Source organism: Malania oleifera, chromosome 8, assembly GCF_029873635.1.
Source record: "Malania oleifera isolate guangnan ecotype guangnan chromosome 8, ASM2987363v1, whole genome shotgun sequence".
NCBI classification, from domain to species: Eukaryota; Viridiplantae; Streptophyta; class Magnoliopsida; order Santalales; family Ximeniaceae; genus Malania; species Malania oleifera.
The window spans coordinates 25,731,058-25,864,453 of NC_080424.1; the positions used below are offsets into that span (position 1 = coordinate 25,731,058).

The 133,396-nt window shown below is 36.7% G+C and overlaps 2 protein-coding genes and 1 pseudogene across 4 annotated transcripts; 2 read left to right on the plus strand and 1 right to left on the minus strand.

The window, feature by feature from the left end:
- Positions 1-28,448: 28,448 nt before the first annotated feature.
- On the plus strand, positions 28,449-31,593 carry LOC131162010 (probable E3 ubiquitin-protein ligase RHC1A). 3 transcript variants are annotated; one of them, XR_009138670.1, is made up of 3 exons: positions 28,449-30,131; positions 30,933-31,105; positions 31,224-31,593. XR_009138670.1 is itself a non-coding variant. In XM_058118105.1 (3 exons), exons 1-2 carry the CDS (start codon positions 29,168-29,170, stop codon positions 31,072-31,074), a joined length of 999 nt encoding a protein of 332 aa, XP_057974088.1. In that variant the 5' UTR covers positions 28,449-29,167; the 3' UTR covers positions 31,075-31,105; positions 31,224-31,593. The 3 variants fall into 3 exon arrangements, 2 of the variants coding, with proteins under 2 accessions (XP_057974088.1, XP_057974087.1); XM_058118105.1 differs by having other exon boundaries at positions 31,040-31,105; XM_058118104.1 differs by having other exon boundaries at positions 30,933-31,593.
- Positions 31,594-31,962: 369 nt separating this feature from the next.
- On the minus strand, positions 31,963-108,262 carry LOC131162011 (uncharacterized). The gene is made up of 12 exons (XM_058118106.1): positions 107,892-108,262; positions 105,889-105,948; positions 105,761-105,814; positions 105,577-105,637; positions 105,316-105,392; positions 83,331-83,380; positions 82,005-82,087; positions 41,594-41,664; positions 41,345-41,501; positions 33,343-33,485; positions 33,170-33,268; positions 31,963-32,278 (listed from the first exon to the last, which is right to left on the minus strand). The coding sequence occupies exons 1-12, from the start codon at positions 107,928-107,930 to the stop codon at positions 32,207-32,209; spliced, it is 966 nt and encodes a 321-aa protein (XP_057974089.1). The 5' UTR covers positions 107,931-108,262; the 3' UTR covers positions 31,963-32,206.
- Positions 92,725-93,363, plus strand: LOC131162012 (large ribosomal subunit protein eL20-like; annotated as a pseudogene).
- Positions 108,263-133,396: the final 25,134 nt, after the last annotated feature.

Sequence of the window (133,396 nt, forward strand, 5' to 3'; positions counted from 1 at the left end):
TAAAGAAGATGTGGTTCACCCCTTGGGAACCATTATGCTCCCTCTGACTATGGGGACACTACCACAGCAAATCATTCTTATGGCAAACTTCCTGGTGTTGGATTGCCCATCCATTTATAACATGATACTGGGACATCCAACACTTAATGCAACTTAGATTGTCACCTCCACTCGCCACCTAAAAGTCAAATTTCCAACCTCGTACGGAGTAGGGGAAGTAAGAGGGGACCAAATGGTAGCTCATAGTTTCTATGTAATGACTCTAAAAGAAATAGTAAAAGGGCCAAAGGAATTGACTATATAAAATCGGAACATGAGAAGCACACAATCCACTGGTTGGTACACCAATTAAGGATCTAGTCAGCATCCCTCTTGAGGAAAAAAACCAAAAGAGATGCATTCAATTACGGGCACAGTTATTAGACTCGTTAAAGATGGAACTCTTGAAATTATTATGAGAGTATATAGACATATTTGCTTGGTCTACTACTGACATGCCTGAAATCGATCCCATCGTCATTGAACATAACTCCAAATGGACCCCAACCATCACCCGGTGAAACAAAAGAAAAGAAACTTTGTTGTTGAGCGAGTCAAATTAATCAATTTAAAAGCTAATTTCATCAAGGAGATTCATAACCTCGAATGGCTTAGCAATGTGATATTGGTGAAGAAATCACATGGGAAGCAGCAGACTTGCATTGATTTTATAGATTTGAACAAAGCATGCCCCAAAGACAGTTTTTCACTCCCCCGAATAGGTTAGCTAGTAGATTCTACATATGGACATGCTCCTTAGCTTCATGGATGCATACTCGGGGTATAATAAAATACATGTGCACCCCAAAGATGAAGAAAAAAACTATTTTTGTCACTGAAAGGGTGCCTTACTATTATAGGGTAATGCCATTCTACTTGAAAAATGTAAGGGCAACTTACCAGTGGTTGGTAAATGAGATTTTCAAAGATCTTTTATGGAATACTATGGAGGCTTATGTGGATGATATGCTAGTAAAAAGTTTAAAATCTGATGATCATGAAAGGGATTGAAAGAGAACATTTGAATTATTTCATATAACAGCATGAGATTAAACTGCACCAAGTGTGCATTTGGAGTTTTGGCGGGAAAATTCCTAAGATTTATGGTGACCCACATGGAAATAAAGGAAAATCCTAACAAAATCTAGGCCTTAATGGAGATTTGTACCCCACAAATCAAGAAATAAGTGCAAATTTTCTGTAGAAGGGTGGCGTTACTAAGCAGGTTTGTCTCTTGCTTAGGAGATAAGTGCTTACCATTCTTCAAGGCATTGCAAAAAGTAGGAAAGTTCGAATGGGGTGAAGAATGGGATAAAGCTTTTGCATAGCTAAAATGGTACCTCAACTCTCCACCTCTTTTGACCAAGGCAATTGCAGGAGAAGACTTGAACCTATACTTAGCATTTACTCACAATATAGTGAGTTCATCCCTAGTACAGGAAAAAGGCAAACAACACAAATTAATATACTACATCGGCAATGTGTTATAGGGGGTAGAAATCAATTATTTTCCAGTAGAGAAAGCTACCTTTGTTGTCCTATCCACACCTAGGAAACTAAGACCTTTCTTCCAAGCCCACAGAGTCATTGTGCTGACTAACATGCCTTTAAGACAAACCCTATTGTGCCTGAAGCTATCATGGAGGAAGATGAAGTGGTTAGTTGAGTTGGAGGAGTTTGATATCCATTACCAGCCAAGGCCCACTATAAAGGCACATGTTTTAGCTAACTTCATCGCTGAATAAATTATTGAAAAATGCATGATTTTGGACATTGCATGTAGATAAATCATCAAATAGCGCTGGGGGAGGGGTATGATTAATTCTCGCAGTGCTTAATATGACTGAGGTACAGTATACATTAAGGTTAGAGTTCACTACAACAAATAATGATGCTGAATACGAGGCTTTGTTGGCAGGATTGCGACTTTCTACATATCTTAAGGTGAAAAAGTTGCAAGTATTGAGTGATTCACAATTGGTAGCGGAGCAGGTAAAGGGAGATTCCGAGGCTAGAGAACCAAAGTGAAAAAATACTTGGCCAAAGTATTGGAGTATATGAAATAATTCTCAAAGTTCACTATTTGGCATCTCCTCACTCGGCGTCAGAGTAAATACCCTAGCTGGTGCCGTATTCCTCTGCTGGCCCCCACGTGGCCTGATAACCTCCCTGATGTGGTCTGGAAGCTAGAACTGCATCTAGTGGGGTAGGGTAGTCTCGTACCATGTGCCCCGATATACCACAGCGATAGCACACCGGAGCTGCATCTGGTGGCGTAGGACAATCTCATACTATACGCCTCGATCAACTGCAGAGATAGCATACTACACCACCAGCTCGACACTCTCCCCAGTGCCTCCTACCACAAGTCTGACAGACTGGAGGACCCTGCCCTGTCTGCACCTCACGTCCTCCCGTCTCATGTCTCCGTTCTCTGCCATAATTTTCTCTCCTCCACTGGCCCGGTCTATGACCCTGTTGGAAGCCGATAAATGCAGATCTCTTCCTCTATCCCTGCTCCTCTAAATCAAAACACTCACCAATCTCTACCAAGGCTGCCCTGTCGACTAACTCAAAAAAGGTTCTGGATCTGCAGCACCACCACCTGCTTGAATATGCTCCGTCTCAAGCCTCTCTCAAACTGCCTCGCCTTCTTTACTTCATCAGGAACAATATATGGGGCGAAACGAGAGAGCTCGATAAAACATGTTGCATACTGTTGGACGGATAGCTGTCCCTGCTTCAGACTCAGGAACTCTTCTACCTTAGCCTCCCTTACAGTAGTTGGAAAATATCTGTCAAAGAACAAATCTTTAAATCGATCCCATGTCATGGCTATAGGGGTCGCCCTTTGCTGCTCCAACTCTCACTACAGTCCACCACCTCTCAGCCTCTCCTGTTAGTCTATAGGTGGTGAAGAGAACCCTCTGTTCCTCAGTACACTGCAACACAGTCAAGATTTTCTCGATCTCTTGCATCCAATTCTCGGCGGCTACAATATCAACTTCGCCTGAGAATGCTGGAGGATTCATCTTCATAAACTTCTCTATGGTACACCCATGGTTGAGAACACAAAGGTTGACACACTCTCAAGGTTGGCCTCCGCCTCAAAGTTATATTAGGAAAAGACAATCTACTTGGAACAAATAGGAAAACCCACTTATGAAGAAGCCACTATAGCAACAGTAGTAGAAGAAGAAAATTGGAAGACTTCAATTCTAAAATATCTCAGAGATAAGTGGCTACCATATGATAGGAAAGAATCACTGACACTCAAAAGGAAAGCGACAAGGTATGTATGCACTAATAGACAAAAAGTTGTACTGTCGATCCCTCAAATTACCATACATATGTTGTTTAGAAAAGGGTGGAGTAGATTACATCTTAAGGGAAATCCATGAGGGAATTAGTAGCAATCACTTAGGAGGAAGGGCACTAGCTCATAAGGGTTTGGACAAGATTATTACTAGCCACAATAAGAGGAGATGCACTAGAGTTGGTGAAACGATGTGACAGATACCAAAGGTGTGCCAACATGCCTCGTTCTCCAGCCAATGTGTTTTCTCCCTTAACTAGTTTATGTCCTTTTGCGCAATGGGGAATTGACATATTAAGTCCTTCCCAAGCCACCAAGCAGAAAACATTCATGGTAGTTTCCATAGACTACTTCACAAAATGGGTAGAAACTTAGGCATTATCCCACATCACATAACGAAATACAACCAAGTTTTTTTTTCTAGACCTCAATTATGTGCAGATATGGGATACATCAAACTATATCAGTGGATTACAGGAAGCAATTCGACAACCATAACTTCAAAACCTTTTGCTCTGAGTTAGGCATAAAACTGCACTATACCCATAGAGCAATGAAAAAGTAGAAAACGTGAACTATACAACCCCATATGGGCTTAATACATGTCTAGAGTCCGCACAAGGCTGGTGGGTAGATAAGTTTCCTTCAATACTCTAGGTGTATCACACCAACCGCAAAACAGCCATTGGGGAGACCCCTTTCCTACTTGTTTTTGGGGCGGAAGCAGTTATCCCAATAGAAATTGGAGTTCCTTCATGGTGAAGGCAACACTTTAATAAAGAAGAGAACAATGAAGAGTTGAGGATAGAGTTGGATTTAGTAGAAGAAAAGCAAGACTATGCCCCGATCAGGATGACACTATACTAGTAGAAAGTGGCCAAATATAACAACGCTCGAGTAAAAACTCAAGTGTTTAAGCCAAGAGATTTGGTGTTAAGGAAGGCTCAGATTAACCCTGATAAACCAAGACCAAACAAACTCAAGCCAAGCTAGGAAGGACCTTACCAGATAATAGGGGAAATCAAGTTAGGGAAATATAAGTCAAAAATAAAATTTCATTATATAGATACAATCATTTGACAATAAAAATAAAAGTTCCCCTATTCAAAGCCCTACTCTCTAAAATTGCCTTCATTTTTTTCTTCATCTTCCTCTCCTTCATGGCTTAAATTCCCATATCTAGTAGAACAAATACCCGATACATCGATACCAAGGTACTTCATTCTGAATTGACCCCAACACCTGTGGAAGCCCCCTTAGTAGGACTTTACCCTAAATCTCTTTAGCTCTTTTTGGTGCCTCCTAGAACTTTTGTACTTTGTGACAATAGAATCGGTAATAGCAGAAAGTTCAACATTGCGAAGTTGGGAAATCTATTCTTAAGGATCTTTCCCCTAAATAGGACTAATGCTTTGTTGCATCTATAGGTCCACCACCTGCTCCTTAGAGTCTATAGTCACTTGGTGCACTTTGCTTACTTTGTCTTCCAAGGTAAGATTGATTGTTGCAAGCTAGCAAAAAGGGGAAAAAGTAAAAAAATAAAAAATAAAAAATTTAAAAATAAAAAAAAAATAAAAAGATGTTCAAATCATACTCGATAAGGCAGTGTGATGAGAAGTAAAGCCCAGGGCCTTTGGAAGCATCATATTCAACTCATAAGAATCCTCTAGGAGAACTACACGTCGAAGGGCCATGTAAGAAATAATAGAATCATGCAAACTTGATCCCTTAGAAACAATAGTAGAGGATAGAGGGCCCTTTCTTCTGAGTCTAGGGAGTGTCACGCACCTGGGATGATTCTCCTTGGATCATTTTATTCTTAGAACTACCTTTCCTTTTCTTCTTCTTAGCAATCAATTGCTCAAATTCGATTCAATCCATCTCTAAAAAAAATAGGGGAGTAAAGGTGTCAATAACATAGCCATACATGTATATGAATTTGTGTAAACCAAGGTACATGACCAAGGGAAATAAGGCTTATTCCATAGTAGACAAGAGCATTAATTCAATGTAAGGAATTATTCTGCGGCAGACCCTTTAGCAGAGCTCCTTGATGATAGCTTGCTCAATTGACAAGCTAGGAGGTAAATGACATTGGCGGGTTGTGTAAGATAGGTGGGTGGAATATTAAATGGAGGCACAAACATAAGAAGAGTGAAGCACAGAAAGGAAAGAAAGGAAATGTCACCAACAAGAGGTGTTGACTAGGTTCAAAGCCTATAGAAATTTAACTCCCTAGAAGCAAAGAAGAACTTAATTAGATTTCCACAAATGAATGGAAGACGCACTAGAGAAAAAAAAAAATTAGTCAGGAAGGCAGTTAAAATAGAAGACCTCCTTCTCATTAGAATGTTTCCTTTCTTCATCTACTAGCATGATCTTAACAGCTTAACTGAGGGTTAGTAACTTTTCTAGATGAGTAGAGCAACAAAACAAACTAGGGTCAGATAAGAGTTAGGGGCCAACTGGCTAAGAGATAGGTTGTTATAAAATTGCAAAGCATTAGATACAAAGGAGCTGGCTGAAGAGCCAATTCAATTGTGTGGCATGAGATTCTCTGCGAATATATGTTAAATGTATGAGATGCAGATTAAGAAAATAAAGTATTATGAACAAAATATGACATGGACTATGTTGCCTGTGTATGTTAAAATGCAACCACGTTAATGTATGACAGCTGAAAGCCATGTTAGCAGATTCTAGCGCATTTCTATGTGGACTAATTGTAACAGATTCTAACGCATTTCTATGTGGACTAACAAATGATGGCTAAAGAGCGGCTGTAGTACAAAGGAATGAAATGAAAATGTTATGCAATGAAATGACAATGGAATGACCATGAAATGAAATGACAAATGTGAACGAAGTAAATGGGAAAGAGTCACTTAAAGTAAAATGAAATGCAATGTTTAAGCTATGAATATGAACAGATGTGTATGAATGAATAATAATAGAAAGGAATAAAGTATTATGATATTAGAAGTATCTATATATGTAGAACATGTTACGATTGGGCGAGGCAAATTCTTCTCCTGAGGGCTTACTGAGAAAGGCGAGTGCACTAGTAGCTTCAGATGTGGTAGTAGTTGCATAACGTACTAGGGCAGAGGGAATCTACTTGTATGGGCAGGTAAATTTCCCTAACCTTAGGGCCATCGCTAGTAAACCATTGTTGAACTGTGTGAGTACGAGATCAATCCAATACTTAAGGGCTTACTAAGTAAGGTAAGTGCCCTGGTATGCTTTAGTTGTGACCTTAGGGTTACCTAAGTATCGGAGTAGAGGGGTGCTACTTGTATGGGCGGGTAGGTAATCTCGTGGGTTAAATCTTTACATGTGAATGATTACGTTCAGAGAATGATTTCAGTGTTTATGATAATGATTTGCAAATGTTATTAAAATGATATATATATCTCATGTTAGCCACACGTTGTTTTAATATGTATATTTCTTCCCTTATTGAGATATGTCTCACCCAAATATGATTATGTCTTTTTTAGGACATCCTCAAGGTCGGGCTTATAGAGCTTAAGGGTTTATAGTCTTTTAAGGGCTGTAAAGAGAAAGCGTATATTTTTTTGATATACTGAGGAGTTGTATAAAGTTTAAGTTTAAGTTTATGTTTTATGTCTTTAAGTTTTAAGTCTGTTGAGAAAGGAACGATTGTGAAAATATTGAAATGTTTTGGAGATGTATGTATCCATGGAAATGCAGGTGTTGGATGGTTAATATGGAACTTAGACAGAGATTGTAAACTCTGGTAATGGTATTATTTATGGAGATTTTGTTTATGTTTTTCCGCTACGTATGTTATGGTTTATGGATTATCAAGATTTTATCAGGTATAACACATCGGACCTAGGTTTAAGGGTTCAGGGCGTTACATTATGGTATCAGAGCAATGATTTTGGGGATTTTGAGGATTTAGGAATGATCTATACCAGAGTATAGAAATAAGTTAGGATGAAAATAGGAGATGAATAGGTTAGGTATTGAGAAATAGGTTTGATGTAGGGAAGTATAAGATTGTGTTTTGTAATTTAGAGGCGAAAATACGTCGACGATTTCCTGTGATTTTTCTAAAGCAGTCGATGGCCTTAGAAAAGTCATGGTAAACCTTAGATGTTTTTGTTTATGAATTGTGAGACTAGTCCTTATATGGAGATTTTGGATTTTTATTGGATTTAATTTAATGATTATGTTATTCGGGGTTATGATATGAAATTCTTATCTCTTCTCTGTCCTATTTTCAAGATGGATTCTGGAGATGAGAATGTAGAGGCTGAAAGAAGGGAGGATTCAGTGACCTCTAGCGAGGAAGAAATAGATACCTCTAAGGTGTTGCGAGGTATCGTCTGTCAAGTTAAAGCAAAAATGAAGAAGGATCCAAAGGAACATAACTGTCCACCTACAGGATAGGGCTACAACATAAAAAAGTTTATGAGGATGAACCCTCTAGCCTTTATAGGAGGACCTAATCCTATGACAGCAGAGAATTGGGTGCAGGAGATAGAGGAGATTATGACTGTACTCGACTGCACGAACAAACAGAAGGTCCGCTATGTCGCTTTTAAGATGACAGGAGAGGCGAAGCGCTAGTGGCTTTCTGCGAAGCTGCTAGAGGATCAGAGGGTCATAAAGATAGCTCTTACTTGGGAGAGATTCAAAGAGTTGTTCTTTGATAGGTATTTTCTTTCATTTATCAGAGAGGAAAAGATTGAGGAGTTCACCAATCTGACCCAGGGGGATATGACAGTTGCGAAGTATGCAACTAGATTTGTGGAACTGTCGCGTTTTGCTCCATTTTCGGTCCCAAACGAAGTAAAGAAGGCTAAGAAATTTGAGAAGGCCCAAGGCATAGCATTTACGAGCTGGTGGTCGGGTTTCAGGTTCAGAATTTTTCAGAATTAGTTGATAAGGCTTTGGTGCTGGAAAAGAGTATCCAGAGCAGCACTGAGTCTTCAAAGCAGAAGAAGAGACCTACACCATCTAATTTTCAGTCTGAGGCCAGTTAGGGATCAACGAAGAAAGGGAAGGAAGCAATGGGCTCTGTATGTCTGAAGTGTAATAAGAGACATAGGGGTGAATGTTGGTATGGCACTCCAAATTGCTTCATGTATGGTAAGCCAGGGAACCACAAGAAAGATTGCCAATAACCATTGCCTATGGTATCTGTTCAAAATCAGGACAGGGGAAGGCAGTAGATACCACTTGGAAGAGGTGCTCCACCCCGGCTGTATACACTTCGAGCTGAGGAGGATGCCATCATGGAAGCAGGTATGAGATGATTTAATTTGATAGAGAATGATTGAATGATTTATATGATGATATGTATGTTGAGTTTTTATGATGGTAGTTAGCAAATGAATTTAAGTAATGTGAAAGGATGATTAGATAGTAAAATTTCGAGGATGAAATTTCTTAAGGAGGGGAGAATGTAGTGACCCGAGAATTTAAAATATTATAATATATAAAAAATGAAATGGATTAATGGATAATAAAGGGAAAAAGGAAGGATTTTAGAAGGAAAAGCAGGCCTCGTTGATGAATATCCTATTCTCGTCGACGAGTATCCTTCTAAAGCTCGTCGACGAATCTAGTTCCTCATCGACGAAGGAATCCCAAGAGAGTATAGTTTGGAACTCTGCGGTGAAGTCTCTACAGTGCCTCGTTGATGAATCCACGTCTCTCGTCGACGAAGCCTTGTTTATAAATAGGTTGTTCTTCATTTTTCAGTGTAATTCACGAACCTTCTTTACTCAATCTCTCTAAAATATGAACCTCCAGCCTTCTCTCTTTGATTTTGAGACAGTTTTGACCCGGTTTGACGATCCGGAACCGCCACGAGGTTCGTAGGATCATTCTCTACAAGGCTGTGGGAGCTGATCATTGATTTGAGAGGTTTGGGAAACATCCCAAAATCAGGTAAGTGAGTTATTTTGGGATTTCCTTAACGAATAATGTTATATGGACCCTAAGAAGTAGTAAATAAGTGTTTTTCTTAAGATTTGAGTTAATTGGAATTTATTTTAATTAAGCTAGGATTTTTGGATTCAGGGTCCAAGTGAACGCTGCGGGTATCAATTTGGGGATCCTGCCAGCGTAGTTTGAGGTCAGGTAAGGGGGAAATTTATATGTTAAATCAGGTTTTCATGAATTAAAATAGATTATGTGTTATTTATATATATATATATATATATATATATATATATATATCTGTGTGTGTGTGTGTGTGTGTTTTTAAATGGGTATAAAATGCCAATCATGTAAAAATTATGATTTCTGAACCTAAGATTGTTTATATAGTTATGTATATGTGAAAGCAAATGGATGAAAGTGAAAAGGAATTTTCTGAGGAATTTATGTAAGAAATGAAATGTATTTTCAGCATATAAATGTTAAATGTGGGTTGATCTATTTGCAAATGTTATTAAAATGATATCTATATACCTCACGTTAGCCACACACTGTTTTAATATATATATTTCTTCCCTTACTGAGATGTGTCTCACCCGAACATGATTATTTCTTTTTCAGGACATCCTTGAGGTCGGGCTTAGGGAGCTTGAGGGTTTATAGTCTTTTGAGGGCTGTAAAGAGAGAGGGTATATTTTTTTGATATACTGAGGAGTTGTATAAAGTTTAAGTCTAAGTTTATGTTTTATGTCTTTATGTTTTAAGTCTGTTGAGAAATGAATGATTGTGAAAATACTGAATTGTTTTGGAGATGTATGTATCCATGGAAAATGTAGGTGTTGGTTGGTTAATATGGAACTTAGATAGAGATAGTAAACTCCAGTAATGGTATTATATATGGAGATTTTGTTTATGTTTTTCTGCTGCGTATGTTATGGATTATGGATTATCAGAATTTTATCAGGTATAACGCACCAGACCCGAGTTTAAGGGTTTGGGGCGTTACACTACAACTCTCCCTTATTGCATCAAAACATACCCCAATCCTTTCTAAGACGCATCACTTTAGATTACAAAACCTTCTTCTCCCGAAGGAATCGTCAAAATCGGTGCAATGATGAGTCACTGCTTTAACTCCTAAAAACTCTGTTCACATTCATCGGTCCATTTGAACTTCACACCCTTCCTGGTCAATTTTGTCAAAGGACCTGACAATTTAGAGAATCCCTCTAAAAATTGGCGATAGTGTCCTGCCAATCAACAGAAATGTCACCCCTGGATATCACGTGTCCAAGGAAAGTGACTTGCTTTAACCATAACTCACACTTATTGAACTTGGCATACAACCTTCTTTCTCTCAGTACCTAGAGAACTATCCTTAAATGTTCCTTGTGCTCCTTGGGGCTCTTTGAATACACCAAAATGTCATCAATAAAAACTACAACAAACTGATCCAGGTACTGATGGAAGACCATGTTCATCAAGTTCATGAATATAGCAGGAGCATTTGTCAGTCGAAATGGCATAACTAGGAACTCATAATGGCCATACCGAGTTTGGAACGCTATTTTCGAAACATCCCCTGCCTTAACCTTCACCTGATGGTACCCAGATCGTAAATCAATCTTGGAGAAATTTTGTGTCCCTTGAAGTTAGTCAAACAAGTCATCAATGCGGGTAAACGAGTATTTATTCTTAATTATTACTTTATTTATTTCTCTATAGTTGATGCACATTCTCATTGACCCATTTTTCTTTTTCACAAACAATATTGGCGCTCCCCAGGGTGACACGTTGGGCCTGATAAACCCCTTATCTAACAATTCCTGTAGCTATTCTTTCAACTATTTTAATTTTGCCGACATTATTTTGTACGACGCTTTAGAAATCGGCGCTATTCTCGGAGACAAGTTAATAGCAAACTTTACCTCACAATTAGGAGGCAGTCCTGGCAAATCCTCTAAAAACACATCAGAAAAATCCGTCACTATCGAGATATCTTTGAACTTTAGTCCCTTTTTTGGTACTTTATGTACACAAGCTAGGTATCCCTAGCTTCCCTCTAATAGCAACCTCCTCGCCTGAATGGCTGATAATATCTATGGTGGGGTGCGCATGCATATCCCCACAAATTTGTCCTCTTGGTCTTTTATAGGTCTGAATACTACCTCCTTTTGATAGTAGTCAATACCTGCATAGTTGGTAGTTAGCCAGTCCATCCCCAGAATTACCTCGAAACCATGCATATTTAGGACTACCAAATTAGCTGGAAAATACCTCCCCTGAATACAAATTGGACAGTCTTTGAGTACCTTTCTACACAACACTACAGTCCCGGTCAGCGTAATCACCGATAAATTGACATCTAATGGCTGAGTTTCTATTCCACAGAATTTGATAAACTCTCAGGCTATAAAGAAGGAGTCGCCCTTAAATCAAACAAAATAATAGCTTATATGAAAAAATTGAAATAATACATGTCACTACATCGCTTGCCGCCTTAGCGTCTCTTGGTGTCAGAGCATAAACCCGTGGTGGGGTGGTATTCCTCTGTTGATCGCCTCAGAGTGCCTACTTATCTCCTCTATATGGTATAGGAGCAGGCGCATTTCCCATATGTGCACGACAGTCTCGTGCTATGTGACCAAGTCGACTACATCGATAAAAAATCACCTCTCTAACCCGAAATTCTCCTAGATGTCGCCTGTGGCACCTAGGATAGGGAGGGTGCAATGGTCTGCCCTGTACAACTCAGTCTCTCATCCCTTGTCTCTAACCTCCTCTACCACCATGCCTCCTTCAAAGCCCTAACTGGTACCTGCGTGAAAATCGGGAGGCGTGAGCATCTTCCTCTAGCTCTGTGCCCCAGCACCTCCCTGTAGGTTGGTCTCTATTATTGTGACTTTATCTACTACCTCGGAAAAATTCTGAACCTAAAAGCCACTACTTGCTCGTATATACCCCGCCTCAGGCTGCTCTCAAATTTCCTCGCCTTTTTTTTCCTCGTCTGGCACCATGTATGGGGCAAAATGGGATAGCTTGATGAATCTAGCGGCATATTGTTGTACCATCATATGTCCCTAAGTCAAATTCAAGAATTTTGCCACTTTAAAATTTCGGGTAGTAACGGGGAAATACCGCTCGAAGAATATTTCCTTGAAGCGGCTCCAGGTCATAGTTATAGACACAGGCCTCTACCTCTAGTAATCTCACTGATCTCCACCAGCGTTTAGCCCCTCCTGTCAACTTGAACGTAGCAAACAGAACCTTCTGCTCATCGGTACAAGGGAGAACTGCCAACGCCTCCTCAATCTCCTCGACTTAGTCCTCATCCACGAATAGGTCAGCCCCTTCGGAGAATGGTGGGGGATTCATATGTGTAAATTGTTCAATCGTGCATCCCCGTTCCCCCAAATTCTGGCCATTTCTGCCATCACTTGTTGGGTGACACTACGTAGCACTGCATCAGAATCTCCGCCACCCAAATTAGAAGGCCCTACATCATCACCTCCAAGATGTGCACTACTACTTCCAGGATCCATCCTAAAAATGGAACAAAATAGTCTTAGAATTCTATCATCAAAACACAACTAATACACTCATCTGACTAAGACCCATAAGATATTGTCCTATAACCATTCATCTTAACATCCTCATATTTCCCAATTTAAGATTTAGTCTTACCACTCATAAACAAGGACCAACTACAATTTACCATGGCTTTCCTGAAATCGTCACCCTAGGAAAATCATGGAAACCACCATGGAATTTACTGCCTCCAAGCTGCAAGATAGAACCCTAAATTTCAATCTTATCCTCCAACAATGATTGACTTATATCCCAGTCTACCCATCCGCTACTCTCATCAAGATCTATTCCTATACTTTGGTACTGTGTTTCGCTGAAATCTGCAGAACCTAACAACCTAGGATCTGATACCAAATTGTGACGACTTGATTTTCCACCATTTTTTTTCCAATAAAATAATAAAAAATAATAATCAATCATCTAACATCTTTGATACCATATATCAACATGACCAGACCCGAAGTGGGGTACCGGGAAATCTATCCATCAAAACATACTATCTATGCAGCGGAATGCATAAAGTGTCTGAGTCCCATATACAATACCAGAGTGCTATAACCTCCACACATATACATATAAATCCCCAGAAATCCATAAAATACTCTAGGGCTATATAGAACATAGCCCCAAATCCAAAACACTTACCCAGAATACTAGGGTACTAAATCTCCACTATCTCGGAGCTCGCTCCACTTGTCTATCCTAATTTTCTAAAATGTTTAAATTCTGAGTGAGACACCTCTCAGTAAGACGGAATAAATTATTGACAGTGTGTGGAAACATGAGTTTTGATATATCATAACACATTCTTTTAAGTAATTATATCAACTGAGAAAAACATACAAATGTGTACTCATAATCGTATATATATAAAAACATAGTTTCACAAGCTTTCATTTCTCATATTCAAGTTCTAGCTCATGAGTATCCACCAGAATATAACACTACGCGTCTGTAACTCATGGTTGTTCATCATATCTGTGATATACAATTATCGCGTCTGTAATGAGGAACCATCCTGAGGACATTCATATCACATCGTCATGTATTCACCCCATATGACTGGGTTGTGTGGCTTGAAAGCGAGACCTAACTGTGGTTGGCCTACCAGGTTAAATCAAAACTGTGCGCGTCTGTAGTATAATTGGCCTACCCAATCCTGGTTCGAACCCCAGGAGGTAACTCTACTCTTCATAGGCCCAATCGACTATCACTGTCACACTCTATCTAAGACGTGTGGTTGCACTAACACATATGCTGGCAACGTGTTGGAATTAGTGTATTCCCAAGAGGGGGGTGAATTGGGTATTAAAAATTTTGTCCTAGGTTCAATGCCCAATCACAGTATAACAACCTAGGGTTTGTCTATGCAATCTCACATGCACATATAAATATAATATACATAAATTAAATCATGCGTAACATTCATGGTCTAATGAAAATAACATACATATGTAGTAAATAAATTGCGGAATTATAAAGTGCACACACGATATGTTATTGGGGTTCGGCCAATACTGCCTACGTCCCTGCCTCAAACTCATAAGTAAGAGGATTCCACTATGGCTTGTTTAACGGGTGGAGCGGCACCTAATACAACACCTTATAGGATGGTGCACCTAATTCTCTTAACCGAGTCTGAACCAGTCTGGGACTATTCACAGGGCTAGTCTCCCTCTTCCGACAACCCGTTAAGAATACAATAGATAATCAATAATTTTTGTACAAACAAATGCTTCTAATACAAGCTAATGTGTACAATATGAAGCTCAAATACACTCACACATGATATAAAATATAAGCTCGAGTGTGTATGTGATTTTCTTAAAATACTTTATACAATCTTTGAGTTAGATGTATATAATACAACACTTCAAAGATTCAAACCCTAATAAAAATAATTTTCTCTCAAAAATATTTTCCAAATAAAGTACAAGAGAACCTAGGGTTTTGGCTCAAAAAATATTTTTGCAAGCACAAGCACGTCAGCCTTTGAATCTTGCAATGGATGTGCAAAATTCAAAGGCAATGAAAATATTTCTCCACAAAAAATATTTATCAAAGAATAATGTGGGAGGAACTTGAAGAACACTTTCAAAATATGATATGAAGATAAATAAGATATGAGAGATAAAAGATATTTTATTTGTAAAATAAATGCCCAAAGGAATGCTTAAAGTAAATCTCTCTTGAAAGATTCTCAATGTAATAAGTATAGGAGAGTATAAAGGAATGAAAAAATCAAAAATATTTTTAGAAGATTTTCAATTAATCAAACTGCTAATCACTAGTTAATCTGAGAAAATGAGCACATATATATAGACATGGCACAAATTATGACCGTTGGGGACACCAGGGAAATTATTAAATTTGTTTAAATATATTTAATAAAATTACCCTGTTTTACCCCAATTAACCTTCGGTAAAATTAGGTCAACCTGAGAGTTTCGATCAGCCGAACCCTAGGTTCGGTCGCCTGAACAGACACATGAGAAAAAGTGAATTTTCCATGTTCGGGTGCCAAAGGACAAGTTCAGGTGGCTGAACTAGGTGATTTTCAAAATATCCGAGATTCGGTCGCCTGAACCTAAGTTCGGTTGCTTGAGGGTATTTTGAACGTGAAGTTCGGGCTCCTGAGTTGTTGGAAAAGTCAAGTTTAAATATTCGATCGATCAAGAACATTACGTTCTTTTTAGTTCGGTCATCCGAAGTCAAGTCAACACTTTGACTTTCCTATGTTCGGTCGACCGAGGTGTTTTCAATGACAAGGTTCGGTCGCCCAAATTCTTAACAATTTACCACCTAAGTCCTGTTTTTTGAAAAATGATTTCCCCTAATAGCATATATGATAAAGGGGCTAAACCTAAGTGCTAGTGTAAGGACCTGGGGTCTTTTCTAAGGCCTTTTTGAGCCTTATAATTAGTCCCAAAAATACGGCATCGGTCGACCTTTCCCTAAGGTCAGTCTACGGTCATATGGTTCCTCATAGTCAAACTATGGTCATTTGAGCTCATTCATATCATACATACAGATGCAAATATTATAAACCATAATATTACAGACCCAAATATAATAAATCCATTTACAAATGAAGCACAAACAAGTCTTCTTCCTTTGCTCGTCATTTTCCCATTGAACATGCTAGGAGTATGATCTTTAAGTTCCTTAGGCTTCCATAAATCCACTCTCATGTGTGTGTTGTATTGTAAACTTGCTCACAAACTAGATGCACACATAAGATTCTTGTGTTTTATCAGCATCAAAATTAGAGATCGGACTCAAAAAGTTAACACAACGGTACCGTGCTCTCTGTACATCTCTAGTCCATCAGGGTTCTTATTACCACATTTCATCATGTTTGTATAATTCTCATCATTTCTGTATAATTCTTATCATATTTGTATCAAACATATCTGTATATATCACATATCGTCATTTCTGTAAATCATATCGGTATATCACATTTCATCTGTTAACCTTATGGGTCATATTCTGTTTTGATTATGACAAATACTTTGGTATTTAATGTTTACTGAGTTTGTGTGCAAGATCATATTGGCAAAGTTATACATGACTTGAAGAAAATGAAGACCCAACATATTTATTTGTTGTAAATTATATTTCATTCAATTTGGGTTTGTATTATTTATTTAAGTCACAGTCTATAATAATTTATGCATATCATGCATATAAGAACCATAAGCTCAAAAAGGCCTTAGAAAGACCCTAGATCCTTGCACAAGCACTTAGGAAAGTCCCCATTATCATATATGTTATCAGGGGAAATCAATTTTCAAAAATAGGACTTAGGTGTTAAAATATGAAGGATTCGGGCGACCGAACCTTAGCGTTGAAATCGCCTCGATCAACAGAACATTAGGAAATCCAAATTTTTGACTTGACTTCGGGCAACCGAACTAAAAAGAACTTAGTGTTCTCGGTCGACCAAACATTTAATCCTGATTTTTCTAACAACCCAGGCACCCGAACTTCATGCTCATTTTGACCTCGGGCGATCGAAAGTGCAAGTTCGGCAAACCGAACTTGAGACCAAGCAACCGAACCTCGAGCAAGTTGGAAAATCGCCTTGGCTAGCAGACCGAACATGTTTTTAGGCACCCAAACATGGAGAATTCACTATTTCTCATGTGTCTGTTCAGGCGACCGAACCTATGGCTTGGTTGATCGAAACTCTCAAGTTGGCCAAATTTTACCAAGGGTTAATTGGGGTAAAATAGGGTTATTTTATTAAACTCATTTAAAATAATTTTAATAATTCCCTGATGTCCCCAACGGTCAAAATTCTTGGCTTGTCTATATATAGGTCATCATTTACAAAGATTAAGCACAAATTAGCATTTTGATTAAGAGAAAAATCCTCTGAAATTTTCAAAGCTTATTCTTCCAAAAACAAAGCGTATACACTCACCCATTGTTATTCCTTTGTTAAATCTAGCTTTGTGAGAGTGCCTTAAGTGATTCTACATTGATTCTACTTGCTTAAACTCTCATTTGTTTAGTTGAATGATTGATTTTCTATTAAGAGTTTTAGCCAAAGTTTTTCCTCTGGTTTATTTAATAACTTCATTGTGTGGGGAAAACTTTGAAGCTTGTGAGTCTTGGGATTTGTATTGCAAGACTCCGAGGCTTGAATTTTGATTATGCTAAAATTATTTTCGACAAGCTTATACTTCAAATATCTCTTGAGCTAATATTTTGAGATAATTATTTTTGAGATATTTTGAATACACTTGTTGGAACTCTTTGAAACCCTAGTTATGGTTGATTAATATTGATACATAGTTTCAAAGATAAATTGATTATACACTCTTGGACTTGATTGCATATTGACATTAGATTGAGTGACAACACACATTGCATTGAGCTTATAGTTCCTATCTTGTTGATGTACATTGATTGATATTGGTACAAATCTGCTCGTTGGAGAAGCACTCATTTTGTACACACTTTGTATTTTGAATTGGTTGTATTTCAGGTGTGGAATGAGGGGGTATTAATCCAGCCTGAAAGGATTGGTTGTAAAGTTTGAGGTCAACCCTTCTTTAATTTAACCTAGTTGTATTAGGTGTCACTCCACCCATTAAGTGAACCATAATAGAATCCTTGTGCTTGTGAGCCAAGGAGGGGACATAGGCAAATTTGTCCAACCTCGATAACATATTTAGTGTTATCTCTCTTTACTTGTTTTGCTATGCATGCTTGAATATTTTACTTGCGCAATTTAAATTTTAAATGCTTTTATAAATTCATTTCATTATCAACTTTAGATTGACCCTAGATTGTGTGATACTGCTGCTGGATAATTGACCAAGGGGAGACAAATTTTAAAATACCAATTTACACCCCTCCTGGGATTAAAGTAAAGTCAACAATTGGTATCAGAGACCAGTTGCTTAGACCTAACCGTTTTTCTGCAAAAAGATCAAAATGACTCATCATATTGTAACCCCTTTTCCCGAGAGACCCTCTTCCACACGTCCTCCTGTTTTCAGCGGTGTGAATTACACATTCTGGAAACAAAGGATGCGCATATACCTTCAAACTGTTGATTGGAAGGTGTGAAGAGTTGTATCTAAAGGAAATTTGTTCCCATGAAAATTGAAGATGAGGTTAGAGTCCCTAAGACAGAGGAAGAATATACTAATGATGATATGAAAGCTGTAAGTATAAATGCAACTGCAATGAATATTTTATACTGTGGACTTGATGTAAATGAGTTTAACAAGCTTATGGCATATTCAACTACCAAAGAAATTTGGGATAAGTTATAAGTCACTTATGAAGGTACTAGAGATGTCAAAGATAGTAGGATTGATATGTTGACTAGTGAATATAAAACATTTAGGATGAACACTAGTGAGTCTATTCAAAGCATGTACATATGATTCACTCATATCATTAATTCTCTGCATACATTAGGCAAGACATATCAAACGTATGAGATGACTAGGAAAATTCTTAGGGGTTTGCCACCTATGTGGGAAGCTAAGGCTACTGCCATTGCCGAGGGTAGAGACTTAAAAGCTATGTCCTTAGATGAACTGATAGGGTCACTCATCACATACGAGTTAGCCATTAATGAGAGAGTAAATGAGAAAAATAGAATAAAAAAGGTGACTGTTTTAAAAACGTCTACTAATACATCTAGTGAGTGTTGTGAACCTGAATCCAAAGATGACATGGCTATGCTTACCAGGAAATTCAGCAGGTTCTTCATAAAGAATAGTAGGCCATATAGAAAGTTTAGAGATTCAGTATCTGAGAAGGGAGAGCCTAGTAAAAGAAAAGAAAAATCAAACACTCCCACATGCTACAATTGTAACAAGGTCGGGCATCTCAAACTTGACTGCCCGTAACTAAAAAAGGAGTCTAGGAAAAAGAAGAAAGCTATAAAAGCAGGCACCTCATGGGAAAAACATAATAGCAGTGATTCAGATTTAGACTGTATTGATTCAGAGGTTGATAACTTGTGCCTGATGGCACGGGATGATGAGGTATTGTCTTCCGGCTCCTTATCTTTATATGATTCTGATGATGATTGTGATTCTAGTAGCATGTCTACATATAAAGAATTGCAATATGAATATATTCGTGTATCTAAATTATTAAAAAAAATGACTAAGGAAAATGATGTTTTGAAAAAGAAATGTGAAAATGGGTCAAAACTTTTTGAAATTGCAAAGAAGTCTCATGCCTCGGTTCTTAAAGAAAAGGATTTGAAAATGGCCAAGTGTTAGCTTTGGTGTATTTCTAAAAGGGGGGTGAATTGGAATTTTAAAGATTATTTCTACGTTTAGCTAATCTAACAGCAGTATATTCGCAACCTAGGGTCTGTCTATACAGTTCCAAATGCAAAGATAAATATAATGGGTGGAAATTAAATCATGCGCGACATTGACAATATAACATACACGTGCGATAAATAAATTACGAAAAAATAAAATGCACACACGATATGTTATTGGGATTTGGCCAATACTGCCTACGTCCTCTCCTTTAGCTCGCAAGCCCGAGGATTTCACTAATGCTCACTTAATGGGTGGAGTGGCATCGGTTACAACCAGGTCAATTCACGGGGCTGACCTCAACCAACACACCTTACCAGGATGGCGCACCTAACTTTCCTAATCGGATCTAAGCTAGTCTGAGACTATTCAATAGGGCTAGTCTCCCTCTTCAGGCCCGTGCCTGGAATACAACAAATGTGTATAAATTTTTGCGTACACGGAAATGCTTCTTACACTAAGCAGATTATGTACCACTAAGCACAGTCAAATAATGCACTCACATATGATAGGATATTAAGCTCAAGTGAGATTTTGTTAACTCAAGTGTTAACTCTCAATCAAATGTATATCAATTTATATGTGTGAGAGTGAGACTTTTGATATCAAGCTAATATGCTTTTTGTGGGAACAATCAAATAGTCTCTACAACCCTAAATAGATATCACAAAAATATTTCTCAAATATTAAGTACAGTAGATAATAGGGTTTATAAGCTTGCTAAAGATGTTGTCGTTAAAGCACAAATCAAGCTTATGATACTTGCAATGAGGATGCAAGATCTTAAGCCACACAAGAGTTTTTCCCAATCAAATATTTATGAAAGAAATATTATGGGAAAAACCTTAGCTAACTCTCCAAAAATCAACATGTAATCAAATAACACTAGGGAGAGTTTATCCTATGCAAAGAGTATAAAGAATACTACCTTCTTTCAAGATAAATAACTAGATAAGTATAGGAGGAAGATTTTTACAATAGGATTGAAGAGATATGAAAATATAGAGATTTGGACAAAAAAAATATTTTCAAAGAATTTTTCCTAATCTCAAATCCTAATCTATGCTTAATTTTAGCAAAGGAGAGGTTATATATAAAAATGGGAGAAAAGATAGTCGTTGGGGACACGTTGGGTATTTTTGAAAAAGATTAAATGAGTTTAATAAAAATTAACCTAGTTTAACTCTCGATAAAAATTCAGCAACCCGAGAGGGTCGATAGACTGAACTTATCGGTTGACCAAGTGTCCAAGTTTGGTCAACCAAGGAAAAAATGAACTAAGAGTTCAATCGACTGTACTTAAGATTTTTAAGGAGATTTTTCATTCTAGCGTGGTTCGGTCGATCAAGACACTTGGAACTAAGAAGTTCGGTCGATTAGATAGTTGGGACATCACCCAAGGAACTTCGATCGACCATAGCGTTGCAACATATTTTGGGTTGGTCGACCAAAGGGTCAAAGTGTTGACCTCAGGGCAGTTCAGTCAACCAGCATAATTGAACTAGTCTTGTTCGGTCGACTAAGCCATAGTCAAACTGTTGACCACTTCCCAATTTGGTCGACTAAATGCTTTTCAAGCATTTAGGTTCGGTCGACTGAACATGCATTTTTTATGCATATCAGTTCTGATCCCTTTATATATTAACCTTATTCATATGATGTTTATTTTTCATGCAGATTTATGGGTCCTAAGGTCAGTCTAAGGCAGTTTAGAATTAACCCAAAAATTTGGTGTTGGTCGACCAAAGGTGATCCCTAAGGTCATTCTACGATCTTGAGCTTATAGTCCTATTATGCATGTCATGCATGAATTATTACAGGACTTTGAATTATTACAGACCCAACATGAATAAAAGAAAATATAATAATACAACTGAAAAAAAATTAGTCTTCATGTGCTGCCCTTTTGCAATTCCATGGAAAACACCGGGATATGCTCGTTTAAGTGCTTCTTGGCTTCTATTTCTCATCTGTCATCCGTGCTTAGAAAAATAAATCTATTCAAATACTCAAAGCACACAGATGAGATGCTGTGGTTTGTCATAATCAAAATAGGAGATGGACCCAAAAAGTCAATAATCTCTCTCTTTTTGATGATGACAAACACATGAGCAAAATGTAGGTTTGCCTAACAAGGCTCCCCCTAACAATATGCACAAATACAGAATGATATTCATTACAATTGACATACAAGCATGAAGACTTCAAAAATTTTTCAAGTTGTTCATTTAAGTACATCAGTTATTTTCAAACTAAATGACAAAAGGATTAGGGAGAAAAGACTAATTTTGCTCTTATAACACATTTACCCCTTTTGTCATCAACAAAAAGGTATAAAAATATAACTATTATTTTGAAGATTATGACAATTAAGTACAAAAAAACAGTATAACTGGTTGTATAAATGATTTAAATGACATGAAAACTGAATCAAACCATAAATATGCATAAACCATTGCAATTAAAATATATCATAAGACCTGTGAAAGATTTAAATTAAAAGCACACGACATATAATACCAAATAGAAGGTTTGAGCATAAAACAGTCTAACTAGTTCGTATGCTTTTCATGTAAGATCCATGAACTAGTTATGTAACATCCTTTGTAAATTTTTTTTTAAACAAAAAAAACAAAAAAAATATAACTTCATGACTTAAAATTTTAAAGCATAGATAGCACAAGTCATGAAAGCATTTAGCATACAAGCAAGAAATAAAACATGTTTCATTTAAAAAGCATTTCTTGCTATAATATAGTAAATATATATAAAATATATATAGACATTAAAAAATATATCCCCTTATGATTTCCAATAAAACCTGGGGGCATATGCTTGTTGAAAAAGAAACTCTAATTCAAAACAAGCAAGCACAAAATTTCTAGTTTGTCAATGAAACACATACTAAAATATAACCAGAAACCACAACCATAATGATCCTAAAAATTTAACAATCTCATGCAAGATCATATGGCAAAACAAATGATTGTGACAACAACAACAACATATTTCAAATTTATGATTTGCTATAAGAATAACACATTCAAGCACATGCCACACTATATTTAAAACATATCTAAGCAAAACATATTGGAGAACATAACAAAATGGGATTTAACTTCGGATGCTCCCCCTATCGATTTGAATTCATGCTTAGATACAATAAGCTACTTATACTCATCCAGATTGATTTCACAAAGTATGTCAAGAGTATAAGTCATTCATTTTAAATCACTTAAAATAAATATATTGGTAAAGATTAGTTTACTCTTTTATGCAACCAATATAGGTATCCCTATAGATTACACAAGCATCAGATAATATATATTAAGGCATGAAATAAAGCATATAACCAAGAACAATCCATATCAACACATAGAGCTTTAAAAAAACGGGATATGATGTTCAGGGTTCTTAGAAGAGCCTCAATATTCTAAAAGACGAAAGTGATACATATAAGTCATTTATGTTCTTTCTATAGGGATGGAGCTAAGCTCCCTAAACATTCTTGATGATTATGCAAGGATGAAATTTGATTATTCAATTGATTTTTACTCATCCTTTCAATAATATTTTAACATTAATTTTATCATAATCATCTATGTACAAGATTTTACTTTGGGAAAATTCCTGTCAAAATTTCGACAGCATGTCGTATATAAATCAGACATTTTTCCATAAAACTTGTACCTAATAAGTTCAAATAAGCAATTTATGATTCAGTTCAAGGCACACGAGAACCTATATCTACTACCAGCATGCAATTCTCGTCAACTACATCCGCCATGTAGGAGGCTTTCAACACAAGCATGCAATCATGTAGTATAATCAACTCAAGATATTCAATATAGCTCAATAGAAATTCGTGCTAGAAAAATACATAAACTATCCATCAAAGAAATTTTAACAATTTATTGAATCATGGATAGTGTTGCAATGCTATATACATATATGCATAAAGGCATAAACAATATAAGGATATAAGAGCATTTTAATTTATATAGATATGAAGAATAAAAGCTTCCCCTGAGTTATGCACTCAAGTCATTTAATGTCTTTTTCATTTTCTAATTACTTAGCCTAGTGTTTTATATTTTTCGTTATTTAATCTTGGCTTATCATGCTTAGGCTTAGAGGACCAAAAAGTCACAATGAGTATTTCTTTAAATGAACTAATCCTACATTGCCACTTTTCTTTTTGAATCCTAATGAGTGAGAGGCACAAGTTCGAATGGCTTTCGACTTAAAATTGCACATGCATAGGTCTACTTGAATTTTATACATTTGTCTAGATTGAGACCTAGGCGATCATATTAGTCATTCAACTCATCTCTAAGTATATAAACCTAATGATTTGTGAGCCTCTGAAGGGAAGATAAATAAATACTCTTTGAAAATTTAAATCACTAATGGGTACAGAAGAGTATTTGGGATAGGCAGGACAATTTTCAAAATATTTCTGTGATGGTAATCATGTCCAAGCTTGGGCAAAGAGCATATAGGATATGTGAATGTTGTGAACAATGCTCTTTGATGATTGGAAAGTATCCTTTTGATATTATCACAATTTGGAACAAGGATACAAACCAAGGAAATGATGAATCTATACCTGATATGATCATGGTTTGGTAATGATTTCCTATTGAGGGATTGAACCAAATTAAAAGATTTACACTTTAAACTCAAAGGGACCAATCCCCTAGTGGATGTCTCTAATTTTGATTACAAGGATGATGACTTTTTATTAACACTAGATAGATATGAAATTTATGATTACTGGTGCTTATACCTAGAGTGATGACTTAATTTCGATTGATGAGTTTAGGGTAAAATAATATAAGGCAAGGCGAATGCCCTAAAGCTCAATTTTGTGCAATGGACATCAGTATGCTTAAGCTTGTGATTTTCATGTTAGCATGGGTTAAGCATTTTGAATTAAATATCAGGCATAAATGTCATGTCCATTTGAAAATGGATAAGGATTCTTAGTATAACGAAAGCGTATACTAAGATTTTCATTCTAAGCAACAACCACTTCCCAAACCTACAATCATCACAACCCCCTAAACCTAAGCCTATGATCTAAGGAAGCATTAAATAATTAAGTAATATTAATTTAAATCAATTTTTTCTTAGGACCTACGGGGTTTGCTTTCATGATCACCCATATCATTTATTTGTTTAGGCCTCGGGCACTTCTAAATAGACAATTAAAACTGACGTGCCCTTTCATTTTACCAAATAAAAAAATTTTGTATATGCATGAAGGGTTTTGCCTATTTGTTATATTTTTGCAAAAAAATAGGCAGATGAATGACTATGAGACTTATAATATGAACCATTTTTGAAAATATTATTTCTTTTAGCTCTTAAGGGTTTATTATGATTATTCTCTTCATATTCTACTTTGGGTGCAACAATAGAATAATCATCTATTTCTTCTTATAAGCAGATAATTTTCAATATCTTCTTAATCTTTCTCTTCTCAATGGTAGCATGATAATCTTTTAATTCTTTTAATTGCTTAGCTATCCCCTTATTCTCAATTGTCAAAAATAATTTCTGCTTAGATAACTTAACTAGAAATTTATTCATTTTCAATAAAGTCTTTTTTAGTTTTTTATACGATAGCATGCTTTCATTATTCAATTCGGCACATGATTCATTACAAGATATATCACAATTATTATATGAATCATTGCATGCTTGTTCAACGGGACTATCATAAAGATTATCAGAAGATTCATTATACAATATGTTGCAATACTTTTCATAAGAATCATCGCATACATCATTAACAGTATTATCAACAGATGATTCAACATGTGACACAACACAACATTCAGCATAAGAATCATTAATCGAGCTAGAGTGAGAATCATATTATGTTTATTTTTAATACAATAGGGAACTTTTTCATGCAGATTTGTGGGTCCTAAGGTCAGTCTAAGGCATTTGCGAATTAACCCAAAAATTTGGCATCGGTCGATCGAAGGTTGACCGAAAGTGATCCTTAAGGTCATTCTACGGTCTTGAGCTTATAGTCCTATTATGCATGCCATGCATGAATTATTATAGATCTTTGAATTATTACAGACCCAACATGAATAAAAGAAAATATAATAATACAACTAAAAAAAAATCAGTCTTAATGCACTGCACCCTTGCAATTCTATGGAAAACGTCGGGGTATGCTTTAAGTGCTTCTCGGCTTCCATTTTTCATTTGTCATCCGTGCTTAGAAAAATAAACCTGTTCAAATACTCAAAGCACGCAGATGAGATATTGTGGTTTGTCATAATCAAAATAGGAGACAGACCCAAAAAGTCAACACCGAGCTTGAAAGAAAATTGGAGGATAGCTCCAAATTTTTTTACTGAGGGTCAACGCAATTTTGAAAAACTTCTTGGGGCCCAAAAAACTCTCTTAGCAAAGAAGGTATCAGATTTAATGGTATTGAAAATGTGAGACGACCTAATCTTTATTTAGGATATTTTACTCGGAAATCAAAATCCCACAACATCCCACCTAAAGAACTTCGGTGGAGAATGAAATGTTTTAAATGCAAACAGATTAGTCATATTCAGTTTGACTGTCCATTTAGAAATAAACAAGTAAGAATTAAAAAGATGTGAAGAGTTAAAGGTGAATTAGGAACGAACCCCTTTAGACCCAATAGAATTTGGGAACCAGCATCAGTTACCTAATTATTTTTGCAGGTATGCCTGAGGTTATCCTTATCCAAGGATAAGTGGTACTTGGATAGCGGTTGTTCACAGCATATGACCAGAAACAAGTTCAAGTTCACATCTATTGCTCCCAAGGAAGGAGGGTTTGTGACATTCGGGGACAATGCAAAGGGGAGAATCATCAATGTAGGTAAGGTTGATAAGGAACCTTCCCTCGTTATTGATAATGTATTACTTGTTGATGGCTTAAAACATAATCTGTTAAGTATTAGCCAACTATGTGACAAAAGTTATAAAGTATCTTTTGAAAATTATAAATGCATTGTTGAGAGTAAATCTGATAACAAAGTACTTGTTACTGCTGAACGTCATGAAAATATGTACACCACTAGTTTTGATAATTTAGCTTCTCAACAAGTTACATGTTTTTCTACTATAAATGAAACTAGTTGGTTGTGGCATAGACGTCTAAGATATGCTAGTATGGATCTTTTATCAAAACTTGTGAAAAATGATTTAGTTAAAGGCTTACCAAAAACACATTTTGTAAAAGATAAAATTTGTGATACATGTCAAATGGGTAAGCAAACTATATCAAGTATTAAGAAAAGGAAAATCATTTCGACCACTAGACCACTTGAAATGTTACGCTTAGATTTGTTTGGTCCTAATTGTATGCATTCGTAATTGTAGATGATTTTTCTAAGTTCACATGAGTACTTTTTCTTGCACATAAAGATGAATCATGTGAGCAATTTACTAAACTTTATAGTAGAATTCAAAATGAAAAGGGCTATAAACCTACACATATCAGAAGTGATAGGGGAACTAAATCAAAAAATGATAGCATAGAGAACTATTGTGACTTAGAAGACATATCTCATAATTTCTCTGCTCCTAGAACCCCACGGTAAAACGGTGTTGTAGAAAGAAAGAATAGGTTCTTGCAAGAAATGGGTAGAGCCATGCTTAAGGAATATAAATTACCCAAATATTTCTGGGCCGAAGCAGTGAACACTACTTGTTATGTAATGAATAGAGTATTAATTAGGTCATCTCTAAATAAGACTCCCTATGAATTATGGAATAGTCATAGACCAAACATATATTATTTTCATGTCTTTGGTTGTAAATGCTTTATACTTAGGGATAATGAGCACCTAGGAAAACTTGACTCTAAATTTGATGAAGGTATTTTTTTAGGTTATTTACTTAACTAACAGTAAAACATACAAAATATTTAATAAGAGAATCTATCCATATTGTATTTGATGAATCTAATAATTTTTCCAAAAGAGATGATGAAGATGATAATGAAATTAGAAAAGGATTAGATAAGCTATCTATTGAAAATAATGTGGACAAAAATTCATAAATTAATGATAAATCAATTGAAGATAATAAAGTTGAAAGTGAGGTTCAAGAGTTGACTAGGGATTGGAAATTCATTAGGAACCGCCCTTTAGATCAAATTACTCAGAAATTCATATCCAATATTCCAGTAATTATGTACCATGATTTAACCGGGTAAATTTCTAAAATAACTAACATAACTTATACTTCTTACCTTATCTCAGGAGTGGTGTCTATAATGCTCAAATGATAAATTCACTCCAGTTAAAATGTTTGTGGTTGAATTTGGAACCCATGGATACTTCCCGTTCTTCAATCAACGCACGATTCGCCAAAGAAATCTTAGAGAGAGAAAGAGATGGAGCGTGGAGAGAGAGAGAGAGAGAGAGAGAGAGAAAGTAGAGAGAGAGACGGAGAGTACGCCAGTGGGGTGCCTCTGTTTGATTTCAAATCAATTCCTTCCTGATTTTTTAGAAAATGTAGAAAAAACTCTGTATTCATTTGATCTTCTCGTATTATAATTTAACTCTCTTGGAAAATTTTTGCCATAGAATGTATTTTTGATTTGTGACAATATGGAAAATATGAAGTCATACCTACATTCTTCCATGTATCTCAACTCAAAAACCTCATACACCTCGTACTAAATTATAAGTCAATTTTCAATTTAACTATGAAAATATCATCCAAAAAACTCGGCCACAATTATGAAATAAAAAATCACAAGCGTGCTTTCATGTATAGATATGAATTTACAAAATAGTGAAGATCAATAACCTACAAATGTAAATGAAAGCACAATCCAAAGGGCGGCTCAAACACATAATCAAATAGAAAAACGTATTTGGTATGTCAATCTGAATTTACAAAATAATGAAACTCAATATCCTATTAATATATACATATTTATAAAACAAAGAGCAAATTAAAGCATTTGATATTTCTTTTGCCTTAAGACAAGTTTAATCATAATTTTATAAGAAATATTTTTATATTTTGTAATATTTTTGTTTAAACTAATATGGGCAGGTTCCCCCTCCCCACTCACGATCACAAAATGACGAAAATGAATGGCGCAGGCAAAGGGCATTTGATTTGCGAACTCGGGAAAGTGAGCCGTTGCCATTCAAATATTCAGAAAAAAGTAACCTGCAACCTTCGCATCCGATAATACTCATACTTTACTTTGGAAGGCGGGAACACTGTTAGACGAAGAAAGGCCAGCAGTTCTATTGCAGAATGGAGGGAGAGAGAATCGCTTTTTGCGACTCCATAAAGCCATTCTTTGCTGCTTTCTAACCATTGCCCCTGCGTATATAAGCACCCATTTCAATTCCTCTGTAATATTGTTCAAATTCTTTCCAAGAAATAGCTAACACATACCCAGAAAGGAAAAACGAAAATCCATTTGAGTTCCTTCATCTGAAATAATCCGAGCTAGATCTCCCCGGCTTACAAGGATGAGCGGTAATGGAAACAACCAGCTCTACTGGTGTCACCGCTGCCATTGGATGGTTACCGTTGCCTCAACAAACCCGTCGGAGATTATCTGCCCCCGCTGCTCCGGCCACTTCCTGCAAGAGATCGATATTGCGAGGCCGTCGACAAACGGGCTTGTGGACGATTTCGCCGATTTCGATCTCTTGCCGGTAGTCAGCTTGCTGGAAGAGTTCTCTCTCATGCAGGATCCCCCGATCCGGCGCCAAAATCACAGTTTTGATCTTAGAGATGATCGGCTGTCGGAAACAGGATCCCGATTCCGATTCCGATCCCGTCCTCATTGGACTCGCCGGAGAAGTCGTAGTTTCGAGGAGGAAGATCTTTTGGGCCTGGAAAGGGGGCTTCTTGTTGGTCCTCGGACCTGGATCATACTCAGACGTCCCACTGCTCTTCGCCTACCCAGTGTTCGACAAATGTTCCGACCCGAAGATGGGTCCTCTGGCATTGATTCCCCGAACTACTTCTTCGGACAGGGACTAAACGAGCTGATAGAAGAACTTACCCAAAACGACCGGCAGGGTCTCCCTCCGGCACCGGCGTCTGCGATCGATTCGGTTCCGACGGTGACGATTACGCCGGCGCATTTGAAGAACAACGAGTCGAAATGCCCGGTTTGTAAGGAGGAGTTTAGGGTTGGTGAGGCAGCGAGGGAATTGCCCTGCACGCATTTGTATCATTCTGAGTGCATAGTTCCATGGCTGCAGCTTCACAATTCTTGCCCCGTTTGCCGCCAGGAGCTACCGGTTCCAAGCTGTGAGGAGTGTGCCCGTGGCAGTGGCAGCGACTCTGAACAGTATCGCAGCAGCGAAGAAGGAAGCAGTGTCCGCGGGGGCTTGAGGATTGGAAGGCTGGCGTCTTTGTGGCCCTTCCGTTCCAGGTATCGGCGAGTTAATCCCCGTGACGACGACATTCCAACCCCGAACAGTAAGCACGAAGCACTATATTTTCAACTTTAGTAATTTCACTGTGCTTAGGATTACATTTTTAAATGTTTTATTATTATCTTTAGGTAAATTAGAGACGCGAAGTTCACTCAATTGCTCTTCAGTTATCTTCTGATTTAATTAAAAATTTTGTTCAGGGAGAAACAATTTTAAAAAATTAATTTTTGATAATTTTTTTCTACTACAATTAAACATTAAGAAAAATGAAACTCCAAAGATACATAAAATTAAGTTTTAATTCATTAATTTACAATATATTTTATTTTCTTTTTTAGTCTCTATAATAATGAAAAAGTAAATTATTTTATACTTTTACTTTCCTTGACTTAGTGTTTAGAAGTTCCAAACATGGCATTAAGTATTAATTATAATAATTCGACGCTAAAACTGGTCGGACTATTTTGAGTTTGTATTAGTAGATGTAATATAAAATTATATCAAAATTTGTTCAAATATACTCAATTTCAAATTTAAGATTGAAAATTTATGCTCCCAAGTACAATATAAGAATCAAAATACTAAAAATAAACTCCAAAGAATGTGACATAATTGTGTGAAACTCAATTACCTTATAAAATTAAAGTTATGATAGTCAAAGAATGATCTTGGGTAGCCTAATTGTAAGGCTGAGCTCAACTATCAACTTGGATTTTATTTGGGGCAAGGACTTAAATTCGATTTTGTTCTTTGTTTTAGACACAAGTTGGAAGTTCATTTTTTCTCTCGTACTCATTGTGCTAAACAATGGCTTGTTCTTTTACATTCACTGTTTTCCCCGCAGCTAATAACTCATGGCGGCCTTCTTGCTGTATTCTTTAGCCCAAATGATGCCGTGGGTTGATTGAAGCAGCTTACCAAGTTTATGATTGAAATTTGAATGCTTTTTAGGGTTGCATAATCTAATTACAAGAGGGCTCTGGTGAAAATGTGTCAGCCAGTTAACAAATCACCGTGGTATGTCATTTCCATATTTCATCTTTACAATTACTAACCATAGCAAAAACCATAGTATGCACATTTCTATTAACTATTCTACTAATAATTCTCCTTCTTCCTTCAATTTTTGTGCAAGGCATAATGTTGGTTCCATGGATTCTAGTGGTGCCTCCTGGTCATGGTGGAAGCCTACCAGGCCTGGCCTGCCGTAATTGGTAGCAATCTGTAAATGGTTGGCGATGAAAGTAGTGTGTAATTTCATTCATTTACATTTTCAGTCTAGTCATTTTCCAACTTCACAAAACATCACTGAAGGATCTCCGGACATGATCCATTCCATGCCATGCGACGAGTAGAATGCTTTCAGCACCAGAATAGGGAAAATTGATTCAACCTTGCAGTGATGGCAAAATAGGGAAAATTGCCTTTGGTATTGGTTTGAATTTCAAACAAAACTGATTTGTGTAAATTTAAATAAACATAATATTAAATTTCATTCAAGTTCATATAAATTCTCAAAAGTGATCCAAACTTTGAGAAGTAAACTACAGTTAAATCTTTTAATAGCTTAAGTCAATACTAATTTAGATGAGAGCAATCTCATAATTCATTTAAAATTGGAGTGGACGTTACTTGATTTATAATTATAGACTTTAGAGGGGCATTGAAAATGGCCTTGCACTTTTGAGAAACTGAAATTAACCAAAACTATATCTTCAATGCCCACAAATTTCAATAATAAATAATATTGATTAGATGTGTAGAGTTAATTTCAATTAAAGAAATATTTAAAAATTTTTAAATCAAAGAGTGAACAATTTTTGAAAAGTTGAGGACAGAGAAATAATTGACCAGACGTCGACCAAAAATGCTCATACATAAAAGTCAAAATTTTCATTAAATCTTAAAAGCATTAAATCACATCGAACACATTAAAACACAAAAAAGAGAAAAAAAAACAGGTAAAGATAAAGATCTATAGGTAATTGTGTGGGAACTTTTCATATGCTTTAATCAATTTTCTAGACAATCGATATATTGATTTATTTATTTTTTATAAAAAACGCATTTTCATTTTTCTAAGCAGAGAACAACCATCATGAGCAAGCAATTTTCTGTTCACCTATGCTTCATTTGGTTATGAGAACCAGCATGAAAACCTTCCGCATAAGCTGTATTCTTTAATATAGTCTGCAACAAAAAAGCCATTCATGAGCTCCACATGACAAAAACAATCATGGGAACAAAATTCAATCGAAAAATGCCCTACCTCCTGAGCAAAAAACAAAAAACAAAAGATAAAAACAATGCAAATGCAGAAAAAGATATAAAGTGGTAAGCATTTTATTTGTATTTGCATAGTCTTTTTACAAGAAAACGTAGAAACAGCTACTACAATATCATCTCAAATGGCCTTGTCTAATAATTTCAACAGCAATATAAAAATGGCCTTGCACTGCATGGTATATACCATACTGGTTTGAAGTGGATTAGTTTACTTCAGTCTCGCCATGAATACAAAATACTGTTGCCATCACTTTTTTCATTCAATAATAATAATAATAATAGTAAATGATAATGAGCAGCCTAGTTGGATTACTAATATTGGTGATGGCAGTGATGCAAAATGTAGTAATGATGGTAATAACAACAATAATAATAAGGGCAAAAGAAACTAATTTCCAAGATTTAGCAAAAAGACACGAACTTCTCGAGATTGCAAAATTACTATATACCTCTGTTGAGTTTTTGGCAAAAAAGACGAGGATCTCTCCTAATGTTTCAAATATTTACGAACTTTTTTAGATATTTGATTTTTTGAATACTTGCACCCCCTCTTGCAGGCCTAACTTTCCACAAATATCAAGAAAAAGGTCCATCCTTTTTTACTTCTTTCCGAACCTCACAAAAATGTACATCTTTTTACTAAACTTTAGGAGAGATCATATCTTTGCCAAACCTCATGAGAAGTCAATGTCTTTTGCCTTAATAATAATGAGGCTCTTGGTGCTAAAACCAGCTATAGCTAACAGCATAGGATTCCTTGCAAAGAGAGAACTGAGGGAAGAAAAAGATACTCACAGCAAGGCTCTCCAGCTCCAAGCTAAGCCGCTTTTTGATACTATTTGAGACCACAAACCCAAGCTGTCCTCCATGTTGTTTGATATTATCATCTGTGATCTGTGTGATTTGTGTGATTTTAAGTCAGACTCAGAATCTTAAATAGGAATTTAAGCGCATGATATTTTGCTTACCTCTGAAAGTGCTACTGCCGACATTTTATCCAGAATTTCTTCCACAAATTTTGCAGTATCAGCGAAAGAGCTCATCCGTTGAACAGAATTAGCAGGCTTCTCCTTGGGAATATGTGCATTATTAGATTGCTTAACAGCTTTTGCTGCATATATGAAAGACAATATAATATGTTAAGACCTATCACAATAAACAAAAGACCAACCAGGAATCAACTACAGAGCCTTGAGCTAAAATTGCAAAAATCACGTAGTATCATGTCTAAATTTAAAGGGACAAGATCATCATTAACTTAAGAATAGCTCATAGGTTCTAATTAACATTTAAGGCCAGAAAAATATTGAATTGACAAATATCAACTCTTACTTTCCCTATGAATTTGACATATAGGAACTACCGCGGAAATGGTGATTTTAAAAGTAGAAAAAGTCATTGAAATGAAAGCTTTGGAAAATGCCCAATTTCCCACAAAGGAAATTCTGAATCCCACTGTAAAAATTGTAAAAAATGAGTTACCAGAGCAATGATACTAAACCAGTAAACCCTAAAGCCATTATCACCATGTACAGGATTTCTCATGCCAAAACCCCAAAAACATCATCATTCATCAAGTTAACACAGCCATCATCAGAATCATTGCTTAAAACATAACTCGTCATTACTTTCCGATCAATGACAGGCTGTAGAGCATGTTTTTCAACTCAGATAACTCATGGGTACCCACTTTTTGTCCAAAATTTTTGTGTACATTCACAACAGGTCTCAGCGCTTGAATGTGCTATTTGTCTCGGCCAGCTTGGTATTTTTTGGTTTTGTGTGATTGTTAGTAATAACTTAGCAGTGTTGTTGTCGTCTACTACATCTGGATGATGGAGCTGATGAACAAGAGTCTTGTTCCCTTGTTGTCACAAATTACATCCAAATGTGATTGTTCGTTACTTAGTAGTAAGCAGGTGTGTAGCTTTCTACTACATCTGGATGATGGAATCAATGAACAAAAGTCTTGTCCCCTCCACATTGCCTCAAATTACAACCAAAATAACTACTACTGAAAGTGGTGTACAACAATCCAGATACATTTGACAGGCCCAGGTTAGTATGCCTTCTTCTAACTCCATGTTAAAAATTGCTAGAATGTGTATGCACCTTGATTCTGCTGACCATATAACATGTACAACCAACTTCTTTTCTACACTCTTACTTACCAATGATACCCTTGCCATGGGTCCACTATCATAGTAAGGGGAATAGGGATAGTAAGCCCGGCATCCTCTCTCTCTCTATCTTATGTTCTATGCATTCATCAGTTTCTCTTTATTTTGTCTACTGGCAAGGTTATAAAAATAATTGAATAGTTCAATCACCTTATTCCCCAATTCTGATGTTATTCAGGATTTGAAGATGAAGATGATTGGTGGAACATGAAGATGGAAGACTTTACTATTTTAAGCCCCTATCACCCACTGCCTACAGTATTGCAACCATACTGCTTCAGAATCACTTCATTTTGGTTAACCCTCCTTGGACAAATTATAAGTTGGTTCCTGGATTGATTCATGTTTACTTTAGAGCATGTCATGTTAGTTGGGAAAGCATCATTGCGTTCCTTTAGCTTCTTGAGTCAATAGCCCTTTTTTATTAGTCCATTCTGATGTTTCGGGTCCTAATCATATTCTTTCATGGTTGACTACTTGTCTTTTACCTTTTGTTGATGACTATTCAAGGATGACTTGGCTTTATCTGACGAAAGTTACTGATTATATAATGTGTTTTTTATGCTTGGAAAAAAAAAAAAAACACTCAGGTTAATGTCTTTTTGGATTCTTCATAGCAACAACGCTAAAGAGTATGCTAGCACCCCATGCAGTACCTATATGACTACCTTGGGATAATTCACCAATCATTTTGAGATTTAAGGTGTACTCCTAAGAGGGAGGTGAATTGGGTTTTAAAATTTTCTTTGCAAAACTATAGTTTATTATAACCCTTTTCAATTTAATTTTATATGATTACACAAGCACAAGAATTCTTATAAATCACCTCACTTAAACCAACCAACAATCCTATGTATGAAAATAACAAACCAATTCCCAATTTCAATACTTCAATAGAGATCTTTGATTCAAAGATAATCAAATCAGTATTCCAGAAATTTCCCAATATCCAGCAAGATCTCAACAATTAAATAAACCTACACAGAGTTTATATACTTGCAATAATGTAAAGAGATTAAGGGAAGAAGAGAGGAACACCAGATTTTTTACAAGGTTCGGCCAGCGGCCTACGTCCTTGCCTCAAGCAACACACTGTGAGGATTCCTTTCCAACTTCGTTACCAGGTGAAGTTACAACCTCTCTCCGTTCGAGGTGGAGATCCCTCTCTAACGAGAATACCCCTCTCGCTGGGCAACGATCCAACAATCCTGAATCGTCAAACAAAACAGAAACAAGAACAACTTTGTTCGTACAAGCAATACTCTCAGTTAGAGCATATTTGTACAATTGAAATTCAGTATACTTCAATCAAAATACAATATAGAAGATGAAGCTCAGAATAATATCACCAGGGTTCTGATTTAAGAGTGAAGAGATTGAGAGATTGAATCAGAATTTCAGTTGAAACTTCAGCAAAGGTACAGCAACTCTTTTAGGTTACTTTCAGCAATATGATTTCAGAAATATGATTTGTATGTGAGTTGTGTGTTGCCCTAATTTTCAACAGTATCAAGTATATATAAAGTAATAAAGTTTCTTACCGTTTTCCCCAAGTTTCCTCTTTATTTGGGAGCCAAGAAATCAATTTTGGAAACATTTATCAGCGCTGTTTAGAACTTAAACATGTACCTCAGTCGACTAAGGCCCGAGGGTCAGTCACCTGATCTCTTTAAAATCAGCGTATTTTGAAAAACAATGTTGAGTCAGTCGACTATGTTTTAAAGGGTCAGTCGACTGCTTTGATTTTGTCTGCTTATAAATAATCAGAACAATATGTCAATCGCCTGATGTTAAAACATCTGTCACCTATCCTCTTGCTAATGCTTTGTTCTTCAAAATTTGATTTCAAAACACAACTTTAAACTTGGAAAACGTATGTGAGACTTCATGAAAATATTTTCCATGATTCAAAAACAGGTCTCTAAGTCGATGAAATTTCCTAAGAGCTTCAAACATCCATATTGAAATTGTGAAGTACTTACATGAGTTTTTTTTTTAAATAAAACTTTCTAAACACTAAGTCTTCATGCTTTGGCTTCCATTTTGTGTCCAGGTTGAATGTTTTCTTCAATATGCTTTAACTTCATCATTACTCAGGGCTTTAAGCACAAGCTTCAATCATTCTCTTTAAACACTAGAACTTGATCTCATGAACACTTTTGAAGCCTAAAACCTTAAACAAACAAGTCAAGTATCCTTAATTTGTTATCATCAAAACCTGAGATTAAGCCTTGTTAGGCCAACACATCTTGTGCCTGGGAAGCACCAATACTAACAAGGGACACGGACATAGAGCAATACTGACACCGCAATAAGGAAAATTTGAAAAAATGAGGATATGACACAGCTGGGAATTGGGATAAATTAATTAATATATATATCTAGACATATGCTTCCTTTTAGATGAAAATTTTGAGGTGATTTTAATTTGAAATGAAATATAGGGATCATTCATGCACAATTAGCATCTAATACTATATCATCAATTTATCAACAAAAAATGAAAGCAAGAGAGCCTTTGGCCAGTTAGCCCTGGCAGTGAGGAAGTAACCATTAAGATCACTCATGAAGTTCACCCATCGATTTAAAATTGAAAAAAAAAAAATGGATAAGAAAAAAGACATAAGACATCATTCATCAACTAGTGTAAGACTGAACTAAAGGGGAGCTGAGGAGAGGCATTCCTGAACTCAACTTGCTGACAGCCTGAACAACAAAAAGGGAAGGGGGAGGGAGTGGGGAAGGAGAAGGAATGGAGTGGACTTACACAAGAAACATTTTAAGTCCCAAACATCTAGCACAGTCAAAGAATTGAAGTGAACCCTCGCAAATTGAGGACTCCTCGAGTCTTCTTTGTCTCTGATAAGAGGGGCTAGAAGGTCTAATAAAGTCACGGTTGGGAGGTCTAACAAAGGAGGGCTTAATCTAGGGCTCTGAAGTGGGTTTTGTATAACAGGGCCCAAGAAAGTACAAAACATAACTTCTTTCCTGCTAACGTATCCTAGACGTGTCAGCGCCATGTCGTGACGTGTCCAGCATGTTCAGGCACATTTCGGTGTCCGACATGTGTTGGATAATGACATTTGGGCCTCCTTCAAGTGTCTCTGTTTCCTAGTCTTCTGCTCCCACTCCACAAAAACTTGAAGTTGTCAAAAGAAAAACAAACATATTTTAAAGCCAACTCGTACTCTATTTTATCAAATGAATGTAGTCGAAATTTTTCAGAGTGATGTCAACCTTATTGCTTACTCTCTCATCCATAGACTGCCATCCCCTGTCCTTGGCAGTAATGCTCAACTCTATTATTTTCCCTGATGCTCCGTTGTTGTCATTAACCCCCCCCCCCCTCCCCAACCATATATTTTGTAGGGTATTTTCATACTCAAAAGGATATTGGTGATACAATCCTTGTGTTGTTTCTTTATCTTTGCCGATGTTACTTTCTTTTGAGTCTACTTCCAACCAAGGTTTTAAATTTCGATTTCGACTCAAATTTCGAAACTTCAAAAATACGGAAATTTCAACGTAAATTTTGATCTCGATGTTAATTTCAATTTTGATTTTGAAAAAATAACAGAAATCAGTAGTAAAACATGGAATTCTCTGTGAAACTTTAGAAATGGTTCACATACATAAAAATGTAAGTTTTAGGACTAATATATTACAAGATAAATACATCTATGCTGTGTATGAGGTGGAAAAGTTGTAATATTGTATGTGTATCAAAAGTATTTGTCAGATAGCGTGCGTTAAACATATTTAGTTAATACAAATCAAATTCATAAATCATTTAATATTATTTATTTTACAAATAATGATAATTTAGACATGAATGGTTAAATAAAATGTTGTTGTAAGTTTATCTTTTCATATAATTCTAGAAGCACTTGTGATAATCTTTTGATTCAATAAAAATCAATAAAAAAAATCAAGACAGAAATTTCACTTCACTCCTAAATCTCTCATTTGAATTTTAAGGAAATTTCATTACATAGTTAATCTTTCAATAAGTTCCGCTAAAATTTCGAGATTTCGATAAATTTCGGATGATTTGTTGAGATTCTGATGGAAATTATGCAAGATGGAAATCGACTGCCATTTCGATTTTGAGGGTGACGGAAACCGAAAATTTTGACAATTTCGTGGAAATTTAAGACCATGCTTCCAACTACCAAACTCTTTCAGCCCTGCAAATCTTGGTGATTCCTTCACATTACCTAGTTTTCTTGATTTGGGTTTATTACCTCTGCCCAGTCATCCTCCAGCTCCTTTATTCCCAGCGAGTATTTCTAGTTGTCATCCCCCATCCTAATTTACATGTGTATGGAAGACAATGACATAAGGTAGCAAAGACCGCTTCAAATTCTAGTGTTGCCCCTCTGGTTCCCTTGTCTATTAATACCATATCTCATGATATTGATCTTCCTATTACTGCTCAAAAAGGCAAACGCATCTGCACTCAACATCCTATCTCTACCTTCATGTGATATGACCTTTTGTCACCCTTTTCTTCTTGTTTAAGTAATTCTTTATCCTCTCTTTTCCTGACTCCTTATTTGAAGCCTTGTCCCATTCTAGGTGGAAAGATGCCTTGGCTGAAGAAGATGTATGCCCGACAGTCAAATGATATTGGGGAGCTTGTGCCACTTCCAGTTGATATGTCTGTCATTGAGGGTTGTTGGATTTATAATGTGCATATCAATCCTGATGATTTTGTTGCCCACTTGAAGGCATGACTCACAACTAAATGATACACTCAAATATACGGTATAATTATTCAGAGACAATTTCTCTTGCACCGAACTTACATCAGTGCATCTCTATCTCTTTAGATACTTACTACATGTCACTGGCCATGCTCCAATTGGATGCCAAAAATGCTTCTTACATGGTGATCTTCAAGACGAAGTCTATATAGAGCAACTTTGCAAGGTTGTTCTCATGGAGAATTAGGCTTGGTGGAACATCTTAAAAAATCTTTGAACAGTTTAGATCAATCTTCCAGAACATGATTTGATAGATTCAGTGCAATGGATATTTGGTAGATCACTTAATGTTTTACTATTACATGATAAAATCTTACTCGTTGTAGTCACAAGCAGTGATAGTCAGGGTATACAACATTTAAAGCAGTTTTTGCAGGCAAAGTTCCATACTAAAGATCTTGGACAAATGCTTGGGAATTGAGGTATCTACATTAGTATAGGAATTGTCTCACCACAAGAGGAAATATGTCCTGGACATGTTGGATGACAAGGGGCTGTTGGGACTTAACCTTGTTGATATACCTTTGAATTCTAACAAGAAATTATTGTCAAATCAAGGTGACCTGTTAGCTGATCTTGAATGATATTGGAGACTTTTTGGGCAATTAAACTATCTCATAGTCCAATGTATCTTTCTCAACATAGATGACCTGTTTGCTGATCTAGCATGATATTGGAGACTTGTTGGGCAATTAAACTATCTCATAGTCCAAACATAACTATCTCAACAAGTGTTGTCAATCAATTCCCTAATTTTCCCTGAACTAGTCACTGGATGTATCACAACTTGCAATACCTCAAAGGTGCTACCAAAAGAGGTCTCTTGTACAATACCATGGTCATACTCATGTTCAGGTATGCATAGATGCAGATTGGGTTGGATTTCATGTCATCTCCTGTCCTTTTGAAAGGAGATCAATGACAAGGTATTACGTGTTTGTTTGTTGCAGCCTGCTGTCTTGAAACATTAACAAGCAAACTATGGTGAGTGTGCAGTGCCATGGCCCATGCTACCTGGTTTGGTTGAGGAATATGTTGGAACAAGGAAGAGTTTGGTTCACTGCATTCACAACATATGGAGCTGATGTGTGATAATCAAGCTGCAGATCATATTGATTCAAATCCAGTTTTCAAAGGATGAAACACATTGAAGTTATTTGTCATTTTGTTCAGGAAAAAGTTGTGCAAAAGCTCGTTGCAACTACTCATTTAAAGTCGAGCACCAATTGGCTGCTTCACTACATACTTAGGGGCTGCCTGGGTTAAATTTATATGTAACAACCTAGGAGCATAAAACATATATTCTCTGGCTTGAAGGCGAGTGCTACCAATTACCATGTGTTATTATGTTCGTGAGGTTAAGATTGTCATTTGATGTACATGAGATATTTATCTGGAAGACAAGGTATTGTTTAGGTTCTCAAGTTACATAAAACCCTCATTTCTCCTCTAATGAGTCCCCACTATGTGGAATCAACAATAATGAATCCATTTCTGTCATTCTGCACAACCCAGGCAACATCCTGCAGTGGTTGGAGAGTCTAGCTGTTTAGCACCTCCCAATTAAAAAAGAAAATAAGGGCAAAAGGAATTGCTTACTGAAATCATACGGGGAATAGAGACCCAAATGCCATATTAAGGGATGAAGGGGTATTTAGTGCTATTATGTACTAGAATAGAAAGAACAGATTTTGCATATTCTCCAAATAAGACAGGGTGGGTTAAAGGAAGGTTGTCAAGTTTATGCCAAATACTAAAACCAATCCTGGTCAAGGAAGATTATTAACTCATTCCATGTGTCATAATATGAACAAAGTAGAACAATTTCATAAAAGCCATTCACAGTCAACATGTTTTTCGCATTTCATTTTACTGTTTGCGGTGGGTTTTTCTTTTCTTGAGTTGCTGCAAGGGGAAGGGATTGCTACAGCATATGGCAGAAAGAACAGCAAACAGTGTCATCAATATCTTCTGAATAGACACACAACTGAATCAAAGGTATTCTGTCCTTGAAATACTTATACCTGTAACAACCGTGGACTTACTATCTTCAGTAACATGATTGTTGGGATGACCTTGCAGGGATGCTGCCTTTTCTGAAGGATCTGGCAAGGCTGCAGCTCCAGACAGAACAAAAGTAGCTAGATCAGGAGGTTGATCCTTCCCTACTGCTGGGTTAGCCTATGACAGGGCACAATCATATGCCATCAAATAATTTAATAAAACAATAATAAATGGGTGAAACTCAGATAAGAAATAGAAAATTAAATTACCTCAAGGTCAACATATGAGGGGTCTCTCCCTATTGATTTCAAAAACTTGTCAAGATCACAGGCACTAAGAGCTGGCACCAGCAAGATATGCAGTGGAATTGTCATCAGTAGCACAATATATACGAAAAGAAGATTCATAAACTATGCACTATCTTAAATCATGAGGTGCAAATGTGCAATAAGAGTGGAGGTTAATTGAACCTCAATTATCTGTTTTTATATCTTTTCTTTCATTATTTTCTGGATGGGGGTGATTAGTAACCTTGACTATCAACCTGTATATAATTTTGCCAAAAACAGAAAAACAGTAAGGAAATTTTCAAATTTAGGATTCACCAATCAAAACATTGACCAATAATTAGTTGAGCCACGTGAAGAGTGAAGACAGTACTAACATGAAAATCCTATTCAGAGAAGACAAAACCTGACAATATATTTACATTGTGTGAACATAGAATTCGAGCTTCAAAATTGAAATAATGTGGGTTTGGACAAAAAGCAATACAAATTATACTGATTTTTTGTTGAATTCTACAAAATCCAAATCAAAGCACTAAACTCCATGCTCCTGATGCGAGTAAATATCTATAATCCACGTTTTTTCCCCAGCAACTATAACACAATAATAGTTTTAATTAACAAATGAACAATGATATTCATAAATAAAAACCCTTAGATTGTGTTTGGGAGCATGGATTTCAAGTCTTGGATTTCAATTTGTATGGATTTGGATCAATGTTTAAAAGGTGTAGGCGTAAAGCAAGGCGTTTTAACCCTCAAAAGTTAAGAAAATCACAAATATAATGTAAAAAAGAAAAACTAAATGTACTTCGCAAAATGCTTGTTCGCCATTCAAAAATTGCTAACTTGAATACATGGCCTAAATCATGACAAGAGATAGCTATACCATAACAAAGTTCAAAACTATTTTCATGACTTAAGATACAAGTCCAGTTATTTTGGAAAGGTTGAGATTCAAGAGTTTTAGAAATAAACTCATATTATGACATTCCTTTTGTACAAACATGTAGTTAAAATTTTCTAACCAATTCTAACTTGAGAATCACACACCCAAAATGCGTAAGCCTCAACTAAAAAGGCACAAAAGGTGTACTTTTTGCAAAAATGTGTAAGCCTCAACATGTAATGCGTTAGCCTTTTTGGAATTTGGTATTTTAGATTGAGCCTCAAGGCGTTTTAAGCATGCCTTGCCTTGAGGCTTGATTGAGCTTTTTAACACTGATTTGGATGAAATTTAATACAAATTTTTTCTGCATTTTATCTGAATCCACACAAATTCAAATCTAAGAGCAAATTCCAAGCTTCCCATCATGGGGTTATTTTATAATGATCATGGAAACAAATACTGTTTAATGATCATAGAATTGCAAATTGACTATTAAAATTCCATAAATTTATTTTGTGGTAAAAATAGAGAAATCAATTTTCACTTCCTATCAAGGTGGTAGCGAATTCTTTTTAAACTTCGCAAGACCTATGGCTCACGACCATTACCATCTTAGGAAACCATATCAACTTAAATAAAATTAAATACATGGCAGTTAAAAGACACCATTTTCTAGTGCTGGTTCAAGGCATAAGATATTCAGCTTAATATCATTGTACTTGAATGCTTATGCATAAAGATGATGACATTCTCACTGGATTGATGCTTCAGCTGCGCATATGAGAAGATTGATGCAAATCAATCATAATGCATTACATGCCAGTTTTAGATTTTATTTGAAGGATTCCCCCATTGATCTGTCCTATCTCTTAAATCTTGCCACAGCCACTAGCTATTAAATCTTAGTTTATCTTAGCTTGCTCCCTTTATTGATCTCCTCTCACTAAGCCATCACCATTGTAATCAGTTACACTTTTGGTACAGATTATTGTAGTTGATCTACAATTACTTGATTTTTATTAGTATTTGATTAATTTGATTCTTTTAGTATTTCCTCTATTCTTTAAAGCAATCAATATTTCCAAAAATACAAGAACTCCCATCCACATCGCTGCTAGAGCTTTGCATTTTGACCAAGCAATCAAAAGAACTTCTCTTCGATCTCTCCCCCCTTCCAAACCAGCTGGATCATCAATTTTAGCAGGGAGATATGTCTTTGACACACCCACAATCACTAACTAGTATCAACATAAGTTTTTGGAAATGCCCTGTGTGATATCTAGAAATAGCAAGAATAAAGGAATGGCAAGTGGCCTGTTAGAAGGACAGCGTCAGCCTCCTCCAAAGGACTTGGCATGCAATGAGGCTCCAATCAATGACACTTTCCTCCTTGAGGAAAATTCAAACCGTAATTCCACTCCTGTGATTTTAAAAGCTCGTCTACCACAACCTATGGTATGAGAAGTGAAGTGCAATAGCTTTCTAATCCAAGTCATATTCAACTAGAAATGTTAAACAATGTCATTGACAAATGCACAAGCACACCCTAGAAAAGTAGGCCAAGTGTTTCAACACTAAATGAAGAAATGTGCAAGGTAGCAGGATAATCTCACTATGCATGCAAAAGAATTAAGCAAAAATCGATTAAGAAAAACACATTGTACTCCATCAAACTCCTAACTGAGATATATCCAAAAAGAATTAATTCCCCAATTTTCATCTAGGGCCAAGATGTATCTCATGACTCAAATTTACTCCCATCTGGTGAACCAAGCCCCAAGGCTGACAGCTAGTTGAAAAGGAATCCAATGGCAACTACATCTCTGAGGATGAGTTAGCCTTAAAAAAACCAGGGGTAAATGATGGCTACTCCTACACACCCCAGCTCCCTTAGCTGTGCAGGAACCACGCAAATGTGGGGGTGGGGGATTGAGAATGCATAATGTTTAATGCTCTATTCAAACAAATCTCACAGCGTACTCTCCACCTCTGCTGCAGAGAAGGAAATGGTAATGTTAACAGCCAAAATTAAGGAAGCTAAGAAGAATAGATAGAATGCTACATCACCATGGCCCACCATCAACCAAATTGGCTCAATCAGCAAAAAATCAGCTGAATGGTTTTAGACTTTCATTGGGCAAAGGTATGGACATGTCTTTCCTATCTTTGAGTACAATGATTTCTTTTTCTTTTTTTCTTTTTTTTTTTTTGGGGGGGGGGGGGGGGGGGGGGGAGTGGGGAAGGTATGACTGATGTCTACATTATCAATATTATAAACAACTCAAGCGAATTTCATTTCATTTTTCACAAACGTAAAATGAAATTCCAGGCCATCATGCAACCTTGGGCCATTAAGGCTAACAAATATTTCACTATTAATCACAAAAAACCATATTATTAGAATCCCATGAAACCATGGTCCTTTGTTTTAGCCAGCCAAAACTTTGGGTGTAATAGTAATATTTGTGCCCTTGATTATCACATTCCACCCAGACAACGCACTTTCCAACCTTTGACATCTAGGGTTGGTGAATGTTTCAATGCTTTTGTTGGACCACAATATATTCCTATTTTTAATGACATTCCAGCCTCAATAATCATGTACAAGCTCTGATTATTATATATTAAAGAAGAATGCCACCTAACAAACTTCAACCGTTATGGCTACAGGGCACACTTGGGCCGATCAAACACTTGATAATTACTTAATTGAGTCTTAAGACTCTTAACTAATGATCGTGGATGTGTCCTAAATAGTTTGCTGCAACTAACCATCAATGACCACAGGTGTCAGGCATCAAGCAAGAAGGGAGACCAAGGAACCCTTCTTTTCAACTGCTTGGTCAAAGACTAATACAAAAGCTCAACTATAAGGAAGTTCTGGATTGCCCAAAGAAATGAAAAGTTAACTAATTGCAACAAAGTAATTTTTTTTTTTTAAAGTAAAGATAATTAAATAAAATCAAAAAGGCAGCAAGTGGATGCCACCCAAGTACAGTTAGGAGAAACTCTGAACTTTACATAAAACCAAGATAAAAAAGTTCAGCCCAATAGTTGAGGTCTGTCATAAATTTTCCAGAACTCAAAACAAATATTGTGCTTTGAATTTCTGTACAGGAACCTCTCTTCCTTCAAAAGCTCTTTGATTCTTTTCTTGGATGCACTAAACAACACAAGTTGGGAGATCCACACCCTTTCAACACTCCTATTGCCACCTTTAAGATTCAAAAAATGAAAGAAAGAACAAATAATAGAAAGCATGACACAAACCACATTGATTCACAGCCAAAGAAAGCTACAAATTTCCCAAGAAAAGGGCAGTAGGCAAGCAGTGCAGTAAATGATTGGAGTTTTTCCATCTGTTTGCCCATGAATCACCAGCTAAGAAAAATCGCCCCTCCCATAAAGATTGTACCCTATAACCAAATATTTCCAAACAGCTTCCAAGAAAAGAAAGTGAGAGGATTTTGGACAGAAACACTTACAGAATTTCATAGAAAGTGCTTCCTACCTGTTGGAACCAATGATGTCAATTGCAGACAGCATGATCACCTCCTTAGTGTTGGGACCAAATGCGCCTTTTGCAAAAGAAGGTCAATAAGACACACCCATGAATTGAGAGCTCTCTTTCACAGCTCCTATTATCCTTACTAACACACCAAGGATGACTCCATTTATTCCTCACTTACACCAACTCTTCCCAAAGTTCTATCTCTATCTTCTGCAGTAGCATATTCTCCTAAGACCCCTGTACCCTTGAATCTTCAAATTCAAAGAGACAAGACACAGAATAAATCCCAATCACCTCTTCAATCTCGTTGATCTGTCTATTATCACAGAGCACAAGAGTCCCTGCTAAAATTCTGGAGCAACAACAGTTGTCCAGATACCTTTCTTCCACCCCAAATAGATCAAATAAACCCCTGGAAAGATCCTCCATTGTAGCTTTTTGAAGACAAACAACTTCAGGTTTCAACTTCCTTAAAAACCCATTCATCACTTTCATTTTGTCCTGGTCATGGAAATCTCTAACACTAGAAATTATTCTGAACTTGTTCTCTCCTGACTCCCTTCCCTGAGAAATTAAACCCTTAATCTCTCTTCACTGCTACTCACTCTCAATCTTATCTCCAAATTTAATAGAAGCACCATTACTTCATTCTCCAACCAAGCAATAGATGCCTCAAGATTTTACCAATGCCTTTTAATAACCTGTTCTTAACCACCTTGAAACTCAGCCTTGTGAGGTCCTGATTCTATCTCTAATAACACCACATTAGCCCATCGTCAGGCTCCACAATGGCTAAGAGAAGGCACTTGACAAAAAATATCCACTTGATCAACTTCAATTATTGCATTGCTCAAATCATCTGCTGCAACTTTTCCAGCTTTTTGGATATCTGATTCGTATGTAACCCCAGTTGTGGCCCATGAAAGATCTTCCATTCTGTCTGTCAATCTCTTTCACACCATAAACTTTGGATATTATCTCCAATCATCCTCTGGCTCTAAGGACCTAAGAACTCTCCATCCTCTCCTCTCAGGTTCTTAGAATTTCCCTTCAATGGAGAATCATCATGCCTCGCCTGTTTCCCTTTATCTCCCAAGACAATGCATTATGGAGATTCTCCTTTATCTGTCTGAAACCTAGCCAAAGAGGAAATGGGCTGGGCCGTTGGCTAACAATCAGTATATATGGACTTGATTCTATTTCCCAAGTTTTCAAAATCATCCCTACCGAGTAAAGCAAAAGAGTTTGAACCCTTAAATTTGAGCTTTGAAAAGATTGTTCAATCCCGATCTCTCTTATCCTAGTGACGCGGTCCCTCCCCCTCTAGACGTGAGCGCCAAGCTTTAACCCCCTCCCCCCCACCCCCAAAAAAAAAGCACCCTTTTGACCTCCTCATCCACAAAGCAGAGTCAGTCTAGATTGGAACTCACACTATCCAGTATCCACATTCCAACCTCCACTCTCACCGTCACCAGGATCTGCAAGTACATAACTTTGATCATATATCTAGCCCATTTCAAGTTTGAACAATTTCTTCTGCCCTCATCATCTTCCACACGACTCCCAAGGATATCTCCAATCATGTGAAAAACCTTCTCATTCAACAAATCAATAGGAAGCAAACGAACTAAGCTAAGCGTGAACAACTAATGGCTTGCTAAGATAAAATTAGTAAAGGCAAATGCTGTCATCTAGCATAGAGACCATTTCTTTGATGATCTCCTCCCTTTATATAGACTCTTGATGGCAATAATTACTTTCACAATGTCCCCATGCTCCTTGAATTCTTCAACCACATCTGCATACTGGTATATCCCCCTCTTTTATGAACTGGTTTTAGACCAGGCCCACCTTCAACAAATGTAGTCCTGAGTTGCCCCTGGGCACAAGCTCGAGTGGTAAGGACGGAGTCTCGAGGGCCGCTTGACAGTGGAATGAGGGTTCGAACCCTGTCAGCCGAGTGTATATCCGCGATTTACCTCCTGCACGTGTGCAGGGCACTGTGTGTGCAGGCGTGGGATTAGTCTGAGTACCCTGTGACGCCTTCACGGAGTGCCCAGTCAATGGGAGTGTCACGTGACTAGTGCCTAGGATGCCACGACACCCGACGATATCAAAAAAAAAAAAGTGTAGCCCTGAGTTTGAGCTTCTCTCAACATATTAGAATTCCACTCGTCGTATAATCAAGGTGGTAGCATTTTTTAAATATTTATTAAATTTAGGTATTTAAAAGTCAATGCCATCAATGTTATTTAGTCAAAAAAGTATTTATGGGGCCCATAAAGACTCAAACAAATTGTAAGGGGAGTTTGCAATGATGAAAATGTCAATCTCTTAACAACACTCTAAGATAGTAGCATGACTTTCGGATAAGGAAGCTCTCTTCAACCTGACCAAACATCGGTAACTGCTTTCCACTCTCACCATCACCAGAATCTGCAAATACATAAACTTTGATGAGATGTCTAGATCACTTCAAGTTTGAACAATTTTTTCTGTCTTATCAGCTTCCACATGACTCCCAAATCATTTGAAAAACCATTTCATTCAACAAATCAGTAGGAAGACCCACCACACAATCCACACAATCAGCACCCTCCTTTAACAAACAGCTAAAATTATTTTCAGTAAAGAACTAACTGATTACTGTTCTGTAGAATTGGAATGGAAGCAAATGAGCAAAGCTAAACTAGGACTAACAACTAATGGCTAACTAAGATAAAATTAGTAAAGACAAATGCTGTTAAGTGGTGTAGAGATCTTTTCTTTGATGATCTTCCCCCTTTATATAGACTTTTGACGGCAATAATCACTTTCTCACTGCCCCCGTGCTTCTTGAATTCTCCAACCATATCTGCATACCGGCCTATGCCCCTCCTTTATGAACTGGTTTTAGACTAGGTCCACCTTCAACAAGTGTATCCCTAAGTTTTATTAGCTCCTGTCAGTCGATTAGAATTCCACCCTTGTCACATGGTCAAGGGGGTGATATTTTATAAAATTTACAAGATTTAGGTGTTTAAAGGTCAACACCACCAATACCATGTAGTCAGAAAAGGCTCAAACAAGTTATAAGGAGATTTTGCAATGATGAAAACATCAATCTCTAATATTCTAAAGACTGTATCACAACTCCTGGGTGAGGAAGCTTTCTTCAACCTGACCAATCATTGGTAAAAGCTTTACCATTTTATACAACCATGCATATCAGATAATTACTATATCAAGTCCCATCCCTTTTGCACCCATTAGGGAAATTCTAAATCAAGTCTCATTCTCAAAACTATGCTTGAAGGGTAAAACTTCTTACACACCAAAATACTTTTTGAGGTCAAATTACTGTACATATATTTTATTTTTTTATATCCAAGGTGCCTAGATATTAGGAAAATTCATAGTTGTAAAACCAAGATTCAAATTGTGAATTGAAATCTTCATTTTGTCATTGAATCATAAATGTTATAAAATAAAGAGAAGAGAATAGGTGGTTGTGGCAATTTCCCTTAGAGGAGTCTTCCTTTTGGCACAAACTTATTAAGAGTAAATTTGGCCTGCAGGAATAATGGGTGTTTAGCTGTTCTTATGAAAGTCCTTTGAAGGGTATTTCACAGTTATATCCTCCTTTTACTCAAAAAGACAAATTTTATTGAGGGGAATGGGTGTCATATTCAGTTTTGTGAAGACATTTGGGTGGGGGGCTCTTTGCTTTTCTTGCTTTGTTCATATTTTCCCCATTTGTTTTGATTGTCCTCTTTGCATAATGAATCAATTTCTTCTTTCTTTATTTCCAATGGGTCTGGTTTCTATTGGGATTTCCATTTTTGTTGGGCTCTTAAATGATAGGGAGGTTTTGGAGCTTGCCTCCTTATTAAGTTTGGATGGTAGGCTCCTTTCCTAAAGGAGCAGATATTGTTCTTGGATTCATGATTCATCTGGGAGTATTCTTATATATCGTTTTTTGAGCATTTATCCAATAAAACCTTGTCTTTCCCGCTTCATAGATCCGTTTGGAATGCTAAAGTCCACTCTAAGATTACGGATTTTATTTGGTTGATCACTCTTAATACTATTAACACTAACAATCTGTCGCAGAGTTGGAGTCCTTTTAAGTCTTTACCTCAGGATTTTTGTTCTCTGAGTTTTCAAAATTCCGAATCTGCTCCCCACCTTTTCCTTCATCGCTCTTTTTCTTGGAGGGTGTGGAACAATCTTTTTGGATTATCTGGAGAGTGCGTCCGAAGTGACGAAAGATTTGTTGGTTATCCATTTTTCAGGTTTCGGAGCGATAACGATGCATTGGCATTGTGGAGGTGTGCAGTTTTTGCAGTTTTGCGGGGGATTTGGTTGGAACAGAAGTCGTACTTTACGGGGAAGAGGAAGCCTTCGGTTTTGCTTTGGGATAGGATTCAACGTTTGACCTCCTTGTGGGTTTTTGCAGCTGGGTGTTTCAAACAGTTTTCATTTTCTGATTTACAGCATGATTGGTTAGCTGAGCTGTTTTGATTTATTTCAATTTTATTTTGATTTTGTTTTTTCCTTTCTTCTTGCATCTTTGAAGGAGGATTTCTTATACTCTTTGTTCTACTCCTCATTCTTAATAAAATCGCTTTTTTTTACCTAAGGAGAGAGAGAGAGAGAGAGAGAGAGAGAAGAATATAGGGAGTAGGAAATTTCTCAAAATTGGAGAACATGGTAACAATTAGGTCTCTCACTGTATTTATATCTCATATACATAGAAGTCAATAATGCCCTTAATGCACGGTAACAGTCAACACTTCCCCTCAAGCAAAACTACATATATCACATGCTCCTAGCTTGCTCAGAACAAAATTAAATCAGGCACCCCCAAAGACTTGGTAAGAATCAGCCAATTGATACTCAAACTTCACATGGTTGTTTTGATGCACTTTTCCAAACGCTGTTCTCAAACAAAGTGACAATCAACTTCAATGTGCGTTACTGTCTCATGAAAATGAAACTAGATTTGAAGCAATACAACTGAACCTAATTATCACCCGTTGACTCCACAGGCTGGCAATGTTAAAACCCAAGTTCTTCCAGTGTACTCTTTAACAAATCAATTCACAGGTAGTATATGATCCATGGCAGTGCACCTGGACTCAGTACTAACCTTGCAACTGCAATTTGCTTGTTACCCTTCTAAGACACCAAATTCACAACAACAAACACGTGGTGCCTAGCTCTGCATCTTCTGTCAAAAAGAGATCCAACCCAATCTGCATACGTATATCTTCAAAGAAGAGTATGACTATGATCCTAAAATAGAAGCTTTCAAGCAGTGCACCTTCAAGATATATCAAGATGTTGATAATAGCATCCTAATGACAAGTTCGTTGAGAGTCCAAGAACTGACTAACAACACTAGTTGCAAAAGAAGTATCTAACCTCATGACTATATGACAGCTCAACTTTCCAACTAGTCTTCAGTATCATCCAAGATCAGCCAACAATTCAACCTCATCCTGCATTAATTTGCTATAGGATTTATAAGAACCCATTTTTTCCCCCAGCTAACTCTGGACTCCAATTGCACAATCCCAATGGGCTGACCTAATTTCATTGATCTCAGAGGGAAAATTCAGGTTGTTTTTGCAAATAGGGTTAATCTGGGCTGGGGCTATGCCCAAGTTCATTCCCCTTGATAAGTAAGTAAAAAATTGAATTTCTATGGGTATTTTTGGAATGATTGGTTTTTAGGGCACAAAACCCTATCCATAGATCTCTAATAAAAGAGCTCATGGAGGCATAAGGGGAGGGAATAGAAATTGGGGAGCGAGGCTACATGTTTGGGGGCGTGAAAAAAGGTTGGAGAAGAGAACCCTAGACAGCCTATGTTCAAGAAAAAACCTGGGTGGTAAGGAATTCTCCCCTATCTCTTGCATGCAGGTTAAGATTCAGTTTCTTGCTTGACTTATTTAGAACCATGATCTCATAATGCTCATCTATTCTCCTCTCATTTGTGTATGGAAAGTGCAAACATCATTATCTTCCATCCATCTCCAAAATCATCATCATCCTTCATTATCATGATTTCTCTAGGCACTAGTTCTTACATGATACTACCATGCACAAGTCCTTTCACATTCTCTATAGTTGCAGCAACCCCATCAAAATCTATAATGGTAGCCCAACCTTTATCACTCTCATCTTAGTTTGCTGGAAACCAAATCTCCATGGCTGCCCATCACTCCACACACACCCACACGCATGCCTGATTGTCTATCTCCACAACGCATGCATCTTCTGGTCCCTCTTCCTCTATTTTGTAAGTATATTTAAGAGAGAGAGAAAGAGTGAGGTGGAGACTGGTTGCTGTTTTTTCCAGTGGCTGGGCAGTAAGTGGTGTATGGCTGGGCAGCAGGTTGTGGTTCTGTGGCAGCCAGAATAGCAGCCGCATGGCTGCTGCTATGGCTGTGCAAATCTGCAGGTATGGCTGCTAGGACTCCTTTCTGCTGCTGCTGTGAAGAAGACAGGAAAGGATTCTCAGATAGACTGAAAATCCCAGGCAAGTCCTTTCCTTTATTTAGTGTATTGAATTTTTGTTACTTTGTATAATTTTGCATGAGGCATGCAAAAACGGGCCTCTCTCTTTTTTTTGTGTTTGACTTTTTTTTTTTTCAACTTATTTAGTTGACATTTGTTTTCTTTAAAAATTAAAATAGAAACGAAAAAATTCTAGTGGTTTTTGTTGTTGTTGTTGTTGTTATTGCTTTTTTAGGATTTCCTTTAAGCTTTTATTTAAAAATATAAGAAAATACAAAAAATGAGAAAAAGCAGAAAATTCACAAATAGAGTTTTGTAATTGTAGGATTATTATTATTATTATGATTATTATTATTATTATTATTATTATTATTATTATTTAAAAATTATTATTATGTTATTTATTATTTTAAAATCTCAAAAAAATTCTAAATGATAAAAAAATAAGTTAATTTTTAGGAATCCTAGGGTTTTCATATTGCTTTTTGCATCCTTAAATTTTAAAATTGAAAAAATTTACAAACTGGAAAATTAAAATTGCAAGAAAAAAAAAAAAAGTTCCCTTTTGTACATAAACATTTTTACTTTTTTTAGGAAGGTTTTGATTTTGCTTTTATCACTTCCTTGTTTGAGGAAAGTCTGTATCTTTTGAAAAGGGTATGTGCAATTGTGGTTATTTTGGTAATCTCTTTTAGCCTAGGGCAATAATGGAGCTTGATCTTAATTTCTTTATGGAGTGATGCACTTGCCCTTTAAATGTGGTCTGTTTTAGGCAATGATGAATCTTATTTGCTATTTCACATTTTATTGATCATGTTTTTCCTGTTTTAGCAAGGTTTGATATTCTCGCTTGATTGGTGGGTTTTTACCCCTTCTTTATGATTTATTCCCATGTGTTGGCTACCTTTTTAATCTTGAGAATCCTAATTGAATAAGTCCAACTATGGATGCCCTAAATGAGTGCATTTTTTTTTTAATAAAAAAAGAAGCTATATTAGATAGAAAGAAGGGAAGAATGGAAGATACGTGTGGGGACAAGGAGTCCACCAAATAAAACAAGAAAAACCTCCTAAGGAAAAGAAAAAAGGGGAAAAAAACAAAACAAAAAACACTAGTCAACCCCTAAAGAAATAACATTCCACAATGTTAACCAAGGAAGCACCTTTTCAACCCTTTCCATCAAATTGACCGAGCTCTTCAATTTCTTTAATTCCCTTAGTCCCTTCAACTTTTGACTTTTGCCTCCAGCAATGCGCACTTCATTTCCTCCAAAATCAAACAACCTTAAGCCCATTTTATCCAAAAGGTTTTGTGCTTCTAAGTCCTTAGGAACCTCCTCCACAGGAGTAAGCAAAATTCCATACCTTCGCTATAAATTGATAACCTGATCATCATTATCAAAGATAGAAACTCCCTCAAGTCCTTCCAACAGAGGTGGATGGACATAAGATAAATCCCCAATCTCTTCACAAGAAGCCAAAACATACCCATATTGTTCTCGAATCTCATCCAACAATAGCCAACCACCACAATCAAACTCATTAATATCATCACTTTGTGAATAAGAGAAGTCCCCATTTCTTTCACTCTTTTTCTTTACTCACCCCAAAACTACATCCAGCCTCCTCCTTAGCATATGTGAATCTTCCACTATACTAAGCTCTCCTTTAGAATCTCTCTTTAATAACTTTGCCACTGACTCACTCTTATCTTCGAACACCTTCCTCATTTCAGCACCCATACAAGCCGCCCTCGACGAGCATAAAACTTGTTTCATAATTAATACAAAAGCCATCAGACTTCCTCCCCCCAAAGCAACTTCTAATTTTTTTCTTCTTTTCCACGTCACTTTCTAACCCCTCTTCAAAACTTGTTGCATTTTTATCACCCAATATTGTTTCAAATCTACTCTGCTGCTAATCTCAGTTTGCTCCAAAACTTGATCAATTTGACTAATATCTTGGGAATCTGTAGACGAGGAACGTATAGCACTAACAAAAGATACAGTGTCCTCCTTCCCAATTCTCAGCTTTTGGTATCTAAGAACAGAAATTTGAGTCTGCCCATATTGGCTTCCAGCAAGGAAGTACCTGGAACACTATTATCCAAAACATAAGCTTGACTACCACCTTAGCCCATCTGCATGAAGCCAAAGGGACCACATCCTCCCTTTGAGACTGTTCTAAAAATTGGGCCTGATCAAATAATTGACCCAATTTATTAAAGAAAGATTTACCTTAAATAATGCCCGACCCATTCCTCCTTGTAGCTTCCACCCCAAACGCAGCCCTAACAGCATCTTAGGAGATCGCTGCTCGTGCCGAAACTGTAGCTTCCTTGCCATTCTGATTGAATGATTCCAGTTGTTCTGCTATGGTTCCTGACTTCCAAAACCCAGGTTTGCTCACACCCACCACATGCTAATTTCCAGAGCAAGACTGACTACCACAACCATGGTTTTAAATCACAGTATTAGGTAATGTAACGTAACGGTAACGGGTGTAACGGAAAGCGGGAGTAGCACATGTTACATAACGGGAAACGGGTGTACCGGCCGTGAATTTTATTGAAGCACACACAACCTTGAGCATATTAGTGTACTTGCATGTTTTAAGCTTTTAGCCCTTCTTAGAAAGAGTTTTAGTGTATTTTGGATCCTTTAGTTTGAGTGACTAAATAGATTGGTAAGGGCAACAAGTTTACATTTTTTTAAACCACCATTGCTAAAAAAATTACATGTGTGTGAATATTTATACTTCACATTATTCTTATCTGTGATAAATTCTTATGTGTGCTAAATTAATTAATAAAACAAAATACATTATACACTCCATTAATCTATTAGACAGATAGGACATACGAATAATACAAATATAAAATTGCTAGAAAAGAAAGAAGTTTAAAGTTGAAAAATATAGAATATAAATATCACATTACTAATATTATCAAAATAAAATATTTTCCTAAAAAGTTAGTATTTTCAAATTATTAATTAATGCATCTCTTGTGAGTATTTAAAGAAATAGTACATTTTGTATCATTGTCATCCTCAATATAATCTTTTCCCCTCTCTCCACATTGTATATTGAGAATGATTTATGAAAGAGAGGGAAAAAGTGAGAAGATAAGTAAAAAATAAAATAATTTTTTTGCCGTTACATTCCTATAGTAGTTACATAGCAACCTTTACGTTATGGTCGTAATCCGTAACGGCCGCTATAGCCATGATTTTTCTTCTCACCGATTTCGCGGTGTGTAACGGTATCGGTAAGTCAAAAAACCGTTACGTAACACCGTTACATAATGGTCACAGCCGTTATTTAAAACCATGACCACAACCCACACGTTCGCCCTTTTTACCTTCCAGCACCACCGACTCCACGAACGGGAATGTGATGAGTCACTTGCAACTATAGCTTCAGATTCCTTCCAAAATTTCGTCGCTATCTTGTAGAAATCGCTTGCAAAGTTTTGCCAACGCTCACCCTTTGTGCCGCCAGGAATGAACAATGAATTTTCCTTCCTTTCCATCCAAACCCTAACTCCATAAGCTTTGCCACCTTCGTCCACCTAATCGACATCCAGTACTGCATGATGTCCTTACGGAAAATCTGATATCCTCTTTCCATCTAGCCAAACACGCACAACCCTTCAGCAAACCAAAAAACTGCCTCTTTAGAAAACCTAACCTATCTGTTACACACCACGTTATTCTTGACCACGAGCAGAGAAGAGAACTCCCCTACCTTATACAAGTGCAGATCAAAGGGTCTTCCTGATATGGATCAACCAATTCAACATGACCTACTGCATAAGAAGCCATATCATCGTACACTTGAGAGGGAGAAAGAATTGTTCCGCAAGAGGGGGTGAGAGAGAAAGCAATACATTTTTCCCGCCCTAAATGTGTGGATTAGAGCTCTCCTAGGGCTTCTTGAGGCGAGAGAAGACTTGCATCTCCAATCGGACTGCCATGAAAAATGCAAAGTGACTCAATATTTAAAGGAAAGTTAAGGATAAGGACAATTGATTTGATTTGGTGATCATACATAGGATGGTGTGTAAGGGTGCTAATGCCTTTCTCTCGCACAATTGTACTCCCAAACTAAAATCTGGCTTGCAGATCAAGCCCCACTAGTTTTTTTTACCTAGGTTTCATAAATTGGTAATTAATCACACTTAATTTAAATAAAAATTCGTGGCAATTCCATTGAGCTTAAAGGGATAGATTTACCCTAGTCCTACACATATTTATCTTGCCATGACACCATCTATCGAACGTGATCTATGGCCTGCATGTGTTGACAAGATCCATATTTGGAACCCAACTTGCCTCATAATGACATATTTCCTCATACGACAAGACAATTCCCAACGATTATCTAGCTAGCAAAATTTCCAAGAAGTACTTCAATGGTCTCAAACTTTAGTTTAGACTTTAGAACATCATCTGCTTTAGATGTTGTTTGCCCTCACTATCGTCACCTGTCATTACAATATCATCCACATAAACAATCAGCAAATTTTACCAACACCACGTAGAATACAAAATGATCTACCCCACATCTTCGAAGACCAAAATCAATAACAACTTCCCTAAATCTGCCTAAGATGCTCTAGGAAACTATTTTAAGCCATATAAAAAACTTTTTTAGACCACCAACTCTTAACTCCCTACAAGTGGCAAACCGTGGAGGTTGCTCCATGTAAATCTTGTCCTAAAGGCCACCAAGTAACAATGCATTCTTAACATCTAACTAGAGTAATGACCAATGAAAAATGGCAACTAGACATACAAACAAATGCAATTTTGGCCACCAGTGGGAATGTGTATGAAAAATCCAAGCCATACACCTCACTGCGAACTTTAGCCACTAATCTTGCCTTCAAAACATCAACAAGATCATCCAGGTTTACCTTCACATCAAACACCCAATGACAACCAACAACAAACTCATGTGCAGGAACTTTTATGAGTTCCCACACATCATTTTCCAGCAAAGCATGCATCTCTTCTTCTGTTACAACTCTCCACCCAATAAGAGACAGCGCCTCAAACAAAGATATTAGAACAGAGATGGGCAATAATAACATAATAAAACAATGATATGGAGGGAACAAGGGATCACAGGACACAAAGTTAGAAATAGGGTGTTGAGTACAACAGCCCTTACTTTTTCAAACAGCAATAGGAAGATCTGTGCAGTGAAAGCAAGGATTTAAATTTTGGTCAAAATTTCAAGTTCCGGAGGGTATCGAGTGGAAACTCGCTTTCAGATTCTTGTTTGAAAACTTTCCACTGAAATTTTGGAATTTCAGTAAATTTCGACCAAAATTTGAAAATTTCCATTAATTTGGCACTGTAGCTCAATTTTGTTGGGAGAAAACTGAAATAAAAATGAATTTTGAATCTGTAAACTAAGAAAGCCCTAAACTAAGAAAACCTAATCACTTCATCTTCTTCCTCTTCCCCAAAACTCCAAAGAAACCCTAGCAAGCACTGCAGCTCCTAGCTCTCTGTCTCTTACACAGCTGCAGCAGGTGGCAAACTAAAGGAGAGGCATCATCACAGGCTCACATTCGCAGCCTCTATCGATGCAGTCTCTGGACTTTTTGTGCTCCTTGCCTCCTAATGTTGCTGTGCAACACTTCAGCACCTAATTAAACCCCACGCCCCTTCTTTCACTGTTTTGCCCCTTCCAAAACCCCAAATTCCCAATTACCCTTTCCACTTACCCTTGTGGCCTTACCGCCCTTATATAAACAGTAACTTCTTAATTATTTGTAATTCACTTATTCTAAGCTTATAATAACTGCCCCCTTATGTAAATTAGTAACAATTACCACCTATTCTAAAATACTAATGACTCGTTTGGTTCAGCGGAATAGCTATTCATTGGAATAAGATGTAATATAATTTAAATTTTGGAAATCAAGTGAATAGTTATTCCTCATATATTCCTAATTATTTCATTTAACATGTTATAAGAAAGGAATAGGCATCCCCATAATGAAATTTGGGAACAGTTATTCCTCGTCTATTTCTTATTTTGGACTCATAAAATGTTTCACGTTATTATTTGCTTTACAGTAACAACATAATTTTTTGTATAACTAATTGTAACTAACCTACTACACTAATCTATTCCTAAGAATAGACATTCTGCAAACCAAACGTAACCTTATTCTTGCATCGGGATATGCACTTTATATACCATGCATACTAAAAGCTTATCATGTATGCATTTTTAAAATTTATTTTAATTCCAAATTTTGCATAATCATTTATTTTAATATTTCAGTTATTTCCCAAAATTTCATTGTAAATTTCCATCATTTATTTAAATTGAAATCGATATTTCTGTTGAAATTTCCATAGATTGAGACCATCAAATCTAGATTTAAGTCCTCACGTGAGAGACAGTATAAGTGAACCATAAAAGTTAACGAAAAGAGTCAAAAATATATTGCAATTAAAAACGGCTCATGAAACTTTCTTTCTACCCATTTTCATAATTCTCTGTCTTTATGCGATGCTGCCATGGCTGCCATATGCCATGACAGGAAAAGTCTTTAACTAATCAGTTCAAATCAAAGTGAAATCTTTCGAACTAAGACAAAATAAAGTAGGGAAGGAGATTTTATTTGCTAGAGCATACTCCAGTTTGTAACCGTTGTGTGATTCTTTGGCAGTGGAAAAATGGTCCTCCAAGGATTCTCTGCACTGCTTGGTAGGTCAGGAAGATGTTTTCAAAGCATAAAATTTGGGAACAAGATCCATCAAATGGCAATTAGATCTGCAAAGATGGGGAAGTTTCTGGAGTTATGGTTGGGCTGGAATGGAAAACCTTATTCTTTTTTTTTTTTCCTTTTTTTTTTTTTGTTTTGTTTTGTGTTTATAGCAGGTGGACTAAAGGAGAACGCTGGAGAAGATTTGTGCAAGAGTTTCTGTCTATGGATGTGGGAATGTCTTCAGATAAGAAAAACAATGGAACAAGTTTACGATGAAATTCTAAGGCTTGGAATGAGGTTGTGATGGCTGACCAAAAAGGTCAGCATTTGTGAAAGGTGCAGTCGAGTCTTGTAAGTGGAGCAGATGGGTAATAATATGCAGCCAGCGAAGGAGACCAATCACATGGGCAGTACAGATGGTGTTCCAGAAGCAGTTAGGGTTTTGTTGCGGGTATGTCAGGGGATGACAATGGGTGGAATGGCCTGGGTGTTTGACAATCATGTTGGATTTGGACCAGCTTTGGGGTTATAAGCAAGGACTTAAATTTCGGTCGAAATGTCGAAATTTTGAATTTCGAGGGGTCCCGAAAGGAAATTGAGGGATAGATTTGGTTTTGAAAAAATTCGACCGAAATTTCGAGCTTTCAGAAAATTTCGGCTGTTCTTCCGAAATTTTCTGGAAATCATGTGGAAAAAAAAAATTGGAGGGAGGAATTTCGGCGCTGTTCTGAGTATTCTCAGATTTTATTTTGCTTTTCCCACATGATTGTGCACACGGTGAAAAACAAAAATCTCGTAGAGATACTCTGCAGATCCATCATTCAACCCAATAATTCCACCACTACCACTACACAATTTATTTGTATAAATTAACATCATGCGGCATTCAGATACATACCTCAAACTCTCAAAGCCTTCTTCTTCTTCCATCTTCAAACTACAAAAAAAAAAACCCTAGATTCCAAATTTTCTGCTGCCTCCTGCCTCCACCTTCGAAGTTCGAACTCCGAAAAGCCCTAGCCTTCAGATCCCCTCCTGCTCTGACCCTTCAAGCCTCTGCCTCTAGCCTTCAACTTCACCCTCCACCTCCATCGTTGTCGCACACTCGCAGTCGCAGCCAACTGCAAGAACTCCAGCCTACAATCTTCCCTTTTGCTGAGGCTCTCACAGAGCTGCGAGCAAGAAACCGAGAGACGAGAGACGAGAGTCCAGAGCCCACTGTCGCCCCTCCCTCCACGAGCAGATGCCAGCTCCACGAAATAAAAGGGCTGAAAACTAAAGGCAATTTGTGGTTTATGTTTTAAATAAAATGTTTTAAGTTTTTTATATACTCAAAATCTCCCTTGCCCCCAATATATTTACGGCAATGCCCTCCTCTCCCATTTACGGTATTTATCCCTTAATCAGTTAATGTTACTACTTACTACTTTGCTAGTATAGTAAATAATAAGTTAATAACTAGTAAATTTAGAAACTAAATAAAATTAGAATAATTTACTATTATTGTCTTATTATAGTATAAATTAATAAATTATTTCATTTATTTAAATATATTCATTTTAAAAATTTATTACTTAATAATAATTTTGTAAAAATTATCATTAATTTTGTAATTTTAATTTAATAATTTAATATTTCTCTTAGTTATTAATTTATCTTTATTTAGCATCTAAATATTTTTATTTTAAAATTGTAGAGTTCAAATAATTTTTTTTTTTTTTTTTTTACAAATTTAGAGTAATTTAACACCTAATCATTATAGCCTAGTAATTAAATAAATTAAAGTACTTATTAGCTTAATATAGTTTAAATTATTTCATTTATTTGACTAATTTAATTTCCATAATTTATTAGTAATTTTGTACATTATCATTAAATTTTGTAAATTTAATTTAATATTTTAATGTTTGTCTTATTTATTAATATTATATTGATAATAAAACATCTCAAATAATTTTCTTTTAAAATTGTTGACTAATTTAACACCTAATATTTGATTCATTGTTACCATGTAGGAAAGTAAAATTATCTACAAAAATGTCTAAAGGAAGAAAACAAGATCCAGCATAGGAACATGGATACCCGACGCCCAATGTAAAGAATGGATTTATTTGCAAATACTACGGAATAGAAATGAAAAGTGGTGGTGCAACAAGATTAAAAATGCGCCTAGCAAATTACGACCCGCAGCATAATATAAAATTCTGCGACAAAGTACCTCCAGAAGTTAAGCAAGAAATGAGAATTGTTTTAGAAAGAAAAACAATAGCTAAGGCCAAAAAAATAGAAAGAATGGATCAAATAAAAAATGAATTGCGTGAGAACTTGATGCAACCACAACAAATTCATGAAGTTGATGATGTTGACAATATTGCATACCTTGCCTGACATTTCTTCCTATGAAAGGTCTGCATATCGTCAAGCATTCTATGCTTCAAAACAGACGGAATAGGAAAGAGACCAATCTTGTAGGTTTGCAGGTAGCCAACAAGGAGGCAGTTCAGGCTGGTAGTAGTGGAGGGCAACCTCCGATGAGGCGATCTCAAAGTGTGAGAGAGCCAGAAATAGAGCCATATATTTCAAAGTCTTCTCAATATTACAAGTCAGACGCAACAAAATAAAAAAACTTGAAAAATTTATTCGAAGGAGGTAAAATAAAAGAAGAAATGAATAAGTTGATTTCAAAGTTTTTTATATATAATAATGTTCCACCTAAAAAGGCAAAATCACCTCATTTTAAAAACATCGTATGAGGTTGCCAATTGCCAATTAGCTGGAACGGGAATCGATCCACCGACACCCTACGAAATCATAACAAAATACCTTGATTTAGAGGTAAAAGAAATGGAAGGCCATGTAGAAGAAGTGAAGAAAAAAGTGGGCCACGTATGGCAGCACTGTAATGTGTGATGGATGGACAGGCCCTACAAAATTATCCATCATAAATTTCTTGGTTTACTCGAAAGGAAGCACAATTTTTCTAAAGTCGGTAGATGCTTCTGAAAAATAAAAGACCATGAATACATATATTTCCTATTAAAACATGTTGTGCAAGAGGTACGAAAGCAACATGTTGTCTAAGTGGTGACCGATAATGGTAATGCCTACAAGAAAGCGGGTCTAAAATTAATGAAAAAATTCAACTTGTATTGGACTCCTTGTGCCGCCCATTGTATTGATCTCATTTTTGAAGAGATCGGAAAAAGAGAGACAATAAGCATAGTGATCATGCAGGGGAGACAGATCACTAATTTTATATATAATCATGGATGGTTGCTTGCTAAAATGAGGGAGCATTGTCAAGGGGATATTGTACATCCAGAGGCCACACCATTTGCTACAAACTACATTGCACTTGATAGCCTACTAAAAAAAAAAAAAAAGTTAGGTTTAAAATCTCCATTCACATCTGATGAATGGACTGAGCATGCTCTTAGTCGAACAAAAATGGGTAGAGAAATTGAAAGTACAGTTCTTAACCATCAATTTTGGGATAGAGTGGAAAAAGTTTGTAACATTTATGAGCCTATATATCGAGTATTGCGTATAGTTGATAGTGAAGTGTGGCCAACATTAGGAGTTGTGTTTGAGGCAATAAGGATGATGAAAGAGGCCATTGAAATAGGTGCAAGAAGTGCAAGATGGGTTCTCAAAGTAATCAATGACGGGTGGGAAAAAACCCTTGAACATCCTCTTTATGCAGCAGGTATAAAATATTTATAAATTTTAAGAAATTCATATATCAAAATACTTATTACATATTTATATTTTACTTTATTTGATTGACAGCTTATTTCTTAAATCCAAAATGTCAATACAAAGAAGGTGTTGGGGAAGATCCTTATTTTCTTGATGCAAATCACAAAGTTTTTAACACCCTTGAGCCACATTCCTCGGGCCTGGATCAAATTAGAAACGAGGTATATTTTTAAAATAAAATTTAAATAAAATAAGTCTTAATCCATGTTTAATTATTCAATAACAATTTTGTTTTTAGATCATTATATTTAGAGATGCTAAAACAAGCTTTAGAGAAGCAGTTAGGGCAACCATGGCACCTGGTAAGTATTTATATATAAATGTACAATACAAAGTTACAAACTTCAAGTACAATCAACTAAATACTAACTTGTGTTCTTAAAACATCTTGCACAACTAATTGGTGGATGATATATGGATCAAGTGCTCCAATCCTAAGAAAGCTAGCATTGCACATTTTGTCACAAACCGCATCTTCATCAGTTTGTGAACGAAATTGGAACACATTTGCACTCATTCACACAAAGCAAAGAAATAGCAAAGAAATAGACTAGCCTACACCAGACTTCAGCAGCTTGTTTTTTGTTATTACAACATGAAACTTCGAATAAGAGATATGGAAGCCGAAATGGACAAAGTGGCTGAACAAGATCCCCTGGACCTTCTTGACATATCAGTTGAATTGGGTGATGAGGATGAGTATCCACTTTTTCAATGAATTAAGCCATCCCATCTTGATGAATGATACGGAACTCCCCATCCACAAATGGCCAAGCATGCACAAGATGACTTTGGCATTGATGTTAATCAGGTAATGGTAGAAGAAGTAATATCTAGTAGTGATGATTCACAAATGAATCTTGGGTCTAGATATGGAACTTCATCCACTATGCCCTCTGGTGGTGATGATGATAATGACGACGATGATGCTGGTGGTGACGGATCTAACCCCGGCGGTAGCAGTGGGCAAGGTGGTGATGGTGGGGACTATAGAGGAAATGAAGGATGGCAAGATTATAGACCAAAAGTGGAATATACACGTCCTTTCCAACTAGAAGATGAGGGTCCACAAAGAGAAACACGTCCAGTTGATAGGCAGTACAATCGTAGAAAAGGAAAAGGGAAGATGCATCAAATAGAAGAGGATACATTTTCCCTTAGTATGGAATCTATGAGTATAGGAACAGAGCATGACTCTAATAGTTATGGTGGTTATGAATCTACATAGAACAGCTCCTCACAATCTACATATAGCCAACCGTTTTCATATGCAAATGAGCAGGCACAACAATATGGAAATTGGCATCCACATGCCTATGGGTATCGACAAATAGGCCAAGAATATGGGTATGAGTATGACCAGTATGCAAATGCAAAACAATCCTATGGACATACACAACAAGTAGAACCTACAAGAAGAAATCCTAGTACACGAAGATCTTCTAGCCGAGTAGAAATTGCCATGAACCAGATGACTACGGAGTAGTATGAACGACACATGTACACCTATACTCAATATTTTGGAAATTATATGACATGGAGTGATTATTGTAAACAATATATGTCATCTCGAAATCTTAATGATAGGTATAGGAGAGATAACTTTGAGCCACCAAGAAAGTCCATGTGGTATTAGATCATTAAATGTATAATTTTAATTGAAAATGTAGTTGTTTAAAAGATAATTTGTTGCCTTAAATCTTAAAGGAATAGCTTCAAAACTTTATGATCATTTGAATGTTCTTCAGTTCATAGTTTGTTTCGCGATATGCAATTTAATATCCTACACACTAAAAACTTGTCATATATGCATTTTTTTTAATGTATTTTGATACCATATTAAGCATAATCATCTATTCTAATATTTGCTAAAGTTTTATTGTAAATTTCCATCATTACTATAAATTTCCGTAATTTCTTTAAATCGAAATCAAAATCGAAATTTCCGTAAATTGAGACCATCGAAATTTCCATCAAAATCGAAATTTAAGTCCTTAATTATAAGAGGAGTGTGAGCTTAACTTCCTCGTTAGTCCTGCTGATGTCTTTTGACGGAAAGGCACAAAGTGAAGGCTTTGTTGGTGTAGACACGGGTTAGCTTCAAGCTTTCAAAGGGCAGGCTAGTCCTCGGCACAACAATGCAGAGGCCTGTTCTGCCTTAAATATAGATGGCCAAGCTGTAAAAGCAGGTGCGGGCCAGTCAAGCAATGCTTGTGCACTGGCTTTGGCTCTGCTGTTCCTGTTACTCCTCTTCAAATTTCAAATGATGAGGGCGAACTATGGGTAGCAAAGAATCATGGCCTAGATCAAAAATCAGGGGTAATGGCAAATATTTGAAAAGATGAAGGTGTTGAGTGCCAAGCACAGATTGGAGATATACTAGAACTGCAGACAATCTCAGTGGTTCCAGATGGCAAGAAATGATCATCCCTGAGAACACAAAGTATTCAGATCAGGACGGAATGGTCGGAGTGCCTGCCTCGATGAAGAGTATTTTCTTCAAACAGATGAGTTCTTTGGCAGGTGCTCAATAAAATGTATCATGAGCAAAGGCTAAAATAGTTTGGCAGATGATTCAATCCCAGAAAATAGAGTTGGGGGATCAAAATGTTTATGCCAATGTTGGAAAATGAGTTTTGTTGGATGGGTCTGGTGAGGATGTTAATGGTTTAAGGGTGATGAAATCAGGTTATAAAATGCAGAATTTTTTTTATCAACAATGCCTAAATTCAGAGGTGTGCGCTAAAAGTTATAGAAAGGCATAATGAGGGTAGTTTTTGCCCAATTAACACAAGGAGTGGCCTTGAGGACAAGAGCTGTGAAGGTGGTTTGAATTTGGCAAAGAAGAAATAGGGAGATGAATCAAGTGAAGGGAGTGAGCGTGCAGTCAGTTCATCTATGATAGTTTCTTACTTTTTGATGAATTTCATGAATCTGTAGTCAACTCCCACATATCTGAGACTCCAACATAGGATTTGAACGAATCCTAATTTTGAGGGTGAGGTATTTTGAGGGGCAAATATAGGTCCGACTGAAGACAGAACGATTGGGGTTAAAGGAGATTGTATTTCACCTACACCCACTTCTCAAGTTAGGGCCATTAATGAAAAGGATATTGCAAACAAGAAATTTTGGATAAGATAGGATTGTGGATGTCAGGTCCAAGAGAAAAACAAGTCAGATCAGATTGTGAGAAGCATAAGATGAAAATGGTAAACAAGAATTGTCAAATTGCAGTCTGTTTCATAGTTACGTGGAATGTGGTGTTTTTCAGGTCATGAGGCAGGTATGGTACAGGATATGCTACTCAAAAGATACGCAATTCTCAGGGAGTAGGCTTAGTCAGTACGCCATTTCCAGCTTGGTACACTGGAACCACTATTTTGGATCCCAATTTGTTTTGATTATTTACTTATTATCAAAAATTTTCATATCTAAGGAGGAAAAATATATGAACTAACCTAACAATTACATTTTTTTTTTTTTTACAATTCCAATTTCTTTTTAAAAAATCTCAATGAGAAGCATAAGAAATAATTATTATTCTTAAACGAAGAATAATTAACAAGTAAATTAACTTATTTCTTTTAAAATAAGCTAGTGTCTTAATTTTTTTAAATACTAAACAAACAGATTTATAGAGCTCTTTAAATAAACAAATTAACATAAAAACTAAAATTACTAATTTCTGGCTGTACAACTTTCAAAGCTGGCTGCTTGGCATTCCACTACAGTAAAAGATAAAATATATGAGGAGCCAATGGACTAAAACAGCTCTCTCTCCCTCTGGACTGAAACAACTCTCCTCTCTCACTTTATCTCTCGCTCAATTTGTTCAATGAGATTCATTCACCACTGCAGTGAGCAAGGAGAGCAGGAAGCCGAAGCCTCTTTTATGCATCGCGCACTCACACGCTTCGGAGCAGCAGCACCTGATTGCTGATAGGCACAACTTGTAAGCATGGATTGGGCTGAATACCTTGAAAGCATGGATTAGAAATTTGGGCATGAAATGAAAAGCCCATTCCCCTATTAACTTGTTTTGAGCTGGAAGGGCTTCATACCTCCTGGATAAACTGATACTTGGGCCCAATGCAGGCCTAAACCAGAAGAGGCCAGATTACCCAACAATTGGCCCATATCTAACATAATAGTGGGAGACCCAGGCCCAGACTATCCTGTCTTCAACCCCAGAATTTTTTTCTTGTGAAACTCAAGTGGCCTCTGCTGTAGGTCAATTTTTCCTTGGGTAATCACCTTTTCATTCCAATTGTCTCGCATCATCTCCAATAGTCTTCTGCTGCAGATTCTTGCTACACTTGGCACAAAGTTGATTAATTTCTGGCAACACAACTTCCTACAAAGACCAAGTTGTTCACTGCCATGCCACAATGTTTCCATTCATGGCATGGTTATCTTCTTGCCAGAATCCAGCACCGGCAGATGAAGCTCTCGCAAAACTCCACCATCCTTCATCACAAACACCACCTGGGATGGAAAATAGAGAACCTTATCCAACTCTACCACCATCCAATAATCCACCTTCACAAATCTTATTTTACAAGAAAAATTCCCCAACCTCCCAAACACTGAACACAAACCATCTGCGATCCATTGAGCTGCTGCCAAAGAAAACCTAACCCCTCAATTTCATAAGAAGGTTTCTTTTGTACAACAGATAAATCCACCATTCCCCTCTTCCCTCTATTGCAGACTGGATGATTTCCCTTCAATCTGGAGAGTCAAATTAAACCCACCTTCACTCAATGCAAATAGATGCCATGATAAATCACAAACCAGAAGAAACCAAGGACTTTGGAAGGGGGGGAGGGGTGCAACCATATTTTGATTTTGGGCCTGATTCGAAGGTCCATTCTACTGTAAACTAGTTTGGGTCCATTCAGAAGGAGCTTTGGCTTTCCAAATGGGAGAGTGAAGGGAAAAAGGAGTAGCATTAAGAGCATGAATAAGAAAAGAAAGATTTACAAGAAAATTCCCTAGAAGAATGTAAGCACCAAACTCTTCTGCCACTCCCCAATTGGAGGTGTAAAGAATGAAGCACGTTGAGCAAAGGAGCAAAAGTTCACTAGTCTCTCTCATAGTCTCATTAAGGTTCCTCACAAAGAGAAAATCCCATAAGCGTCCAGTCTCTTGCAAGAGAAAGGAAGCGCAGAGATAGAGAATCATAAAAAGAGGATAAACAATAGAAACAAGGGCACATATTAGCCAAAGGAGCCTCCCCTGACCAATTATCCTACTAAAAATGGATTCTCTCCCCATTACCAACACTGTATCGAACATTAAAAAAAAAAGTGGTAAATCTGAGGCACAAATTCCCAAGGACTTAAGTACTAAATGAAGCGCCACAACAACTTTACCAACAAGGAAATGTTTTGGACACCAAATTACCTGGACCCTTAACCCTTCCCCTCCACTTTGGATTACTCATAGTTGCCTAACTAACAAGATGGTCTCTATCACACTCACCAACTCCCGACCACAAGAGATCCCTCATCAACTTCTCTAATCTATAAGCCACTCTCATGGGAGTTTCGAGAAGGGAAAGGTAGTAGGGGAATAGAAGAAGGGCACGGATAATACCAATGTAGCACCCAAGACCTGACACAATGCCACACTTAGAAAAATTAATCCTAAGACCTGACACTTTTCCAAACACTTACAAAATAGTTAACATATTACAAAAGCTACCCATATCCTCCAAAAGAAAGAGAATGGTGTCATCATAAAATTGCGAATGTGATATGGGTAAGCTCTTGCATCCCACCTTCATCCCTTCCACCAAGCCTCTATCAACCCCCCCAATCAATCATTTTACTTACAGCATCAGCCATAATAGTGAAAAAGAAAGGGGGAAGAGGATCACCCTACCTTAGACCCCTAGAGGAACTAAACCAGGGTCTAGCCTCCCTGTTCACTAAGGCTGATAATGTCAGAGACAAAATGCACCCCAAATTCATTTCCTTCATCTCACTCCAAAACATTTTGTCCAAAATTCTACCAAAAAATATCAACTAATGTGGTCATAAGTTTTTCAAAATCCCGTTCAAAACCAGGCCACTCTTATTTCTTCTACAGAATCTTCAACAACCTCATTAGCTACCAGAGCTACAACTAAAAGCTGCCACCAATGAACGCACTCAGACTATAGGAAATAGTGTCCACCAAGACACTAGACAGTTTCCTAGATAAAACTTTGGCAAGGATCTTATACAGACTCCCTCATCGAACACTGCAGTTCTACCTCTCAGTCCACGCTGTTTTCTCTATGGAAATGAGGCCCCAATCCAAACCCTCAATCTTACCCCTAGCCCCCTCCTCCTTGGGAAAAGATTTTGGTAAAAATCAGAAATCATATAAAATTCAATGCAAACAAGGTGCCTTAGTAATCAACCTCTATCATTCTTAAATATTGTTTATAAAATTCCTCCTCCCACTCGCCACCCGATGAAATAGTCTCATATTGCAGTCTCCATCCTTAACCAAATTCAGTCTAGACTTATGCTCCAATTAACGTCTCCCCCCAACACCTGGGAACCTGCTCAAACTCATTAGAGAACTGAACTTCTCTACCCACCAAGTCTTCTGAGAAGCCCCGCCTCACCTAACCGATCTATGACACAAAGTTCCTCTAGAATGTCTTCCTTTTTTTTTTTATAGAAGCCTTGTCATGTCCCAAATTCCAAGTTCTAAGTTTGGCTTTCGAAAACTTCAATCATCTCACAAAGCAGAAGCCTTCCCACCCTCCACATTACACTCTCCCCACCATTCTCTAGCCAAACTCAAAAATTATGATGTCAACAACATATTTTCAAAAAAAAAAAAAATTCAGACCCCATTTTATAGGATTTGATTCAAGTACTAAGGCACAGGGATCAAAAATCACTCTTGGAAGCACTTCTTGGGTAAGGTTTTTCTAATAAAAGAAGAATTCATTAATAGAATAAAAATACACATCTAGGAGAATAAGAGATGAAAGTCTGGAAAATCTCAAAAAAAAAAAAACAACCTACAGAATGACAAGCAAAAGAAAAAAAACAACTAACACTCCAACACATAATGCCGATAATGCTGAATATCAGAAAAACTCACCCCCTTAAAATTCCCTTGTCCCAAACACCAAAGAAAGACAAATAATGTATCTTTTCCCAAACCAACACCTGAGCCGACTTCTCCCTAGAAAAATGCACACATTATGCTCCATTTACAACCCCCAAAAAAATGCAAAAAAAAAAAAGCGCATTCCCAAAGCGCTGCCCTTTCCTTTTTTCTGCCAAATCCAGCAAAAGCCACTACCAAAAAAATCCTCCACTGTCTAAGAACTCACCCAACATTTGCCTAAAATACCAAATAGCTTATTCCAAACACTCCAAGCATAATCACAATGAATGAACAAATGCCATGATGATTCAGAACAATTAAAGGAGAGAGCACATATGTCTAGAGATATAGCCTTCAAAGGTCTCCTAACCTGCAGCACGTTATTGGTACTATTCTATCAAGTGCAACCAACCAAATAAAATCCATAATTTTAAAAGGGACTTTGGCCTTCCAAATGAAGCTATAGAGTGGAAAAGAAAAATTCAACCTATTCAAAAATTTTCAAAAATATTTGCACGAATAAAACTCTGAAGGATCCAGAGACCAAGACCGCCTGTCCTCCTCTAAAGAAAAATGATAGTTATTCAACAAGACTAGCAAAAAGGATAGCTCACCCATCTCCCTATCATTTAATGATCTATGGAAGTGGAAATCCCAAGAAGGCAAAGGACCACCTAAATCAACAACAAAAGAAGAAATGGACTCATCCTGCCCTGAGCTTAAGTGAAGAAGGCGAGGAGAAGAGGTAGACAAAACTACATTCCCCAACCAAGGATCTTCTCAAAACTGGATATTACTACCTCTACCCACCAAAAATTTAATATGGGGAATGAAGAAGGAATAACTTTGAGAGATAGCTTTCTCTGGAGTCTCCAAAGAAATAACTTTCCGTGGAGTCTCCGAAGAACATCTAAACCTCAAATTAGTATCCCACCCATTCTCATATAATACATACTTACTTTTAACAGCCAAATGCTCTAGTGGAAACCGCCAAAGCCATTTAGCCAAAAGGGTTGTGCTTTTAGACACCAAATTTCCAATAACCAAACCATCCTCCTATTTAGACCTACCCACCACTCCCCAACTAACCAGATGATCCCTACTACCCCTACCCCCAGCCACAAAAAATCCCTCGTAATCTTCTCAATCTTATTAGCAACCCCCACCCGAATCTTAAAAAACCAAAAGAAAATATAAAGGAATACTCAAAATACAGGCCTAAATAAGAGTAATTCTACCACTAAGAGAAAAAAGAGAACCTTTCCACCCATCTAGTCTCTTAGAAACCTTCTCCACAACTGGATCCCAAAAGCTAACAGATATAGGATTAGCCCCCCACCCCAAAGGAACCCCAAGATAGGACAACAGCAAATCCAAAACATTACAACCCACCTCCACAGATAGCTCCCTAACATTCTCAACAGCCGTATTGACAGCCGCGATACCGCTCGTACCCATATTAATCATAACCCAGAAACCTTCTCAAAAACGTGAAGGAGACCCAAAATATTCTTATAGGATGGTTTGTGATCCTCTATAAAAATAAAAATAGTATCATCAAAAAACTAAAGGTGTGAAACCTTGACACTCTCTCTCCCCACTTCCAAGCCTTTCACTAAACCTCCATCCACTGCCCTATCCACCATCCTACTCAAAAAATCAGCCACTAAAACAAACAAAAATGGATAAGAGGGTCTCCTTGCCTAAAGACTCAACACTTACTAACACCAAGTAGCTCACATTAATCAAATAGCCTCTAATCCAACATCGCCATCTCTTCCCCAAACCCCTTCCTCACAAAGATCTTATCCAAGAGCTCCCAGTTCACTCTATCATATGCTTTCTCAAAATCCAATTTAAAGATGATACCCTTCTTCTTCCTTATCTAGAAATCCTCCACAACCTCATTAGCAGATACCCTTCTTCTTCCTACTTTGAATATCCTCCACAACCTCATTAGCAATCAAAATGGCATTCACAATTTGCCTACCCCCCACAAAAGCACTCTAAGCCTTAGAAATAGTCCTATTAAGCACCGTAATCAGCCTATTAGCTAACACCTTTGTGATGATTTTACGAACACTGGAAAGCAAGATGATAGGTCTATAGTTGATATCTGGATAGATTTATTCTTCTTCCGCATGAGTCATGAAAGTGGAATTAATACTCTTGCTTAAAATCCCATTCCCATAAAATTCATTAAAGACCTTAAGCAAATCATCCTTAACCACCTTCCAACAATCTTGGAAGAAAGCCATATTAAAATCATCCAGTCCTAGAGCTTTATCCCTCTCCATCCCAAAAATTGTGGCCCTTACTTCCTCTTCCTTAAAAGGACTTTCCAACCAACCTACCTCCTCATCAGATAAAGGGTCCTAATCTAATCTTTCAATCATAGGTCTGCTAACATCCTCCTCACAATACGAATTAGAAAAAACTCAATGATTATAGCAGCAATTTGACTATGATCAATTATAATAACCCCCCTATCCGCTACCAACTCCCTGATCAAAATTCTTCCTCATTTTCCCTACCACTATCCTATGAAAAAATCTAGAATTACAATCACCATCTATGATCCATTTAAACTTCATCTTCTGCCTCCAACTTCTCATCTCCTTAAAAACCACCTCTTCCAACTCATTCTTCAACGAAACCCTTCTTATATCTTCCTCCCCCGATAGAGTATTATCTTCTTCCTTCCTATCTAATTCAACCAACTCTCCTAAGATACTCGTCTTTCTAAACCTTAAGTCTCAAAACACCTCCCTATTCCAATTTTTCAACTTCTCTTTTAACCTTTTAAGTTTTTTCATGAATCTAAAGCCTTCTCAACCCCTCTACACATCCTCATTCCATGAATTCCTGACTAGGGGCTGAAAAAATCATGATCCATCCACATATTTTCAAACCAAAAAGGAGCAGGTTCCCCAAGCAACCTTTCTTGATTCCAACAAGATGGGCAAGTGGTCAAAAGTGGTCCTAAGTAAAATAGATTGAGAGAGATTAGGGAACTTGTCCTTCCACTCTGTATAGAAAAGGAATCTATCAAGACTACTCGCCACCGCTTTAGCCTCACCCACCGACCATGTAAATTTAGCATTATCAAAAGCCAAGAGGAAGGTCTCTCAAACCACACTCCTTAATAAAAGAATCAAAACTCACAGTAGCATTAACTCTCATCATCTGCTAGCTTCTCTAGGGGGAAACCTCACCGCATTAAAATCACCTCCCACAATACATTTAGGAGCACAAAATCCATACACATAATCAAGTTCATTACAAAAAGCGCTCCTAAGGATTGGTCTAGAAGGACCATACACTAATGAAACCCACCAATGACTTGACCTCTCACATTGACTAAAATAGTAAGAGAGAATAAACCTGCTAAAGTATCCACTTTAACAATAGAGTGAGTATCCCACATTACCAAAATACCACCCGCTGATCCTTGAGAAGGTATGAAGGCCCAACCTTATTGCGACCTTCCCAAATCTCTCTAAACCCCCCCCCCCCCCCCCCCCCCCAAAAAAAAAAATCACCATTCTCAAGTTTGGTCTCCTAAATCAAAACCATATCAATTAGTACCTCTTTTATTAACGCCTTTTTTTCTATAATCTCCTAGCCCTTTAACATTCCAACTAACAATTTTCATAATTTCACTCGTTTAACCCCCCCCCCCCCCCCCCTTTTTTCCCTAACTACCTTCCTCCCCCATAGTTAATAGAAGAAACCCCTTAAGTTCTTTCTGAATCTTTTTTTTCTCCCCCGCTTATAAGTTTTGAGACTCACTAGCAATTTCACCTCGATCCTATAGGACTAATTAACTTCAAACCCAGGTCCTAAAGGAGTTTATTTGGATGCGGAATGTCTCTCTCACCACCCCTCAGGCCAATACCAGAAGCACTAACCCCAGAAGAACCCTCCCTATGGCATAAAATGTCAGAAGCAATAATGGATTGAACAGGGAGGGGAAGAATACCTTTTCCAAATTTGGACGAGCTAAGATCAGCCATAGAAAAAAAGTTGCCTCTTCATTGTTACCCCCACTTTTAACCGAAGAATATCAACAAAGTCTACAATATCAAAATTAGGCTAAAGGACCGGGGACAAATACCCCTTATCTATAAATTCTTTCATCTAATTTAAATTGTGTTCAATATCATCAGTTCCCCTTGTGCAATTTCGAAGTACAATTGAATATATTCTTCCCCGTACAGTTGTGCGCTCTATGTGAGTTCATCACCCTGTCCTAAAACTTGCACTCCCTCCCCTTCAAAACTTTCCCCTATTAATTGAGCCAAGGCTTCCTCTTCATACAAGAACAAAGTAGCTCTCAATTGATCCACCAACAATTCCTTCTCAGATTCACAAAAGTTGCTTAAGCCATTTTTCATATCGAATACCTCCTCTACCGCCCCACTCTCAGGAACCTCTGCCTCTCTTTCTAATTTTCCACCAGCAGAATTGAAAGATAGTTGTAGCTCGATATGTAGTGCAGTCCTCATATTCTCTCCTCCGTCCCCTTTGAGTCTTCCAAGCATTGTGTTTTCAGTACCTCTCCATTCAATTTTCCTTGAGAGCTTTGCTAGCCCACCCTTTCTAACTCCCCCACGACTCCACTCCCACCTAGCTTACTCATCTAATCGCTAGGTTCTAATACCATGTTATTTTTACCCTTCTCAACCAATCTAAAAACAAGCCTTCTCAGCTCATTATTGAAAAGCCCACATTTACAGTCCTCTCTACCATTATTAAGGGAGAAATTACTCCCGAATTGCCCAATTCTTCTCCCCTTTATCAAATGCTCTTTAACCACTTCGGAGAATGATCTGTTATCTAATAGCCTCTGAAACACATTATGTTTCTCCAAAGTATGCTCCCGAAGAACTATGTTCTTGGAGTCACAATCTGCACATCTCATAAATCGGTATCCCTTATAGTCAATAAACAACTTCATCAAGGCTTCTAAAAATTTGTGTCGTCCCTCACTCTGCTTTCCTTCTAGGAGTGCCTATCTTCGACGTCAAGGAAGCCACTTCTTAATACGAATAAACCTACCCCTATCATTACTCCTCAATTCTATAAGAATCCTATCTCCCTCTCTACGGAAATGAGCATCCCCCGCTCGGCCATTAGCTGCTTCTAATGGACCCAAACACATCACCGCTAGGGATCTTTTCCCTTTTTAGTAAGATATAAACAAAGAATCTCCCTGCAAATTCAGACAACTTGTAAGTTGAACAGTCCAAATGGCTGGCATTGAAAATTTTTCTCTCAATCTTCACACTAGTGTGTCCAACTATCTCCTTCCCTACCCCCACACAGTCGTGCAGCCAGAAATACAGACACTATTCCACTAGGCAAAAAAGCACAAACACCCCGCAAATTACCAAAGCAGCACATATGGCAAATAACCGAAAAAACCCAACCAACCCAAGGCAAGAAGTCCAAGAGCCTCCAAAAGTGAATGTAGGAAGCTTGCAAAGCCTTGCTAATGATTAGCAAGAAAACTGATGGGGTTGCACGGCCAAATTTGACACCGAAGAAATCCAAGTAAACACTATCAAAGGCAAGACCAATGTTGAACATGACAACCCTACTGGAAACAACCAAAATTAGTCGTTGAAGGGGAGACCAACAAAGAATCAATATAAACAATTCTAGTTTGTGATACTCTCGGTGAAGCAAGAATTGCTGAGACAGGATCGCTGAAGTCACTGAAAATTCATTACTCCAATTTAATTCTAACAACCAAGTACTTGCCGCAATGATACACTACGATTCAGAAGAGAAATAACTCTAGAGAGGGTTGAGTAAAGAAAACAAAGTAGGGTACAAAGAGCGACCCTTTTGATTTACGAAAATGGAGCTTCAAGTCGCTAGCTTTTGAACAATCACGATACATAAGGGTTGCAACCTTAGAGAAATTTAGGGATGGGGTTACGAGTCACGACCACCACAAAGTCCTCTTCGAATGCTTCTAGGTTTCGATCTACTCCCAGCGATAGAGGAGAGCGATCACAGAAGGCTGACTGCAACAGAGGAGGATGATCGCAAAGGCTATGGTTCGAAGCAGAGACAATGAGGGTGGAAGGACAAATGAAGTGGAAGAAAATATCGGCTTTGCTGTGTAAAGGAGGGCTAGGAGAGGTTAAAGGAGGGAGGAGCCACCCTCGGGAACTCGAAGGCCAAAGATAAGGCACCTAGAGGAGAACATTAAGTCCTATGAATGCTAAAATTGATTCTTTTCCTCCATAGAAGATGAATGATAATAGGGAAATATTAGTTATGACTTCACTTCTTGGGTAAGGTTAGGCAAGGCATCCTCCAATTCTGTAGAAAAAAAGAATCTGCCAATCCTAGTAGCTACTGACCTTGCCAGCAGCAAACCAAGTGAACCGAGCATTAGCAAGAGGAATATCCCCGAGATCACCCAATCCCTGATAAAAGATTCAAAATCCCTCATGCTAGAAGTTATCCTAGAACGCTAGAACCTCCTAATTTCGATATTGGACTTAACAACATTAAAGTCACATACAAGGGCTCCAATTAGAAGAACACAAACTATAAACAACAAGAAGATTGCCAATAAAAACCCCCTCAATCGAGGACAACTGGGACCATAAACCAAGATAAGCGACCACTATCCCTTACACTTGTTGCATGTTTGTTACATGAATGGAATGGAGTTTGACAAAATGGATTTAAATTTTCATTCCATTCCATTTCACAAGCCAAATGTGACATTGATGTATAAAAAAAAATTATACAGCAACAAAACAAAGTAGAACATCCAACTCGCAAGCAAACCTAGTTTCCAAATGGTCAATATACCACTCGAGGAACCAAAAGATGCTAGCAACATCCAATCCTTGAACCTAGAATCCCAAAGGCTTCTAACAAGAAATCCATCAACCTGCTTTAACTTAGACTCTAGCAACAAGACAATACTAGGAGGAGCTTCACTTTTTTTTTTTTGGAAAAATAAAAGAAGATATATTAATAAAGGGAATGTACAATCATAATGAGGATCCTAAATCCTCAGAAAGAAAAGGAAAAAGTAAAAAACAAATCAAAAGTAAAAATTGCTACAATCAGCCTAGAAAACCCCTCTTTAAACCCTTCCCACCATAGTTCACCAAACGCTTCAAATTAGTTAATTCCTTCTAACCCTTCACTTAGATTTGCCACGTCAAGCCAATCTTCATTTCCTCCTTACAACCCTAGAACCCTGCCTATTATGGTTCTTCTTCTGATGAGGAGAAGCATTATCCTCTAGAATATTAGTAGAGTTTTAGAAACCCCCCTTTCGGCTTCCATGTCCTGCTCTTTATTGATATCAAAGCATCACTCCTCATTACCATGGGTATTGTTCAAAAAGGAGCGCAACTTTGAACCAATCAAAAACCCATGTATCTTGTTCGAAGATGAGCGGAACTCATCCTACTTCTACTCTTAAGAAAGATGCTAATATCCCAAATCCTTGTACGTCTTTAGCAAAAGGGCTTCATCAAGATTGGGCATCTGTAAAGGCTTTTGACACTACTCATTCATTTGGCCCATCTGCGCATTACCCTGTTTATTTTCTTTGTCACTAACCAAGCCCAACATAGAGTCATAAGACTACTCTTGGGCCTCCTTAACCAACAAGCCCCGTAAAGATTTTAATAGGCTCTAGCCTAAATCAATATTGATCTACAAAGACCCAAGCCCAACCCACTCGATCTGCACTATCCAGTCATCCATGTAGGGAACCCTAGTCGCCTCTAATCTCAACTGCTCAGCCAAAACCTTTGCTCCTAGCGTCGTCGATTGCTCATGCATAACAGACCAAAGGTATTCTTCATGCATTACCTCCACATGGAATGCAAACCACCTTATGCACACTCTTCGGAATCGAATGCCCTCCTACAGCACCTACGCTTCCTGAAACTACCTGACTCCAAGATCTATTCTCACAGATCTTCTTACTCTCTGCTTTTTTAAAGCCTAACCTAAAAGAATTCATCAAAGCAACAAATTCATCCCCAAATCGAGACCAACCATCACCTTTTGTTCCTTCAAGAATACCTTTTACCGCTTCATCCACACCCTAATTCCAAAAAATTACATGCCCTGGTCACATGAATCCCCATCCAATAATCAACATAACCTACCCTTAAGCTTTGAAAGCCTTTGTTGAACCTAATAGCAATAGATAAGAACTCCTATGAAAACCATGTTATTGCAACTAAAGAAAGTCGTACCCACCAATTGCATTCATGATTCTTCTCAAGAACAAACATGGCTCCAATCTTCCCTACTAAATCCAATCTTAGATCGAAGGACTTTCCTTCGATCTAAACAGAGTGAATCCCTGCCATCAAGAATGAATGACACCATGGTAACAAGCGGAAGTGAGCTGACAATGGAGAAAACATTGCGCAAGAAAGTGAATATTGCACGAGAGGGAGAAGGAATTGCATAAATTGGTCTCCACAATCAATTATGGAGGTAGGAAGGGCAAGAGAGGTAAAGCTAGTAAGGTGTCTAGATGAAGCTGCTGAATTGGAATGTAAAGTGTTGGGGTGTTTGAGGAAACGTTGAAGATCAAGGAGATGAATTACCCCTCTTCTTTTTCCACTCATAGGTTTTTGGGGACAGAACAACCTTCAAAGGATGACCTATAGGGTTAATTAACTTACACCCCATTTTATTCAGCAACCCCTGAATCCTTTGCATCCCATAGCGGATCGAAGGTCATGATCCTCCTTGACGACCTAACTCTCTTGAGCATAACGAATAATCCTTCTCAATGAAGAAATCAACAGGAACAGGAGCAAAGGTATTCTAACTGTCAAGGGATTTGTGCCTAGGAATAGGAGTAGAATAGTTAATTGATGAAAAAGGAAAGGAAAAACAAGAATCAAAATTTTCTAGAAGGATACTAGAACCCAAAGTCACTCTAGCTGAAGGCCCCTCTATGGACTTAGGTATCCTTGAAATCATCTTACCACCTTTCTAGACAAAGGAGAAGTAAAAATAATTTTCGTCCCCTTAACTACTGTCTTTTTTGTTTAGAATTCATGTCTCCATTAACAGGTTCACAGGGCTCTTGATCATAGAAAATGTGTGTCATCCAACCAGAGGGAGTGCTTGCATACTCGTCTTCATCTTTGCAAATCTCTTCTAGCAACAGATGGTTTGCTTTGTCATATAACTCATCCAATACCTAATCAAGTTCGAGAAAGACATCTTCTTGTTGAGAATTATCCTCATTCACTTTGTTAAAAGAGCCATCAGCCATCTACCTTGCCTTAAACTTTTCCACAGAACTTGAAGCTTCTCTCTAACTAGAAAAAACCTTCGACCTCCCTACCTCTGTACCAAGTTCAACCAAGGGTGTCTTTGTTTCTAAATCTTCCTTCCCCTGAATTTGTCCCTTCTTTTGTAGCTTCTCCGAAGAGAGACTTTTTGGAAGTAGCAATTTCCCCCCTGACCAATGTGAGGTGTATCCCCTCTCACACTAGGTTGCATCTCCTAAAGCGAGTTTACTTGCCTCTTTTCTTCACTATCAAGCCTAGATGGAATCAGTTATATCGACACTTTTTAATATTTTTAGGCCCAAAGTGTGCATCCATTTTACCAGCCCAATTCCAGAACTTAAAAAATTTTCTACCCCGGGGGCATTAAGACTAGGCCTAAGGCTTTGAATCCGAAACAAGATGCTCTAGATCCTTTAAGATTCACATTCGAGTTAACCATTCCAAAAGCATTGTGGAGTCCCATCACTCTTTTGTGGAAATTACAAACAGCCAAAAGATTTCCGAATTGATACCTAGATGGATCTCTGCAATTTCGAACCTTAGCTTCCCTGAAGCACATCAATACATGATTGATCTGAATATTATTGAATCACACTATTGATCCAAATATTACTGAATCACACTGGTTCCACTTCCACCCCAAATATCATACCTGACATTTCTAGACCACAATTTCCACACCACCAAACAAAACATTCAATCCTCAGTCGGTTTCCTTAAGACTTGATATTTTCTTCAAGATGAGCAAAAAATTCCACCACCCTAAGGCTTCCACAAGGGAATGGATTGGCTCCATCCATTTCCTCAAAATTTTTTAGCATAAGCATGGTCCTACTGATTTTTAAGCATTTTGGAGTGAGAAACCTCCATCCACCCTCAAGGCCTCAAGAGTACACCCCCAGAACTGCTGTCTAGTTTGTATGGTCTAGACCAAAATGAGGTTGTTTGGCACAGGACCCATTAACTCACCTTCACTTAGCACTAGAAAGGATAGATGCTTTATGGTGAATCAAGAGATGCGTAGAGAGCCCTTGTCTAGCATATCAAAGACATATATTTTTCTCTCAACACCAAAAGGATGGTGAAACCCCATCTGAACGATGCACAAGAGAATTTTCTGCAAATTCACAGGAAAATCCATTACGAACTGCAATGTTCTAGTTTGAACCTTCTGACAAGTTGCCTCAATTATTATTCATTTTTTCCTTTACATTAGAGTGGAAAGATCCAAGAATCCATGCTGATCGGAGCAAACTAGGATGCAATTGGAGCTAGATAGACATCACGCACTAGTGCTTGGCATTGAACTCACCAAAGAGAAATTGGTATGTGGGGGTTATGGGCTTGCAGGATCAGGCTGATCGACGGGCTTTAAGCTGGCCAATGGCATTGGTTTTTCAAGAACTCAGACCAGGGATGAGTAATCTAAGTGGGAGCAGCAAGTATAGTTTTTTAGAAGGGGTTCCATAGACACCCCAACAGCTGACACAAGAATCACTGTTTAGGCTTAAGATTTGGTTATGCTGAAGGGAAATCATATGAAAGTGGATGGTGGTCTGGCAGTGGCATGGTAGTGACCATCTTTAGGGACTTAGGATTTACAATAGATGCTGATATCATGATAGAAAATAAAGATCGAAAAGATGATTAGGTCTCCTACTTATCTATAAAACATCTAATACGCATGAGAGTCAATAGCCCTCGACACATGGTAACACTTCAATCAAATAAATTATAAACCAGATGTAAATTACATGTGTCTATGTGAAACAAGCAGAATACATTTTATTTATTAGAAGGTTAAAAAAGTAAAAGTAACTTGACTTCGAAATATCAAAACCTCAATAAATTCTTCATATCCAAACACACCTAGCTTCTAAATAAGCAATTCCTGAGGAAAATCAAACAAATGACGACTGTATGAAATTTTCAAACTCTATGGAAGGCATTTTTTCACTAATAAAATGGTGAATTTTTATTTTGAAATTGTTGGAATTGACCGGAATCAATTGGATCTATATGTTCACATGCAAATCAGTAACCTGAAGTTGGCCATACAAATGAAACCGGAAAAGGACTAGCATTATAAGTCAATAAATTTTTAACGAAGTAAGCTTTCAGTCCAGAAAATTTCTCCTAGAAATTAGAATCCAAAAATAAAAAACACTATTGGATTAGTGCTTCGAGTATTAAGAACCACTAGACAGATTAACCATTTTGTTTAACATATTGTACCTTCTAAGCTGACTCAACTGAGTCACAGCAATAGCAAAGAAATACATCAGGCATATGCTGTAGGATTTTAAATGAATGCCACTTTCATCCATGATCAACCAAAGAACACATTGAGTCATTGAGATGTAAAAACACAAATTGTGCAGAAATTAATGTGATAATGAATTTGAAAACAAACATTAGGAATATGTAAATAATGTCTATGGATGGAAGAATACACAATTGAAGAATCCACAATTGAAATGTATTAATCATTATAGCAGATATTTTAGGAGAAAGAAAGGTCTGAAAATGAAGTGAAAACAGGAGGAAGAAAAACGTTAGCTCGTCACTTACATATTGAAACATCATTAGACAGTGGGTGGAAGAAGCAGCATCCCTGAGTTTTAAGTCCTTGATCCAACAGCAATGAGACATGTCTTCACAAAAGACATATAAAATTTAAAACTATAAATTTGTTTAACCAGAAAATATATATATATATATATATATTGCAAAAATATTTGTAAATTATTTATATGAGCCTAATGAACATGATCACCACTACAAGTAAAAATGTCTCTAGCAAGATAACAAACAATCATCGCAAGTTCTTTCATGAAAATGAGAATATCAGCTTTATCTTCATTCTCAAGCTCATTGGCATGGAAGAGGTACTGCGCAAGCTTAAGCATGAATCAACAAGGCTAAAAGTACGGATTCTGTTAAACACTTGAAATTTTGTGAAAACAAAACATTTAGATAAAAATCTTTAAACGTGGCAATTAGTAACAAGCAAAGCATTGTAGGTAAACAAAATTACAGAGTTCGATGTCAGTCGAGCTTGTTATGTCTTATAATGTGATAGTTTTTTTATATGAAAGATAGTATTGACTCAAGAGGAAAAGTAAATGCACCAAAAGACCTAAAATCCATCAGTTTGTTTGCCCAGTGAAAGCAAGTCCAGACATAAGATTTCCACTTATCTCACTTAACGTTGCTGAAGAAAAAACAAAAAAAGATATCTAGTTTTCTGCCCTAGGAACAACCATCAGCCAAGAGCATTGATTAAAGCAATCGGTTATGATGCCAATAATGCAAGAGCTGCCATGCATTAAAACTCTAAATGTTAAATGTTGTGCAGCAAAAATAGGACACCAGAGGTGTGCATTCCAAAATGATAATAAACTACAGAATAATAAAAGTAATTTTATTTTAAATTAATATAAAAAAAAATTGTAGTTTATGTGTTATTGATTTGAAGGGCTACATTTTCATATATCAATTAAACTCTGAGCTCAAATCCTAATAATCACCAATAAATTCCATGCATATGCATGCATCTCATGATTCATGCATGCACGCACACATTTAGACTCCATTAAAATATAAAACAAAACTATGTCCATTAATACACCCACACTGCAAGCCAAAAATATAAAGAACTTCCCAGTTCCATGATAAATAAATAATTATATGTGTGTATTTCCACCTAAATGATTTAATTTGAAACTATAAAAACTATACAACATAATAAAAGAGTTTTTGACATAAAACTTGAATCAACTTTATAAGTTCTTTGAAAAAAGACAAGAACTAACAAACTGTGACATGTATGCATGAAAAAAATCACATATAGAAGTACATTGATAAAAGAACCAAGTAAATGAATATTATTCTTACTGTGCTGATTCATTCACTAGTGCAAAAGGAGTGACACATCCAAGTGGCACCTTCAAACAAGGTAAACAATGAGTCAGACAATGAATTAAAAACAAATCTAGAAAATTATATATTGTGGGTAATGCATAAGGGAGTCTACTACATCAAATTTGAAAAACCACAAACGTAGTATACCTGTCTATCAAAACAGCACTACAGTGACCAAGTCACATAACATCACAAATTCTTCTAAAAGCCTAATTATTATTAACAATGAATTCAAAAAAGCAAAATAACAATTTGTTATAGCTTTTCCAGTTGAGTTGATCAAACAATCATTGGCCATCACAGGTCCAGAGCGAATGTAACAGACTTAAAGCTCTACAACATTGTAGCCAAATCAAACAAGAAAATTATGCACTAATATCGTGTTTCAATTGAACTGCTCCATAAGCATCCAGTTAAAATGCCAAAAGAACGTAGGAAGTATAATTACATAAGAAATAAACAAATAAATAAGAAAGTGCAGGTACCTAGAAAGCCACCAGTCCACAATTTTTTTTTCCCACCAGACAGCTAACTATTAATATTTATCTATATCCATATGTATTGTTATCTAAGAGCAAAAATTAGGAAAATTTGTTAAAACTGTCACCCATTGAATTACAGTTGCAGTAGACTTGGGAGGAGCTTCTTGAGTACACTATTCTAACTCACATCAATCACATAGAATGGAGATTTTATAAATAAAATAAAATAAAACATGTCACAGCGGCCAATGCTTATATACAAAAAGAAAGGTAGTTAAGAACAAGTCCAGCCTTACCCTGCCTTTATGCAGAGAGTCTGTTTCCTTTTACTCAAACCCGTGACCAACCGGTCATAAAAAAAGGGAATAAGAAGATCAAATTGAGCACGTATGCATTTGTGCAAAACTGCAGGTGATGCAAATTGGAGAGAGGATGATAAAAGGTTGGCTAATGTGATTTTGTCATTACTAAAGAGGACAATAATAGCACACTGAAGGGTGATACATTTAAAGATAAAAGCATGGACAGAAGGGAGGCCAAGAAAGATGGAATGAATGCAAAAGAATCGTCACTGCAGTATTTAGTAAGGCATAATGGCAATTATATGGAGTTATTCAGCAGACCCTAAAAGTCATTGGCACAAAATTTTGGTAATTTAAGAAACAATAATAATATCATGCATAAAATTAGGGAAAGGAAAAGTGCAATACATTCTTTTGTTCTAGTTTAACAAAAAAGTTTAATGTATGTTCTGAAGAAATATCTAAGGGCGTCCCGGGCAACAAGGCTCGCCACTTTGCAAGGGTAGGGGGAGGGTCCTCACAATGTACGAAGCCGTAATCCTACTTTTATGTAAAGAGGTTGCTTCCTTGAACTGGAACCCTTGACCAACCAGTCATAAAGGAGCAGCCTTACCATTGATCCAAGACAAAGTTTGTGAATCTCTCCTCCAGCATTAGAGATGCCATCAAGTCGATTAAGTGCGTGTTTGGATTGTGTCTGCTACTCTGGCAAAGGCTTGCTGTCAAGTTGATTCTGTTTTAAGTTTCTGCAAGGAGGGGAGCAGAAGAATTTTTGAGTTTCTGCCATGTCAATTTCAGGGGAAAGAGACAATTTTTGAGTTTCTGTCATGTCAATTTCGGTCAAAATAGATAGGAAACTCTTCTCCTTCGAGTGGGTTCCTACATCGCGAGCTCTTAAGTAACGGAGAAATCCGGGAACAGAGAATCTCATCGCACATTTCTAGAAAAATGAAGTTGAATGGATTCAACAACTCTCTGAATTTTCAACACAAAATGTCAAAACAATTTCGAATGTATGATTACAATCAAGAAACTGCTGTATTCCGGGGGAAGATTTTCTTTGAGGATTCCAGAGGGTAAGGAAGCCTCGGGTTTGTGGATCGTCTCCAAATTGCTGAAAGGACACTAAGGCAAAATACAACAAAATACATAGAAAATGCTGAATTATTCATGTAGAAATTGTGGATCTAAAGATATAGAGAAGCCTAAAGGAAAGAATATTGTGTATAATGGGCTCCCCAATGAGCCTAGCTATGCAGAGATGGTGAAGAATGGAGCTTCTGTTGATGAGAGATGGGGAAATTCCAGCAGCACCAGATGGGAAATTCAACAAGGTAAGTTGTCCAGTTTGGAAAGCGTGAATTTTGGACAGAAATTTTTTGACAGTATGTAGGCCCAAATCTGGTTCAAATTTTAAACATTATCTCCCCAAGATTACTGGATCAAAATATGGATCAAAGATAATTGAAGTTGAAAACAAGTTTTACATCACGCATTTTGGGGCTGGAGGATTTACTCTGAAGCTTGTATTTTCGATACCAAGAGAGAAAAAATGGGCTGGCTTAGTTTGGGTAGAAAAATCCAACACAATTAAAAACTCAGAATTGTCTTGAGGGGCTTTGTTGGACTGATGTAGGCCTGGGTCTACTGTGGTACTGCCTTCAGGGGAGACAAAGATAGACGTAGATGGGTCGTCAAAGGTGCTAGAAAAATCAAATAGAAATTTGGAGGCGCCAAAGAACTCAAATAGGGAGGAGGAATTTGCTAAGGTGGCTCCAAACAACATTTCGATCACTATGGAAGAATCACATAAAGCACTGAAATATAAGAAAGGGAATCTGTTGCTAGTCCCTCATTTCATCATACCAGAACCGAGGGAATCAGGTCTACAGAAGAATATACAGACAATGCAAAAAGGGAAAAACGTACAAAGAAGGTTAGATCATAGAGAATAATGTGGATGCTACACAAACACCAAGCAATGATCCAGGCAGGGAGTCTGGAGTGAAGAATATAGATCTAATCAACAAAGCTGCAACTTTTCCAACTTTGATGCTGAAACAAAAGATTGGTATGAAGAAGAATCTGCTTCTGGAACAGATTCGGGAATATGAGGACGTTTGTCCGAGTTGAAAGATGTGGAAAATTCAGAGGTTGCTGAGGAACTTAAAACCTGTCTGGATGAAAAGCAAATTGAAACTTCAAAGCAGGAGGCAGTTTTGAAGGAGGTAGGGACTTATACCAAGGATCCTTTTTCTGAATTTGGTAAGGTTTTTTTAAGTTTTCTATAGCTTCAAGAAATCTTTTTGATGAGGAAGCTCTGGTTGCTGAAAATCTCATGCACAATTCTTTTTGTTGCCATTCTTTACTCCATTCTGTGACTGATCCTAAATCTGGGCCTGTAACTTCTGATACATGCAATCAATTAATTAATTCTAGCAAAGGTATCCTGCCTACGCCAGTGGTTACCTTATTGGCATGTGTTCCCCTACTTGGTGTTTGGGGAGTGATTTAATTGTCATTTGATCCAATTGGGAAGGCTCTAGAATTAGGGAGTGTGATCTGAGGGATATTCCACTCTTGAATGCCCAATTTACATGGTTTGCAGACGGCACTAAGTCCATGGCTTCTAGGATTGATAGAGCTCTGTTTACCAACTACCGGGAAGGTACATTTTTCATCCTTACTCAAGAAGTACCCCCTAAATTGATTTCTGACCATTGCCCTTTGATTCTTGAATCTAATCCTATCAATGGGGCCCTACTCAGTCTAGATTTGATAACATGTGCTGACTCATCTAATTTTTGAAGTTTGGTTAGGAATTGATGGGGGGAGTACACTGTGGAAGGTTGAAAACAACAACAACAACAACAACAAGCCTTAAGTCCCACTAGGTGGGGACGGCTACATGAATTCTTTTCCGACAATTCACCCAATCAAGAGTGTTTTCCTCTATTAGATTAAGGGCTATTAAATCCTTACTACCTTATTCCAAGTTATTTTAGGCCTAACCCTACCCCTTTTCATGCCAAACACAATAACTAACTCACTCCTCCTTAAAGGTGCTGTACTCCTATGTTTCAAATGTCCAAACCATCTAAGTCGCCCCTAGCTTATCTTGTTTTCAACCGGTGTTATACCTAAATTATTACGTATATGTTCATTTCTTACTTATCTTTTAATGCTAAACAACTCATCCACCTGAACATTCGCCTCAGCAACTCTTATTTTTTGTATATGTTTCTTAGTTACCCAACATTCTGAACCATAAAACATAGCTGGCCTTATAGCCATCTCATAAAACTTTCCTTTTAATTTTAAGGGTATTCTACGATCACACAACACACTTGACGGCGTTGACGCACTCCTCCATTTTACCCAACCTGTTTTAATTTTGAATACTACATCTTCAATTTCCTTTTTAGCTTGCATAATAGATCCAAGATATCTAAATATATCAGTGTTATTAATCTCTTGATTATCAAGTTTAATCTTCTCTCTATTGCTACCCCTTACATTACTAAAATTGCATTTCATATATTTGTCGTATTCCTACTTATCTTGAACCCGTTAGACTCTAATGTGGCTCTCCAAAGTTCTAGCTTAGATTCTACTCTGCTCCTACTATCATCAATCAACACGATATCATCTACAAACAACATACACCAAGGGATCTCATATTGGATATTCTTAGTTCATCAATTACTAAAGTAAAAAGATAAGAACTCAAAGTCGAACCTTGATGTACACCTATTGTGATTGGAAAATCTCTAGATTCACTTCCTACAGTCCTAACGCTAGTCACTACTATGGAAGGTTGAAAAGATTGAAGTATTTGAAAGACAAGTTAAAAATCTGGAATAAGAATACTTGGTGACATTCGATCTAGAAAATAAAAAATAAAAAATAAAAGGCATTCTCGAGGTAGTGAGTGTGATTTTTATTTTTTACTTTTTGGATAACAAAAGAAGAAATTTCATTGATAAGAGCAGAATTTACAAAAAGGAGAAAACAACTTCTCTCGTCAAAATTATGGAAAAATCCAAGTAAAAAAACTAACTAATAAAACAAAAACTGGAAAACAAAAACTGGAAAAATAAAATAAAATAAAACTCAGAGCAAAAGATTCCTCCAGTCTTGCTAATTTGCTGAATATCCAAAAAACTAACTCCCTTAAAGCTACCGAACCCAACACACCATTAACAAGCCAAGTAATGGATCTACTCCCAAACCAGCTTCCAATTCAATTTTCTCCCTAAAAAAATCCGTGCATTACTCTCCAACCACAATCCCCACAACATTGCAAAAATACCAAATTTCCATAATGTCAACCTCTCCTTCCTTCTACCAAACCGCTCAAATAAATAGAAACAATTCCTCCACCGAAGCCAAACAGATCCCAGATTCTTCCATCACGCCAAATAAATTATTCCAAATTCTCCAAGCATAGTCACAATGTAAAAATAGATGAGTAGTTGTTTCTGTCAAATATTTTGTGAATGGCCGAATGAATTGGCCTTGAGTTCTATATATTATATATAGACTTTACAAGAATGCTATACATGGAAAGTAAATAAGGTCTAGCATGATTCTAGCCCTATACAAGTAAACTATAATTTGTCAAGCACTATACATGTAAACTAAATATATGCTAACTGTACAAAATAATGAATTGAAATATAAGGAAATAAATGTGGGTTGAAGTATTTTGCTTTGTTGTTTGCTGTTCCATTGACAGCCCCCCTCAAATTGATGCGGGTTGATCAACAAGCATCAATTTGCTACTTAGGAAGCAATGTCGACGACGAGTGAAAGCCTTGGTGAAGATATCCGCAATTTGTAATTAAGTGGAAATGTGTGGAAGAGTGATAACACGAGCTTCAAATGCTTCACAGATAGAGTGACAATTGACTTCAATATGCTTCATGCGCTCATGATAGACAGGATTGGCCATGATCTAGATAGCACTCGTATTATCGGCATGTAGAGGTGTAGGATCGGTCTCAGAAAAATCTAGCTCAGCAAGCAAGCCTCGAAGCCAAATAATTTCAGAACAAGCAAGTGACATCGCCCGGTATTCAAATTCCGTTGATGACTTAGAAACTCTATCCTGCTTCTTACTCTTCCAAGAGATCAATGCATCACCTAAGAACACACACCAACCAGTGATGGAGCGACGTGTATCCGCACAACTAGCCCAATCAGCATCGCTATAAGCAGCAAGGCGAGTAGAATTGCCTACAGGGAAGAATAAACCACGAGCAGAAGTGCCCTGAACATAGCGTATGATCCTACGAACAACAGCCAAATGAAGATGACAAGGAGTCTCAAGAATATGGCCGACTTGCTGTAAAGCAAAAGAAATTTCTGGTCTAGTAATGGTGATATAGACAAGACTACCCACCAACTTCTAGTATAAACTGGAATCAGCAAGTAAGTCACCTTCCTTTTTGCGAGGCTTGACATTTAATTCCATGGGAGTATCAATAGAAGTAGCCTCCTGAAGGCCAGCTGTAGCCACCAAGTCACTAGCATATTTATGTTGATTGAGTGAAATACCAAAGAGACTACGATGCAACTCAAGACCAAGAAAATATGTGAGAGGCCCAAGATCTTTCATATGAAAGGACTCTAAGAGATGAGTCTTGAGCTGACCAAGTAAAGCAGAATCAGAACCAGTGATCACAATATCATCAACATAAACCAAAAGAACAACAATACCCATGTCTGATTTCCAAGAAAACAATGAAGTGTCATACTTGCTATGCTTGAATGAAAATTGCAATAAAGTGGTGCAGAATTTATCAAACCTGGCCCTAAAAGCTTGTTTGAGACCATAAAGAGAGCGACAAAGCTTACACACATGCAAAGTCGGAGAAGGAAACAAACCCGAGAGTGGCTTCATATAAATACACACTTTAAGATCCCCATGAAGAAAAGCATTCTTGACATCCACCTAATGTAGTGGTCACTCACTGGAAGCAACAAAAGCTAGAATTGTACGAACAGTAGTTATCTTAGCCACAGAAGCAAAGGTCTCTTCATGATGGACACCATATTCCTAATTATTCCCACCTTGACTGAGTAAACCCATTTGCAACCCAAAGAAACAATGGTGGGAGGACAAGGCTCAATGTCTAAAGTGTGATTGGCCTCTAGAGCGGCAATTTCTTCGGGCATAGCTTGTCGCCAACAATCATGCTTGGCTGCGTGTGAGTAGGATGTGGGAATATCAAAATTGAACAATGCAGCAATAAGAGCAGAAATAGTCTAATAGAATTTCCAGAACTGGAAGAGGGAAACCCATACCTATCCAGGGGTACAGACACTCGAGGAGGGTGACATACCAAAGGCTCTGGAGGTGCTGCAACTAATTGAATCTAGAGCGTGGTAGGATCAAATATCGGGTGAGCCACCGGAAGAGACTGTGGGCGGGAGCAATCTCGTATACACAATACCTGGTTTAAAGCGAGAACTAACTAGATGGAGATCTGAGAACTATTGCTCAAAGGAGGGGAGAACCACAGTAGAAGAGGAGGGCACAAAGGACACAGGAAAGAAATGTTGATTTTCAAAGAAAAGAACATTCCTAGAAATGCTTGTACAATGTAATGTAGGATCATAGCAAACAAATCCCTTTTGACATACATTATACCCTAAGAATGCACATCGAACAGATTGAGCAGATAATTTATGTCGCTCATGAGAAGGTAAATGAAAAAAACATACACAACCAAAGGTACGGAGGTCATCGTAACTAGGTTGCTTAGCAAATAAGTGGAAATTGGAGACTCCATGAGTAGGACTTGAGAAGGTAAACGATTAATCAAGTGAATAGCAATTTTCAGAGCCTCAATCCAGAACATGGATGGAATAGAGGATTCTAGTAAGAGAGTATGTACCACAACTAGGAGATTACGATTTTTGCGTTCAACTACTCCATTCTATTAGGGAGTAGCAGGACATGAACATTGATGAATAATACCTTTAGAAGCCAAAAATGCCTGAAACTCAGTAGACAAATATTCACCACCGGAATTTGTGCGTAATGTCTTAATAGAAGCACAAAATTGATTGTCAACATACGCTAAAAATTCAGTGAAAGTACGAAAAACCTCAAATTTAGAGCAAAGAAAGTAGACCCAAGTAAATCTGCTATGATCATCAATGAAAGTCACATAGTATTTAAATTTTTCATGTGAACTAAATGGGGAAGGTCCCCAAACATCACTATGGATAAGATCAAAGCACTGAGAGGCTCTACTAGCATGCAAAGGGAAGGGAAGAGTTTTGCTTTTACCAAGTTTGCAAGAAGCACACTCAAGAGATAAAGAAGAACATTCTTTATTACCAAGTAAATCTCATGTTCAATACATGAGATAAGATCTAAGTATTGGGATGGCCTCAACGACGATGTCACACCATCCTAAAAATTTGAAACATTATTACAAGCAAAAGACTTAGTAGAAGAGATTGAAGAAAGTGCTAGAACAGGCAAAAGCAGCAGGAACAAGCGCCCCACTTTAGGACGCTTCGCGATCGGCTCCCATGTTACCCGGTCCTGCACAACACAACCATCTCCAGAAAAATTAACAGCACAATTGTTATCAACTAATTGACCAATAGAAATAAGATTAGTGGAAAGCTGAGGAGCAAGAAAAACATCAGTGAACTTAGGAGAGGCATCTCCGATAGCAGCTATTGGCAAAGAACTGCCATTGGCAGTCTGAATAGCAGATTGACCAGCTTAGGCCCAAACATGACACAAAGCAGTGGGATTGTTAGTCATCACACAGAGCACTTGAATACTTGGGTCTGATGATTCTGCGGGTGGATACGACGTTCTTTGATAATGTGACCCTTCTTCTTGCAGTAAGAGTAGAATTTCTTGGAACAATTAGCAACGATATGTCCAAATCCTTCACAGCAAAACACTGCAAAGTGTTAGAATGCGCAGGCGGTCCTCGTCGTTGAGCGACGTAAGCCACAGGGACAGACCCGGAACTACCATGAGATTGTGCCAGAGTAACTTGAGTACTAAGTCGTTGTTCTTCACGAAATAACTCACCAAAACAAACATCCAAAGAAGGAACAGGAAAGCGATTTAGCATAAACGAGCGAACAGATTCATACTCGGGGCGGAGTTTCATAAGAAACTGATCACGACGCCTAGTCTCGTGAAGACATTGAATAATGGGAAGAGAAGCCAGAGCAACATCCGCAGTAACCAAATCAAAATATTCATTCCAAAGAGTCAGAAACCCCATATAATAGTCTTGGATGGAATGACTGTCATGTTGAAACATGACAATTGCATGCTCTAACTGAAAACAATGGGCACCGTTATCTTGATGATAGGGGTGAGCATAATTCGGGGAAACCCGAATTAACCGATTTAACCGACTGAAATTGGTCGGTTCGGTTCGGGCAAAAAAACCGGGTCGGTCGGTTCGGTTGGGCTTCACCAAAATTCGGTGAATCGGATTTCAGTTCGGTTAATAGGAAATATAAATTCGGTTAACCGATTAACCGATTTAATAATTAATTAAATTGGGTAATGGCAGATGTAGAATTGGTGCGGAAATGGTTGCCTTCAGGTTTCACCAGTACCAGGTGGTGGGGAGAGCGCTCTCTTCTGAAGCACATGAGCATCCGAAGATCTACCAAATGAAACTCTGGGCTACCAATGAAGTTCACGCCAGATCCAAGTTCTGGTATTTTTTGAGGAAGCTGAAGAAAGTTAAGAAGAGCAATGGACAAATTCTTGCCATTAATGAGATTTTTGAGAAGAATCCCACCAAGATCAAGAACTATGGGATATGGCGCAGAACTGGTTATCACAACATGTACAAGGAATACAGAGACACAACTCTTAACGGAGCTATTGAACAAATGTACACTGAATGGCATCACGCCACAGGGTGAGGTTTCCATGCATCCAAATTATCAAGACAGCCACCATTCCTGCAAAGCTTTGCAAGAGGAAGAGCACCAACCAGCTTCACAACTCAAAAATCAAATTCCCCTTGATTTCTAAGGTTTTTAGGCCTCCAACCAGAAAGCTCAAGACAACATACAAGGCATCAAGGCCCAACTTATTTATGTAACTCTCGTCATTGCGTGCTACTGACATCATCTAAATGCCTTTCAAGTTGATTAGTTTGTTAAACTAGTGAGGACTACAAATGGGAATTGTTTTTCCATGGATTTGTTTTTTAAAAATTTTGTGCTAGAATGATCAATCTATGCCCCTGAGTTGCTACTGCGTTCATACTCCTAATAAAAAAAAATGGTAAAAAAATTGTAAGTATATTCTGTTTTTAATAATTAATTTTAAATAATTTCGGTTAAATTCGGTTAACCAAATTACCCGAACAAGTAATTCGGTCGGGCGAGGTTCAGTTAATAGCCCTTATTCGGTCGGTTCAGTTAACGGAAATGGTTAACCGAGATTTTCGGTTAATTCGGTTAATTAACCGAATTTCACCGAACCGACCGTTTGCTCACCCCTACTTGATGATATAGTGTTTTAGAAAAGTCCACATGGATTAAGCGGTGCGATAAGGTCGCAAGTTGGGGACAATATGTGGCTCAACTGAGCCAAGAAGCCAAGACATAATCTGAGCATCAAGCACAGCCCATGAAGGGCAAGCTGTAGACTCCTTGGATTTATCAGGATTGGGTGCACAATCCGTGCCATCAATATGACCCCAAAGATCTTTTCCCTTCTAGAAAGGTTCAAACTGAAAAGCCCATGTAGAATAATTGTTGCCCGTAAACTTGGCACACACAGGTGCAAAGTCCATGCTAAATAATGGAGAAAATCGAGAAGCCCAAAAAAAAAACAGACTGTGCTGAAAGAAACAGACAACCAGAAAATCTAGAAGCCCAAAATAAACAACGCAGGTACAAAGAAAAACCATAACAACCTCCCTGCACTAAAAAATTAAATCTTGAACCAAAAAACTGCACTAAAAAATAAATCTTGAACCAAAAAACTCCTGTGCCGAGAAGATAAGTTCCAGGAACAGCAACAGAAAGTTGTTGCCTGCTTGCTGAAAGTCACAAACAGCAAAAGAAACTGGAGAAATAAGTAGCAAACCAGAAACCTGCTGTGCCTGCTTGCCGAAAGTCACAAGCCTGCTTGCCGAGAGTCACAAACAGCAACAAAAACTGGAGAAATAAGTGGTAAACCACAAACCTGCTGTGCCTGCTTGCCGAAAGTCACAAACAGCAACAAAAAACTGTTGCCTGCTTGCCAAGAATCACAAGGACATAAAGTGGACGAATAAATGGCAACCCAGAAACCTGCTGTGCCGACAGCCACGCAGCCACAGAAGTACCGAAAGAACAGAGATAAAAGTCTAGAAGAGAAAACAAAACCACAACAGCCACAAAACCGAGAAGAAAAAAAAATCAATGGGAAAAAAAAACCTAGCAGTTGGCTGGCTCTGATACCATGTCAAATATTTTGTGAATGGCCGAATGAATTGGCCTTGAGTTCTGTATATATAGACTTTACAAGAATGCTATACATGGAAAGTAAAAAAGGTCTATCGTGATTCTAGCCCTATACAAGTAAACTATAATTTGTCAAGCCCTATACATGTAAACTAAATATATGCTTACTGTACAAAATAATGAATTGAAATATAAGGAAATAAATGTGGGCTGAAGTAAGGAAAGAAATCTTTTGCTTTGCTGTTTGTTGTTCCGTTGGCAGTTTCAGAATTCAAATAGCATAGCACGCATACATCTAGAGATAAGGCCTTCCAAAGTCTCCAGATTTGCAGCAGATCATTAGTGTTGATTTTATTAAGGACAATAATCCCCCCGAATAATTCAAAACCCAGGACCAAGGAACTAGGTGTGATTGATAGATTGGTTGAGGGACCTCTTTCTTAGGACATTGTTGGTAGACGAGTATAGTTGTTCAATGAGTTTGAACAAGTTGTTTTAAGGGAAGAGATGAGTTGGAGGCAAAAATATAGAATCAATTGGGTCAGGAATAGGGACTTCTTTTGCTAGCTTTGGAAGAAGGATAAGGTAGCTCAATGGAAACATAGCAAGTATGCAGTTTTATGGGGTTTATGGTTGGAAATTAACACGCAGATTTTTTCTGGAAAGAAGTTGATTCGTCTTTGGTGGGGCAAAAGATTCAGTTTTTGACTTCTTCATGGTGTATCGGGTTTCGAATTTTCAGGGAAGCTAGCTTTCAGGATTTAAAAGGGACTGTGTATAGGCTTAACAGGGAGGGAGGCTTGGGTTCTAGTAAATTTGGTGTCCAAAAACATTTCTTTGTGGGGAAAAGGTTATGGTGCTTTCCTTTCCAACCTAATTTTCTTTAGCATAAGGCAATTCACAGTAAATTTGGAATACTCAAAAAGAGTGGGGTGCTAACGTGGGAATTAATATTACTTATTCGAGTCCTTTGAAGTTTGTATCTCATATTTATGATTATTTCCTCTCTAAAGTCAGATATACAGTGGGCAAAATGGGGAGGGAATTCCCTTTTGGGAGGACCACATCATGGAGGAAATGCCTTTGGCTATTACATTTCTTGTCCTCTTTAGTTATCAAATCTTCATAATACCCTTATTTCTGGGTTTATTCTTTCGCAAGCATATAGCCATTCTTGAAACTTCTATTTTAGAAGATATCTTAATGAGAGAGAGATTAATTAGTTGGCTCTCTACACCAGGTTCATTGACTCTTTCATATTCGACTGAGGAATGATAAAAGGGTTTAGAGCTTAGATCCTTAGTTGGCTGCTGTTGGAGATGCCTCTTCGAAGTTCACTGATGTGTTTCTTGCTCCTCAGCTTTCCACGAATCTTATTTCTGTTGGTCAATTTGTTGATAACAATTGTGCTGTTAATTTTTCTAGTGATGATTGTGTTGTGCAGGACTAGGTAACAGGGGAGCCGATTGCGAAGGGACCTAAAGTGGGGTGCTTGCTTCCGCTACTTTTTCCTGTTCCAGCACTTTCTTCAGCCTCTTCTATTAAGTCTTTTGCTTGTAATAATGTTTCAGATCTTAGTATGGTGTGACATCATCGTTGAGGCCATCCCAATACTCAGATCTTATCTCATGTATTGAACTCTGGTTTACTTGGTAATAAAGAACGTTCTTCTTTATCTCTTGAGTGTGCTTCTTGCAAACTTGGTAAAAGCAAAACTTTTCCCTTCCCTTTGCATGCTAGTAGAGCCTCTCGGTGCTTTGATCTTATCCATAGTGATGTTTGGGGACCTTCCCCAGACTTTCATTGATGATCATAGCAGATTTACTTGGGTCTACTTTCTTTGCTCTAAATCTGAGGTTTTTCGTACTTTCACCGAGTTTTTAGCATATGTTGACAATCAATTTCGTGCTTCTATTAAGACATTACGCACAAATTCCAGTGGTGAATATGTGTTTACTAAGGCATTTTTGGCTTCTAAAGGCATTATTTATTAATGTTCATGCCCTGCTACTCCCCAACAGAATGGAGTAGCCGAACAGAAAAATCGTCATCTCCTAGATGTGGTACGTACTCTCTTACTAGAATCCTCTGTTCCCAAGGACTTAAATTCCGGTCGAAATGTCAAAATTTCGATCGAAATTTCGAATTTTGAGGGGTCTTGAAAGGAAATTGAGAGACAAATTCGGTTTTGAAAAAATTCGATCGAAATTTCGAGCTTTTGGCAAATTTCGTTCGAAATTTCGAAAATTTTGGCTATTCTTCTGAAATTTTCTGGAAATCATGTGGGGAAAAAAAAATGGAGGTTGAATTTCAATGCTTTTCTAAGTATTCTCATATTTTATTTTCCTTTTCCCACGTGATTGTGCACGTTGTGCAACCCGTGAGCGTATACAGTGAAAAACAAAAATCTCGCAGAGTTACTCTGCAGATCCATCAATCAACCCAATAATTCCACCGCTACCACTACACAATTTATTTGTATAAATTAACATCATGTGGCATTCAGATACATAGCTCAAACTCTCAAAGCCTTTTTCTTCTTCTTCCATCTTCAAACTTCAAAAAAAAACCTAGATTCCAAATTTTCTATTACCTCCTGCCTCCACCTTCAAAAGTTCGAACTCCGAAAAGCCCTAGCTTTCGGATCCCCTCCTGCTCTGACCCTTTGAGCCTCTGCCTCAACCCTTCGGCTTCACCCTCCACCTCCATCGTTGTCGCACACTCGCAGTCACAGCCAGCCGCAAGAACTCCAGCCTACAATCTTCCTTTTTGCCGAGGCTCTCGCAGAGCTGTGAGCAAGAAACCGAGAGAAGAGAGATTAATTTAACACCAAATCAATATAGCCTAGTAATTAAATAAATTAAAGTACTTATTAGCTTAATATAGTTTAAATTATTTCAATTATTCGACTAATTTAATTTCCATAATTTATTAGTAATTTTGTACATTATCATTAAATTTTGTAAATTTAATTTAATATTTTAATGTTTGTCTTATTTATTAATATTATATTGATAATAAAACATTTCAAATAATTTTATTTTAAAATTGTTGACTAATTTAACACCTAATTTTTGATTCATTGTTACCTTGTAGGAACATAAAATTATCTACAAAAATGTCTGAAGGAAGAAAACAAGATCCAGCATGGGAACATGGATACCCGATGCCCAATGTAAAGAATGGATTTATTTGCAAATACTGCGGAATACAAATGAAGAGTGGTGGTGCAACAAGATTAAAAATGCACCTAGCAAATTACGACCCGCAACATAATATAAAATTCCACGACAAAGTACCTCCAGAAGTTAAGCAGGAAATGAGAATTGTTTTAGAAAGAAAAACAACAGCTAAGGCCAAAAAAATAGAAAGAATGGATCAAATAAAAAATGAATTGTGTGGGATCTTGATGCAACCACAACAAATTGATGAAGTTGATGATGTTGACGATATTGCATGCCCGCCTGACATTTCTTCTTATGAAAGGTCTGCATATCATCAAGCATTCTATGCTTCAAAACAGACGGAATGGGAAAGAGACCAATCTCGTAGGTTTGCAGGTAGCCAACAAGGAGGTAGTTTAGGGGCTGGTAGAAGTGGAGGATAACCTTCGATGAGGCAATCTCAAAGTGTGAGAGAGCCAGAAATGGAGTCATATATTTCAAAGTCTTCTCAATATTACAAGTCAAACGCAACAAAACAAAAAAACATGAAAAATTTATTCAAATGAGGTAAAATGAAAAAAGAAATGAATAAGTTGATTTCAAAGTTTTTTATATATGATAAAGTTCCACCTGAGAAGGCAAAATCACCTCATTTTAAAAACATGGTATGGGGTTGCCAATCAGCTGGAATGAGAGTCGATCCACCGACATCCTATGAAATCAGAACAAAATACCTTGATTTAGAGGTAAAAGAAATGGAAGGCCACGTAGAAGAAGTGAAGAAAAAATGCGCCACATCTGGCTGCACTGTAATGTGTGATGGATGGACAGGCCCTACAAAATTATCCATCATAAATTTCATGGTTTACTCGAAAGGAAGCACAATTTTTCTAAAATCGGTAGATGCTTCTGACAAAATAAAAGACCACGAATACATAAATTCCCTATTAAAACATGTTGTGCAAGAGGTAGGAAAACAACATGTTGTTCAAGTGGTGACCGATAATGGTAGTGCCTACAAGAAAGTAGGTCTAAAATTAATGAAAAAACTCAACTTGTATTTGACTCCTTGCGCCGCCCATTGTATTGATCTCATTTTTGAAGAGATCGGAAAAAGAGAGACAATAAGCATAGTGATCGTGCAGGGGAGACAGATCACTAATTTTATATATAATCATGGATGGTAGCTTGCTAAAATGAGGGAGCACTGTCAAGGGGATATTGTGCATCCAGGGGCCACACGATTTGCTACAAACTACATTGCACTTGATAGCCTACAAAAAAAAAAAGAGTACGTTTAAAATCTCTATTCACATCTGATGAATGGGCTGAACATGCTCTTATTCGAACAAAAATGGGTAGAGAAATTGAAAGTACAGTTTTTAACCATCAATTTTGGGATAGAGTGGAAAAAGTTTGTAACATTTATGAGCCTATATATCGAGTATTGCGTATAATTGATAGTGAAGCGTGGCCAACATTAGGAGTTGTGTTTGAGGCAATAAGGGTGATGAAAGAGGCCATTGAAATAGGTGCAAGAAGTGCAAGATGGGTTCTCAAAGTAACAAATAACCGGTGGAAAAGAACCCTTGAACATCCTCTTTATGTATCAGGTATAAAATATTTACAAATTTCAAGAAATTCATATATCAAAATACTTATTACATATTTATATTTTACTTTATTTGATTGACAGCTTATTTCTTAAATCCAAAATGTCAATACAAAGAAGGTGTTGGGGAAGATCCTTATTTTCTTGATGCAATTCACAAAGTTTTTAACACCCTTGAGCCACATTCCTCGGGCCTAAATCAAATTGGAAATGAGGTATATTTTTAAAATAAAATTTAAATAAAAAAAGTCTTAATCCATGTTTAATTATTCAATAACAATTTTGTTTTTAGATCATTATATTTAGAGATGCTAAAAGAAGCTTTGGAGAAGCAGCTGCTAAAGCAGCTACGGCAACCATGGCACCTAGTAAGTATTTATATATAAATGTACAATACAAAGTTACAAACTTCAAGTACAATCTACTAAGTACTACCTTGTGTTCTTAAAACATCTTGCACCGCCGATTGGTGGATGATGTATGGATCAAGTGCTCCAATCCTAAGAAACCTAGCATTGCGCATTTTGTCACAAACCGCATCTTCATCAGCTTGTGAACGAAATTGGAGCACATTTGCGCTCATTCACACAAAGCAAAGAAATAGACTAGCCTACAACAGACTTCAGCAGCTTGTTTTTGTTATTACAACATGAAACTTCGAATAAGAGATATGGAGGCCGAAATGGACAAAGTGGCTGAACAAGATCCCCTGGACCTTCTTGACACATCAGTTGAAGGGTGATGAGGATGAGTATCGGCTTTTTCAATGGATTAGGCCATCTCATCTTAATGAACGAGACGGAAGTCCCCATCCACAAATGGCCAAGCATGCACAAGATAACTTTGGCATTGATGTTAATCAGTTAATGGTAGAAGAAGTAATATCTAGTAGTGATGATTCACAAATGAAGCTTGGGTCTAGATATAGAACTTCATCCACTATGCCCTCTGGTGGTGATAATGATAATGACGACGATGATGCTAGTGGTGACGGATCTAACCCCGGCGGTAGCAGTGGGAAAGGTGGTGAATGTGGGGACTATGGAGGAAATGAAGGATGGCAAGATTATAGACCAAAAGTGGAATATACACGTCCTTCCCAACTAGAAGATGAGGGTCCACAAAGAGAAACACGTCCAGTTGATAGGCAGTACAGTCGTAGAAAAGGAAAAGGGAAGATGCATCAAATAGAAGAGGATACCTTTTCCCTTAGTATGGAATCTATGAGTATAGGAACAGAGCATGACTCTAATAGTTATGGTGGTTATGAATCTACACAGAACAGCTCCTCACAATCTACATATGGCCAACCGTTTTCATATGCAAATGAGCAGGCACAACGATATGGAAATTGGCATCCACATGCCTATGGGTATAGACAAACAGGCCAAGAATATGGGTATGAGTATGACCAGTATGCAAATGCAAAACAATCCTATGGACATACACAACAAGTAGAACCTATAAGAAGAAATCCTAGTACACAAAGATCTTCTGGCCAAGTAGAAATTGCCATGAACTAGATGACTACGGAGGAGTATGAACCACACATGTACGCCTATACTCAATATTTTGGAAATTATATGACATGGAGTGATTATTGTAAACAATATATGTCATCTCTAAATCCTAATGATAGGGATAGGAGAGATGACTTTGAGCCATCAAGAAAGTCCATGTGGTATTAGATCATTAAATGTATAATTTTTATTGAAAATGTAGTTGTTTAAATGATAATTTGTTGCCTTAAATCTTAAAGGAATAGCTTCAAAACTTTATAATCATTTGAATGTTCTTCAGTTCATAGTTTGTTACGCGATATGCAGTTTAATATCCTACACACTAAAAACTTGTCATATATGCATTATTTTTAATGTATTTTGATACCATATTAAGCATAATCATCTATTCTAATATGTGCTAAAGTTTTATTGTAAATTTCCATCATTTACTACAAATTTCCGTAATTTCTTTAAATCAAAATCAAAATTGAAATTTCCATCGAAATTTCAGTAAATTGAGACCATCGAAATCGAAATTTAAGTCCTTGCTCTGGACTCTTGTCTCTCTTCTCTCGGTTTCTTGCTCGCAACTCTGCAAGAGCCTCGGCAAAAAGGAAGATTGCAGGCTGGAGTTCTTGCGACTGGCTGCGACTGCAAGTGTGCGACAACGATGGAGGTGGAGGGTGAAGCCAAAGGGTTGAAGCAGAGGCTCGAAGGGTCAGAGCAGTAGGGGATCCGAAAGCTAGGGCTTTTTGGAGTTCGAACTTCGAAGGTGGAGGCAGGAGGCAGCAGAAAATTTGGAATCTAGGTTTTTTTTTTAAGTTTGAAGATGGAAGAAGAAAAAGAAGGCTTTGAGAGTTTGAGCTATGTATCTGAATGCCGCATGATGTTAATTTATACAAATAAATTGTGTAGTGGTAGCGGTGGAATTATTGGGTTGATTGACGGATCTGCAGAGTATCTCTGCGAGACTTTTGTTTTTCACTGTATACGCTCACGGGTTGCACAACGTGCACAATCACGTGGGAAAAGGAAAATAAAATCTAAGAATACTCAGAACAGCGTAGAAATTCAACCTCCATTTTTTTTTTCCCCACATGATTTCTAGAAAATTTTGAAAGAACAATTGAAATTTTCAAAATTTCGAACGAAATTTGCCAAAAGCTCGAAATTTTGGTTGAATTTTTTCAAAACCGAATCTGTGTCTCAATTTCCTTTCGAGACCCCTCGAAATTCAAAATTTTGACATTTCGACCGAAATTTAAGTCCTTGGGAACAGAGGATTCCAGCAAGAGAGTACGTACCACATCTAGGAGATGATGATTTTTCTGTTCGGCTACTCCATTCTGTTGGGGAGTAGCAGGGCATGAACATTTATAAATAATGCCTTTAGAGATAAAGGGATGGGAAGAGTTTTGTTTTTACCAAGTTTGCAAGAAGCAAACTCAAGAGATAAAGAAGAACGTTCTTTATTACCAAGTAAACCAGAGTTCGATACATGAGATAAGATCGGAGTATTGGGATGGCCTCAACGACGATGTCACACCATACTAAGATCTGAAACATTATTACAAGCAAAAGACTTAATAGAAGAGGCTGAAGATAGTGCTGGAACAGGAAAAAGTAGCGGAAGCAAGCACCCCACTTTAGGTCACTTCATGATCGGCTCCCCCGCTACCTGGTCCTACACAACACAACCATCACTAGAAAAATTAACAACACAATTGTTATCAACAAATTAACCAACAGAAATAAGATTCATGTAAAGCTGAGGAGCGAGAAACACATCAGTGAACTCCGAAGAGGCATCTCCAACAGCAACTATTGGCAAAGAACTTCCATTGGCAGTCTGAATAGCAGATTAACCAGCGTAGGGCCGAACATAACACAAAGCAATGTGATTATTCGTCATGTGATTAGAGGCATCCAAGTCTAGGTACCAAAGTTTATACCTCGGAACCCCATTGCTGGTAATGCCAAAATTAGCATACGTTGCACCATTTCAGATGTGCAGTAACTCGCTATAGGAAGTGCGGGAACAGAGGAGTCACCTAAAGAAGAGTCAGGGGCCGCAGAAGTCACTGTGGGGGGTAACAAAAGTCTGAAATGCCTAGGCCTGACGATTGTAAGGGCAGATACGACAGTCTTTGATAATGTGATCCTTCTTCTTGCAATAAGAGCAGCATTTCTTGGAACAATTAGCAGCGATATGCCCGAATTCCTTGCAGCGAAAACACTGCAAGGTGCTAGAATGCGCAGGCGGTCCTCGTCATTGAGCAGCATAAGCCACAAGGATGGACTCTGAACTATCATGAGATTGCTCCAGAATAACTTGAGTACTAAGTCGTTGTTCTTCATGAAGTAACTCACCAAAACAAACATCAAGAGAAGGAATAGGAGAGTAATTCAACAGAGAAGAGCGAACAAATTCATACTCGGGATGGAGTTTCATAAGAAACTGATCACGACGACTAGTCTCATGAAGACGTTGAATAAAGGAAAGAGATGCAACAAGAACATCCGCGGTAACCAGATTAGAATATTCATTCCAAAGAGTCAGAAACGCCGAATAATAATCTTGGATAGAACAATTTTCATGTTGAAACATAGCAATTGCATGCTCTAATTGAAAATGACGAGCACCGCTATCTTGATGATATACTTTCTTTAGGTAAGTCCACATGGATTGAGCGGTGCGATGAAGCTACAAGTTGGGTACAATATGTGGCTCAACCTAGCCAAGAAACCAAGACATAATCCGAGCATCAAGCACAGCCCATGAAGGAGAAGACGCTGAATCCTTGGATTTATCAAAATTGGGTACACAATCCGTGCCATCAATATGACCCCAAAGATCTTTTCCCTTAATGAAAAGTTCAAATTGAAAAGGCCACATAGAATAATCATTGCCCATAAACTTGGCACACATAGGTGCGGATTCCATGCTAAATAAAGGAAAAAAAAAGGGGGGGGAGGGGCCAAGACAGAAACAAAATAACTTAAAAACAAATTGTGCCGAAAGACAAAGAATACTAGAAAATCAAGAAGCCCAAAAATAAATCAACACAGGTGCAAAGAAAACTGAGATTGACCTGCGTGCACTAAAAATATAAATCGTGAACCAAGAAAATTGCAGAGGGACATCACACAACCCCTCCAATACCCTCAGACTACTGTTCCGAGGATCACAAGGACAGAGAGTCACCAGAAACAACAACAGAAGGCTATTGCGACAGCCACTCAGTCACAGAGTTGTCGAGAAATCAAGATTAAGGCTGCACCAACAGCCACCGAGCCTCAGAAATACTAAAAACCAGAGAACCAAAAAAAATCCCAGAAGAGAACAAACACAGGAGAGCCATAGAAATACTGGAAAAAAATTGTTGGGTGCAATACTGGTCAACACAGACCTAACCGAAAGGCACGAGAGACACCTCTGAAACTGAGAAGACAAAAAAATTCAAAGGAAAATAAAGAATTAGCAATCGGCTTTAATACCATGTCAAAGTATTGTGTGAATGGCCAACCTTGTCTGGCCTTGAGTTTTGTATATTATATATAGACTTTACAAGAATGCTATACATGGAAAGCAAATAAGTTCCCACATGATTCTAGCCCTAAACATGTAAACTATAATCTGTCAATGGAAAGCAAATAAGTTCCCGCATGATTCTAGCCCTATAAATGTAAACTATAATTTGTCAAATAATGTATGCTAACTATACAGAATAATGAAAGGAGAAATAAGGAAATAATTGTGGGCTGAAATAAGGAAAGAAGTGTGGACAGCAAAGCTTTTGCTGTCCGTTGACAATGAGATCATCAGAAATAAAATTTTTTAAAAATTACGAACTCCGCATTGGAGGACAGGGGAGGGGATGAAACATAGCCACCAATAGAGTAACCTTCACTACATAGGATTTGAAAAGAAAGGACACTGAAACTCGCATATCCCACAATAGGAAGGGAATAATCCCTCTGTTGGACCCAAGAAGAATAGGAAAATGGCATACTAATACACATACACGTATATGTATGTGGGTTTAGAAAATCTTAAAACCTAACCAATTGAACAAGTGTTTATAAAATTACTTAAACCAAACTTTAAACAATTCAAAGAGATGACCATTCAATATCTACATCAATATATTTGAACATGACAGTAACAGTTAATATAATATATCTCATTCCTCCATCTACTTAATTTTAGTCCTGCAGCCAACAATAGGAACTTCTCCAAAACATAAAACTATAGCACTTTCATGCTTCAATCGTAGATAATATTTTATTGGGCCAAGACAAACCTCTACGAACAAGCACCAAATGCCCAGAAAGCAAAGATATCATCTAACACATTCTCAATTGTTCAAAATGCTAGTCAATGACAGTGGAAGAGAAATGGAGAAACAATATGAATGTGAATGGATGAACCTACTTGAAGGATTGCTTCTAGTGCTTCTTCGGGAGCCATTCTCAAGCCTCCCTTTCCCAAACCAAGCCTTTGGGACAGAACTGCACAGCTTCAACACATAACTTCCATTAAAATGCAGGAAATTAAATTTCTTTAAAAAGAACTGCATGGACTAAAAGCGGATCATAATAAAGTTTCAAAACTGCTGAACCAGTGACACCACTGCCAGTCAATTTAAGTTCACTTATACAATAAAGTGATCAGATAAAAGAGAAATATATTTACCTTTCAGATCCACTTTAGTGCCTGCTAGAGCAGAAACAATATAAAACCTTGGTTTCTTGTCCTGCAAATAAAAGAAAGATCATATATTAGATAACAAAAAATGGAAATAAAAAGGTGCCTAGATCTGCAGCCGCAGCTAGTATAAGACAATACAAGATGCCTATTTTAGTATTAAACACCATACCTTCAAGAATAAGTTTTTACACAAACCACCTCCCAAATGCCCAACATATTTTGCCTGAGGAAACAAATACCGTTATTTTATGCAGAACAAATTGGCAAAGGTAAACAACCTAGTTTTTGTAGTTTTACCTGAGCTTCGACTGTCAGAACGACAGGGTGCTCATACTGGGCAAAATCAATTTGAAGCTCCTAAGAAATATAGAAAGTAAGGTAAGCTCTAGGAAAGCAGAAAATTATAACCAATCAATAATCAAGGTTATTCACAACAATGTAAGTGTATTCCCAATATTAGACAATTCTCTAATTTGTAAAATTAGCTTTCAACATAAGCAAAATCCAATTGTACTTCTAAATGTAGCGTAGGTTAAAACAGCTCCAAGTAGTTATTCACGAAGATACTACCATATTAAAACTAAAACATGTTTACCCAGCTCCAAATATTACATATTTTTCTAGTTATAGAATTTGAAATAATATTAATACCCCCCCCCCCAACCAAAAAAAAGTTTGAGAAACAAAACAGTTCAATTGGAATGCATCCAATATCTTTGTATGGGCATCATTTTTTTTTTATCGGTTGACCACACCTAGCAGAACTAAAGGCTTGTTTATTGTTATTTGAATTTTTTTCTTTTCTATTAATATTTTTGGGGGAGCAGGTTGAGTTATTGCAATGCAAATAAATTGTCCGGGGCATTGTTCAACACCTCACATCTACAACCCAAACAAACATGATTGTCCAAAACAAAAAGCAAACAAACTAGAGTGACAACAATTACACTTAAGATAATTAAAAAAAAAAGTTCCATGGCTATAAATTCTCATACTTAGAAGTTGTTTGGTTCACAGAATCTTAGATGTCCCCCAAAATGAGATTCCTAGGACTAGTATGCTTGGGAATAGGCCTATCTTGTAAGAATATTTTTGTTCTATTTGCATTTCAAGACATGGGAATCAAGAAAACGCAACATATGGGAATCTGCACAGAATGCTCGTATTTGTATTTAGTTCAACATGCAAATTCTTGCTGGCATTACAGTAAGATTTAAGAATACTAAGGTAAAATATTTTATTATATTGTTTTCTAAATATATTACAATAAAACATATTGCTAGGCAAAAATACAAATTGACAAAAAATAATCCGATAAAAAATGAACACATAAATTTCCATGGTTCAGCTGTAAAGCCTATGTCCACAGGCACCACGACAATTAGAAATAGACTATTAACAGGAGCAGTACAAAGGAGATCAAATTATATACCTCCTTCATGTCCCAAAGCCCCAATTAAACACCCATGAATCACAAAAGAAACTCACACAAAAGGTTTTCCCACGCTTGATGAACTCTACACCAAGAAGTTTTCAAAAGTTTCAAGACATCCTTTATGAATTGCATTAAATGAAAAATTAATTAAGCTGTTTAAAATAGGAAATAGAAAGCAACCAATTCTGAAGTCCCAAAGGATCAAAAATCAGTTGTCCATTTTACAAAACCAGCAGAATTGAGTCACTAATTAACAAATTAATAATATTACAAATATATTGTATTGTGTTATGTTTTATATTATATGATGTATAATACGTGATATATAGTGTGTAATATATTTGGGCATCTTTGTTCCAAATGAATAAATGACTAAAAATTAGAGACATTTTGATTGACAAATTTAAATGCCCATAAAAATCCAAAATTACCTACAACGAGCATGGAATAGGATCTTTATATTTTGTAAGAACATCACATTTTGACATAATCTTAGATTCCTGCCTGTCGGATCCAGTGGTTAACCAAAGGTTGGAATGTCTCTCTAACAAAGCATTCCTAGGAATTCTGAAGGATTCCATGGACAAAACAGCCCATTTCAAAGAACCCGATAATGCTTCATTTGCAAATTGCTGTGAAAATTCAACAATGTTTTTCAGTCCTACTTCTTTTGCAAATTAACTTCAACCCCATCAAACTCCCATGAAATATGGATAAAGATGCCAACTGAAGAAAATCCAGATTAAATTCAACTATAGAGCATAAGCATCGCCATAAAAATTGAATATTAAAACACAGTTAAAGAGACTAACGATTAAAAATGTAAGGAAAATAATAGACATAAATGAAGAAGATGTAGATTAACCTTTAAACGCGCAAGCAACTGTTCTTTTGAATAACCCATCAAGAGACACAGACACTGTCTCTCTCCTTTCCTGTAGAATGGTAGAAAGATGAGAGCGCGACGGAAGAGGGCACCGTCTGCTGAGGTTTATTTTCCAATATGCCCGAATGCACGGGTCGCGTTGTCTGAGTTTCTACTCGGCGAGTCGGACGAGCTCTGTTTCAGTAGTAGTTTTGTGCAAACATCTATGATCTAATCATTTATTTAATATGAAATAAAATTAAAGTAAAATAGAATCAAAATTATAAATAGAATTACATTGTACTAATAATTAAAATCAATGTTGAAATATTATAATTGTATTTATACTCGCACAAAAGTACTATAAGAATGCAATAAAAGATAAGATAATTTCCATAAATATCTTTTTAAATTCAACTTTTTATTATTTTTATTTTAAATTTGATTTATTTTAAAAAAATTAAAATAAATAAATAAATTTAAGACCATGAATTCTTTTCTATAAGCTTGCTCTTGAGCTCAAATGTCCCATTCGGTCTCTCTCCCTCTCTTAAATGCATTTATTTGTGATTTTGGTGGTACGTCTAATTTGGGTTAGTAGATATCGAGTTCTTTATTGATTTTGTAACTTAAATTATTGACTTGGTTGTGTTATAAACACATATTCAGTGAATTTATTCTTTTTTCTTCTAAAATCTCTTCATGCAACACTTGATTACCCAGATTGAGGGTCCATGGTGGCGTGGGTCCGTGGCGACGACGACAAGGGTTCACCATGGCATTGGAATTATGAGGGAGGGGAAGGGGATGGCCACACGGGTAAGGGTTTTTGGGATGGGGCAAGGAGATGGGAGATATTATGGGAATCATAATTTTGTCGTTCATAAAAATCTTATTTCGGGCATAATAAAATTATGTTTTGGATTCCACAAACCAAATGTAGGAATATGATTTCATTTCCAAAATTTGAATACAATTATATCATCAATTCCCCAAACCAAGTGTATGAATATGATTTCAATCCCAAATTTTGATTTCATTCCATGTATGATCTCGCAAACTAAATGGGAATCATGGATTGGTATAATAGAATGGACTTTTTTATTACACTAGCCACAAGGTGAGCTAAAAAGGAAAGGAAAAGAACTTAAGACAATTGAAATAGATAGAACATTACTTGAGTTAATGACAATCTTTGATTATAAAAGCATTTTATTAATATAGGACGCCTTATCTATAAAAAGACAGTCAAAGCTTAGTCAGTACACTTAGTTGAGCCTATAGAAGCCTTTTTATATTTTTACTGCTACTCGCATTTGATCTCTTCTCTCATTTGGTTTAAGCACTAAAATACATCTAAGCAAATTTGGCGCATGTGTGGAACAAAATTTACTTAGAACAATGTGTGCATCACATAGCAATCCTCACTATGACCGGTTAAAAGGGTTCAATTCTCCTTCATCGATGTGTTCACCGCAAGCCAAATGATTCACTATCAGTGGGTTGGTTCCAATGAAAGAATTCCTAGCCTTCCAGAGACTAATCAAAAGCCACGATAGGAGAAATCTTACAATATGAAAGAGATTCCCAACTGGGCAAAACAAAGTGAGGCCCTCACCTTTATCATGGAAAGGGAAAGATGTGGCAATTCCCATGAATTAGGGGTAAAGTTTGGTGGCACCTTAATGACCCCCCAAATCATGCAGCGCCTTGGCTCCAATTTCCTAGAAAGCCAAAAGCCCAAAAAAAATGTGAGAAGCACCTTGGCTCCAATGCTCAGGAGTGTCAAAAGCCAAAAAGGTAAAAATAAAATAAAATAAAAATATATCATGTGGAGCATATTGGCTCAAATGTCTAAGAAGGCCAATGGCCTAAAAACAAATTTGAGAGAAGGAAACAAATAGCAAATAAGATTTAGAGAAGCCATGAAATCTTGATGAATATGTTTCAACAAGGGAGGAGCAACATGGCTTATTAAGCCTTGCGTTGATAAAAGATCCCTATGCACCCAACTTGCACGAGTTAGCACATTATGTGCTTGAATAAATTCCTAAAATGGACATTAGCATCATTTGTTGAGTAGTGACTATAGTGCTTTTTTCCATGAATGGAATGTAAGTCCCTATCTCATTTAAGTCTTGTGACTTATTTCAAGCACACAAAACACTTATATATAGGATAAATTATTAGGTTAGGAAGAGGGAAAACCTTGTCGTTGCTAAGAATATCACACCCCCACATACTAGTCTATCAGGTGTTCGTTGAAAGTTCTCTACGAAACTATAAAGTGACTTGAGTTTGTGATGGGGATAAAATAATATGTAGAACAAACAAGGCCAAGAGACACCTTAGCAGTAAAATAGTGTAACCTAAGATCTAATTAAGGATGAGAACTAGAGGGAGCAACTCCTACCAAAAGGAGGGACATAACCTTTTGTCGACGTTTGATTTTGTCCAAGGTGTTGACAAAAGGGATCTTACATAGTGATTCCTAGACAAGAAAGCTAAAAAAGTGTGGGAAAAATATAAACAAACACAAAACACATTAGACATGGAGTAATCACTTAAAAAAAAAAACCAAAATTAGAGATTGAGTATGAGAGTACAATTGTGCATAGAGAAGATGGTTGGCTATTCATGTCAATGATGGTTGGCCAATCAACACCCTTCTCATCACCCATTCCAATAACCGGTACCACAATTATGTGTGCGTGTGTGTATATGTGTGATTTTAATGAAAAAGATACGAAAATGATTTTTTTTTTTTTTTTAAAAAGACCCATTTTGATCCTCTAGTAGCATCATTGTTATCCAATAGCACCCTCAGATGTCTTTTGTAATTCCAAAGTATTTGAGAGTTATGGTATATTCCCAAGAGGGGGGTGAATTGGGTATTTAAAAATTATTTATAGGTCAATTTATCCTCATTTTAATTCCTCAATCAATATAACACAGCCTAGGGTTTTTCTAAACAAGCATGAATCCCACAAATAATAATGTCCGCAAATATTTAAAATAATTATAACATTCAGCACAAATTGAATATAAGCATACAAGTGCTGAAAGTAAAGTACGAAAATTAAATAGAGTAAGGATGAGAGAGCGCACACACAAAGTTTTTAACAAGATTCGGCAACTCGCGCCTACATCCTTACCTTAGGCAAACCACCTAAGGATTCCATTATCCACTCCTTAAAACTAGGACGGAGCTTCCCGTTACAATCCGTTTCTTACCAAAGCGAAACTTCCTTTTACAATCCGCTGCTTACACGAGGCATAGCTACCTCTTTACAATCCGTTGCTTACACAAGGCGTAACTACCTCTTTACAATCCACTGCTTCCACACGAGGCGTAGCTACCCCACCACAGTTCACAATCCGAACCGTAAATACAAATGATATAAGAAATGAATTTTTCGTACAATGAAATGCTTCTTAATAAGCTGAGTTGTACAATGTAAAAATCTTAATGCACTCTCAAATGATTTATAAAATTTGAAACCTGGTAGAGTAAGGATATTCCTCTCAAAAATATTTTTCAAGTAAAAATGAGAGAGTGGAATGATTTGCTCAAAGCTACCTTGTAAAACTCAAAATATTTTCTCCAAAAGATTTTTCAAAATGAAGAGTAAGAGAAGAATATTTCTTCAAGATTGACCTTTAAAAACAAATCGCAAGAAGACTCTCAAGCAAAATATATGGAAGAGAATATATGCTAAAGTCTTGTTTGTATAACCCAAAAGAATTTTCCCAAAAAGATTTTCAAAAAGAAAGAGTAGGAGAAAATAAATTTTGATCTTCAAAGAGAGTATAAAGATGAATAAGAATGAAAGAATTTTCAACAAGGCTTTCCAAGTGTCTCTTTTGTCTTTTCCAAGTGTATAGACTTGGTATTTATGAGCAAATTGGAGATATTGCCATTTTATGGCCGTTGGGATATTAAAATATGAATAAATTTGAAAACTAACCGTTTTTCGGCCGTTGGGGCACTTTCTACGCAGACACCATTCAGTTTTTCAGGCATAACTTTTTCTATACAACTCAAATTGGATGTTCTTTGTATCAATAGAAAGTTAAGAGAAAATCCCACAACTTTTACAGCTAAGGAGTTTTTAATTGATAAAATCACTCATCAATGAGATGGAAGAAACATGAAGGAAAATTTTCTACTGCGGATACCCTTCAGTATTTTGCACATAACTTTTAATATATAACTTCAAATTGAACGTACTTAGTATCAATAGAAAGCTAAGGGAAAATCCCACAACTTTTATGTTGGAAGCTTTTTAATATAAGGAGTTATTGATAGAGAAATATGCTTATCAATGCGACAGAAGAAACATGAAGGGGTATTTTAAAAAAAAAAAAAAAAAAACTTGTTTTGGAAAAAATGTTTTCATGAAAAATTTATGCCCCTAAGGTCAATCTAAGGTTTTGGTCATTTTGTTGGAGCTTTAATTCCAATCATATGATTATGCATGCACAAATTGAAACCTAATTACTATTACAACTTAAATAATAATTAAAATCTTCATGCTTCTGCTCCTTAATACTCCATGGAATACGTCATAATTTGTGCTCGATTAGGTACTCCTTGGCTACCATTTTGCATCCCTCATTTATGCCTTCTGCATCATAAATTTGTTCAAATACTAAATGCACAAATGAGATGTCGTGGTTTGTCATAATCAAAATAGGGACCGGACTCAGAAAGTCAACAGTATTATTCTAAAGAGATTGCCTCAAAGTATCAGGTCATGTCACTAATTTGAAAGTAGGTTTTTGAAAGAGACATCAGGTTGTAATATCAATCTTTAAAGAACTTGTGTTTAGGAAATGGGTTTATAAAGACATAAGGTTTTATCATTGATTTGAAAATGATTTCGAAGATGCATAAGTTTGATTGAAAGTTCAGAGTTTCATCATTAACCCTTTTAAAAAAATCAAGAAGATTTTTGAAAATAGTTTTAGGTTTTTTAAAAGCATTTTCAGGTGAAGACCCCAAATTACTAAGCCTAAGAAAGTATCAAATCATACATTCATTGGTTTATTCAATCTAATATCATTTGTTGAGACCATAATCCCTCTTAATCATACGATCTTCAGGAGTTAAAAACCGCTACTATACTGTAAAAAATTCCCCTTGTCTTGTCATAAGGCGGGACTAGATTTTGAGAACCAAAATCATGTAATTGGTGTCTATCATTACACAAGCATCAATAAAACAACTCATTTTTTATTTTCTAAAATAAGGTAATCAATAAAGAGGGAGTTGAACAAACCTCAAAAACGGTAATATACATGAAATAACACTGTGCATGTTTAAGTTCCTATTAACACTCTTATAACACCTATATCTAAACTATTCACTCACACAAAAGTAACACAACACACTAATACACGGTCATACACACATTAAGAAATCACTAAATAGATACACTAATTACACACATACGAAGTCACATAACAATAATAACACTAATAAAATACACATACCAACACATTAATGCACTCCCTAATGCCCTACTAAGCGCACACCTAAACTAATCATATACACACATTAAATCACAAATACACACCATGCAAACATTCACATACACAAATACAACATGACTTTTTCATGCATGCATACAAACAACCATAACACATACACATACATGCCCTTAGTGAACACATACATGCCTACACACACCTATATGCACACATATACTCATACGCAAGGATGCAAATAATCATATAACCTTATATGCATGCTTACACTCATACATATTCTTACTCTTCACACATATCATACGCACCTATACCATATGACACCTATATCTTATGCATGTGTACATGTACACCCATAAATATGCACAAATACACCCATAAATATGCACAAATACACCCATACATATGCTTACTCATTCACACATGCTCATATAGCATGCTTACATTAACACATACGAACATGCATATATATAACATTAGAAAATCCAATATCATATACATGTAAATACACATAATACACACTAACCTACATGCTGAAAATGCATACACAAATGTATCCTACACCAATCACATGCATGCAATAACATGCACTATGCATACTCACAAATACATGCACTACCATGCACCCTAAACACACCACTAACTATGCATATATTTGCGAACTTGGGTATGAATTAACACCCTCACACATTGCCATGCATGCACATTGCTACCTTCACCATACACGTCCACATGCATGCTACACTAACCATGCATTAAAAATTGCACGTGCACGTATGCATTTTCAAAAAATTATTCATTAATTAACACATATGCAAACACCCATATTCATACACTATTTTTGTGGTTACGTAACAAAGAAATCGAGAAGAAGAGGGAGAGAGACAGAGAGAGATGTTCACAATGCATGGGTTTTAGTTTTAGTGAATGGCATGATGAGGTCCTCTTTTATGGGTTTAGGACTAAGGAGAACTAGGAATGAATGGGTGAAGAGAGTTGGACTAAAAGGGAGGAAAGCTAAATGGGATAGATAGATAGATAGATAGAGAGAGAGAGAGAGAGAGAGAGAGAGAGAGATGGTTGAGAGAGGAGACCCTCATATGAAAGGTTTTGTTGCTAGCATTTAAAGACCAAAAAAATGAATAAATAGGGGTGCTAGGCGATCAAATGGGTGTCACGGAGACAATAGAGAGGCAGCTTGGCCGGGAAACATGGCGGCCAAGCCACCAAAGATGTTGACAAGAGCAAAAAAAGAAGAAGATGATAAGGGAGGCCCGAAATGGCGTCGTTTCATCTCCCCCTTTTTTTTCTTTTTTTCTTTTTTATAAAAATTAGGATAAAAAGACATTGTTTTACTTATGAGTGTGCGAGCATGCACCCAACAAAAATTAACCACAAACCACCACTTTAAATAACATCATTTTTCCTTACGCGTACTAGCACCTCAGAGTGGGCAAGAAAAATTAAAATTTGAACCAAATCACAAAACTGAACTAAAAAATCAATTAACCATTTTTTCAAATTTGTTTCAATTAAGATTTTTTATTTTTTAGTTATTGGTTCCGTTTCTGTTCAACACATTCAATAACCACGATTAACTTAATCAAACCAACATATTATAAATATATATATATATATATTATACAATATTATATAACATTTTAATAGTTTAAATTTAAAAAAAAGTTGTAATACACTAGGATTGATGCAATTTTAATGGTGAATATTTTAAATTTATGTGTCAATTGATTATTACGAAAGAAAACATTATATTTTTGTGATTTTAATATTTTAAACTACTTTTAATGGTTCAATTTAGTTAACCATTGAATATTGGTCTAAATTTAATTAGTTATTTTAAATAGTTCGATTTTGATTTGCATTTTCTAGCGAATCGAAACTTGATTCGATTAACGGTTTGAGGGTATGGTTCGATTAACTAAACCATGTCCACCCCCCACAACATGTGCATGTGCATAGTCACCTATGCATAGGTGTGTTTGGCCACTCGGCAAAATATTTTATTATTATTTTCTTTCCTTTTTTATCAAAATTTTAAAATATTTTTTTTGATTTACCAAAATGAAGGAGGACATAAATAGGAGCCTAGAAAAATGCTAAAAAATTTAGAAAAGCCCATAAATTAGTAGAAAAATGAGAAACCCCCAGAAGATAGGGGGGATTTCTCAATTTTCATGCAAAAAAACCTAAAACTTTCTTGAACCCGCTTTAATTATTTTGGACCACCCCAAATCACTGGGAACAATAAAAAATATCACCCCCCCCCCCCCCAAAAAAAAAAAAGAAGAAATGCCTCAATTAACAACTATAGAGATAATTGGGTTTTTGTCTAGTTCCAGCTTTTAGTGCGACGTTTTGAATTAGGGTTTGGACGGTTTGAGACCAAATGACCATGAAAACCCTTTAAGGACATGTATATTCCTAATAATTAAAGGACCCTAGCATTGAATGCCAATAAGGGTGTTTCACCTATAAAAAGATTATGAGGAAAGGTAAAAGGGACTTGTCTTGACATTCTTGCCATTTTATTCTTCCTTCTCTCATCCCTAACTTAAGCTTTGGAGATCGTCATATTATACCTTACGTCCTCCAAGTTTTTCCTTTTCTCTTTTTCCATGGAATCAAGGTCGTAGATTGGTCCAACAAAATTCAATAGTAATGGTTGACATCCTCTACATGGCAAAATTATGTATTGAGCATGTCATTGTCCGTGTGCCATACATGTTTCTTATCTTATTTTTAGTTAGGTAACAAAGGCCACATTAATTGATATATAATATGTTATCAGGCATAATACTTTTTAACCATGCTATAAATCATCTGAAACAAAATACATGGGTCCACCTAGATTGGTGGCAACAAAATCTCGATCTTAATCATACACATACACATGAATGCATATATACATATGTATGTATATAGGATGAGTAAACACAAGTAGAAATTCAAATCATTGTATTGTGTATGAAGATTCACAAGAGAATAATTACCTAGTCATTATACAAGTGCACGTAATGTTTACATTACAATTTAAGTGATTGTGAAATTTTCATATGTTAAAAATTAATAATATTTTGATGCATAACCAGTAATATCGCAACACACCTTGCAATACATAGAAGTTAATATGACCAACGCCCTTATATGAATAGGCAATGAAAATAAAATTAAAAATTAAATATTGAAAAATAAAAAATGCAAACAAAAAGTTTTAATGAATACACATTGTTGAAACAATACCTTAACATACAATATTGTGAGATTACATTTTTCTCTTTCAACAATTCATGCATAGGAAAATACTAAAAAGGAGGCCTAGCCTAAAGGTGCAATCCTATATGGTTACGAAAATAGCCTTTGTCGCACTATAAGACCACAAAAATACAAAATGACAAAGGCCTAATAGGCCCACCTAAAAAAATAGGCTAGTAGAATGACCAAGAATAAGAGGTCAAATAGGAACACTGCATGAAATGACCAATCACAAAAGGCTAATTGCACATATAATGGTCAAGTCCAAAAAAGCCAAATGGGTCTATTTGGTGGAATGGCCTGGAACAAAAGGTCAAATAGGTCTACTTGGCAAAATGGCCAAGCGCAACAAGGCCAAATAAGTCTATTGGTAGAAAAACGAAGTACAAAAGGTCAAATAGGTTCATTTAACATAATGGTCCAAGTATCAAAGGCCATAATTAACCTTAGCAAACAACCTTAATGAGAAAGTTAGTACCATTGTTAAGGTAGGAGTTTGTAACCTAAGAAAATACTTTGAAGATAAGGTCATCTAAACATAGGTTTGGATTGGTAACTTTGGGAAACACCATTGATAAGTAGGTCTTTGTCATCATTACGAGGAGAGAATAACTTTGGGAAATACCCTTGAAAAGGACCTTAAGGTCCATCTCTACTAAAACACTCGAGGACACAAAGGATAAGGGAAAAAGAGAGAAATCAAGCTCAGCTCAAACAAAGGAATACCTTAGTTAAAAAGGAAGGAAGAGAGCACCACCCAAAGAGTTAGGAATCGCCTTAACCTATAAAACCATAATCTCACCTTGGTTAGGAATACATATAAATGAAGGTATGGGGTCACCGTAGCCCATATTAAGATCTCACCTTGGGAATGGGGAATTTTTTTAAAGCGTTTTGGAGATCACCTCAGCTCAAAAACTCAAGATATTGTCTCAAAAATAAAAAGAAAAAAGAAATGTCAATGTCTACCTTAGAAGAGAAGGTTGAGTTCTACCTTAATAGAGTAGACCGAGGACCATCATCAGTACAAAAGGTCAAGGTCTAACCTCGATAAAGAAGGTTGAGGTCCACCTCTATAAAGAAGGTAGAGGTCTAACCTCGATGGAAAAGGGGGCTCACCTTTGTTCAAAGAGCCAAGGTCTCACCTCAAAGCTAAAGAATCAGGATCTCACCCCATCCAAAGGAGCTTTGCCTTCTTAAGTTGCACTCATTTAATAATTAACCTTATTCAAGTTTTAATTATGCATTTATGTGCACTCCTAAGATTGAATGTGTCTTCAAAGGTCAAGGAATGTGGGGATAGGGTGTGTTGTGAAAAATGTCTAGCGAAATATGTATATTGTATAAAGGATCAAAAATACACTCGCAACAATCTAAATGATGAAAAACAGAATACTTCCACAACCATTGCAATACAAAGAAAATAAAGATAAAAGCAACAACACCAGAAATTACGTGGTTCGGCAAAGCCTACATCCACGAGAACAATCGGTAAGAGTTAATGTAACGACCAAAAAGAAAATATTAATCATTAATTAATTAATTAATAAGGAAATTAATTAAATTAAGAAATCTTAGGGTTATGTGAGTGTGTGTGTATATATATGCCTAAATATATAAGGATAAGTGATATATATAAATATATATATAAGTATTTATAATGGTTAAAGTATATATATATATATATATATATAAATATATATAATATTAAAATAATATAATGGATTGCATTAAACGCAATCCAATGTGCAATTGAAATGGTTTCAATTTCTTTAGCTTCTGGAACACTCGCCCTCTCTCTGCGCCTCTCAATTTTTCTCAAGCTCTCTCACGCTCGCTCTCTCCCTCCTCACGCTCTCCACTCTCTCTCTCATCAATTTCTTGGCAAATATTCTGCCGATCAAAAATCAGAAAATACCACTGGGCTCCATTCTCCACCATCGACATTTCTACCGAAGTGGATTTGTCATATGAGCGACGTAAGCATATCTCTTAGGGTAAGGCAAATTCTTACTCTTACCTCAATTTTTCTTAAATCGTAATTCAAATTAACAATTGGGAACCACCATAGGATTCCTAGAACAATTCTCTACAAATCTAGCGGAGCGAAATTTTGGTTTGAGGTTCCGGGGCATAGCTCCAAAATCAGGGTAAGGTTGTATTTTTGGGTTTTAATGATTTTTTGAGGGAAATAGGTTAAGGAATAAGATAAGGAATATTATTAAGAAGTGTTACGGAATTGGGATGATTGGTTTGGAATTTATGGATACAGAGGCTTTTGCACGGATGTCACAGAAGTGGTGTAGGGTCCTTGCGGGTTTATTTTCGAGGGTTGAGTAAGGGGGAATAAAATTATATCAATATTTTAATAAGGTGAACTAGTTATTTACAAGCATATGAAACTTAGTATTTATCTATATGATTTTCAGAATAGCCTCAGTACTGGAAAATGATGATTTTGTTTAAGATTTATATTTGGGATAACTGCATATGATATTAAATTTGTGTGGCATGAAAACAATTTTTCCCTAATAAATTGAATATAAATTACTGTGGTATTTGGGTTTGCATATGGGGATGTTTGTAATAATTATGACATGATGAGTGAATTGTTATGTTTGAATTCCTGTGTGGAAATGCATTAATGCGTCTGTGTGAATTACCTGGTGTGGTTATTTGTATGCATCGTGATATAACGTTGGCATAAGACGGTTGTTATAGTGCTTAGATATAAATCATGATATGACGTTGGCAAGCTGAGGAGTTCGTCATATTGTCATTTATATGGGGTAGGACATTAGTAAGTCTAAGGAGCTTGTTCTACTGATGTACTATGGGAAGGTCATGGGGATTGGATACTGGTAAATAGTGGTACCTGTGTGGGTCACATCTCGAGAAAGCTAGAGTGGTGCCTGTGTGGGCCACGTTATATCCTGTGTGGATGATGGCGCCTATGTGGGCCATATTATGTACCCTATGTGGATAGTGGTGCCTATGTGGGCCATGTGTAGATAAGAAATATGTAGTTGCCTTTGTGGGCCAAGTACTGATATGTACGCAGTTGCTCTGTGTGGGCCACGTACTGAGGACATTGGAAGACGAAGTATGAGATGCGTGATTCCTGTGTAGATGTGTTATGCTCATGTGAATTTAATTATGGCATAATAATAATAATGGTATAGCACGTTGTGAATGCATGTGTACGCATGCGGCGAGGTAAACATAATTCTAGGGGCTTTCTAAACAAGGTGAGTGCTCTGATAGGTAGTTTCTTGGTATCAGCGTAAAGGGATGCTACTTGTATGAGCGGGTAATCACCCTGATCCTCGGAAACCTTCGCCTTTAATAAAAAGGTCACTTATAGATGTACGCATTCATCAAGATTTGGACCTAGGCAACCAATTTAGTCATTCAACACAGTCAAAGAATATGAAGCTCTAATGAGTTTGACTTAAAGTTTAAGAGCTTACGAAAGGAATTTAATCAAATACTCTTAAGGATTAAAATTTATGTTAAGTTTGAAGAGTATTCATTTTGAGTGGACAAGATTTAAGATATTTACATGAAATTGAATGTGTCCAAACCATCTTACTAAGGAGCATTTAGGAGTATATGAATTTTGTGAACAATGCTCTTTAAAGGATGGCAAGTACCCTTTGGATTTAGGATACGAGTCGATGGATGGATGGAACTTTACCAGATGTGATTGTGGTTTGGCAAGGAGTTCCTACGGAGGATATAGTGAACCAAAATTAGAAGATTTTTATATTTTTAAGCACAAAAGGGAATAATTTTGATTAATCAGTGAAACTAGAATCCCTTAGTAATTGTCTCTAATTTTGATTATGGAAGGATGTCTTTTAAATAAGCACTTGATGGAATGGGAGCTTGATAATTATCAGTGCTTAAGCCTAAAGTGATGACAAAACTTTGATTAGGATTTTATGCTCAAGAATAAGCTTAGAATTAAATGATATAAAATGAATTCCCTAAGTCCCAAACATGTGCAATGGACATAATATGCTTAACTTAAGATATTCATATTTAAGCACGAGTTAAGCATTAAGAATTATTTACCAGGCATATTTGCCTTGCCTATTTGGAAGTGAATTTGGTTTTAGTAAGTTATAGCCAATGTTTTCTCATTTTCACCAATCATTATGATATATATATATATATGCATTAAGTTCATATTGGATATATTACATGTATTTCCACATTGGCGTGATTCTCTAATGGTTCTTAGTAAACTGATATTATATGGTGAATGCATATACTAAGATTTGATATTTTAAGCTTAGACCACTTTCTAGCCTTTTGGTCATCACAGTCTCTACACCTAATCCTAAGATCTAAGGAAGAATTTTAAATGATTAGGTAATTTTAATTTGAATCCATTTTTCCTTATATTCTAAGAGATTTGCCTGCAGAATTTCCCACATCATTTCTTTGTCTAAGCCTCTGGCACTTTTAGATGGATAAGTGTATATGATGTGCCTTTTTCTTTCACCGTATAGGCATACTTTATATGCATGTGAAAAATTTTGCTCATTTACTCTAGATTAGGCATACAGATGACGATGGGATTTGAAAAATGAGCCCCTTTTGAAAATGTTTTTCCTTTTAACTTTCAAGGGATTATCGTTGTTATTCTTTTCACAAAAGGGTTTGAAAATCATTTCAGAATAGTCTTTAGTTTTTCTTTGTAAGCAAATGATTTTCAAAACTTTCACAATATTTTTCTTTTCAAAGGTGAAATGATATGCTCTCAGGTTTTCCAATTGTATTGCCCATTTTTTACTCTCATTCTCCAAGATTATTTTCCCTTTAGACATCCTAACTAGAAACTTATGTATTTTCAATGAAGCCTTTTCTAGTTCTTCATACACATGCATGTTTTCATTATTGGATTTAACACATGATTCATCACAAAATTTACCACAATCATTTTCACGTAAATCATTGCATGCATCATCAACAGATTTATCACAAAATACAATAGATGATTCATCCCATAATATATTACAACATTCAGTATAAGAATCATCACATGCATCATTAACAGAATTATCATGATATTCAACAGATGATTCAGCATTTGACATATCACAAAATTTGATACAAGAATCATCAATTGAGCTAGAGTTTGAATCATATACCTCTTTTTCTGTTAATGCAATTACCCTATCATTTACCACTCCCTGATCATCTGAACACGACACCTCTGGAGTGATGGTCTCCTTTTCTTGGGATTTTCCATATTTCTTGTCGAGTTCATCCCATATTTCCTGTGCACTATGACATGCCACGAACTCAACAAAAATATTAGAATCTAATGCAAGATATAACATGTCCATGGCATATGAATTCGCACGCATTAACCTAATATCATTTTCATCCAAGGGCATACGAATTCCATTAACAATCACCCGCCAGTCCATCCAATTCATTGATTTTATAAATACGCTCATTCTAATTTTTCAGGTGGTGTAATCAACACCACAAAATACAAGAGGCCTAGAAGGTGACTGCCCTCTCCAAATGGGGATACACCAGTGTGAGCTATCTCGTTCTTTAGAAAAAACATTTAAGTCAATGCCACGAGGCTCTGGTACCAATTGTTGGAATTGGTGTATTTTCAAGAGGGGGGTGAATTGGGTTTTTAAAACTTTCCTAGGTCAATTCAAATTCCAGCAATAGTATTATACAAGCCTAGGGTCTTTCTATACAATCATAAACTTAATCAAGCATTAAACGTAAACATTCAAGTGCTAAAATTTAAATTACAGAAATTAAAAGTAGGCACAAGAAATGTTATCGGGTTCGGCCAATATTGTCTACGTACCTACCTCAGCTCGCAAGCCCGAGGATTCCACCATGGCTTACTTAACGGATGGAGCAGCACCGGTTACAACCAGGTCAAATTAAAGCAGGGCTGACCTCAACCTTTACACACTCTCCTTGCGGGGCGAGAAAGCCCTACTGATCCTTATGGGCAAGATCAAACCCTTTTAGGCCACGCCTGAAATACAATCAATGAGTATGAAATTTTACTTACAATTCAAGTGCTTCTCAACTAAGCAGACTATGTACCGATTCAACACAGCATAATCAATGCATACCAATAATGTAAGAACTATAAGCTCAATGCTATATGCGTGCAATCAACACTCAATATAATGTCTATGTTCAATCAAGTGCAATGAGTGTATCAACAAGCTAATCTTTGAAACTATGTATAGATGTAAATCTCAATCATAGTTTAGGGTTTCAAAGATTTCTACCAAAAGTAATCAAAATACCTCTAAAAATATTTTCTCAATATTCAAGCACAAGAGATATTAAAAAAAAAAAGCTCGTGAAAAGATTTTTGCACACCCAAAAATACAAGCTCAATGAATCTTGCAATAATGATGCAAAGACTCACTAACTAAAAGATTTTTCTCACACACAAATTTATTAAATAAAATCAGGGGAAAAACCTTATGCTCAACTCTCAATCCAAAAATCAAACATAAAACACAAAGAGAGTTTCCTAGCAAATGTGAACATTGTATAACCACTCAAAGAACTCTCACAAAGATTGATTTAGCAAAGGAATAATAATGTGTGAGGGTATAGGCTTGGTATTTGGAAAAAGCTCTCTAAAAAATACAGAGAATATTTTTGCTAATCAAAGTGCTAAAATCCCCTTAATTGAGTAAATGAACTTGTATTTATAGACTTGGCCAAAATTATAGCCATTGGGGACATGCATGGTATTTTGGAAAAAGATTAATTGAGTTTAATTAAAAATAACCTAGTTTAACCTTGGTAAAAATTGACCAACCTGGGAGGTTTGGTCTACCAGGTTACTCAGTTCGGTCGACAAGGGTGTTTTTGAACTAAGGTGTTGGTCGACCAGACTTGAGGCAATTTTGGAACCTCCAAGGTTTGGTCGACTAGGCTAAGTTTGGTTGGCTGAATTTGGATGTTCGATCAACCAGGCCATTTTTCAACTTCAAGTTCGGTAGACCAGGACATTGGGATTTCCCCATGTGTCAGTTCGGTCGACCAGGGCGTTGATGTTCATTTTAAGCTTGGTCGACCAAATAGTCAAACCTTTGACCCTGGGGATGTTCGGTCAACCGAAGTTGCTCTGTGTGTTACGGTTCGGTCGACCAAACACACTAACTTTGTGCATTTAGTTCCTAACTCTATTTTAAAATAAAGACACCCCTATTCACATAATTGTTATTTCTAAGTTGTAGGGGACTCTTTCATACAATATTTTGGGACATAATGTCAGTGTATGGTCTTTTAGCTTTTTAATTTGTCCCAAAAATTTGGCGTTAGTGATCCCTAAGGTCCCGTGGTTCCCTACGGTCAAACTATGGTCATTGATTTTTCCTATGGTCCTTACTGAGCTTATAGTCCTATTATGTATGCATTAATTATTACAGACCAAGGATTATGATTACAGGCCCGAATAAAAAATACAACTTAAAACAGACAAAGGCTTTATGCTCAGCTCCTTGGGAATTCCATGGATTGTGCTAAAAGATGTGCTCGTTTGAGTGCTTCTCGGCTTCCATTTCTCATATGTCATCTGTGCTTTAGAAAGGTAGACCTGTTCATACACTATGCACACAGATGAGATACTGTAGTTTGTCATAATCAAAATAGGAGAAGGACTCAAAAAGTCAACACTATATATCCAATTTTTTTCTCTAATGGGTCACTTGTCATCTCTTTTCTTATGAAATTGTGGAGAAGACAACAGATTATAGCAATTCGACTTTGTATTTTGATTGGATGAAAAAACGGGCTCCGAAGGATGACCCAACATTGCTTTAGCAGTCCAAAACACCTCTCAATGACGTTCCTAGCAGCAGCATGATTCATATTAAAAAATTCTTGAGGGGTGGTTGGTTAGTGTCCTTCTTTCCACTCATTCAGAAGAAATCCTTCACAATTTGTGTACCCAACATCAACAAGATAGTAGCAACCTATATTTGGACAATTATATGAACTACCAATTAATATTTTGCCCGAGTATATGGTAAAGTTTTATCAATAATTGTAAAACTTGCTACTTACCATATGGTACTTTTAATCCACTCCTTCTACTGACTACAACTCAAAAGTATTTTTTTCCATCAACAAATGAGCCTTCCCAACTAGACAATATGTAAATGAAATTCATATCTCGATAACATGAGACCAAGACATTGGTAGCAAATTCCCCCTTTCTTGTCTTATACCTAAATTTATCTTGTACAGATACCCTCACTTTTATGTATGTCCTCTCTAAAGTTCCATGGCAATTCTTGTGTGTTTAAGGAAAAGTAAGTAAAATAAATTAGATTATTCTAAAGAAATTATGAATGTATTATGAAAAAAATATGCATGCATAGATACCTTGAAACATTCCACCTCCTATTTGTTGAGTTTGTTGGGACCGACTCTAACTTCGTAAGTAACTCTCCTTATAAGCATATAAGAATATTTAAAACACTATTGAAATGCCGACAAATAGTTTCATTTGACCATAGAAAATCCTTTTTTATTACCCTATACTTTTGAGGATGAGCAAGAATATGCAAAAACATTGTCATTTGTTCATCCACCAACATCTTTTTTGTATCTTTTAATCTACCTGAACTTTGAAGCATGGATCATAATTTGGTGAAAGCCTGCCTATTCATTCTAAGTTGCGCTATACAAGTCGAGTCACTCACAAATGTTAGGCAGTAGATGTTCTTTCTTTTTAAATAGAAATTCATGATATACCTTTCACTAAAAGATTTTTTTTTTCTTTTGGATACAAAATGGTACTACCAGCATACTATACACTAGGTGTTTTTTTTTTTTTTTATGTTTCTTTATTGCTACAAACTTCTTTTGCCTTATCCAAAGGTTCTGATCTATTTTTAAACGTGTCATAATTGCAATAGATACACTTGAAAGAAAAATTTATAAACATAAATCAAATAATAATAGTAATGTAAAAAAAATCCCAAAGATTTAGAAAATATAAAATTAAAAAAATTAGTATACATAGGTACTCTATTGCTAATTGCTAGTTATGGAAGTTCTCGTATACTACAAACAAATGGCAAGAACACTATTGAAGGATGTAAGGCCAAATATCACATATATAAGTTGTTCTAGCAATCCCTAGCTATAATCATCACGTTATGTTATCAAAAGAATAAAAATAATCATTATGTTATGTTATCAAAAGAATAGAAAATATTAAAATATTTTCCTTGAAAAAATATTTAAAAAGTGGAATATTAACCATGTGATTACACTCATTATTATTGTAATGCAACAATAGTTAAACTAAATTTATTCTAAATGCAGACAAGTTTAAATATAAGCACCTAAGTCCTAAAACTTATGTTTAGAAAACACTACCTTACTTTGTTTATTACGTTGTCTCCTTAAGGAATGCATCTAAGGTAAACCTTCAATTTAATGACTTAAAGGAGCCTTTGAAGATCTTAGCTGTCATTGTATTATCTTACCTAGAGGGAGGGTGGAATTCAAATCATTCATTTAGTTTTAAATTTTATCCTGATCAAATTTAAAACTCAAAATCCAGCTTAAGATATTTCGTGATCCTTGATAATTTTCCAACATCTACTCTTGGTCACAAAATTTTTTTTCCCCTTCCCAACACAACAACTGAGATTTGAGATCACGTGCACAGCAACAGTCAACAACCATAAACTCAAATCTCCATCACAAGAAAGAACAGAAAGGGACCTTGAAAGAAAAGAAAATATTTTCAAATTTCAATGCCTCTCCACCAAGAAACCCAATTGATATTTTCTCCCCCAAGGCCATGGAACCATAGAAATCACAAGTCAGAGCACAACATACCCCATAACCCAATAATGGCAAAATGAGTAGAAGTTTATGGTGTTGGATTGCTTTCAAGTTTGAAGAAAACACAAGAGTAAGCAAAATAATCTATAGAAAAGAAAGATAACATTAAATTAGCAATAATATAACATTAACCATAAGAACCCAATAAAGGAGGAGATAGATTTACAAAAAGTTAAATTTAAAAATTTTATTTTGAATTGGCTAAGGTTTGAACCAAACAAAAACAATATTTAAAAAGTAAAAACAAATTTGCTATTATAAAGAAAGCTGCAAACAGTGTAAACTATTTTGTGCACACAAATATATCCTCAATGCAAACATAATAGGCAAACCATTTTTGCCATCTTCAAAAATTACTGTAAAGAGTCCAAAACTATTCAAATGAATAACAATCTATCTTTTAAAAGGTAATATAAAAATAATTCATAGGAACATACTCAACTTTTTTTTTTAATCTTGTTTATTTACTTGGTTACTATCTCCATTAGTCCATTATAAAAATTAAACTCTAGACTTTCTAAAATGGAAAAAAAAAAAAAACATACAAGGTAATCTCAGCAAATGCATTGTATAATATATAATCAAATTACCCATAATGAGGGCTACACTAAACTAACTGATCTTTTAATAGAAATGAGAAAGCTCCATGTCACTTGGAGCAGAGTTGTTGCTATCAGAGTTTATATTGAATCATGGTAATGACATATTTTATACATGCAATAACATGTATCTTTTGAAGCCAAAATATTGAGAACTATGATATTGATATTGTATAGTACACCACAATTTTCAAGATAATGATCTTTTAACTTAAATTGATTCTTTAAAATTTACTTTAAAAGCATCATTTAAGCTTCTGAAATAGGAAAAAGAACCACTAATTTATTTTGAAAATGTGGAAAAATTGGGCATGGAGGAGACTAAGTTATCAAACCATCTAACATCAGTCCCATTGAACACTTGCAAATGAGTGGAGCCAATATAAAAATATTTATATCTAAAGGTTAAATCCCTGCTATGCACATGTGATCAAGTAGTATGCAAAATACCTTATTTCTAGCTTGCTAAGAATTTCAAATGTAACCAGGCCAACATCAGGTTCGACTAGAATATGGACCTTTATCTTGTGAAAATCTATCAACGTTTTGGTAACAACTGTGTCATAGTAGTCCCCTATTAAGATAACAAAAAAGAGAGATGTAATTTAGGCTGTTGTCAAACATGTTGCCAAAAGAAAGAAACATGCATACTCTGTGCTCATAATTAGGATGTTCAAACTATGTATTTATTGTACATATGCACAAGATATAGGATTTGGACCATTTTCATGAAAAAAGATTGGAGTATTACATTTTATGTGTGTCAACTATAGAGCCATTGCTAATTATTTCAATGAAGACAACATTTGAACAATATCAGAAGCTGGAAATGTCATGGTCAATTGCAGAAATCAAAAAGAGAGAAAGGGTGAAAAGCATAAGCAACTTTAAAAGGGTTGTGATAGCTTGATGATCATCAATCATTTTGTTATATTATTTTTAGATTCCATCTTTATTTTGGTATTATGATAGATCATTACAGAGATAAACAAAGAAGAATAAAAAACATATCCAGAATAAAAGAAAACACGCTACTAAGTTGAAGAACCCAATACACACTCCTCAACATAGACCTGTATTTTTTTAAATTCAAAACTTTACCTCAAAATCAACATACATAACTTGCAACACCTAGACACCATTAAATTGAAGAAAGCATCATCGGGAGAATGTTCTTTGAACAAAACCCCAACACTTTCAAGTCCCAAAACCCTACAAATCAATTGTCGAATCACTTAAATTGGTAGACTTCTACATGTTAAAGCTTGATATACATTGTTGGCCCATAACCTAACAACTTAAACTTTTAGGTAAAGTGGTAATCTAACATGGTATTAGAGCATTGGTTACCGAGAGGTCCTGCGTTCTAGTCTTGTCACCTGCCTTTATTCTATGGTGTTATTTATCATTTGTTTATCTCTCCACGTGCTGTCGGGATGCACGTGCAAGTGAGTGTTAAAGCTTGATATACATTATTGACCCACAACGTAATAGCTTAAGCTTTTAGGTAAAGTGGTAATCTAACACGACAACGCAAATAGAGCTCAAAATAGCAAATAAAAGCCTTATTTTCGCATTGCGTTTGAAATGCACCGCTTCCAACCAAATATCACAGAAGCTCGTCTACGCGAAAAGAAGTTGAAAAGAGAAGAGAAAGGTATGGGAGAAAGTGCAAAGAGAGAGAGAGAGAGAGAGAGATAGAGAGAGGAGTATCGGGGAGGGAGTTGGGGGTGATTCATACTTAAGGTTTGAATAAGCATTCCTCCCATTTTATAATGCAATCCTTACTCGCACTTTTAGCGGGAATGAACATTCTAATGGAATGAGTATCCCACTTTAAAAAACATAATCATACATGAGAACAAAAATAAAATGTTGGAATGGGCATTCCATTCCATTGTACCAAACATAGCGTTAGATTTTAATCTTAGTATAAATCAAGTGAGAGAGAGAAATGGTGAGCTTTTATAAAGTTGGGAAGGCTCTCCCCCCTCATGAATTTTTGTTGTGGGACAAAAAAGTAGGAAATCCATGCTCATGCTAAACGACTGAAGTCATTACTCAACGCTCCCCATTTGGTAGAAATGTTTAGCCTCTCCCTCTACAAATATAAGTTGCCCCCACTAGCTTGATCACTAATTTGGGTGGGCTAGCATTTAGTGTGCCTAGCCCACATTTGGCTCCCCATGTTATGATTCAATGAAATGTAAGTACTTAATAACTTGAGAGGTCAATAATTTCAGAGGGTTCCAAATATTAGTTTATTATCTAAACTAATTAGAGGGGAAATTATTGGTTTCGATTCGATTTCAGTTCGATAATTTAAGAAATCAAAATTTTTTATTTGATATTTGGTATTTTGAAGAAACCGCACCGAACTGAATTTACCCCTACTGTCATTTTAATGCTTTATGGTTTGAGTAGTAAACCTGTAGTGCCTCAAACCAGGTGGGGTTCGTAGTGCTATTTTTGCATGCATAATTCCCTGTAATGGTCTTTGATACCAAAAATTACACAACCCGCTCCCAGAAGGGGATCCCGGGTGTTCCTGTCTATAACTACAAAAAAAACATGCAACGGAAGACATACAACCTAAAAACACTTTACCTGAGTTCTAACCATCCAAGTTATACATATGGATCTCCCTATTATATATTACATCCCAAAGTAAACCAAACATAATTAGCTAGTGTCTCACTGACACTTACAATAACTACCAATAAGTTTGATCCCAGCCCCGTAACCCGCTAGGCATGATTCCCTGTAGGACCTAAAATATGAGATGAATGTTGGGGTGAGACACTTCTCACTAAGATGGATTAAATTATCATCAGTGTGTGGCTAACCTGAGTTTTAGTGTGAACATAATATTTCCATTTATTGAACTAAACAGAAAATGACATTTGAAAATTGTACTCACCTGTATAACTGAAAATACATATACTTTCCTTCATAACATAATTCGGTTCACAATAGCCCTTTTTTCTTGTAAATTCACAAATATATGCATAGAAGAACCAACCTTATTGGGTTAACTGGGCTAACGACATGCTTCCCCCCATGACAGGTTGTGCGATCTAAAGACTAGACTTAGCATATGGTCGGCCAACCAATGCTAAGTCAAAACTGGTACGTCTATAAGTACGATTTGCCTACCCTGTCCCGGAATATCCTTCGGGAGGGTCTCCTAGAATGTCCTTCAGGAGGAGTCTCCCGAAATGTCCTTTAGGAGTAGTATTGTACCCAGGCCAAATCGATTATCCTACACCACACTATCATACTAGTGTGGTTGTACTAACTTCCTGACTATAGCTATGGTACCGTGCTTTCATTACATCTAATCCCTTAGGGTTCTTAAACCATATATTGCAATTTACGTAATGAAAACTGTAATATGATTTCATTTTCATAAAACAGTATAAAACCTGACATGTTCATAGTTCTATATAAATATGTCATTTCCTATCTCAGTATAAAACTGACATATCATACTTGGCATAAGCCATCATATTTTGTCTCGGTATAAAACCGGCATATCATACTCAGCATCAGCTGCCATATTCTGTCTCAGTATAAAACCGACATATCATAACTCAGCATAAGCCACCATATTATGTACTGATAAAACCATCAGATCAAACCATCATGTTTAATCATGCCATTATACTTGTTCTCATGCCACGCAATTTTGACTGATAAATCATAATATACTAAACTGCTCAGGGAACATATAATTTGCTGAAAGCAAAGGTATGATCATCTCTAGTGTTTAATTTAACTCAAACTATATGCTTTACTGGAAAAAGGAGATGATCAACCCATTCACTTTAGTTTTCCCCAAATACGTATAATGATCAAAACTATTATTTTCATATGCCTAATTTGTTCAGAAAAACACATATGCTATTCCTGTAATCATATACTTCAATTTAATTAGTTCATATTTCAAAAATAACTAACATAATCTAATCCCCTTACCTGTTCCTAGGAAACTGCCTATATCTTCGGAAAACGCAATCTTAGCTTCTTAACCAGTTAAGGACAAAAACCGACAAGCCGAGAGGAGGGAGAGAGGACCGGAGAGTACGTATGGAGATATCCAAGGCTAGCGAGAGAGTGAAACCCAAATTTGGAGAGAGAGAGAGAGAGAGAGAAATGAAAATTATAAAATTTTAAGCTTACTTCTCACTTAAGTAAGCTCAGCCCAGGGAAAACCGTCGACGGTTTGGTCACTTACCAAACCAATTTTTCCGTGTCCTTATATAAAAACTCTTTGTTGTTGAAACCGTCGACGATTTTTCTAAAACCGTTGATGGTTTGGTCTTTTCCCAAATCGTTTTCCTTCCTTTCTTTTCTTTTTTTTTCAATTTTTCTTTTTTTTTTCTTGGTTTGGGTTCCAATGTCCTCTCCTCTCTATAAAATTTCGTTGCCGAAATTGCTAACTATTACTTATACCACTCCTGAAATTTGAAATCATTACACGACTATAGGAAGAGCCGACAGCCACCTACATAGCGGATCCATCCCAAGTTTATTAATTATCCTAACTTATGACGGAGGAATACCGTTGTTACATAAAAGTTTATGGGAGATTACATGTAGAAAATCAAATATTCTCCCAAAAACCGATCAAAACACAAACCCAAGACATATAGATTTACAATCACTCAAACTTAACTGGACAACCTGCACAAAGAAACTAAATTCGCAATCAAACTCTTACTTGAACAGCTTCACTTACCTGATCCATCAAACTTACCCGCCTAGCGTTGGGCCTTGTTGAATAACTGTGGGTACCTCTGACGTATTTCCTCCTCTAATTCCCATGAAGCTTCCTTCACTACGTGATTACACCAAAGTACTTTCACTAACGTGATCTTCTTTGTACGTAGTTCCTGTTCCTTACATTCCAAAATCTAAACTGGAACTTCATCATAGGATAAGGTATCTTTGGCTTCCAATAATTTATAACTTATCACGTTCGAAGGATCTGGGACGTACTTTCTCAACATAGATATGTGAAAGACATCATGAATCCTAGACAGTGTCGGGGGTAACACTATCCTGTAAGCAATCAGACCAACCCTCTTCAGTATCTCGAATGGTTCGATATACCTAGAGTTTAGCTTACCCTTCTTTTTAAACCTCATAACTCCATTCATCGGAGCAATCCTCAGAAATATCTTATCTCCTACCTCAAACTCTAGCTCTTGTCGGCATGTATCAACGTAACTCTTCTATCGACTATGAGCTATTTTAATCCTGTCCCTAATGAGTTTGAACTTCTCAAAAGTCTACTATATAATTTCTGGCCCCCAAATTCACCATTCTCCAACCTCATACCAATACAACGAAGATTTACACCTCTGACCATATAATACTTCATACGATACCATCTCGATACTAGCCTAATAGCTATTATTATAGGTGAACTCCACAAGTGGCAGAAACTAAATCCAACTACCTCCAAAATCCAGCACACACGCCCGCAACATATCCTTTAATATATGAATCGTCCTCTCTGACTGTCCATTAGTCTGGGGGTGAAATGTTGTACTAAAGGTCAGTTGAGATCCCAAGCTTTTTGCAAACTCTTCCAAAATTGAGAGGTAGACCGTGGGTCTCTATTTGAAATGATGGACACAAGCACGCCATGAAGCCTTACTATTTCCTGAACATATAATTTTGTCAGTTAGTTCAGGGAGTAATTAACTCTAATAGGAACAAAATGAGCAATCTTCATCAGTCGGTCAACGACTACCCAGATGGCGTTTTGCCCATGACCTGTCGGTTTTAACCCAGTGACAAAGTCCATGAAAATATGCTCTCATTTCCACTCACGAATGTGAAGTGATTGTAATGGTCCCACCGGTCTCTAATGCTCAGCATTCACTTGCTGAAACGGACGATCTCCCTTTTCATGTTGTTCCATTAGAAAAATTCTAGCATATCCCTATAAATCTTGGTGCTCCCTGAATGTATTGTATAAAAAGAGCAATGTGCCTCTTCCAGAATAGTTCTCTTAATCTCAATGTCATCGGACACATATAACCTGGTGTAGAACCTCAAAACTCCATCATCTAAGACGTTAAAATCTGCCCTCGGTCCACTCTATACTTTATCCACAATTTTCAACAACTCTGTATCTTTCATCTAAGTGGCCTTAATCTTTTCCTGCAAGGTTTGATTTGCTAATACTGATGCACCAACCGACTTCCGACTCAACGCATCAGCTACCACATTAGATTTCCCTGGGTGATAACTAAT

Coding starts and splice junctions, on each gene's coding strand:
- LOC131162010 (XM_058118104.1), top strand. CDS start 29,168: ATGAGCGGTAATGGAAACAACCAGCTCTACTGGTGTCACCGCTGCCAT. Junction 30,132..30,932: donor CGACATTCCAACCCCGAACA/GTAAGCACGAAG, acceptor TTTTCCCCGCAG/CTAATAACTCATGGCGGCCT.
- LOC131162011 (XM_058118106.1), bottom strand. CDS start 107,930: ATGGGTTATTCAAAAGAACAGTTGCTTGCGCGTTTAAAG. Junction 105,815..105,888: donor TTCTGACAGTCGAAGCTCAG/GTAAAACTACAA, acceptor TTGTTTCCTCAG/GCAAAATATGTTGGGCATTT. Junction 41,502..41,593: donor CCTCATATGTTGACCTTGAG/GTAATTTAATTT, acceptor GCCCTGTCATAG/GCTAACCCAGCAGTAGGGAA.